Here is a 144,179-nt window from a genome sequence, read left to right as displayed (position 1 = left end):
ATGAAGGAATAAGTCAACGATGGACTTTATTAGCTTGTAATGTGGCTTGAAGACGATAGTTAAAGAAATAATTTTCAAGGACATTGTACCGAAAATCGCATTTTTCAATATTGCCCTCATCTGGACTCCAAGATTTTGGAGTTCGTTTGACTTTTTATCATCACCCAACAGGGTCTTTCAGCATCAAATCTTTTTGCATTATTCTTTTGCATTCGCTCTCTTTTTCTTTTTCTCAAAAATGCCTCCGCGGGTTTTCACATGAAGAGCAGTGTCAACCTCATACCCAAGCAATTCAGAAATACAGCTAAAACTTCCGGCATCAGAAATTTCCTTGACAAGACCATGGCAAAGAACAGAAGTCAGGACTTTTGGCTTTTTGTAATGGGGCCAGGTGGGGTGCTTAGAAAAGTTAAGGCTTGAAGGCAGATTTCAAGAGTGGTTTAAGTAATCTTGAGATCGCATTGTTGCGTCAACCCTATTTTAGGGTTAAATCAGAATTTGCCCCAATTTATGCTTACTTGAGGCTTTTTCTTTCATTTTCTTTCTTCTTTTGATTTTTCGGCTTTCTGCCATTCTTTTGAAATTTGCCCCAGTTTATTTTTGAACTGAGATTCTCTTTTCTTCTTTTGTTTTTGATTTTGTTGCTTTTCACTTTTTCACTTCTTGAAATTTTCTTTTCAACTCAAACTTGCCCCAGTGTGGGGTTTGCGATTCTCAGGGGTTGCCAAACGAAGTATTTTATTCTGAAGGCTCAAAAAGGATAACTAGGGATAGAATGTTTGATTGGAAAAGAAGATGGCCTGACTTGTATTCCGTTCCTTACAATAACCCTGAAAGGAAACTTTCATTAATTGAAAATTTTTGGCATGTATCTGAATCAACTGATTGAGGAAGAACCTTGTTCATCCATATTTGTGAAACATAGGCGATCCACGCGGACAAAACTCTTCCTTTTTTCAAAATTGGAACCCAAGTGGAATCAAATTTCCCCAATTTGCGGTTCCCTCATTATTCTAGCATTTTTGCTTTTTCTCTTTTCTTTTTCTTTTTCAAAATTCCCCAATCTCCTTCCCCAATGTGGGGTACGATCACGAGTGCATTCGAAATGAACCACCAATTTGAGTTCAAATGAGGATGCAAGGGATAAATGGTGTTTAGGTTGTAGAAACGACGGCCAAAGTATCATTCTTACACCTCATAACAACCAAGTAAACAAATTGCTCGTTGAGAATCCATTCCCTTTTGAAAATCTTCCCAATGTAGGGTAGTGATCATTAAAGCTCTTATTTGAAACGAATTTAGTCTTTCAAAGGCTCAAATGGGAGAGCAAATGATAAAATGTGTATAGGTAGAGAAAAGAATGCTCGAAGTATCATTCCAAATTTTCAAAACAAACAAGAATAATGCACATTTTTGCTTTCACTTAGATGTGATTGAATCGGATTAGATACCTTGAACATTTTCAAGCAAAAGTTGCCCCAATTTATCAATCAATGTGATTGATTTTATTTTGGGGTCAAATGAAAAAGAAAAGGTATCTCATTGGGCCTTTTGAGTGACCTTTTTTTTTTAGCACTCTTATTGGATGACTCGGATCAACAATCTGGTGTACGTGAGGATTTTTGAAAGCAGACACTTGTGAATTTTCGGGCCAGAGGTCGAAAAAAATCTCAATTTGATCTTATTTCTTGAAATTTATCATAAAATCTCCAATGAGCAAAAGAATGAAATGTACATGAATATACACAAAACAATAATTGTCCAAAACTTTATTGTCGTTCAATTATAATACAATGAGAAGAGAGAAACTTGTAAAGAGCTCCACATATACACTTTTCATTTCATTTTCTTTTGGAACAAAATGTATTAACAAATCAAATAAACAGAATTTTCCTTTGAAAAATAATTACAAATCTCTCAGAGGCTTTAGCGTAGAGTTTTCAGATAGATCATTTATGTTTTCATTGTAGGATCTGCCCAAGAATCACACAATACTTTCCAAACTTTATCGGACCAAAAATTGTTATCCAATATAGGGAAATATTTTCATCTTATTGAAGCATTTTTTATGAATGCAGGGGAGGGGGAAAATAAAAGAAAAATACCCAAAGTCAGTAAGTAAGAATAAAAAATCGGTATGCGTGTCCTATGGGGGAGCCCTTTTTGTGCCAAGGGTAGGCCTAGAATGAAAATGCAATCCTCCAGAGCAGGCACTATACAATACCTGATGGATCCAATCAGCTTATGGAGTGAAAAATAATTTGAAAAATTTTGCCAATTGGAGTGACGAGAGATTTGTCGAAATGAGGACAACGTCCGAATAAATTGATCACCTTTGATTTGCAAAACGCACGGGTTTGACCTTGACGAACCTCCTATCGAAGAGATTGGAGTTCGTTGACAAATTTTCTCAGTGAAGCATGAGTCAAAACCCCAACTGATCAAATGGCTGGATGCAATGGATGCTTTTCTCAAAATCGACTAGGTTTTCCATTTTGAAATTCGATATTGAAATCCTAATTGGTCAAGTGAAATTGACAATTTATTAAAAATCGACCGGATTACCCTAAAAAGGGAAACAGGTCAAACGAATTGAATGAAATTTAATTTATCCAAAATTAATCAGATCACCTTAAAAAGGGTAAATTGATCAAATAGATTGAATGAAATTTATTCAAAAATCGGCCGAATGACCATAAAAAAGGGTAAATTGGTCAAATGAGTGACTTATTCAAAAATCGGCCGAACGACCCTAAAAAGGGTAAATCGGTCAAATGAATTGATGATTTATTGAATGAATTGGCAAAATGGATTGGTTGAATTGTCCGGCCATTGATTATTTCAAAATTGTTGAGGTGCATTAGTCTATGACCTTCTAAAAATCAAATTTCGGCCTCAATTTATTTATCGTCTCAATAGGAGGAATCATTTGTGAATTTCTTCAAATTAATGTCCTTCACGCAAGGGATTTTTACCAATTTGATAAAATGGCCAAAAAGTGATTATTAGATGCTCATATTCCAAAGATCACTCTATGAAAATGATCGATCCTACCTTACCTTGTGCACTACCCCTTTGGATGGTACAAAAATGTAAACGTGCAAGTCTCACTGGATTAAGTATCCGAGACACAAGGTGGTTTATTCCTGACACGGGATCCCCTAAATGGCATTCCCTTTCTAGGGTTTATGCATGATGCCATTTTATTAAAGCGGTAAAATATGCAATTCGAAATGAAACATGACCTAAGGGACCCTTTATTATGCCAAGGTAGGCTTAGAATGCTATGCAATTATTAATCTATTAATGCAATATCCCAAAATCTTTAAACGTGCAATAACCTATCTACGAGGGTAGGTTCTAAAAGAAGGTCATGCCAGACCTCTTATTTGCTAGGGTTTGTGAATGCAATGGGGACACAAAACCAAGAAAAGTTAGTTCAGCCAGATAAATACACATAACACATTGTAGCAACGAAATCAATAAAGCAATAAAAGGGAAAGAGGAGTTGGATCCCTCCCCTCGTGAATCGTGTCCCTAATAGGGTAAAGCAGACTCTACCTTAGGCAATTCTAATATGGATGCATGAGGTTGGGGTTCGCTAATGCATCTAGACTCGACAAGCTCAGGTCCCCGAGCCTTCAGACTTAGAAACCAAGGGTCATCAATCCCAAGGTTCTTTGTCGGTGGCTCGAGCGATTCCCCAAACACCGCTACGCACACATCGTGTCGCGGCTACGTGTTTGAGTGAATCTATCGAAATCCTCAACCTTCGACTAAAAACTAAAGGCTATTAACCCATAGCTTAAAGCGGAAGATTGAGTGACCCATTGGATCATGCTACGCACACATCGTGTCGCGATCACAAGTCCAAGTGAGTCACCTAAAATCCTAATAGGGTGGAGTGGCGTGACAAGCCACTAAAAGGAAAAATAAAGAAGGGATAAATATAAAGCGTATGCACGTATGCTAGTGCTCGTTTGGAGGGGAGGGATCAAGAACCAACGTGAGGCTCTAGGGTATGTCCCCCACCCAAATGCAATGCAAAGCGCGAGATAAAACAAATAAAATATACATCCAATCAACCAATCATACATACGTGAGTGAGGGAGTAGTTTGATATGCGCGCGAGGCAAAAAAAGTCCTAAAGTAGAAAATGCAACCCTAATATCCAAATGCAATGCATAAAAAGGGTAGAAAAGGGAAAAGAATGGCCAAATCAAATGCTTGGACCCACTTAGGAAGTCCCCAGTGGAGTCGCCAACTGTCGCGCCCCACTTTTTGATGTGATGTTGTGATGTGGTGTTGTGTGTGTGGTGTAATGGAATGTGAACGTGTGTAAATGAAACGTAAAAGGCCATGGGACTTGAGAAAGCGACGATTTGGCCAAACAAAGTTCAAAAGGGGGTTTTTAATGAAAAATGGAGTCGCCACTTGGTATAGAGTTAGGGTGTACCAAGTCACCCAAAAAAGAAATTTTCTAAAGGAAAGATAGAAAGAAACCCCTTTTGAACGACTCCTAGTCCACGTAAACCAAGGAAAAAGGTTCGGGAGTCACATTTGACGAAGGGGAAGGCAAGGATAAAATCCAAGGCACCCCTTCGACCTAGCCAAGGCTAGTTGCGTGATTTAGCCCCACCTTTCCTAATTTTTCTACCCAAAGTATGTATAGCGTGTTGGATAAGTCTATATGAATGCAAAGACCTAGACCTAGGGGGACATGGGGGAAATTTCTCTTCAAAGGTTGAGTGGTGCCAATCACATTAATTGTGAAGCCCAACAATGATCCTTTTGGAGAGGTCACACCTAAACCTAAATGACGTGAAAAATGAGTGGACGAATGCATGCCATGAAAAATATGAGTTTGTGTGAAAAAGTAATAAAAACAATAGTATGAGTGGAAGTGTGCAAAGAAAATGTCCTTGAATGTAAAATATACTCCAAGTGCTAGTGGGCAAAATGCGTATGTGCAATTTAGAAAAGTGCGAAAGTGTCAGTGTGCAAATGAAGATGAAAGTGCTCGTGTGCAAGTGAAGATAAAAGTGTTCGTGTGCAAGTGAAGATAAAAAAGTGTTCGTGTGCAAGTGAGGATAAAAGTGTTCGTGTGCAAGTGAAAGTGTAATGAGGATATAAAATGATGGGATGGTTTTAAAGTGCATGATCCTAGGGGATGTATCAAGATGGGAACGGGGAGACCTAAATCGTGACTCAATTTACCCTTTGATAGAGGGAATACAAGCGTGCTAAGGTTTAGAAAAAGCCACACTCGTCTATATCCCATATTTAAGGGGACTCTTCAGGCAAATGTACCCTAACTAGCATGAGATGCAAGACCTAAAGTGAGGGGAAAGGGGAATCGAGGAGCATGCCAGATGATAAAACTAAGGAAAAATGCATGATATGTCGTGAACAGGCAAATAATGCATTAATGAAAAACAAAGGAAAAATCCTATTGGGTCTAGCGTTGGACTAACCCTTTCTATGAATTCCTACTAGCATTAGACTAGTGGAAACGATAAAAGAAGCCACAACTAGCGTTGGACTAGTGTGGTGACGTACATTCATCCATTCCATTCATCCACACTATAAAAAGCGAGTAGACATGCAAATCACTTATAAACACGTAGCACATAACACTTAGCATGCTCGACTAGATGCAAGAGCCTAATAAAGCACTTAAACATGTAGCAACAAAAGCAAGCAACCAAGGGGAAGGGGAAATGGACCAGATGCTCTCCGAGCCCTATCTATTACAAGCCAAGAGGTGTACACATACCCCATAATGAATAACTTAAATAAAAAGCAAAAGTGAATGAAATAAATGAAAGGAATTAAAGAAAGGCAACAAAAGGGGAAGGGGAAATGGACCAAATTGCTCGCCAAGCCCTATCTATTACAAGCCAAGAGGTGTACACATACCCCATAATGAATAACTTAAATAAAAAGCAAAAGTAAATGAACTAAAGGAAATGATTTAAGGAAAAGCAAGGAAAGCAACGTAGACATGCAATTCACACTTAGCACGTTGGATCACATAGGAGAAATGAAAATCAAGGAAATAGAGGTTACCTCCCTTGCAATTGGGCCCCAATGAAGTGAACTCACTTATTTATCCTCCAAAATAAAAGAAATGGTCAAGGTACCAATTTATTTGGGAAAAATTAAAAGAAATGTGCAAAACGAAGCTCGCTTGATCGTAAAGTCCCTAAAGTCATGATTTAAGCGCAATTGAAACAAAGCATGGTAGTCAATTGAAGCAAACAAACAATGAAGTTGCACAAATTAAAATTACCAAGGACCAAATTGATGAAATTATTTAATTGATTGGGTCCTAGTGGAACAAAGAGAGACTTAGGGGGGCACAGTGCAATATTTCAGAATTATTTCATGCAAGCTACGTAGAAACAGAATTTTCTGCAATGAATTCAAATGAATAAACTGCTGCAACATTTTATAACTTCAGCAAATTTCTTTCCTTGTAACCATGTTCATGCCAATTCTTTATTCAAACCAAACACATTCATGCAAGAAGGAACATGCTGGAATTATTGTCTAATAAAATCAGCAAAACTTGGAACCGAAATGGAAGAAAGCAACAAGACAAGGCCGTGAGTTTCTGGTTCAGCAAACTGCAATGCATTTTCCAGGATCATACAATCCAAATCATGCACAAGAGGAAAATCTGAAGGTACGTATTGCAACATTCACAAATTTCTGGATTTCATTTATCAGTAAACACCTCCACTAATAAATCATCGATCATTTCAGCCTACAACGAGTCTGTCAAACCCCCAAGCCAGCAGAATTTGAGACTTACGCCTCCTATTGCTAAAACTTAACAATCAGAATTTCGCCAACCCCACAAAACAGCAAACAACGAGACATTAAGACAGCAACCATGATAAAAATCAAAGAGTCAAATGAAATATCACAAGATTCGTGCCTTTTGGACTCGAGTTCTCATGAATACAGCGTTAAAACAAGAAAGGGAGAAGCAAAACGATCACCTGAATTGCTGGGGCCGAAGCAAGAGTTTCTGCTGCGCTCTCGTTCGAAGTCGAAGCTGGTGCGGCAGGGTCAGGGCAGCTCTTTCACGGACAGATTCGGTGATCTTGCAGTTGTTTTTTCTTCAAGATTTTTGAATAAAAATCGTTCCTTTCACTTTGTAGCTTGAGCAGATCCTGAAATTTTCTTAAAAGAATCTCAGATGGAAGAGGTATTCACGTTCAAAGTCGGCTGAAAGCCAGCCTTTTCTAAAATTCTGCTGCTTTTCTTTTCCCAGCTCACGGCTTCTCTTGTTTCTCTCTTTGCTTCACCCTTGCCCGAAGCCTTTCTTCCCAAAACCAGAAAAACTCCTTCTTTCTCTCCATCCTTCTTTTCTTACTCTCAGTCCAAACCCAGCTCTCTATCCGCCTACCTCTCTTTCTTTTTTCGTTTTTCTAGCCGTCAAACTTGCTCTATCCCTGTTGTTTCTCACCCCCAGCTCTCCTTGCGGCTACTGCCCCCAAACTCTCACTTTATCCCCTTTTCAGCCACTACAGAAAGCTGCGTTCTTTTCTTCTCAGACCCCAGTCACTCATCTCTCTCCACCAGCCGTCAAGTTTTCTCCCTCTGCCCCCTTAGTTCTTTCTCGGTCACTCTCCGCTTTCTCTGTTTGATAGCTCTCTCCTTTTCCAATTTTTGCCGCCGTCCACTCTTTCTCACTCCCCCAAAGAACCTCTCTTCCCCTTAACTCTCTCTCGGTTCTCTCTTGCTCTTTCTTTTCTTCCTGTTGGCTCCTCTCTATAGCCGTTCCCTTTGGTTCAGATTTTTCTCTCCATGGGTTTCTCTTTTTTGCGGCTGTCTTGCCTTTGCTATTTATACCAGTATCTCCAACCCTAAAACCCCAGCCATCTCTCCTATATTTGCAGCTAAGGGACTGCCCAGGTCCTCTCTTGCAAGCTGCGAAAATACGCAGCTTGCTGTGGCGTGTTCCTTTTTTTTTTTTTTTTGTTTTTTGTAAAAGTATAATATAAATATAGATAACCAATTACCTACTAATAATAATAATAATAAATAAAAAATAAACGCAGAAATGCTAACGAAATGCTAATTTTCTTTCTTTTTCTTTATTTTTCTTTTTCCTTCTTTTTTCAAGAAAACATTGAAATTAAATCCCAAACAACTGAACATATTTTTGAATGCTTTTCTTTCTTTTTTTTCGAGAAATTTTATGCTGAAACTTAAAAGTAAAAATAAAAACTAAAAAACTAACACTAATAAGTGAATAAAACTAAAACGACAAATAAAAAACTAAATGCTAAAAATTGGTGTCTACAAGAACAACCCTAGCAGCCTTAATCGTATTGTAATTAGGCAACAAAATTTGCTCATTTTTGTGGAAAGTTGCAAGATCGGGGCAAAACTTTGCATAGAGGTTCTTCTATTCTCAATTTAGCTCCCCATGGAACCAAAACAAAATTGTGACTATAAGTAGCGAGCAATAATGGTTACTTCTGGGACAAAAAACAATCTTGCGAGAAGATATTTCACTTGTGCAATCAAGAAGGTATGGTTGTCTCTGTTTCTGATTTTGGTTGATGAATTTGACATTTGTGCTAAAGCTTTACGATGTTGGCTATAAAGGGTGACAGAGGAAAAGGTTGCAATTATTTTGAATGGATAAAAGCAAAATTCATTGCTAACTTGGATAAACTAATAAAAGAAACAATCACAATTCATTACAACCATCAAACAGGCACTGTTTTGTCATTTGCTAGAAATGATTACAAACTTCAAAATGTCATTTGCTACAGGATAGGTAGTTAGTTAACGTTGGCTTTCCTTTTGTCATTAGAGGTCACACTCTGCTCCGCACCAGCATTTAAGCCTGAGGTGTTTTCCATTGCAAAGTGGATTTGAACATCTCTGATCCTAAAGGGTACATATTTTTCTTGATCAACTGATTGACTGCTATATGCTACAAAGGTTTCTAAGATCCCAAAAACTTCATGTAGGTTTCGTTGAGTAATAAGGGCAGAAGATATTATGTTGTCATCACCAGCTATTGGGTTGTTCTGTGATGAATCTGGTTGTTTTGCACTTTGTTTGGTGCCTTTTCCCTACAATACAACGGCATGTAACCAATAAATATTGAACTCACAAGAAGCAATAAACTAAATGTACATTAAGTAATGAACTTACAACAGATTTTCTGCCTGAACATCTATATCTTCCCACTCATGCTCTTCATTCATAGGTAAAATGCAAGAGTCATAACATTTAAGATATGTTCTGACACTGTAACAGCACTACATAGGGTCCTTTATAGCAATCCACAAAGCTGAAATTGCATGAGCACATGATATCCCTATCAAATTCCATTTCTTGCATGAGCAAGTCCTGTCCTCAATATTGATTGCTCACTTTTCACCATAAGGACAAGCAACTTCAAAACTCACATCAATTGATTTGTAAGGCACATGTAGACACCAAATTTTCAGTGTAATTTCATTTACTTTTTTTAGTTTTATTTGTCGTGCTAGGTTTATTCACTTTTTAGTTTTTTTTAGTTTTTTATTTTATTATTTTATTATTTTATTTTTAAGCTTTAGCATAGAATTTCTCGGGAAAAAGAAAAAAAAGGCATTCAAAAATTATGTTTTAGTTGTTTTGGTTTAAATTCAATGTTTTCTTGGAAAAAATATGAAAAATGAAAAAAAGAAGAAAAAGAAAGGAAAATTAGCATTTCATTTTTATCTTTTTATGCCTAGTTCCGCTCATTTTATTCAATCTTTCTTAATTAGTTATTTTTCTTAATTAGTTATTTATATTTTGTTAAATTATTATTACTAAAAAAAAAAAAAGGGGGAAAAGCCGCACATGGAGCGGCATAACATGGTCCTTTGTCATGGAGGTTTTTGCGGGGATCGGATGGCTGGAATTTTTATATGGGAATCAACCCTTCATCCCCACCTTTGAGGTGAGGGTTTAGGGGTATGATTCCCCATATATAAGAAAGAAAAGATAGCAAGAAAAGGAGGAGTTTTGTGACGGCTAGAAAGGGAGGCGGCGGAGAGAACCAGAAAACTGAGAAAAAGCTGTGAGAGAAAATCTGGGGAAGCGGAGTAAGAAAAAGAAAAGCTACGGAGAAAAGAAAGAGCTTGCAGCTGGAGAGGAAAACTGAAAGAGGCAAGGAGGAAACAGTCGGGGCAGCAAAAGAAGAAACAAGAAAAATCTGGAAGAGGCTGAGAAAGGGAACCTGGAAAGCTTTCGAGCAGAGCGTTTCGAGGGACTGAGATAAATTCGCAGCAGAAGAGAAAACACGAGGAAAAGGAAGAACTTCGCGGCTGGAGTTGTAAGAAAGCTACGGGAAAGCTTCTCCATCAAAAGCCTGGGTTGATCTCTTCATCAAACTCCAGCCAAGACTTCAGATTCGAAGGCAGTGAAGAGGTAATCTTCGACACTGTTCTTGCCCATTTCCGTTTCATATGAGATCCAGTTTGCATAACTAGAGATTCTGGGTTCTTATTAATATTTGGGATGTTGAATTGTTGGGTGCTTATTTGAATCTCTGGACATGAAAACCACGAAACTAAGGAATCAAAAAGCTGTTGTCTTTCGTGCTTTCTTTCCCCTGTGAAATCGAAGGAGTATGGCCCATGGGTTGCAAGTGTTGTCCCTGTTATTCTGTTTGTTATTGTGATTCAGGTCTTAGGCTATTTTCTTGGGGTTTTAGGTTTGAAGTCAGTAGATGTTCCTATGGTCTTTACACTGCCGAATCTTGGTTGAAGTTTGATGAACTTTTTTATCGTCTTGCTGTATTTTATGACTTCCTGGTTTGTTTTTCTTTCTTGTTTGTTTTGGCTGATTTTGGGCATTGGGTTTTGGAAATGGAAAGCACGAATTGCATAATTTGTTGGATGGTGGGTTTGGAGCATTGTTTTCAAAATTTGTATGTTGCCTGGTAACTAAATGGCAGTAAGTCTCGGACAAACTTTTGTTCTGCTGTCTCTTTCTCCATGACAACCTGTGGTTTCATGACCCTATTTCCTAGTTAATCTGAATTTTGAAAAAGGTAGTTGAATGATTGATAGTGAGCCCATTTGTTTGGTCTAAGCCACAGATGTTTTGATGGGAGCCACGCGATTTGAAGCTGCAAAATTTGCAGCAGAACAAAGACTTTTTTGTTTGCATTCCTTTTGCTGTCTTCCTTTCTGCAGCTGCTCAAAAAAAAAAAAAATCTACTTGGCTGGTTGATTTTAAGATTGGAAAGAAGAATTGGATAAGAGGTGTTGGTCTTGCATGTTTGGGGTTGGAGATACTAGAAACATTTCGAATTCTTTCTGCACTAAACATCCAGGTTGCCGAATCATGTTTGAATGTTTTTTCCAGAATTTCGCATCAATTCTTTCTATGTTTCTTGCTTGTTTGGATGCTAGAGTGATGTGCCCTGTTGAGTAGCCTCAAAATTGTGATTTTGGTCGAGTAATCTTCGCGCACAGCTGTGTATATGTGTCCCAAATCTGAATGGCAAACAAAAATGCAGCAGGCCACGCTTCTAGTTGCAGAAGCTTGTATCCTTCATGGATTGCACTGTTTGCATGAAATCATTTGCATGAAGATTTTCCTCATTCTGGTTCCGCCATTTCCTTGCATGCATGATAAGCTAGATAAGAACATGAGGTTGGGTTTTGGTTTGAGAGGTTGTGAATCTGTCAAGGTGAAGTAGTAGAAGCTTAACATGAGAAAATTGCAGAGAACTTTTGCTGCACTCTTCCATTTCCTTTCGGTCAATTCAAGTTCTTTGCTTGAATCCTGCAACCAAATCTTTGTGTTTGTTTTAGTTGGTGTTCGGTAGTTAAAACCTTGGAGTTTTGGTGAATTCATTTGCATGATGAAATGGATGGAAGGTTGCAGCTGAATTTTCAGAAAAACAAATCTGCGAATGAAGAAGAAAGCATCCGTTTGCATGCATGCATTTTTTTAAAATTGCACTTCAGTCCCACAAGGTTCTCTTCATTTCACTATGACCCAACTAATTGAATAATTTCATCAATTTGGTCCTTGCTAGTTTTAATGTTTGCAACTTCATTGCTTGTTTGCTTCAATTAACTACCATGCTTTGTTTAATTACACTTAATTCGTGATTTTAAGAGCTTTATGACCAAGTGAGCTTGTGTTTTGCATATTTTCTTTAATGTTCTTAATTAAATTGGTACCCTGACCATTTTATTGTTTTGGAGGGTAAATTAGTAATTTCACTTCGTTAGGGCATCAACTCGAGGGAGGTATAACTTCTTTTATCTTTTTGTCTCTCCCCTACGTGATCCAACGTGCTAAGTGAGAATTGCATGTTTACTTTGTTTTCCTTGCTTTTCCTTAATTCCTTTAATTCATTTCATTTACTTTTGCTTTTATTTAAGTCATTCTTTTATTTATTTATGGGGTATGTGTACACCTCTTGGCTTGTAATAGATAGGGCTTGGAGAGCATTTTTAGTCACTTTTCCCCTTCCCCATTTGTTTTAGTTAGCCAATGTAATAGGTTCATTAGCTTGATTGCTTGCTTTTGTTGCTACGTGTTAATTTGCTTTATTAGGCTCTTGCATTTAGTCGAGCATGCTAAGTGTTATGTGCTACGTGTTTACAAGTGATTGGCATGTCTACTTGCTTTCTATAGTCGTAGATGAATGTGATGGATGAATGCGTCACTGTGGCTAGTTCAACGTTGGCCATGGTCTTTTCCCTCGATCTCTCGCAAGTCCAATGCTTGTGAGAGAATTCTAGAAAGGGGCTAGTCCAATGCTAGACCCAATAGGCCGTCCCCTCTCGTTAGTGCATACTTGCATGTTTCACTACATTTCATACATTTTTCTTAGTTTTCTAGCATTTGGCATGCTCCTCCAATCCTTTCCCCTTCATTTTAGGTTTTTGCATCCTCATGCTAGTTATAGGGTACATTTGCTTGAGAGTCCCCTTTTGATAAGGGAAACGAGCGAGTGTGGCTACAAAATAACCTTAGCACGCTAGTTCTTCCTTCTAATCAAAGGGAAAATTAAAGTCGTGAAATTAGGAGTCATTCCCGTACCCGACTTGATGCATTCCTCTAGGTTCATGCACTCTCATTCTTATCATATCATTTCCTCACTCTTTTATCCACCTTTTTTCACAACTCATATTTTTCTCAATCCACATGCCATGTTTGTACATTTTTCTTCTTTTATCATTTATTTTCTACCTCACAAATTGCCCCCAATTGCACTTATATGTATCTACTATTATATTTTCATCCACTAGCACACAAACACCTTTATTTTCTCAATTGGCACACATGCACTTTTCTCACATTTGCACACTTGCACTTTTCTTACATTTGCACACTTGCACTTTTCTTACATTTGCACACTTACACGTATACTTGAGTCTTCATTTGCATTGCCCGTGACCTCTATGAGAACTTTCCTTATTGGCCACCACAACTCATGTGGTTGGGACCAAAAAGTTTCATAAGAGACATTTTAGATTTAGGATTGCATCTTTTTAGCATCCATTAGTCATGTCCAACATGCAAAACGTACTTTGGGTAGAAGAAATTAGGAAAAGAAGGGTTAAGTCACGCAACTAGCTTTTGCTAGGGTAAGGGAGTGCCTTAGGCTTTGCCTTTGCCTTCTCCCTTATCAAATGTGACCCCCGATCCCTTTCTTTGGTTACGTAGACCTAAAAGTTCTTTAAAAAGGGTTTGTTTACTTTTCTTTCCAAAAATCACTTTTTGGGTGACTTGGTACACCCTAACTCTATACCAAGTAGCGACTTCCTTTTCCATTAAAAAACCCTTTTTGAACTTCGTTTGGCCAAATCGCCGCATTTTCAAGTCCCACGGCCTTTTATTTTCATTTTCACACATGTTCACATACATATTCCACACACCACTTTCACACCACTCAAAAAGTGGGGCGCGACAGCACACAGTAAGTTGCTTTGTCAATGTTGACCCTCATCCTTTTTCTGATTTTTGGGCAGAAATCAAATTTAGTCCACTTTTCCCTTGCTCTCTCTCTATTTTCTAGCATTCTTTGCATGACAAAATGCCTCAATGCCTCCATCGTGACAACAATAGACCCCTTCCTAGTATCTAATATTTTACCGTTAAATGATTCACATATGTCATTCAATAACATATCACACTTTGGGAATGTTCTGAAGCGTGATCTACTCCACTTTGTTGGATTCTTGTCCTCTAACCACTTAATTGTCTCAGCATCCAATTCTGCTATGGCATCAATTCTTCTTATGAATTGTGCATCAGTAGTTACCTTGGCTGCTTTCCATAAAGCTTCCCTTATGTGATTAACACAAAATTTGTAATCAACCTTTGAAAAACTGTTTCACATGCTTGGATTATGCCCTTCTGCTTGTCACTCATTATGGTCCATTCATAGTCCTTTTCAATTTTTAGATCCTCCTTAAATAAAATTAGAAACCAAATTCAGGAATCTTTAGTTTCTCCCTCAGTTGTTGCATAAGCAATTGAATGCAAACCATTACTTGGATCAACTCTAATTGCTGTCAGCAATACTCCCATAGCTGCACTTTTGAGAAAAGTCTCATCTAACCCAAACAGAGGCCTACAAGCATTCTAAATTATGATAAACATTTTCTTCGTAGTCATTGTCAACATAATTTTGCTCATAATCTGAGTCTTTTCCTGAAAATTCTCCAGAATCAGAACCACCATTATATTCATCAGATTCATCCTCTTCATCTTCTAATACAAAGTCTTCACCATCAATGTCAGACCCCTACTGTGATGCTAATAACTCACTAAAAGAAACTTCTATGTACAAATCAACTACCCTTCCATAGTCAAAATGATCAACACAATAGGCATGCAATTCTCTATCATGCTTTAACAAAATGGAAGTCATATTCCTCTATCAAAATGTGGTCTTTTTTGTCACCTATAGCCCTAACTTGACTTTCCAACATTCTATCCATTTCAAAAAGTCTTATACCTATGACCTCTACATGATCAAACACCCTTAATTCACCTCTCTCATAATGAACATCAGGTTCAGTTTCACATTTCCCCCATAAGTAACACTTCATAGTCACTTCTGTGCTATCACCGTCTATATTTTCAAAAAAAAAAGGTAACAAAAACAGCAAACAAACAACATAGGCCACACTTTAGATGAAAAAAATAGTAAAATTAGCAAATCGACAATAAAAAATGCATACTTTTCCAAAGATTCAGAAACAAGGACCACCAATTGTACTAAAATAAGTCCCACTATACCAAACATGGACCACCATGATAACCCACAATAGAAAGATACACGTGAACACATCACAATTGACAAATGTTTTTACGGTTTTTTTCAAGATTAGTCGGTAATAAAGCCTTAATCACATTTTTTTTGTCCCCTCAAGTACAAAAATCATCTTTTTCACTATATTCTAACAATATAATGGGCGATTGCACATATATAACACAAAAGGAACTCAAAATCACATACCTTAATTAGGTGCTGCTAGCTCATTCATTTCCTTAGGCCTCATTGCCATTTTTGATTTGCAAACCCATCAACAGCGTCACCTTAACTGAATTCTACAAATTTTTTCCTTATTTTTTCGTGCTTTGATTCTTGATTTTGGCTCTTAGGGATCGTCATTCTTTTTGCTGAAGAGACTAGGGTTGAGAAATGTGAGAACAAATGATTTTTTTTTTTTGATTTTTCATCCTTTCTTAGGTGGGCTCCATTGCTTGATTAGCAAATTTTAGCCTTTTGTGTCTTGTTTAATAAGACAAATGGCAAGAGAAAGCTGAAAATATTAAAAAACTCGTTTCAAAAATTAAAAAATTGAAAAAAGTGGTTTTATTACCGGCGCGTGATCTCACGTGACTTGGTTCCAAGTAACATTGAAGAAATTCTATCAATTGTCCACTTTCGCGTAAAATTGAATAGATTGGAGACCAAAATTGATCTACGAAATAGATTGGGGACTGATTCCGTGCATGGACTATAGATTGGAGACCAAAATTACAATTCTCCCATAAATATATTTAGATAGTTGTCTTTGGGAGTGTTTTAGAAAAATTTTTAGACCAAGTATTTGGTTAAAAAACTATCCTTTGATGGAAGTTTGTGAAAAACACCAAAAATGGTAGAATTTTAAAAATTTACACCCAAATATTTGACTAAAAACTATCTTTTGACGAGTAAGCACGTTTTTTACCCAAAAAATGGTGGAATTTTACAAAATAGTGTATCATTGTAATAAAAAAAAAAGTAAACACATTTTTTACCAAATATTTGATTAAAACTATCTTTTGATGGGTGTTTGTGAAAAACAACAAAAATTGTTAGAATTTCATAAATATTTTTCCCAAAAGCTTAATTTTTCTCAAATAATGCAATTTTGGCTTTTTATTCGACCAAAAATGCTTGACAACTGAGCAAATGGACTATGAGCAATGAAAGGAGTGGAAGAATAGGAATGTAGGATTGAGAAGAATGATCTAGGCCAAGAGGGAGTTCTAACTATATGTTTGGAGTTTATAATTAGGCCAACTCATATACACCGACGTAATCAATGGTTCAAATAGGAGTCATAAATGGTTATAATCTTAGTTGGAAGTGGGCTATCCAATTATTCATTTATAACCCACTTAAAAAAATTTACTTACTTTTTCTCTCACATATTATTTAGCAACAAAAGAAGATATCATTATAATAATTGGATACAACAATATTCCGAACCTTTTTTCTGGTAATTTTGACATAAGTATGTAACTACGTTTTTCTCCTTAAAAGAACTTCTTGACTTATTCAATGTCTTAATTTTATAATTCAAATTTCAATAAAATATGAAATTTCATACATACATTTTAATGGTGAATAATGGCAACCAACAACTCTATTATAAGCTAAATAAAGAAATTATTTTCTTTATTGTTTTGGTATTTAGTGAGTTTAGGGCACTTCAGTAGGTTTTGTCGCACCCCATTTTATTGAAAAATAATAAAATCTAATTATTTGGGTGCTAGGAAAAAATGAATTTTTGATTTGGAAATGAGTTTTTTACTTTAGAGAATAAATAAAGAAAAATGAAGGGTCTAAAATGGGATTTAAAAAGTGCGACGATTTTAACCCAAAATAATAATTTAAAAAGGATTTTTAGAAAAAAGTAGGAGTCACCACTTGGTATTGATTTTATGTGTACCAAGTCACCAAAAAATGTATTTTTAATAAAAAAGCAGATAAAACCCTTTTTAGACGACTCTAGGTCTTTGAAAACAAAAGAAAAGAGTTCGAGAGTTACGGTTGAAGAAAGGAAAGGCAAAGATTTGACAGGATCAAACCTAAGGCACCCTTTCAACCTATCTAAGGTTAGTTGCGAGATTTAGTCAAAAATTTTCTTAATATAACCTATAAAACTTATCACATTTTGGATGTTAGTATATGGATGCAAATCTAGACCTAGTGGATATCAAGAGGGTTGAAATATCTCTTCAAATTTGAAATGGTGCGAATCACATTAATTGTGATGCCCAAAAATGATTCTTTAGAAAAGGTCACGAATATGTAAAAATGAGACTGGAAGAAAAGAAAAGAAAAATTATAATATAAATATACGTGTCCTAAAATAGAGGAATGCAATATAACGGGTACGGGGACTAAAATTCGTGACTCAATTTTCCTTCTTATAGAGGAGATACGAGCGTGTTAAGGCTAAGAAACCATACTCGTCCATTTCCCATATTTGAAGGGTGACTCTCTAACCTAATCAAGCAAATGCACTAACTTATTTCTAATTTTTCTTAAATGGAATGCAAGTCTAAATGTCATATTTCGCACATAGGGATAAGGGATACACATATAGAGGGAATATCATACAAAATGGTAAAGATCCTAAAAGTAGAAAATATGCATGAAATGTAGTGATTGTCACGCAAGCATGTGATTCTAGCGTGTGGACGGCCTAAAGGGTCTAGTATTGGATTAACCCATGTCTATAAGTTCTCACTAGCGTTAGACTAGCGAGAAATCGAGAAAATTGGCCACAACTAGCGTTGGACTAGTGCGGTGACGTCATGCATTTATTATAACTAAATAAATCATATAAAACATAATTAAAGTAAATAAACACATAATGCACATAAAGCACATAACACGTAGGCATGATATTTAGATGCAAAGGCTCTAAGGAAAACAAATAAAACACATAAGCACACAAACATGCAAGCACACAAACAAATCTATTACATTCGGGGCCCTAACTACAATCTAAGGGGGAAATTAAAATAATAATAACCTAACTATTACATTTATCTAACTAATTACATTTTTTGTAAAATTAAAATCTATCCATTACATAGTCTAGGTAAATACATATCTTGAACTCCTATTTATTACAATTTGATATTTAAATGCCTCAGAAATAATTATCAAAATTAAATAAAATAAATAAAATTTAAAAATGTATAAAATAAGTAATTAAAAGAAAAGCACTCAAAACATGCAATTACACATAAAAACACATTGGAGCACATAAGGGGATTTAAAATAATATAGAGGTTACCTCCCTTGAAATGGTGACTACATGGAGTGAAATTTACCCTATTTATGCTCCAAAATCAATAAAATAATCAAGACACCAATTTAATTATAAAGAAATGAAAATAATCATGAAATCTACCAATTAAAGCACTTAAATGAAGTATAATTAATAATTAAAGAAGAAAAGCAACTTGTATTCAAGAAATCAAAACTGTTAGGGACCTAATTATAAAAATTAAGAAATGTTTTGGGATCAAATTATATTATTACAAAAATGAGGGGTCAAAGTAAAGGAAAATAAAGTTCAAGAGCCAAAATGCAATTAAATTAAGGACCTAATTGAAAGAAATCAAAATTTTTAGTGCCTTAATATAATTATTCAAAAATGCAGGGACCAAACTACAAATTCATTCACCAGATCACTTAGGAAAAAAGGTCAACGGGCCACTCTTATTTATTATTTGGGCCAAAGGCCATTAGGCCCAGGCAAAACCCCGAGGTTAAAAGAGACGGGTCATCCCAGCTTTTGACCAAGTAAAAATCCAACTAAAATGTATGGGTTTCGGCCTCCAACCCCAAGACAAAACCAATAAAAAAAATAACTAACCCAATTCCAAAAAAACCCAACAAAAATACCAAATCCAATTCTCTTCTATTTTACCAAGACCCAATAAATTAATCAATTAACTAAAAATTTTTTAAGGTCTAATTTCATCCCAAATTCCAGAATTAATTAACTAAAAAACACACTTAAAACATAAAAAGAAGATTAAAGATTAAAAGGGGTAACAATGATTTATTTGCAGAAGTTTTTGGGCCACAATAAAATTATCTAAAAATATAGTGGTCAAATTGCAATTTTTTAAAAAAATTTCATGCAAAGCTTCGAAGAAGCTTTCTTCTTCTGCAACAATTTTTTTGAAATTTCTGGGCTCTTTGCTTGCCGCATTTCATCAAACAAAACATCCAACCAAACATCAAAGCTTTGGATCAAGATGACAAACGAATGCAACCCCCAACATTAACCAAATCTTATATCCACAAACACTATGTTTAACCTCGATTATAGCAGAAAATTTGAGTTAATGACCATCAGCAAAAAAATAAAGAAACAAAATGCAGCAGGGACTTCATGAATCTAGCATGGATCTACGCTTATATGACAAAGAGTGGGATGAAAGGAACTACCTTTTTGAGCTTTACAGAGTCAAATGAACAAGTAGGGGTTGAAACAATGGGTCCAGATATAGAATTCGAAGTCGCAAATTTCTGCCGAATAATGTCCAAAAGCTGACGACCGGTATTTTTCGGGTTCAAATTTGAAGGGAATGGGGACGTTTTTTAAGAACTTTTCTGAACAAAAGTTGCTTTTTGATAAACATGTATGGTGCAGCAACAAAGAAAATCTCCTAAATAACTAAATCGAGGTCGGATTTTGAGTAGGAATAGGGTCAGAAAATTAACTCTGGCTCAAGATTTTCTGGAAAAATTTCTGCTCATTTTTCTTCCTTTTTCTCATTTTTTTTTTCTTTCTCTATCTACTCTTCCGCCACCTCCCCTTGTTCCCTCTCGTTCTCCCTTTTCCAGCCTCGTTTTTTATGATATTTATAGATAAAATCACCCCTCCAAACCCTCATCTCAAGGGTTGTTATGAAAGTTGATTTTGTTGGGCAATTTGGAGCCATTGATGGCTTTAGATTCTAGATTTTTCTTGATAGATTCCAACTAGGATGAGTTGGCATTGGTTGGGGAAAAGAAAAAAACAAAAATAAGTGGAATTGGGGTGAGGTATTGCTGCTGCAAAATTCGTCCTTGATTGTCCATGGCTTCAGGTATGAAGCCATGGAGAATGCACGCGCGCGTGAATCTGCCATTTGTTTTTTTGAAAATTGTTCTTTTCTTTCTTTCTTTTTATTTTCCTTGTTTTTCTTTTTCCTTTTCTTTTCCGATTTTTCTAAAATGATTTTCCAAGAAATAGAAGTGAAACAAATAAATAAAAATAAATATAAAATTTAACTATAAATAAATAAATAAAATGATAAATTTTTGGTGTCTACAGTTTGCCCCTCTTTGTTTGAATTTTCAAGAAACTCGAAACAAAAACGTAGATACCAAATTACTTACTCGTTTGATCCAGTGTAATTGAAACAACTAGTAAAACCTAATGGATTGAAAATCCTAAATCTAGAAAATGAAAAAAAGTTGGTGGGATAAAATCCAAATCCAACTAAATAAAAACGGTCGATAGGATAAAATCCAAATCCATCGAGGTTTGTGGGATAAAACCCAATCCCAACAAAATAAAAACGGTCGGTGGGATAAAATCCATGGTTGGTGGGATAAAACCCAATCTCAACAAAATAAAAACGGTCAGTGGGATAAAACTCAAGGCCGTTGAGATTGGTGAGATAAATCCAAGCCCAACAAAATAAAAAACGATCGGTGGGATAAAATTCAAACTCGCCAAGGTTGGTGGGATAATACCCAAACCCAACAAAACAAAAACGGTCGATGGGATAAAACTCAAACCGCCGTGGTTGGTGGGATAAAACCCAAATCCAACAAAATAAAAACGGTCGGGGGGATAAAACCCAATCCCGCCGAGATTAGTGGGATAAAATCCAAACCCGCTGTGGTTGGTGGAATAAAATTCAAACCCAACAAAATAAAAACGGTAAGTGGGATAAAACTCAAACCCGTTGAGGTTGGTAGGATAAAACCCAAAGCCAACAAAATAAAAACGGTTTTGAAATATCTTTTGAAATCGTTTCTTTTCAAAACTTGGCCCAGTGTAGGGTTTTTTTTTTCATGATTGACCTTCGAATTCGCAGTATTCTGACTTGTGATTATTCGTCGATTTCAGTCATAAATACCTGCACAGAGGGGGGTTTACCAAAGTACAACATGCACTTGAATCTTGACAAAAAATTTCTTTCTTTATTTTGAAAAATGATGCAATTACTAATCTTGGAAGGTACGATCTTATAAAAATAGAAAATTTTGAACAATAGATTCGAAAGTGTATTACTTGACTCTTGAGCAAAATCCCACAAATGTATTACAAAAATTTGCTCTAGCGTAGGCCTATTTTGCTAAATCTCACAAATATATTAGTGTGGGCCTATTTGGTTGTAAAAAATTTTGTTCAGATGGCTCTCCATTTATTTGAACAAAGTAAGAAACTGTGTTTTTTAAAATTTAGAAAATAATCACATACTAACATATAATGTGAATTGCATTTTTCAAATGAAGAAGTCTAAAAATCGTGTTCAAACTCATGTAAAAGATTCCATGATGAATTTCTCAAAACAAGACCAAGTTGAAAAAATTTCTTCCTCACTTTAGGATTGATGTTTAGAGAAAATGATCACTTTTCTTGCTAGCTCATCCTTGAGAACCAAACAAGCGAGTATTATTCCTAATTTTTGAGTGGTAAAAGAAACGACATGTCAAGATATATCTTATTTTTGTGCCCAAATCATGTTCAACTCATTCAATATCACATTTTAGTGAAAGCAAATAGTTTGTCACTCTTATTTTTTGAGAAAATTCAGTCAACATATAAGCAGTGTTTTGAAAACCGGACCGGACCGGCCGGTTCGACCGGTTGAACCGCGAACCGGCCATGGCTCCGGTCCGGTTCAATGCCAGGTTTGACTTTGTCAAGAAACCGGTCAAAAACCGGTCGGACCGCGAAACCGCTGAACCGGATGTGAACCGGTTATTTCCGGTTTTTGAGTTTTCCTTTTTTTTTTTTTTTTTTTTTTTTTTGCAAAATGTAGTTATCAAGATTCGAACTCAAGACCTTTGTAATAGAAGACCAATGTAGTAACCGTTGCACTATCACATCTTATTAGTTTTTTTTGATAACTTATTTATATAAAACAAACACTCATATTTCTTTTGTTCCATTTTTTTTATAAAATATCATCCTTTCATGACTCTTTCTTTTTAATCTTCAACACACACACACACACACACTCTCTCTCTATCATCTTTTCTTTTGCCACTCATTTTTTTAATCAAACCTCTTTATTTTTTATTTATTGATGTTTTCTTCCATATTTTAATTTTGTTTTTGTCCATTAAATTTAAAAAAGTTAAAAAAGAATTATTTTTCTTTAACCCAATTTATTTAATATCACAACCACTCACTTTTATCTCATTTTTTGTTTCTTATCAAATTTGCATTTCTATTTTCAATTCTCTTGATTTTCTTCGAACTCCAAACTTCCTTTTTTAAATTGTAAATTTAAATTCCAAAATGTAAATTAAAATTTAAGTTCACAATGTCTAAATTTTCATGGACGTGAATTTTGTATAATTTCAAATATTGTGATATTTTTGGATTATATTTAAGATTTTTTTGGTAGATATAATTGAAATTGAGATGAAATTTATTTGTTTTAACTTATAATTTAAAAAATTTATTTTTAAAAATCCAAATTATTCAAAAATAGTAAACTTTTCATCATATAAAGTATTAAATTATCCATTACATGTCTTATTTTGTACACATATATATTTATATAAATTATTTTTTAAAAAATTCATTGAACCGAGGTTGAACCGGTCCGACCGGTTGAACCTCGACCCTTTCACTTCACCGGTTCGATTAACGGTCCGGTTTTTAAAACATTGCATATAAGTTCTATAAACTTGTAATATATGCGTAGAAACAATAGCTAAACATGTGGAAACAGGTTATGACCTTATGATCACGAATGATTGATGGATTCCTTAGAGGCATGATCCTTATTTCGTGAAAGATAAGTCAGCGATGGGTTTTATGAGCTTGTAATGCAGCTCGAAAACGATAGTTAAAGAAATAAAATTTTCAAAAACATTGTACTTAAAATCGCATTCCTTCCTAAAAATTATCTCATTTTTGGGATTCAAAGATCTTGGACTTCATTTTGTCTTTTATTATCAATCATTAGGGGATTCAGTATCGAATTTCTTTGCATTTTTTCTCATTTTCTTCTCTCATTTTCTCTTCACACTTTCCTTTTTCTTTTTCTTCTTCTTTTTTTCTTTTTTTTTCTTTCAATACCTAAATACCAAAAATGATAGAAGTGAGAACCCCCGAACTTTTAGAGTATAGATGCCTCCTCTCTTTTTTCAATAATGAAATCCAAACATCAATGGTAGAATTAAATTCTCCCAATTTGTAGTCTCTCTCTCTTCTTTTTTTTTTAATTTTTAGCATTTTTGCTATTTTTGAAAAATTCTGCAATCTCCTTCCCCTAGTGTGGGGTGCGATTATAAGTGCTTTTGAAACGAATCACCTATTTAAGCTCAAATGAGGATGCAAGGGATAAACAGTGTTTAGATTGTAGAAACAATGGCCAAAGCATCATTCTTACGCCTCATGACAATCAAAGTAAAAAATAGCTCATTGAGAATCGATTCCTTTTTTATATTTGAAAATTTTTTCAATATAGGGTTATGATCACTAAGTCTCTTATTTGAAACGAAATTATTCCTTTGAAGACTCAAATGAGAGAACAAATGATAAAATCTGTATGGATAGAGAAACGAATGCCTAAAACATCATTCCAAATTCTCCGAACAAACAAGAGTCATGTATATTTTTACTTTCACTTAGATGTGGATTGAATTTGATTAACTACAGTGGGGCATTTTCAACGTAAAGATTGCCTCACTCTGAAGTTTGCCAACCAATGTGACTGACTTTGAAGGTTTGATGGAAGCAGGCAAAGTAGTAAGAATGAAAGGGAAAAAGGTATCTAGCTGGTCTTTTGAGACAAACCCTCATATTTGAGTTACCTCTTTTGATTTCGAGTGCTCTTATTGAATAATCTGGATCGCAAATCTAGTGTATGCAAAGATTTTTGAAAGTTAAACGTACACTTGTGAATTTTCAGGCAAGAGATTGAAAAATCTCAACTTAGTCTTATTTCTTAAAATCTATCATGAAATCTCCCAATGATCAAATAAAGAATGAGATGAATATATTGAAACGAAATTTTTTTTATACAACTATAATACAAATGAGAAAAGAAAAAGCTCATACACTTTTTCTCTTCTTTTTCTTTTAGAACAAAATGTATTAACAAATCAAATAAAAAGGATTTTTTTTGACAAACAATTATGAAGTCTCTTAGATGCTTTAGCCTAGCGCTTCCAGATGGATCTTTCATGTTTTTACATTGCAGGATCTGCCCAAAAATCAAGTAATACTTGTTATTTTTCAAAAATTTATCAAATCAAAATTATTATCAGATACAGAAAAAATATTTTTATCTTATTGAAACATCTTTTATAAATGAAAGGGAGGGAAAAAAATAAAAGAAAAATTCCCATAGTTAGTAAGTAAAACTCTAAAATCGGTATATATATCCTATGGGGGAACCCTTTTATGCCAAGGGTTGGTCTAGTATGAAAATGCAATCCTCTAGGGTAGGCACCATGCAATACTTGATGGATCCGATCAACTTATTGATATTCGAGTGAAAAGCAATTTGAAAAATTCGGCCAATTGGAGTGACAAGAGACATTTGTCCTAACAAAATGAGGACAAAGTCCGAATGGATTGATTATTTTGATTGACACATAAAGTGATGTTAAAAATCAATTTAGTATGGAAGAGCCTACTTTTGAAAGGATTGCAACGTCTCGAGTAGTTTCTTCATCGAACCATAGATCGAAACCCTAAAAGAGAATAAACAGATCAAATGGATCGGATGGAATCAATGATTTATTCAAAAAATTGACTGGATTATCCTAAAAATAAATAATCAGGTCAAATGGATTGGATGAAATTGATGATTTATTCAAAAGTGAAAAAATTGGTCGAATGGATTGGATGGAATTGATGATTTATTCAAAAATGAAAAAATTAGTCAAATGGATTGGATGGAATTGATGATTTATTCAAAAATCAACTAGATTGCCCGCCTATTTATAGTATCAATATTTCATAAATTTTGTTGCAATGCATTAGTCTATGAGCCTTCTAAAATCAAGATTTGGTCTCGATATATATATTATCTCAATAATGAGGAATAATTTGTGAATTTTTTCAACTTAATGTCCTTTACGCAAGAGATTTTACCAGTTTTGACAAGATAGCCAAAAAATGATTATTAGAGACTCATATTCTAATGTGCAAAAACTGTTCCATTATTTTCAATGCTAATATCATGAAAAAGATCAGATCCTACCTTACATCGTGCACTGTCCCTTTGGATGGTACGAGAAATATAGACGTGCAAGTCTTATTGGATTACATATCCGAAACACAAGGTGACTTATTCCTAACATGGGATTTCCTATTTGGCATTCCCTCTATAGTTGATGCATTATGACAGTTTATTAAAGCGTGTAAATATGCGATAACGGGAATATGACCTGAAGGAACCCTTTTTATATGCCAGGGCAAGTTTAAAATGAAATGCAATATGAAGATATTAAAATGCAATAATTTGTAAATTAAGCGTGTGAGAATCTATCCACTAAGGTGGGTTCTAAATGAGTATCATGCCAAGACTCTTATTTTCTGAAGTTGGTGAATGTAAAAGAAGAGGAAACAAAGAGAGGTTAGTTCAATAAATAACACATAACATGTTGGAGCAAGAAAATGATACAAAAAATGTAAAGTAAAGAAAGAGGGGTAGAATCCCTCTCCTCGTGTCTAGTGCTCCTAATTGGATAAGGTTAACTCTATCTTAAATAATTTCTAACATGGATGCATGAAGTTGGGCTCACTAATGCATCTAAACTCGATTAAGGTTTCAGACTCCCAAACCTTCATACCAAAAGACGAAGGGTCATTAATCCCAAGACCTTTAGTTGGTGGTTCAAGTGATTCCTCAAACATTGCTACGCGCACGTCGTGCCACGGCCACATGTCCAAGTGGATCGATCTTAATCCTAATAGGGAGGAGTGGTGTGACAACCACTAAAAAGAAAATAAGATGAAAGATTATAAATAAATAGCATATGCAAGTATTAAATGCTCCTTTAAGGGGAGGAATTAACATCAAACACATGCGAAGGCTCTAGGGTGACATTTCCCCACCCCCAAATGCAAAAGCGCGATAACATAAATGTAAATAAACAAAATATTCATCGCATACACGGAAATGCAAAAAATCCTAAAAAGAAGGAAAAAGAAAAAGGAAAAGAAAGATGCAACCTAAAACATCCTAATGTGATATATAAAAAGGGTTAGAAAAAGAAAATGATCGACTAAATCAAGTGCTTGGACTCTCTAAACATCCTCAGTGGAGTCGCCAGCTGTCGCGCCCAATTTTTTGAAAAATAATAAAATCTAATTATTTAGGTGTTAGAAAAAATGAATTTTTGATTTGGAAAATGAGTTTTTTATTTTAGAGAATAAATAAAGAAAATGGAAGGGTCTAAAATGGGACTTAAAAAGTGTGATGATTTTAACCCAAAATAATAGTCTAAAAAGGAGTTTTAGAAAAAAGTAGGAATCGCCACTTGGTATTAAGTTTAGGTGTACCAAATCACCAAAAAATGTATTTTTGATAAAAAAAAAAGCAGATAAAACCATTTTTAAATGACTCCAAATCTTTGAAAACAAGAGAAAAGAGTTCGGAAGTAACGGTTGAAGAAATGGAAGGCAAAGATTTGACAGGATCAAATCTAAGACACCCTTTCAATCTAACCAAGGTTAGTTGCGGGATTTAGTCGAAAATTTTCTTAATCTAACCTATAAAACTTATCACATTTTGGATGTTCCTATATGGATGCAAATTTAGACCTAGTGGATATCGAGAGGGTCAAAATATCTCTTTAAATTTTAATTGGTGAGAATCATATTAATTGTGATGCCCAAAAATGATTCTTTAGAAGAGGTTACGAATATGCAAAAATGAGACTCGAAAAAAGGAAAAGAAAAATTATAATATAAATATACGTGACCTAAAATAGAGAAATGCAACATAACGGGTACTTGAACTAAAATTCGTGACTCAATTTTCCTTCTTATAGAGAAGATACGAGCGTGCTAAGACTAAGAAACCATACTCGTCCATTTCCCATATTTGAAAGTTGACTTTCTAACCTAATTAAGCAAATGCACTAACTTATTTCTAATTTTTCTTAAATGGAATGCAAGTCTAAATGTCATATTTCACACATAGAGATAAGGGATATACATATAGAGGGAATATCATGCAAAATGGTAAAGATCTTAAACGAAGAAAATATGTATGAAATGTAGTGATTGTCACGCAAGCATGTGATTTTAACGTGTGGACGGCCTAAAGGGTCTAACATTGAACTAACCCATGTCTACAAGTTTTCACTAGCATTGGACTAGCGAGAAATCAAGGAAATGTGCTAGAACTAGCGTTGGACTAGTGTAATGACGTCATGCATTTATTATAACTAAATAAATCATATAAAGTATAATTAAAACAAATAAACACATAATGCACATAAAGCACATAACACGTAGGCATGATATCTAGATGCAAAGACCATAAAGAAAGCGAATAAAACATATAAGCACACAAACATGCAAGCACACAAACAAATAGACGCAAATAAAAGCCTAACTATTACATTCGGAACCCTAACTACAATCTAAGGGGGAAATTAAAATAATAATAACCTAATTATTACATTTATCTAACTAATTACACATTTTTTGCAAAATTAAAACCTATCTATTACATAGTCTAGCTAAATACATGTCTTGAACTCCTATCTATTACAATTTGGCATTTAAATGCCTCAGAAATAATTATCAAAATTAAATAAAACAAATAAAATTTAAAAATGTATAAAATAAGTAATTAAAAGAAAAAGCACTCAAAACATACAATTACACATAAAAATACATTGGAGCACATAAGGGGATTTAAAATAATAAAGAGGTTACCTCCCTTGAAATAATGACTAAATGGAGTGAAATTTGCCCTATTTATGCTCAAAAATCAACAAAATAATCAAGGCACCAATTTAATTATAAAGAAATGAAAATAATCATGAAATTTATCAATTAAAGCACTTAAATGAAGTATAATTAACAATTAAAGAAGAAAAGTAACTTGTATTCAAGAAATCAAAACTGTTAGGGACCTAATTATAAAAATTAAGAAAGTTTTTGGGGCCAAATTATATTATTACAAAAATTAGAGGTCAAAATCAAAGAAAAATAAAGTTTAGGGGACAAAATACAAATAACTTAGGAACCTAATTGAAAAAATCAAAGGTTTTAAGGCCTTAGTGTAATTATTCAAAAATACAGGGACCAAACTATAAATTCATTCACCAGATCACTTAGGAAAAAAGGTCAACGGGCCACTCTTCTTTATTATTTGGGCCAAAGGCCATCAGGCCCAGGCAAAACTCCGAGGTTAAAAGAGACCGGTCATCCCAACTTTTGACCAGGTAAAATTCCAACTAAAATGTATGGGTTTCGGCCTCCAACCCCAAGGCAAAACCAATAAAAAAAATAACTAACCCAATTCTAAAAAAACCCAACAAAAATACCAAATCCAATTCTCTTCTATTTTATCAAGACCCAATAAATTAATCAATTAACTAAAAATTTTTTAAGGTCTAATTTCATCCCAAATTCCAGAATTAATTAACTAATAAACACACTTAAAACATAAAAAGAAGATTAAAGATTAAAAGGGGTAACAATGATTTATTTGCAGAAGTTTCTGGGCCACAATAAAATTATCTAAAAATATAGTGGTCAAAATGTAATTTTTGAAAAAATTTCATGCAAAGCTTCGAAGAAGCTTTCTCCTTCTGCAACAAATCTTTTGCAATTTCTGGGCTCTTTGCTTGCCGCATTTCATCAAACAAAACATCCAACCAAGCATCAAAGCTTTGGATCAAGATGACAAACGAATGCAACCCCCAACATTAACCAAATCTTATATCCTCAAACACTATGTTTAACCACGATTATAGCAGAAAATCTGAGTTAATGACCATCAGCAAAAAAATAAAGAAACAAAATGCAGCAGGGACTTCACGAATCTAGCATGGATCTACGCTTATATGAAAAAGAGGGGGATGAATTGACTACTTTTTTGAGCTTTACGGAGTCAAATGAACAAGTAGGGGTTGAAACAATGGGTCTGGATGCAGAATTCGAAGTCGCAAATTTCTGCTGAAGAACATCCAAGAGCTGACGACCAGCGTTTTTCGGGTTCAAATTTGGAGGGGATGAAGACCTTTTCTTAAGAACATTTCTGAACAAAAGTTACTCTTTGATAAACGTATATGGTGCAGCAACAAATAAAATCCCCTAAATAACTAAATCGAGGTTGGATTGTGAGCAGGAATAGGGTTAGAAAGTCAACCCTGGCTCAAGATTTTCTGGAAAAATTTCTGCTCTCTTTTCTTCCTTTTTCTCTCTCTATCTACTCTTCCACCGCCTCCCTTTGTTCCCTCTCGTTCTCCCTTTTCCAGCCCCATTTTTGATTATATTTATAGAGAAAATCACCCCTCCAAACCCTCATCTCAGGGGTTGTTATGAAAGTTGGTTTTGTTGGGCAATTTGGAGCCATTGATGGCTTTAGATTCTAGATTTTTCTTGATAGATTCCATCTAGGATGAGTTGGCATTGGTTGGGGAAAAGGAAAAAACAAAAATAAGTGGCATTGGGGTGAGGTATTGCTGCTGCAAAATTCGTCCTTGATTGTCCATGGCTTCCTACCTGAAGCCAACGCGCGCATGAATCTGCCGTCTTTTTTTTTTTTTAAAATTGATCTTTTCTTTCTTCTTTTTTTGTTTTTGTTTTTGTTTTTGTTTTTCTTTCTTTTTTTTTTTCTTTTTCCTTTTCTTTTCCGATTTTTCTAAAATGATTTTCCAAGAAATAGAAGTGAAACAAATAAATATAAATAAATATAAAATTTAACTAAAAATAAATAAATAAAATGGTAAAATTTTGGTGTCTACAAGTTTTTTTTTCAAAGTTTTATATTTTTAAAATTGGACTTTATTCAATAGGTTTTCTTTTCAAATGTTTTATATTTTTAATGTTGGACTTTACACTGATACTAAGTTTGGATTATATAAATAATAGTTTCGATATTTCATTTGCACTCCAAATAAATTTTATCTCGATATTGGGCAAGTATCCGTACGATTTTTCATACAACAGATGTACATAAAAAATGCATCTAACAGAAATTAATACATGAATTTAAATAGAGATGTATTCAGATAGCTATCTTTGGGATGTTTTAAAAAAAATTTCGACCAAATATTTGGTTAAAAAAATCCTTGGATGGAAGTTTGTGAAAAACACCAAAAATGGTAGAATTTTAAAAATTTACACCCAAATATTTGATTAAAAACTATATTTTGATGGGTAAACACATTTTCAACCAAATAATGGTAGAGTTTTACAAAATAGTGTATCATTGTAATACAAAAAAGGTAAACACATTTTCAACCAAATATTTAATTAAAAACTATCTATTGATGGGTGTTTGTTAAAAACAACAAAAATTGTTAGAATTTCATAAAAGTTTTACCCAAAAGCTTAATTTTTTATACGAATTCGACCCAGCAAGAACCTGTCTTGAAGAACCAAGTCGATCAGGCAGCGGAAGGATCTATCTTGATCAGGCTATGGAACAATAACTACCTTGCTAGACCTAAAGAGAACCCGTCTCTAGAAACCTAGTGGATTGGCTATTGGCTTGAAAGAACAAGATGATGTAATCATCTTGCTTTGAACACCACAAGTATCCAAGCTAAATACTTGATACAGTTCAAGAAGAAACTCAAGTTCCATCAAGGAACTCCATAAAAGGAGACAACTCTCTTTTTATTAATTCATCTTCAATATCATCTCCCTCAATAGTTAAATAAAGTTGGCTATTTATAGCCTTACAAGACTCAAAACCCTAATCTAAATTGGAAATAATACAAACTTCCTTATTTGACTTGACACAACTTCCTAAATAAATTTGGAAACAATTAACTACTTTTCTAAAACTATAATTCAATTAGAATAAGAAACTAACTGACTCAATTGGCTTAACTATGGTCAACATGACCTTAGCCTTTATTTCCCTTAATAACTCAAGACTAACTAACAAGTATTGCTGGAAACTTACTTAAATAAATAACAAGAAATAAGCATGACAAATCTTCAATGATTCTTGAACCCGATTGCACCATCAACCATCAATTGAATTTCCTTGAATTTGAAGGGAATCCAAATCTTCATGTTCTCATCATTCCTCTCCTCTTGAAAGACTATTTGTCCTCAAATCGAGTGCTTGCTTACAAAGGAGTAATTCAGAGAATGTCTTGATAAATGCAATCCAAGAACCATGTCGCCAACTCAACTTGATTATGAACACGAACCATTGCACATGCTCCATTTGTCAAGAATATCTTTACCCAATTGTACTTGGCCAGAATTTGGAAGTCAACCAATATTTGGAAATCAATCAAGATTTGGAAACCAATCAAGATTTGGAAACCATTCAAGGCAAGGCTGCCTTTTTTTTTTTTTTCCTTCTTTCTTCCCTTTTTTTGTTTTTCTAACTTGCCAATTCAAGAAAATAAGGTAGCTGCACTTCAAGATTCAAGAGGATGATTTTTAGGGTTTTCAAAGTATCAAAAAACAAACACAAGGTATAAAAAAAAAAAATTCGGATGAACAGTACTACTACAGTAGCGTCGGATGAATAGTACTGCTACAGTCATGAACAGTGCTGATGAATAGTACAGTCGTGAACAGTTCCGAATTTTTTTTTTTTTTGCTTTTGACGACTCAACACAAGGTTACGACTTCATTTGGAAGAAATTTAATGGGAGTTAAACCCTTGAAAAACCTGTTTTCAAGAACGTAATCACACCAAAAAATTTCAATCTCGATCAATCACAGGATAGGTTAGACTCAAGTGATAAAATCAAGAAAACAAGAATCAAAATTTATTTTTTTGTTTCTTTTAAATCAAAAGGCGGCTAAGGTTTTGGTAGAAAAATAAACAGAAAAAAAAGAAAAGAAAAGGATATTAACCTGAAACAAGAGCCGAAGCTCTGATACCAGATGATACGAACTCGACCCAGCAAGAACCTGTCTTGAAGAACCAAGTCGATCAGGCAGCGGAAGGATCTATCTTGATCAGGCTATGGAACAATAACTACATTGTTAGACCTAAAGAAAACCCGTCTCTAGAAACCTAGTGGATTGGCTATTGGCTTGAAAGAACAAGATGATGTAATCATCTTGCCTTGAACACCACAAGTATCCAAACTAAATACTTGATACAGTTCAAGAAGAAACTCAAGTTCCATCAAGGAACTCCATAAAAGGAGACAACTCTCTTTTTATTAATTCATCTTCAATATCATCTCCCTCAATAGTTAAATAAAGTTGGCTATTTATAGCCTTACAAGACTCAAAACCCTAATCTAAATTGGAAATAATACAAACTTCCTTATTTGACTTGACACAATTTCCTAAATAAATTTGGAAACAATTAACTACTTTTCTAAAACTATAATTCAATTAGAATAAGAAACTAACTGACTCAATTGGCTTAACTATGATCAACATGACCTTAGCCTTTATTTCCCTTAATAACTCAAGACTAACTAACAAGTATTGCTGGAAACTTACTTAAATAAATAACAAGAAATAAGCATGACAAATCTTCAATGATTCTTGAACCCGATTGCACCATCAACCATCAATTGAATTTCCTTGAATTTGAAGGGAATCCAAATCTTCATGTTCTCATCAATTTTTCTCGAAAAATGCAATTCTGACTTTTTATTCAACCAAAAATACTTGACAAATGAGAAAATGGACCGTGAGCAATGAAAGCAATGGAAGAATTGGAATGTAGGATTGAGATGAATTATCTAGGCCAAGAGGGAGTTCTAACTTTGGGTTTGGATATCTTATAATTAGGCCAACTCATATACACGTTCTTAATCAATGGTTCAAATAGGAGTCATAAATGGCTATAATCTTAGTTGGAAGTGGGCTATCTAATTATTCATTTATAAGTCACTTAAAAAATTTTACTTACCTTTTCTCTCACATTTTATTTAGCAACAAAATAATATATCATTGTAATAAAAAATAAAAACATATCAAATTAGTAAATGAACTTTTACCTGAATAAAAAGAGAAACAAGACAAGAACGGCATAGAGGAACAAAAAATGGAGATCATTATGAGTTCAACCATTGTTACTTTTACAAGAATCTAAAAATTATATGGGTGTTAATGCTAGAAATCAATTAACGGTCAAAGACTTTGTTAGACTTTTATGGAATGGAAGAAGGAAGTTGACAAAGGACAAAATAATAAATATTAAAAAATGAAATGAATGGTAGACATGTCTTTACAAAAATTAGAATATAATTATTGGATTGGTAATGATTTAAAATTACCTACTTAAAACCCACTAATTTTAGAGTTTAACTTATATCTAATTTGATTGGGTTAAAATGGGTGACCCAACTCTAGCAACTTAATACCCTTTAATTAATGGATTTCATTGTTTCACCCATTTAGACCCAATTAAATTTGGTACATACACAAACTCAATTATTGATGGGTCGGTCAAAATAAATGAGTTATCATTTATAGCTATAGATTGATGGCAAAAAAAAAAATCATATGATAGGACCTGCAAGAATAGTGTGGGACGAGGCAATTGGGTGGGCGACGGGTAGGGTCAAATAAAGATAGGGCTTATGCGAGAGGTAAGGGTTGCGATAAAACTTGGGCTAGGAGGCTGAGACAAGGGTGGTGGAGACTTAGGTGAGGGTACTGAAGAGAGAAGAAGGGAAGAGGGGTCAAGCCCTTGCAAGGTGGGGAAAGTAGCTTGACCAGTTGGAATCTAGGAGGGGTGATAATTTGTATTTGGTGTATTTTTGGTATTATTTTAAGTGTTTTATTGAGCTCTTTTGGTACTTTTTAGTATAGTTAAATGTTTAAAATAAGACATATATAGCACAATATTTTGATATAAGTTAAATACTAAAATAAAATCATTTTGAATTTTTAGCCACTTTTACACATAATTATTTTAAATTATTGTTATTATAGTTTAAAATATAAATCCGTGCACAGCACGAGTTAGAATACTAGTATGTACATATAAGCTTATCATTAATCTACAAATTTCTTTGTTTAGCGTGCCATGATTTTTCAGGCTTGTCATTGGACTGTTGCAACTGTCCTCTTTCATCTGTTCATCTCCTCCTAATCCTAGTACAACTTAATAATTTCATCTAAATTAAGAAAATGCTAGTTCTGGGGCAAAACACCATAACAAAAAAATAAAGCAGGGCGCGAAAAGTTTGTCCAGTGTTTACTTCTTTTTTTTTTTTTTTTTGTTCTTAAATGATCAATCAAACAATGAAGTACTAACTATATGCAAATCTTTATTGTTACCATTTTAACTAGGCTTAATCTTGATTATTGTACAATTAGTCATACAATCTTCCAATTCGTTTAATTTTATTGAATCTTTAATACAGAAAAATAAAATACATCAGAATTTTAAGTGTAACAAATTCTATCTCCCACTCTTGCAATGACAAATCAGAATCTTTGCGTGTTCCTTTCTTCTTGGGAATTACCGTAATTGTAACAAGCACAGAGTTGTTAATCAGTTGTTTCTCGAGATTGATTGCCGCCTTAATTTCTTTCCTGCTACTTTTTTCTTTTAAAAATTAAATTGTAGTTATATGTGGAAATTATAGTAATTTGATTCTCTCAATATTTTCTTGACAGCTTAACCTAAGATTCAGTTCATATTATGCACCAACCCATATATGTATGGATCCTAACGTAAATTTTACCGTGCCTCTGTCTCCACTTTAATGTTTTTCTTTCACGGTTCTCGCCATGCATGGATTCCTCTGTGGTTTTCCCTAAGGCAAATTCATTTACTTTGTTCTTGAATTTTCTTTCAAATGCATTACGATTTCGTATGTAGTACAATCTATGGAAAAAATGCTTTAAATATTTTTTTTTCCCTTTTGTGTATTTTTATGAGTTACTTGATCTTGTCTTTAGTGTGCAAAGAAGTGTTTCGGCAAAATACTATTGCCATTTGCATGCGTAAAAAAAAGAAGCCAGAGGTGAAAGCAGCATCATCACTACCACCTCCACCTCCGGCTACGCCTTCACCACTGCCACGTGAAGAGGATGTTCATGACGTGTTGGGGTATTACAATGAACTGGCAAATATAGTAATAAGAATTGGTTTTAAATCGTGATTGTATATCACTTTCGTTTAGGTTTTATTTGTTCGATATAACGTGCAAGAAATCTTAAATAATATCTTTAGGATAAGATGAAATTTATTTGTCTTAAACTCTTATACAAAGTAAGACAAATCCTCTTGAACTTAAAAGTGCTTTTTAGACTATTCAAAATAGTAGGAAAATGATTTTCTGCAGCAAATCACTCTCTACTTGACCTCTTTATATAAGAGAGATTGTTAAGAAACAAATGAAATTAATAAATACTTGTATGAATAGATTTAATGTATTGTGTACAAATTTATGCACTTTAATTCATGCATCACATGATATTATAATAAAAAAAAAACATGAATCTATTGTAACATTCAAGGATCTCCACATACGTGAATATATTCATAATACTTTCAAATTCATGAATGAATATATATTTATCACAACGTATGTATATTTTGGAATCATTTGATTCATAATACAATACACGTATGTACATCATAAAATCACTAATACAAATTTTGAAAATTTCCAACACGGCGGAGGTCATCGACCATCCATATTGGGAGGAGACTTCAATCGGGTAGAAGAAATCAAGGACCACATCTCAAGAATTCCGGGGTTAGAAGTGTTGAAGTGGTTTCTGGACCGATCACGGAGACCCTATGGATGATCACTATTACCATCATGAATATGATTGTCCAATTAGAGGTATGCCATTGGCAATGCCACCACTGCCACCATCTAGGTATAGGGTGCCATTTGTACCACTGCTGCTGCCGCCGTCAGTACGAGAGATGTTGCCACCACAACCTGACTAAGATTATGTTTCTCCGGGACCATTTATGCCAAGTCGCCACCATGCATATGGATATGCTCGTGGAGTGCCTCCACCGGCTAATTATGATGACTACTGATGACTGGTGATGAGGAATTCTGGTTCTTGGCCTTGGCACACTTTGGACTTAATTTCCTTAGGATAATTCTGTTTTTTTTTTTTCGTTTTTTGGCCATGCTATTTGATTCATTTTGTCGTACACATAGTCTAATGTTATATTCTTTTTCTAGGATGGAAACACAATAAGATTGTTATAAACTTTCTTTTGAATATTACTAGTCTCTCACTCTCTCTCTCTCTCTTAAATATATACTAGGTTATAATTGAATGCAATAGCCAATAACTAGAACAAAACATGAGCACGATAGACCTTGTAGTCTTCAAATCAAAAACCATCTTCACAGCAATGACTGGCTTCTTCTTCTTGGGAATCGTGTTAGAAGGAATCGTGTTAGAACCTACACGTTACCAAAATTGAAGCAATGAGCACTGGTGTTAAAACTGGAACTACACTTCTAGATAGGCACCATATTATAAAAACTAATGTCACTCTAATTTGAAATTATAGCAATCTAAGTAAATTGCTTAACACAAAAATAAAGTGAAATTATAGCAAATAAGACATTGAATGTATATTCTGTGAAATATAGAATAACAATACAAACACAATAAATATCTGCATGTTCACAAATATATATGCAATAACAATAACAATAACAACAATAAAATCCTAAAATCATTGAGAGCCTAGATGATCGTGAACCACACAGTATATCAAGAAAAAAAAACACACACACACACACACAATCACAGGTGCCTCTTTTTCCTTAGCACAAAAAAAAAATTCTGATACAGAAAAATTTAGATGAGTTCGACAAAGAAAAAAGTGGAATACATCCCAACATTCAAACACCTTTGCTTTAAAAACACTAAAGTTTTGGTTGCAACATCCAGCACCTCAATGGCTGTAATTAAACATGAACAAGATTTCAAGCACCTAAATCAGCCTCAAGCAACTCAATTGCATTAAACAGGAATCAGATTTGGTGGAACCAGATTTCAAGTGCCATCAAGCAACTAAATTGACATCAAGCAACCCAATTGTATTAAAAATGAATCTCTATTTTGTAGAACCAGAATTCAAGTGCCTCAATTGTAATAACTATGAAGAGCAAACAATTTATTTATACCTGACACAGAAGTTGCTTATTTGCGCAAGTCTTTCAGCTGGTTAGCTAACTCATCATACAGGCTTCTTGTTTCTGTTTGTTGCTGTTGCAAGGTCTTAATCAACTCTTGCTGAGCAGTGAATTGTTGAGTTACTTCTGCAGCTCGTTTTTCTGCTTCATCTGCTCTTTTTCGGCTGTCCTCAATCTCATGCCTCCAGCGTTCTACCTCAGCAGCTTGCTTCTTGGTTGCACTACGACCGCGGATGTGTCCAGGTATGTAACCAAGTTCTTGCTCGCATATTTCCTTGCTAGTCATTGAAGTTGTAGCCTGCAATTCCCTCATTTTGTCCTAGGCAAGTAAAAAATATGATCATTATGTAGCTGGAATGGATGTCAATAATTTAAAAATCCATTATCCAAGTGAAACAGCTCACCAAGGTCTCTTTTGCTTTGTCATTTACCAGCCCCCCTGACTTCTTTGACTTTCGACTTAACTCAAACATGTCTATCTCTGAAAGCTCGACATCTTCTTTCCTTTTCTGTCCAAATTTTCAATTTTTTCATTTTCAGTCATATGACAAAAAGGATGTACATGTACAAGTGTTGGCTGGGTTTCAGATTACCTTTTCCTCAACAACTCTTGCAAGCGATTTTGTGCCAACAGTAGTGTGGCAGTCATTTTTGGCACGATTTTGCTTGTTACGTTCACTAATTTTCTGCCACAAATTAGTGAAAATTTTAACTGACAAAGATTAGCAAATTTGTGAAGTGAAATCTGAAATTTAATAAAAGGATAGGTTATTTTGACAAGCTAACCTTAAATTCATCATTTTCAAAGTAGCTGACCAGCCACTTCCAATCTTCTTCACTCACACCTTCAGGAACTTGCCTCAATGCTTCTTGCCTTGATTCAAAACTCTGGAAATACTTGTGAAGCCGATATCGATGGTTTCGATATTGTGTGTTTAACTGCCTATTAATAGCAGTTTTTGAGGTGATGTGCTCTGGAAATCGAAAGTCATCCTACAATAACAGTGCAATCTACTTAAAACCAAGCAAATCTATGTGAAAATGACATATTAAATCTAAGGAAGATTTGAGTGCAAAAGTAGTGCAAATCTAAAGCAGTAAAATCTCTCATACTTTCTGGATGAAATTAGAGTATTAGCAGGTCAACAAATACCGTAACCGTGCTGTATATGCCTTCTCGGTCACCGGGATTGAGATGGGACCACTTTGGAACATTAAGCCTAGCAGCCTTCCTAACAACACAACCCCCTTCTGTGATGAAGTATTGAGAATCCTTCCCAACAATCCGCCGAATACAATCATCAATTTCAATGGTGAGCGTCTCATTAGCCTCCCTTTTTTTTGATAATGATAGATTTCGTGTACGTCCTCTTCTTCTTGCTGACAGCAGCATAGCTATTAACAAATATCAGTCCATACATTACTTTGACCACATTAACAAAGTCAGTCATGAAATAGAAACTTGGTTTTTAATTTCAGCCGTGAAAATGAAGTCTAACTTACCATTTTCTTGCTCATCCGAAACTGGAATAGTCTCATTTTCTCCGGATGCACGAGACTCAGATGTCTGAGGGTGTATCATCCTACTCTCACTAGCAATTTCTCTAGGTGAAGAAGTTGGAGTGACAGATATTGCATTCTCTGAGGATACACTCTTGGATGCACTTCTTGGTTGATTGCTTCCAACTGAATTAGGTATTGCAGGCTGTTGTGCACCTTGAGCTTTTCTCTGCAGCATTTGGCCTCGCTTTCCTGGTCCAGCCATCTAAAAGTAACAAGAAGTTAGTGTTACAGCATAGTATAATTTAGGAATAAAAACTAGTTAGCCGGAGTTAAAGAGATTAAACTTAGTGTCATGTAGTCCTCATCAATTTCACCTATTCCGAATCGATGTCATTATCACTAAGAATCTCCTCTTCGTCTTCCTCATTGTTAGACTCATGTTCATTCACTTCATCATCATCATTAATGAAGTCTTCAAAGGTGCCATTTGAGCTATTTTTTGACTTCTCAGCATGTACAATGGATGAAGGTACAGCCTTCGGTATCTCATTGTCTTCTCTTGAAAGTAATGGTGGATTGTCGAGGTCTATTATAATAGTGAAATCCCCAGTTGCTTCTTCTTGATATATTTCCTCAACAATTGGTTCTTTTTCTAAATCTTCAGGAACATCATACAAGTGCCTTGGACTGAACCTCTCGACGACAAACCAGTTTTTGCCTAGTTTCAAGTCTTCAAGATAAAAGACTTGTTGGACATGTTGAGGGAGGACATATGGTTGGTCTTCATACCATTTTCTGGACGAATTGACACTTGTGATACCCCATTCTTTGTCCACTTGCATCCCAGCACTATCATCGGTCTTCCACCAGTCACACTTGAATACTATAACCTTTTTTTTCCCGAGCCAGTATCTTACTTCAATAATTTGTTGTATCACACCATAAAAATCGATCATATTGTTACCATGCTCACCTCTAACTACAATACCACTGTTTTGAGTCTTTCTTTGCCTTTCCCGATTTTCCGTGTGAAACCTATACCCATTAACCATGCAGCCCGTATACATGCAAACTCGGTTGTCTAGCCCAAATGCTAATGCTCGAAGCTCGCCATTGGAAGCCTCGCTGCCATACATAACCTAGTAAGGACAATTTCACCTAAATCAGTAATTTATTGTATTAGAGATAAAAAAAGTAGGCTGTCCAAATGACACTACAAACATACACGCTGTTTAACCCATTTTGCAAATTCTCTATCGTGCCTTTGGTCCACATTTTCAGCACTCTCTGCCTCCAACTCCATTTTATGCGCACTATAGACAAAAACAATAAACCCATAAATTTTTTATGAACATATCAAAATATAGAACAAAGGTACAAGCTTTAATTAACATTAAAAGCTTACTTTATATAGTCCTCAAGCTCATCACAATTGTTCAATATAAATGTATGAATTTTTTCCAGCTCTGAGTCAAGGAAATTGCCCCTTTTGGGCCCTCCAAATGGACGACCAGGGCATGAAAAAATGGACAATTCACCAGTATTATATCCCCTATCATTGTTTCGTTCAGGCTTGTTGAATATCGTATCAATATTGTCTAGGTACATAGAGCAGAATGTCAAGCATTCTTTATCTATGTACCGCTCAGCAATGCATCCCTCTGGCCGGGCCTTATTCCCAACATAACTTTTCAGCACTGCCATATGTCTTTCTCAAAGGAAAATAAAAGAAATTAGAAGATTGCAGTGGTCTTTAATAAAAAAAAAACTTACAAGGCTATATGTACAACTCTCTACCTCTCAAATGGGAACATCCAACGATATTGAGCTGGACCGCCAAGGATAGCTTCAGCAGGCAAGTGAACCATCAAGTGCATCATTATATCGAAGAAAGCTGGAGGGAACAACCTCTCTAATTTACATAAGATGACTGCAATTTTTTGGCCTAACTCCTCCAGAACCTCTCTATGTAATGTTCTAGCACATAATTTTTTGAAGAATTCACTTAACTCGAATAGCACTTGCCGAACTTCTTTTGTTAAACTTCCACGGATTGCAAGTGGGAGTAGCCTTTGTATAAAAATGTGGAAGTCATGACTTTTCATTCCAGAAATTTGAAACTGGCCATTCTTTATACATCGGCAAATGTTTGAGGCAAACCCATCTGGATATTTGACAGAATTCAAGAACTCACATACTTTTTTTTTCTCCTCCTTGGTTAGGCTGTAACAGGCATGTGGCATGATATAAGAGTCGCCATTTGGAATCAAATGTAGCTCTTTTTTCAAACCCAAATCCTTCAAATCTTGACGACACAACCAGTGGTCTTTGGTTTTGTTTTCAATATCCATAATTGTGGCAATGACAGCCTCTGAGACATTTTTTGACACATGCATTAAATCCAAATTATGCCTAAGAAGGAGGTCTGCCCAATATGGTAACTCAAAGAAACAACTTTTCTTTGTCCAGTTCAAACCACTCTCAGAACGCTTGCGTTTCTTTGCATTGGATTGCGCCTTGGTCTTCCCAAAATTTACCTCCATATTTTGTACCTGATCCAAAATTTCATTTCCAGATAAAGGTGCAACAGGATTCCTAAAGTCCACATTGCCATCGAAAGGTTTTTTTTCTCGCCGCCAAGAATGGTCAATGGGTAAGAAGCGGCGATGACCTGTGTAACACAACTTTTTTCGGTGTGGTAAATGTACGCAAGTTGTCTCAACCATGCAAATAGGACATGCTTGATACCCTTTCGTACTCCATCCGGACAGCATTGCATAAGCTGGAAAATCATTTATAGTCCATAGTAAAGCTGCCCGGAGGTCAAATTTCTTGCCACTATATGCATCATATGTTTCAACACCAAGCCACATTTCATTCAGTTCATCTATTAGAGGCTCCATGTAAACATCAATCTCATTTCCCGGGGATTTAGGCCCAGGAATTAGCATTGATAGGAAAAAGAAAGGATCTCTCATACACTTCCAAGGGGGCAGATTGTATGGCACTAGATAAATAGGCCAGATGCTATAAGCACTACTCATGGTCCCAAAAGGATTGAAACCATCAGTTGCAAGACCTAACCTCACATTTCTAGGATCAACGGCGAAGTCCGGATGCAACCTATCAAAGTGTTTCCATGCTTCACTGTCTGCTGGATGCCGCATGATGTTATCATCATGCACACACTTTTCTTTATGCCATCTCATATCTGAAGCTATTTCTTTGTGGGTATATAATCGTTGCAGCCTAGGCTTCAAAGGAAAGTAACGCAAAACTTTGCGTGGAACTCTTGAACCTGCCATCTTGTAGCGAGGTTCTTTACAATTTAGATTTGGACAAGTGTCTAAATTTTCATTTTCCTTGCGGAAGAGAACACAATCATTGACACAAGCATGGATTTTTTCAGATTTAAAACCTAAGTCTCGAATGAGCTTCTTAGCATCAGCAAAAGACTTGGGAACTGTGGCTTCAGGAGGTAGTGCATGCCTAAAAATTTCCAGCAATGCATTGAAGGACTTTATAGTCCACCCGCTCATTGTTTTCAAATGGAGCAAAGTGACTACAAAGGATAGCTTTGAGTAAAAATGATTCCCTGGATACAGCTCCTTTTTTGCATCTTCTAACAATTTAAGAAAGTTATCTGTGTCACTATGATTCGCATTTAGACTATCATCCGTTGATTCTTCCCTACCAGCCCAATTGTCCCCCCATTGTGCTGTCCCAATGTCGTGCAACATGTCATTTAAATCTTCAGTATCACTATCCTCCTCTCCATCCCCATGTTCAGTACTATCCCCACAATTTTGGTGTCGAAATTGTTCCCCATGGTGTATCCATCTTGTGTAGCTTTTACGAATGCCTTGAGTCAATAAATGATCCTCCACAACTGTTTTAGTTTGGTTACAAAAATTATTGCATTGTGTACATGGGCATGGGATTTTCTGATTTTCAACTTTTTGAGAATATGCAAACTTGAGGAAATTTTTGACTCCGAGTTCATAAGCCTTGTCCTTCCTATTGCTAATCTTCATCCAAGTTTTATCCATGTCCTAGATATAGACACATCAGCCTTTAGTACAAAATACTTTTCTAATATCAAACTAAAGAGAATAATTTGTTAACTAGCCTTTTCAAAAATTAAGGCTACAAGTCATATGAAAAGCAGCCATAAAAGTAATATGAAAATTCATATGAAAAGCCATGAAATCAGTATCATATATCAAGAAAAGTAATATGTAAAATGCAACATTTCAGAAGCCCAAATTGCCTCGGATAATGGCAAGGAAATGAAGCCTTTCGGGGGCAGGACAGAAGCCATTGGATAATGAGCTAACAAAAACAGGGGAAAATTAAAATGTAGGTTCGAAAATGGCAAGGAAATGAAGAACAAAGAACAAACTTCAGTTGAACTTACCTGAGAAATGTATAGCTTTCCCCAATTGCCTCGGATTTGCTGGTGCTAAAGAGCTCGACGCGGTTGCGGGTCAATAGAGGGGAGAAAGGGCTATCGTCAGTGGTGAAGGAAATGCTGAAGAATAAATTATGGTGCTGGATAGCTCGGACTTCAGCGGCTGATGGTGGTGGATGGACTTCAGCGGTTAACGGTGGTGAGCGGCTTCGACGCGGTTGCGGGTCAATGGAGGGGAGAAAGGGTCATCGTCAGTGGTGAAGGAAAGGCTGAAGAATAAAGCTCAAGTTGCTGGGTAGCGGCGAACTTCAGCGCTGATGGTGGTGGATAGCGGCGGACTTCAGCGGTTAACGGTGGGAGCGGGAGAAAGGGTCATCGTCAGTGGTGAAGGAAAGGCTGAAGAATAAAGCTCAAGTTGCTGGGTAGCGGCGAACTTCAGCGGCTGATGGTGGTGGATAGCGGCGGACTTCAGCGGCTAACGGTGGCGAGCGGCATTTCGAATCTACGGGAAGGAAGGGTTAGTTCACCATAGGAAGGAAAGACTGAGAATGAAATTTGTCTAAGTGTTGGAAGAGAGAAGCGGCGAGACTTTTGTTTGTGTGTGAACAACCAAAAACGACGTCGTTTTGTAGAGATTTCAGCCACCCGCCTCGCGCCTCTTTCAGATTTCAGACTGGCGCTCTTTTTTTTTTGGCATCTAAGCACGTCTTTGAGATTCCAGGATTCACGCCTTTAGCTTCATACATCTTTTTTCTTTTTTTTTTTAGCCAAATTTTTTTTTCAGGTTTCTTTTTTCATACTTAATCTCTTTTTTTTTTTTCCTTAATCTCATCTATAAATATCAAATAAATTATTTGATATTGGTTTCTTTTTTGTGCATGTATATATATGTGTGCTTGTTTGTGTCTATATACATCTTTTTGGGTTTGGACAACTCAATATACAAATTATTTAAGAAATTACCTTACAATAAAACTTACACAATAAAACATGTTTCAAAAATTTAACATGCATAGAATCGCTTATATACAATATAGCACTTCTTACTCATGCTTATACTACTCTTTGTCTATTACTTAGTTTTTATAATAAATTAAAAGAAACATGTAATCAAATATTCTGTTAAATGTGTGGCAACTCTCAATCTTATTGCACAACAGATATTTTACTGAATAATTTTAATTTCGTATATACCCATTCCATATGAAAATAATTATTACTTATGATGTATTACATGTTATACTAATCTTTCACAGTGCTAACATTAGACTACAAATTATATTCAATTACACTTTTTCAAATTATTTCAGTTATTGATTTTTGGGGGTTGTTATAAGGAATAATAAACAATTCGTGAAAAAATTTTTATGCTTAGACATGTCTATTATGTCAACTTAGCAAAAATTACAAATATCTAAAAATAGTTTGTTATTATATCATTTGCATTTTGCTAATACGTAATGAATAGGGGCTAAATTATAAAATTAGGGTGTCATATCTTCGGTGCTTTTGCTCATATAAAAGAATTGGGGGCTAAATAATAAAATTAGGGTGCCATAGTAGAATTAGTGAAATTTGATGAAAATACTATAGAATTGCTTATATACAGTATAGCACTTCTTACTCATGCTTATCCTACTCTTTGTCTATTACTTAGTTTTTATAATAAATTAAAAGAAATATGTAATCAAATATTCTGTTAAATGTGTTACAACTCTCAATCTTATTGCACGACAGATATTTTACTGAATAATTTTAATTTCGTATATACCCATTCCATATGAAAATAATTATTACTTATGATGTATTACATGTTATACTAATCTTTCACAGTGCTAACATTAGACTACAAATTATATTCAATTACACTTTTTCAAATTATTTCAGTTATTGATTTTTGGGGGTTGTTATAAGTAATAATAAACAATTCATGACAAAATTTTTAAGCTCAGACATGTCTATTATGCCAACTTAGCAAAAATTACAAATATCTAAAAATAGTTTGTTATTATATCATTTGCATTTTGTTAATACATAATGAATAGGGGCTAAATTATAAAATTAGGGTGTCATATCTTCGGTGCTTTTGCTAATATAAAAGAATTGGGGGCTAAATAATAAAATTAGGGTGTCATAGTAGAATTAGTGAAAGTTGATGAAAATACTGTAGTATACAGTGACGCAAAAAGTTGTCACAAAATTGGAACCGGGTAGACTTTCAATGACAACAAGTTATGTTGTTACTGTAGAGAGAGCGTTTGTGACGACTTTACTTGAGTTGTCATAAAATCATTTCCCGCGGCATCAAATGAGATGCGCGCCAACTATTTCGTGACAAGTTGAGAATGATAACTTCCAATGTTGTCACTGATTATGCTTGTGTTGTACTCATCTGTGATGACACCTAATGTCGTCACTGAATTAGGTTATCTGTGACAAGATTTTTGTTGCCACCAGCTTTCTAGTGCGTCCTTTCTGGAAAATTTTCCCTCAATTGGGTTTACTTCTTACTGATTAAAATAAGGGAAAATCGTTCAAAACATTCAAAATTTTTGCATCCCTCACATTTCACAAAATGAAGTTTTTTGTCCCTCACATTTTACAAAATGAATTTTTTCATCCTCATTGATTATGTGTAAGAATAGCTTTTTTTTTTTTAAACCCATGTATATATCTATTTGATTTTACCTAAACAGTGTGAATAGCATATAGTATATCTCTATTTAATTTCGTCTCAATGTACTGTTCAGGTGAAATCAAATAGATATATATACATGAGTTTAAAAAAATATTGCCACTGGCCATTTGGTCCAGTGGTCATCACCATTAAAGGTGATGCTGGAGGTCAGGGGTTCAATCCCTGCCTCCCACAAATTTGCCACAATTTGTGGCGGTCTTAGTTGACCTTCATCGATGGAGTCTGTACTCACATCGAACCCCCTCCCCTTCCCCTTAGACTAGGCTAGATTAGGTTATAGGACATCTATCGTTTCGACCAAAAAAAAAAAAAAAGAGTTTAAAAAAATATTAGTTTTCACTCATGTTCATTTCCTTTTACTCGAAAATTGAAAACAAAGAAAATATTTAATTCTAAACATTATTGAGTATTTATATCGAATTAAATTTGGACAGAAAAAATAAACAAAGGAAAAGAATGACAAAAAGAAATAAGTAATTGGCACTTTCAAATTTTAAGACAATTACAAGGCAAGTAATTCAACTGTTGGTCTTAAAGGTGGCGAGTAGAAACTTTAGATTTAAGTTACAATTTGTTAGCATGACTATAGAATTCGAGTTAGGACCCATTAATTAGATGGTTTTATTATATAATTTAATAAATGAATTATTACCAAATGAGAAAAGGCCACAAATATTGAATAGATTCATATAGTGAAATCAAATAGATATATTCATGGGTTTAAAATAAAAAACTATTCGTACAGATGGTCAATGAAGGTAGAAAAAATTCATTTTGTGAAATATAAGGGACAAAACAATTTATTTTATAAAATGTGAGGAATTATGGATCAGATTATATAAATTTTTATTTGACAATTTTGCAATTTCACTCTTTAAAATATCTACTGCATATCTTTTTTCTTGCAGTTGTTTAAATATCGGAAAAAAACCAATAATTTAACCTACAGTCCCACAGGTCAACGTATCTTCAAGGGTGAAGCCAGTAGGAGATATCACGAGTTCGTAGTCCCGAGTCCCTCATCTCAAGCTTTAGTCTTGCAATGGCCTTCCTGTTTGCAGATGCAACCAACCAAATCTGCCAGCAAAGACCCATCAAACTTGTTCAAGCCACCATAATCTGTCAAGATCACGCAAAGAAAAAAAAAACTCTTATTTTTTGCTAAAATTTTGGCCTATAAATTGCTGCATTAATAATTAGTTTCAATGAAGAAAATGCTTACCAAAGCTCGGTTAGATAATATTCCAGTTTACTTAGTAAATAAGTTGAAATGAAGTGAATTCATCGGAGGGAATTTCGCCATTTTCGTCCCTAAACTTTTACACTAAAACCAATTTCATCCTTTATGATTTTTTTTAGCCAATTTAGTCCTTCGACTATTTTAAAGTCTCTAATGTAGGACTTTTGCGGCAGCGACACCATATTTTACATATTCTGTACAATCGATGATGGGTATATCTGTCATTTTAAATTAAATTCTTTAATTTAAACGGACCTTTGACTATAGTTCCTCTTCTCCGATGGGAATCTCATCCCATTCACCAGAAATTCACACAAACGCTCACTTCACACACACACATATATATATATATATTCTTCAGTCCACGCTGAGAAAATTGAAGACTTTCTACTTTACGTCAAATTGATAGTTATCATCAAAATGAGGCTTAATACTTCTCACCCCTGTATGACTACCAATTACAGAATCTACTCCAACCCAATCATTTCCAGGTGTAGTGAACTGGTAAAATGTACTATCAAAAAAACTGGGAAACTAAAAGAAACAAAACGGGTAACTACTAAAACATGCACGCCCAGATGGCAAATTTTCTGCTGAAATTGGAGACGGAGAAAAAATAAGATAAAACCCCTATTTAAAAAAAAAAAACAAATGGAAGTTGAAGTAATTGATTTGTTTTCCCTTAATAGTAGTCAAAATATTAAAGGTGTTTAGAATCAGACTGATGTGCAAAAGATTGTTCAGCACAGCCCAGATAATCTAATAGAACCTCTGAACAAACATGGTTTAACAGTCTCATCATTTCCCAAACCGCCCAATTATTTCAATGCAACATTAATATGAAGTTAAAGAGAAAACAAACACTGTAAAACTTAAATCCCAGATTAGCCGCTCAAGCAGAAGCGAGAAGTGCACCCCCCCTACCCACCAAAAACGGGGGGCGGAAAGAGAAAATGCGTGGAAATCCGATCTCCATGAGTTGGTCTTGTTTCTGAAAACTTGGCCTCTAACACTCTGGTTCTTCAGTACCCTTCCCCCTACAAACCCAATTGTCAGTCGCACTAATAAGTAGATGTACGATATTACTCAGCTCTTGATTTTTTGGTTTTTTCTTGGGAATTTTGTTTCATGATTTGAGTGTGTGTGAGAGAGAGTTTGTGCGAATTTCTAGTGAATGGGATGAGATTTCCATCGGAGAAGAAGAATTCCGTTTAAATTAAAGAATTTAATTTAAAATGACAGATATACCCATCATCGGTTGTACAGAATATGTAAAGTGTGGTGTGGCAGCCGCAAAAGTCCTTCATTGGAGACTTCAAAACAGTCGAAGGACTAAATTGGCTAAAAAAAAATCATAAAGGATGAAATTGGTTTTAATGTAAAAGTTTAGGGACGAAAATGACGAAATTCCCTTCATCGGAAATTATTACCATTGCAAATAGGCACTCTAAGGCCTCAACATTGTACAATTAACTATACTGTCTCTCTTGCTCACGAAGGGGAAAGAAAGAAGATCAAAATTTTCAATTTTATTGCATTTTTCATAAAGAAAAATAAAAGAAATCAGAAATATAAATCTAATAAATAATGAGTAAATTTTGTATACACTGTCAGTGTATACACTATCATCATTAGATGAATATCACATAAGTGAAATTTAGATTTGAAATTTAAATTTAGCATATATGGCATTCATCTAAACATGATAGTGTATACACTGTCAGTGTATAGAAAATTAATCCATAAATTATATAGGAAGTGTTGCAAGTTCCAAAGATTTTTTTGGGGGGATCTTTTTACTTGTATCATGTATTTAATTAAACCCCTTCCTATCGTTATCACTTGTGTTTATCTCATGAACAAAATCCTAATTTTTTGTTGAGTCTGCCTAACGGGTAAACATTGAACATTCATTAAGATGTATTTCTAGTATTAGATTTTTGAAAAGATAAGATTAATTAGGAAAAATGTATATATATTAATTAGGAAAAATGTATATATATATATATATATATATATATATATATATAAGGGAGAATACTATTATGAGTGTGTGTATTCATGCTAGATTAGGTGGAATTCAAGTGCATCAATGAAGCCTTTCTTGTTTATTAGGGAAAAGAAATATACTCCCTAACTTTTTTCTTGTTTTCTTGGGAAAGAGGCAGGAAATATTTTAATCACCTACTTTCTAGTTAGCCATTTATCGAGATAGATTGCCTCCTTAATTTGTTTCTTTAGAGCAAGGTATGCTATTTTAACAAAGTGGTAGTTATAAATAGAAATTACAGTAGTTGACTTCTTTCCATATTTTATTGACAGCTCAATATAAGATTCGTTTTTATATTACACATCTATCTCTATTTACGTGGACCCTAACCTAGGCCCTGTTTGGAACCTCAATTTTTTCACTAGTTTGTATGCTACTAGTTTTTTAACAACTTTTGCTACAGGAACCCCAAAAAACTTATCAAAGTTTTTAACCTACACACTTTAAAATACCCAAAACACACAAAACTTCCAAAAAATTCCCTTCCCTTTTTCTTCTTCTTCTTCCTCCCCCATCCCAACCCACCACCACCTTGTCGCTGACCACCACCTCCAGCGCTGATCACCTCTTCCGGTGCCGGTCAACCTTTTTTTTTTTCCCTTTCTCCCTCTCCCCCTCTTCCTCCCCCGCCATCCTCCCCTCTACCACTGTGCTTTTTCTCGAACCGATTAATGCGGAAATTCTCGCGAGCCTCCTCGATTGCGGCTAGTTCTCCCTCCGAAATGGCGGCGTTCGGATCAAACTCCCAAAACTGATAGGGAAAGTGGCCGTTAGTCGTCCGTAGCCACGGACTTCCTCCCTCCGCGATCTTCAGCTCCCACATTTTCCTCCTTTTCCTTTACAAATCTCCTCTTCCACTAAAATTTAGCAGATTCACCACAAAACACACCAAAATTACCTAGGAAAAAACAAAAAGGACAACTCACATGCAGTTACAAGTACTTATACGGGAACGCAGATACGCGCGTAGAAAAGCAGTGTGTGAAGTGCACGGTATAGTTTTGGTGATTTGAGCGAGATCTTGTTGAGAAGATGAAGATGGAAAGTTGCAGTAGTGAAGTAGAAGGAGGTTTACCAAAAACGGCCAAGAAGAACGGAGAGAGAGAGAGAGTGTGTGTGAGTGATGGAAACTGAAAAGGAAATGGAGAGAGTGGATTTGGCTTTTTAAAATTTTTGTGTTGGAGGGGGAAGGGCAGAGGGGAGGAGAGGGGGAGAGGGAGAGGTTTAAGGAGAAAATGGGTGGTGGGGGAGGAAGAGGTGGCGGGTAGGAGATGGGGAGAGAAAATGTAAAAAAAAAAAAATTTCTGCTGCAGACTGCTTGATAGCAGTTTCGGGAGAGGAACAGGGGAGGGAAGGGGGAGGGGGAAGGGAGAAGAAGCAGGAAGGGAGGAAAGAAAAGAAAAAAGAAAGAAAGGAAAAAAAAGAAAAAGGAAAAAGAAAGAAAAAAAATGAAAAGGAAAAAAAGTTTTTCATTTTACAAAAGTTTTTCTACAACTTTTACAGTGATCTACAGTAAAGTTTTAGACAAACGTCCAAAAAACTCAGGTTCCAAACGAGGCCCTAATTTTGAAGGAAGCTTTCTGGATTACTCTGTGATTTTTTTTCCCTCAAGGTTGCGGATTCCTCTTCACATGAACCATAGATTACTCTGTCTTTCGCCCAATGGTAATTTCCATAGTTATTAAACCCGGTACGGCCTGACGGTTCAACCAGTCAACCCAGTGAACCGACAATTGAGCCGGGCCGAATTTTCAATTGGATCGTTTATGCATTGGAACCGTTGACTTTTCAACAGATCAGCGGTTCAACCGGTTAACCCGGTGAACCGGCCAGTTTTATGAGATGAGAAACCTGGTCCGCATGGAAAAATTTTGTCAAGTTGCTGGAAGGAAGATTCAAACATTGGATCTCCAACATGTTAGTACAATACACTCACCGCTGGACCAACTGCCATTTGTTAATTATTGTATTCACCTTTTATTATATATTAGACTTTTATTGTTATTTTATTTTTTCAAAACAAAATTTATATGGAATCTTTAATAACCTTTTATTATTCCCCAAACTCTATAAATTATGCAATTGGCTTAAAAAATAAAACATTACACAATTCTTTTTAAAGGCAAATATCATTTTCAATAAACTTTTGCACTTAAAACTCATAAATAAACTAGATAATTACACTTAGATAACATCTTATACTTGATATTTGATAGATTACTAATTATATTTAGGTTCTTAATTCTTATAAGAATTAATGATTCTATATTAAATTAAACTAACCGAATATTTATTATGACATAAAAATTATGAGATATAATATTTAAATATATTTAGTGACCCACCGGTTGGACCACTCATCCACTGGTTGAACCAAAAACCCGTTGACCCACCTCTTTCACCGGGTTCCTCTCCGGGCCGGGTTTAATAACTATGGTAATTTCTCCTCTTTTATATTCATTGATGTCAACATATATCTACTTTTTTATGACTACATATGCAATCATAAAAGTGAAAGTTTTTTTTAATCAATTGATTGGAGATCTAGGCCTTGATGTTTGGAACTAAGATACAACTTTTTCAATAATCAAAAGTTGCTTCTTTATTGGATGCTTGATTTTGATTCACTTCGGCTGTTTATGCTGTTGGTTAGGGGCATAATCAAGTAAAACCATGTTGATAAATATGTCTTAATTGAGTTTTATATCTTTTCCCTTAACAGATAATTTTAGACCTGTTTTGATTTTTCTGAAAATAAATATTTGCTCATACTAGAAAAATAATTTCAATTTTGTCAGTTTATGCTTTCATTGGCATACTTTGTTCTAGTGGTGAGTTTCCATACTTTTTTTTTTTTTTTAATTCAGGGAGATTCTACGATCCCTTTTATGTTAAATTCACATGCAGTTGGATTTTGATTTAGTAGCATACAATAGTGGATAAAGAAATTGTCACCTGGGTAAAAGTTGGGTTGGGTTATAATGTGGGAGGGATTTTAAATAAAAGGTCTTAGGTTCAAGCCCTCTCACTAAAAAAAAAAAGAAAAAAATTGCCACCTGATCATGAGAACGTTAGAAAGTCAATTTAGTCACTTTTGAGTGACCCAGAATCGCATGATTGCTTTTGCGCGCACTTGCAAATGTTTCATTAATTTAGGTATTTGCATTGTATAGAATTTAGTTGTATGAGGCTCAAAAAGAAAACCAAAAAAAAAAAAAAGGAGAAAGGATTAACGTATATGAGGGACTAGTAGGACTATCATGGTTCATGAACTAGTCCCAAGTTTGGAGATAGCTTCTTATTAGAAAAATATCTGTAAAAATTTTCATATCAAAATTGGATGAACTGCTTGTGATTCAGTGTCAAAGAACAGCATATCTTATATTGTGTTAATTAAATAATTCAAGAGCTTCAATTTGAGCAAGAAAAGCTGTAAACAGATGAAATCTACACATTTAGATCTCAGATTATTTATTTTCCTCCTGCAAGTAAACAGGTATTCTTAGTAGTTCCTTATATTGCACAAGCGCACAGCTTTATGTTTCTTTTTTTTTCATTATCTAAATTAACAATTTTACATGTTAAATTTTCCTTTCTTTTGTTCCTTTTTTTTTTATTGGGGATATATGGGCCTCCCTGCATATCTAGTTTAATGTCCTCCTCGTTTCTTTTCCTTTAAAACCATGAACTAATAGTGTATGAGAAAGTAAAATGAGGATAGAAATCATTTGAGAAACAAAGACAAAAGGATCGGGTTGAATTGTAATGCATGAGGAGTTATAAAAAAGAAGAGATTTTGGATTCAAATATTCTCACTTACAAAACAAAAAAAGAAAGAAAAAGAAGATGGGTATTTTTGAATAATGAAACTGGAAGATGAGAAGCAAATGGGAGTTTAACGGAGCAAGAAACCAATGTGCTACTACTTCTGTCATTTGGGTCAAATTTAAGCTCTTAAGCAAACAAAACTGGTTGTAATTGGATAGTAATTGGCTTTTATTGGGGCTGCGGGACTTGTATTCTTTTGTGATCCAAATGAAGCCAAAAATTATTATTTTTTCAGAAAGTGTTTTTATCAAGTTTTCTTGATATTTTTTGTGCAAAGGGGAGTTCCTTTATTGATTAATTATTTATTGGATTAAAAACAAAAAAGCTTCATGTGATATACCTAATACATAGAAAAGCCTCCCGTAAATTCAAAACATACAAAACGACACATCATATTTTAAACTAAATTATAAACTAGCAGAATTCATTAAACTTAATGAAAATGACAGTCTCGACTGTTAGTTTACCGGATTCCGTTAAGTTTACCGGATTCCGTTAAATTTAACAAATTCTATTAGTTTATATTTAGTTCAAAATATGAGGTGTCATTTTGTATGTTTTGAAATCACGGGAGATTTTTCTGTGTATTAGGTATACCACAGAAGCCTTTTTTGTTTTCGTATGTGAGAGAGGAAGAGAGAGAGGGAGAAGAAAGCAGGGAGGGGAGGAAGACCAGTGGTGGCTATGGCAGTGGTGGACGGAGGAGGGGAGGGGTGGTGGTGTGTGATGAAGTTTTTTCTTTAATTTTTAAAAAATATTTTAATAAAATTTTAAATTCTAAAAACATCCCTAATACATAGTAAAAGTTTTTCAATATACCATGCTACAACGTAGTATCTAAAAAATACCCCCAAAAATACCTAATTCATATTGATCCTGTAGTTGACCAACACATGACAAAAAATTCATCAGTTTTGTTTTCGATAAGTACTAGATTGCTAAAGCATTAGCTTGAACAATTTATTATACAGTCTATTCTAGCAGATAATTAAACTCTCAGCCATATGGTGCAAAAATGAACAAAACAATAAGAAGTTGGGACAGAACGTGTTATTTGAAGCCCTAGATAGCATGCAAAATAAAGTGCAAGAACATATAAACTTATTAATTATCTAAAATTGAAACTTTTTATTGATCAAATATGCCATGAGTTTTAGGCTAGACATTAGCAATGTTGTAAGTCCTCATCTAATCCGTACATTTTATTCTGATCTTAGTACAACTTTGCAATGCAGGAGTGTTTGGATACCAAAATTATCCCAAATAATATTTCGCTTGCATCACAAACACATTTTCCAACCTACCTTTTTATATTTCCAACTACTTTTTATCTCACATACATCACATCACAAAAAGTGCTACAGTAATTATTCCAAATAATATTTCAAATAATACACTATCCAAACAATCGAAACTAGTCGAGGGTATGACGGTCAGGAATGTGTATTTGCAGTTAATATTACCCACACTCATTGTTTGGTAGGCCATCGAGGGAATTATTCAATTGCAATGAAAATTGTTAGGTTTTGCTCCCCATTATCTTCCTCTTATTATTTGGGTTTTAAATCGGTTAACTAATTAGTAGAATGAAATTCATTTCTGTGCAAACTAAAAGGTAAGGGTGAATGACAAAAACTCACACTCGTTTTGAGATTTATGATTTCGGTTCCGATTTTGATTCAAAAGTGTTGGGATAAAGCGGGTTATGTAAAGGCTAGATTGTCGTATAAAATCAAGTATATGTACCTATAAGCTTACTAATAAACTACAAATTTCGCTGTCTTTTTGTTGTTCAAACGTGCAATGAGTTTGCAGGCTTGACATCGGCAATGTTGTAATAGTCCTCTTCTCATCTGTTTATCTTCTCCTAATAGAGTGAATTCCCAAAAGGTGAACTTTCTTTTTTAAAAAAAAAAATTCTCAAAAGGTGATATTTTTCAAACTTTTCTCAAAGAGTGAAAAACGTATTTCGTAAATTTATCTTTCCGTTTGTACAAGCATAAATTTGTGAATACATTTTTTCAGAACCTTCACTCTTCGGGGACTAGTCTAAGAAAATAGCCTAATTTGTGAATTCCTCCTCTCCCATTACAACTTAGCAATGTCATCTAATTAGGGAGGGGGGGGGGGGGAACTAGCTTTGGATCAATATACCACAGAAATAGCAAAACTGGACGCAAAAAGTTTGTCCAATATTTTGCTTCTTTTTTTATTTGGATAAATTATACTTTATCCCCCTATGATTTAGTACTTTTTTACATCACCCTTCTACAATTATGAAAGATATATATATGAGTAAATATTTTCTACACTGACGGTGTATACATTATCATCGTTGGATTCATGACATGTGTGCAAAAGTTGAATTTCAAATTCAAATTTTGCATAATTGTCAATCATCCAATGCTGATAGTGTATACACTGTCAATATAGGAAAGATTAATCCTATATGATAATACCTTCATAATTTGGATTAAAGTATCAAAGTGACAAAATTTATATTCTGTAACGAGATCGATTAAAATGTCAAAAGTACCCCAATGTTAATACAAAAATTATTTGATAAGCACAGGAAGGTTATGAATAGATTTTAAAAACCATAATAGAGTTATGTGATAAAGTACTAAACTAGTTAAAGTGTCATGCATATAAAGTTTATATATCTTGATGACCTCAGTCATTTTATTTTCTAAACGAGAGTAATTTCGACATATTGATTGGTTCCATTACAAAGGACTACTTCCGTTACATTAATACTTTAATTCAAACCATCAAAGAGTTATGCATAGAATTTGAAATCATAAGAAGCACTAGACCATAAGGGAATAAAGTGTAATTTACCATTTTTGTTTTCCCTGAGCAATCAATCACACGAATTGTTAACTATATGCAAATCTTTAAAGTTACCATTTGAACTAGGCATTAATCAATCATTGTACAATTGGTCGTACAATCTTTTTTTGGTTCCAATTTTATATTTACATAGTGGTACCCCTTCTGAACTAGGGAAACAAAAAAAAAATGATGACCAAATAGTTTAATTTTATTTCATCTTTCAGAAAAAAATAAAATAAATTGTACTAAGTGTAATAAATTCAATCTCCCACTCTTTGCAATGAAAAATCACAAGTTAAGGAAATTTTCTTTCTTGTCCGACATTTTTTCTCTTTGTACTTGTATCTTCTTCATCCCCCTTCCCATTTTTATGGCCTATGTTAAACTCAGGAATAAAATCCAATCTCTTGTTCATGGAAATAAGGGAAAAAAAAAAATCACCTTGCTTCTTCCTTTTTTCTAAGGAAAGGGGTAGGAATTGTTACAATCACACAGTTCTCAATTAGTTGTTTCCCAAGATTGATTGCCGCCTTAATTTCTTTCCCGCTAGGTAAGTTACTTTTTTATTAAAATTGCAGTTAAATATGGAAATTGCAGTAATTCGATTCTCTCAATATTTTCTTGACAGCTACCATAATACTCAGTTCATATTATAAATCTACTATCTATATATATGGATCCCAACCTAAATTTTACTATGCCTCCTTTGGCGTCTCCTCTGTAAAGGTTCCTCGATTTCTCTCCATGGATTCCTCTGCGAAATTCCCCAAGGTAAATTCATCTACTTTATCTTGAATTTTCTTTCATACCCATTAGGTTTTCGTATGTGATCCCATCCGCTATGGGAACAAGCTTTAACTAGCCTTTTCCTTTTCTTTTCTTTTTTTCCATTTTGTGTATTCTCATGTGTTACTTGATCTTGTCTTTGGTGTGCAAAGAAGTGTTTGAGCAAAATATTGTCATTTGCATGCATGAAGAAGCCAAAGGTGAAAGGACCACCACCACTACCACCTGCACCTCCGGCTACGCCTTCACAACCGCCACGTAGAGGGGATGTTCATGATAGAGGAGGTCAACCATCCATGGGAGGAGGCGTCCCGACGGTCGAGGATCTCATGGACAACATGATAAGAATGCATAAGGATATAACAAGCGTTGAAGTAAGTTTAGGGACGTGTGAACGACACCCTATGGATGATTATTATTACCATCATGCTATGAATTGGCAACCATCTATGGCAAGCGGCCACCATGCCTACGGATATCCTTGAGGAGCGCCTCCACCGGCTTATTAGGATGACTACTATGATGAGGAACTCCAGAGCTTGGCCATGGCACACTTTGGATTTAATTTCCTTTTGATAATTATGGGGTGTTTTTCAATTTTTTTTTTCAATCTGTTGCCATTCTAGTTCGTTTGTTTTGTCGTGGTGTGTTATGTTATTCTTTTCCTTGGACGGAAATAGAATAATATCAATATAAACTTTATTTTGAATATTTTTTATCTCTCCTTTTCTTTCTTCCTTTTTTTTGGGAATACATACTAGGTTTTAATTGCATGCAATACCCAATAATATTTTCTATAACAAAGCAACCAAACCCCCACGATGAGGACTATGCTTGAAAAGATAAAAACTAAAGTTAATCTGGCATCAGAGAGTGGGAAACAATGAGAAAGAAAAGGTAAGGAAGAAAGATAAAGAGAGCAAAGGGAAAAACATCAGTAGAAAATTAAAAAAAAAATTGAGAAATTTAATTATGTTAAGAATATGAAGAAAGGGGGTAAAGTGCAGAAAGCTTGAAGTTTTAAAATGCAACTTAGGGTATAATGCTAGGAAAACAGCATTCTAAGGTAATTGCTCATGAAGTAAAAAGAGAAATAACTTAATGTACGTTTAATAGGTAACAGGGTAGTAAGTTTTGTACATTGCCAAAGTTGTTGAATTTATTCTTTCTAGGTCCGGAAATTGATAGTATTAGGTTCTGAATATTAGCAAAAAGGGTTTTGGGGAATCTTTAATCAAATTGATTAAAAAAGAAAGAAAAGGAAACGGTGGGATAAAGGGATTCAAGAATCTCCATTCTGAAAATTAAGGGAGGAAATGGCGTTTGTAAAATTCGACCAGCCATAAAGTGAAATTGTTTAGCAGAATTTGTCTATGGTAAGTCTCTTGAAATAAGCAAAGTTTGGTGTCTTCAGCTTATGTTTTACAGTATAGCAAAAAATAAAAAAATAAAACAAAAGAAAGAAAAAAAAACTGTTGTTCGAGACATAAAATCGTCAATCTGTACCAAGATTTATTGTTAATGGAAGGCCAAATTGATATATCAATTTTTTTTTTTTGTATGCTTTTTTTTCTCTTTTTCTTTTTACTACTGTCGATGAACTGGGTAAGCTCCATACTTCTATTATGATATTTGATCCAACTTATTGTACAACCATCAACTCGTGCGTTTCAGATTTGAATTGTAGACGGGTGAAGAACAAGAAAATCATGTTTCGGATTTTCCAATTATTTACAATTCATTAAGAAGAAAGTTCAAAGTGTGATGTTTTCTTGGCATTAATTTGATCTTTTCTCCTTTTCTGAAGGAAAAAAAAAAAAAAACTAGCTCATCCACCTACGTTCTTTGTCTGCTTTTGTATTTGGATACTTTTTCAATTTAATTTCATTTTTCTAAAAGAATATATATATTATATGCCGTATCCAGATTAACTGATCATGTAATTGAAGTCAAATATCATGTTTTATTTCAAAGAAGTTACTAGTACAACGGTCTCAACTACGGGGTGCAAAAATCAACAAAACAATAAAAAGTTGGGATAAACAGGCTTAATTTAAAGGCCAGAGAACCATATAAAATGAATTATATCAAAATATAAGCTTATTATTATTCTGCAAATTGCATTGCTTTTTATTAATCAAACATGCCATGAGTTTTAGGCTTGAGATTAGCAATGTTGTAATTGTCCCCTTTCTTTCTTTCTTTCTTTTTTCTTTTTCGGAAACTCTAAGTCTTACAAGAGAGAAGGGGCATGAATTCCACAAATGGTGACCGTTCATCTCCAAATTTAATAATGTGACTTTCTCTTTCCCTCCTCATTTCCCAAGTTGTCTCGCTTTTTCCTTATAAGTCTTGCTTCTTTTGATTTGCTTTCTACGGCAATTACGTGCTAAAATTTGAAATTCAACTTTTGCATACATGTTATGAATTCGACGGTGATAGTGTATACACTGTTAGTTTATATAAGATTTACTCTTCTTTTAATCCTAAAAAAATAAAAGAAATGAAAGAAATACCTCTTTTAATCCTAAACAAATCAGTAAATTTGAAGTTGAGGAGGAGAAATTCCACTCTATGAAAAAATTATGATGAACATTTATGCCAACGTAAAAAAATTTGGGCTAGGTTTTGTGGATTAAATTCTCTTATATGTCTCTTCGGTCCATGAGATATATAGCTTCGATTTTTCAGGTGGGTTGATTAACTTCTTTTGTATTTTGTCTTTTTCCAATCCCAATAAAAATTGTCAGCTATTTGTTCAACATAATGTCCCTCAGCAATTTTCATGATTTTCCTAATGAATTTTGTGATCAAATTCTGGACTTTGCTTTTTCTTCTTTTTCTTTTTCCTTTTTTTTTGGACAGTGAGAGAAAGAGGCTGTGAATACTACCTCAAACTGGAGTCTCAAGAGAAATTTTTTTTTTTTGCTTAGAAAAATCTTTAAATTTGCATCAAGAGATTGACAAGATAGAAGGAGTAAAAAAGATGGATTTGATAATTTTTTTAAATAACTCATGTAGTAATACGGAAAGAAACGGCAAGAAAGCTGAAATTCTAGGGCGCTTTGCATTGAACAAAACGTTACCGTTCGGAGTTGGACAGAGGATTTGATGCATTTGAGACTTCACAGTCAGTAGATTAATGTCCCTAAAAGCTAACTTGGATCGTTGGAACAATTCTCCTGTTTTCACCTGTCCATTTCAAATACGGGGCCTCTCCTGTTCCAGTTCTCTCTAGTAATATAAATTGATACAATTTCCGTATAAACTGGTGTATTTTTTTGTGTAAATATGGCTTATAACTGAATTAGTGTAAAACTCACAATTACACAAAAAATATATATTAATTTACACAATTGGATGGAACCTTACCGAATCCATTTGCTTCCTCCTAATCCGAGTATGAATTTGTAATGTCATCTGAAATTAGGAAATAACTTGCTTTGGATCAGTAGTATACCGCACATCATGTATAATTATCACTTTTGGACGCAAAAATGTTGTCGAAGTTTGTCCTTTTTTTTTTTCCTTAAATAATCAATCACACCATGAATTATTAACTATAGGCAAAACTTTATAGTCACCATTTTAATTAAATACGAATGCATTGTACAATAAGTCGCAATAAATTTTTCTTGTTCCAATTTTGTGTTTACACAGCGAAACAAAAAAAAATAATGACCAATTTCTGGGATGGCGAAACAAAAAATGAGATAGTAGAGTTTTTTTTTTTTTTGGCATTGATGATGGTTTTCGTTATTTTTGTCTCTTATTTGGTTTTCAATTTCTGGGATGGTGATTTGTATTGATTTTTACCATGGCTTTGCGTGTTTGTGATGACAACACCTATTGGTGTTTTAGGCAATACAACGCTATTAGGGGCATTAACTACTTCTCATTCAAGCAAAATATGGCAAATTCAATTGATTGTTATAATCAACTGTAAATTGATAGAATAAGAGCGTAAAATGCTAAATTCACAAGTTACTTTTTGGGATTCTTTTCCCTCTTTGTACTTGTTTCTTCTTCCCCACTTCCCATCCCATAAATCAATTTCATCAATAATATCTTATTTCTTGTTTATCAAGAAAATAAAAATATAAAAACCACTTCTGCTTCATCCTTTTTTCCTTGGGAAAGGGGTAGAGATCTTCCCAATCACGTTGTTGTTAATTAGCTGTGTACCATGATTGATTGCCGCCTTAGTTTCTTTCCCGCTAGGTAAGCCACTTCCTCAACAAAAATGATAGTTATATATAGAAATTACAATAATTTGATTCTCTCAATATTTTCTTGACAGCTCATCCTAAGATTCGGTTCATATTACACATCTACCTATATATATACATATGGATCCTAACCTAAATTTTACCATGCCTCCCTTGTGGTCTCCTCTTTAAGGTTCCTTTCACGAATTTCCTACTGGCTTTTCACCATGGAGTCCTCTGTGATTTTTCCTAAGGTAAATATACTTTTTGAAGCAACTAAAAATTCATTTATTTTTCTTGATTTTCTTTATACTCTAATCCACTGTATGTGGAGAAATGCTCTAACAAAATTGTTTTCTTATTTTTTTTCTTTTGTGTGTTTTGTGTCACTTGATCTCGTGATTAGTGTGCAAAGAAGTGTTTACTCAAAATAATATTGCCATGTGCCTGCGTAAACAAGAAGCCAAAGGTGGAAGAGGAGGAGGAGATTCATGATGGAGGACATCAACAACCACGCAGGGGTGGTGGTGACAGCAATTGGGCACAACAATTGGGGGACAACATATCAACACTTCCGAGGATAAGAAGCATTGAAGTAACTTTTGGGCCGAATCCCGGAGACCCTATGGATGGTTACTATTACAATCATGAATATGGTCGTCCAACTAGAGGTATGCCGCCATTGCCAGAGCTAGTGCCACCGCCACCACATGCACCACTTCTACCACCACGGCCACCACTATCATTGCCACCACGAGGGTTGCTGCCGCCACCACTTGACGATGATTATGGTCCTCCGGGACCATTTATGGGAAGCCGCCACCATGCATATGGATATCCTCATGGAGCGCCTCCACTGGCTTATTATGATGACTACTAAAGACTGATGATGAGGAATTCTAGTTCTTTACCATGGCACAACGTTTTTTTTTATATCTTAATTTGGTTTCGATGATTATGGTTTTTCTTTCTCTCTTTTTTTTTACCTTTATTTTGCCATTTTAGTTGATTTATTTTTTTCGTCGATGAGGTGCCATATATGTTATTCTTTTTCTCGGATGAATGACAATAAGATTGTTATAAACTTTCTTTTGAATAGTACTAGTCCTTTTGTTTGTCTGTTAAGTACAGTAGGATTGATTCAATGCTATTGAAAGGAAAGGAAGAAACATAAATTAAACAAAGGGAAAATGATTAAAAAAAACAGAGGGAAAAAATTACGACAAAAAAATCGAGTATGGCAATTTTTTTTTAAAGGGTTTACGTTCAGAAAAGCTTGACTTATTAAAGTGCGAATATAGGGTTTACTGATTACCTTCTTCCTAAAAATTTCGCCTTAAAAAGGAAAAAAAAAAAACCTTTTTCCTAGAACTTAGGAAAACAGCATTCTAAAGTAACTGCTCATGATGAAAAAATGAGAAACTTAATTATTTGATTAGGAATACAGTACTATTGGTAATTAATGAGTTAAATAAGTAAACTTTTCGTAGTTTTGGTACATTAACAAAGTTGTGGAACTTACTCTTTCTTAGGTTTTGAAATTGATAAGTTATTTTGGATTAGGAAACAAGGTTTCAACAAATCTTTAATCAAACTGATCATTAAAAGAGAAAATGAAAGGAAGCGACGGGACATAAAAGCATTCAAGGAATCAAGAGTACAGGAAAGCTGCTAATGTTATTCCATTCTGAAAATTAAGGTAGTTCATGGTTTTTCAACAATTCGAGCTATAAAGTGAATTTGGTTACCAGAATTTGTACATGTCGAAGTAGTTAAATCTTGAAATAAGTAAACTAAAGTTTGGCTATCCTCACATGATGCTTTGGTGTATACCAAAAAAAAAAAAATGCAATTTTGGTATCCAAAGTTTGACTTTCTTTATTAAATCATATTTCGGATGAGTCCTTTGCAGAAAATTTTCCCTGAATTGGAATTAGCTACTTTTTACTTAATTAGCGTAATTTCCAAGAGAAGTTGCAAGTGCACTCTTCATTCATTTGTTTGATGTCCTTTTCTCTTGCAGAATTTTTGATAATATCGAAATATTAATATACTAAAAAGACCAATAATCTTATAGAAAAAGATGAATTTGGGGAAAAGAAAGCTTAATTGTTACAAATATTTATGGACAAATTTAGAGAGCGCCAATGCCCTTGAGGCCAAGTACAACTCCAACCCCAATAATGTGACCAACAGACCCACAGGCCAAGGTATCTGCAAGGGTGAAACCAGCAGGATCACCAGTTTGTAGGCCTGAGTCCCTTATCTCAAGCTTTAGTCCTGCAGTGGACTTCCTGTTTGCTGATGGAGCCAAACCAAATCTACCAGCAAAGAGCATCAAGGTTGTAGAAACCACCATAATCTGGCAAAAAAAAAAAAAAAAACTATGTTGGCTAAAATATTTGGCCCATAAATCATTTTGCAGCTTATTAGTTGCAATTAGCTAAATTTGAGACCGCAAAAATTAGAAGTTCTGAGTTCTAATCTCTTTGTTCCCTTATCGCTTCTTAAATCTCACTCATCTGCTAGGAAAAAATTTTTTTTTAAAAAAACTTATTAGTTGCAATTAGCAAAGTGCATACCAAATTTGTGGGTGAGCCAATGTAGCCACAGCGAGCTCCTAAAGCTCCCTGTCCTTTACTTTTCATCGGCTGAACAGCCACCTGCATATGGAAACAAACTTTTTATGTGGTTGTGCTCTTGATTATTCTTTTGTAATTTGCCTAATTATTTGGACTTGTCAATCTTGATCTTTCAATTTGGGAAGGGTTAAAAGTTCTTTAGCTCATCTAAGGACTTTATGTAGTAAAGAATTCAAGGGTGTGTTTGTAAAAAGTTGAGCTTCACAATAAATTTTTTAGATTGCATTTTTGGGAAGTTTTTTGGAGAAAATTACTTAGCACCTTTTTAGCACTTTTTTAGGATGTGTTGTATGTGAAGTAAAAAAAAGTGATTGAAAATTGTATATAAGAAATACTCACAGAAAACATAAAAATTTTCTCCAAAAAATCACAACCAAACAATTTTCTTGCAATGATTTTTGTAAGGTCAATATACGAGGTGATGCAACCTAGACAAGGAAAACAAACTATTCTAATTTTTTTTTTCCTTTTACATCATTCAAATAGAGGATACAACTTCTAATTGTCATCCTAACCACCAGAATGACAACAAAATTTTGTTAATACAAATGGACAGTAAATTTTACATTAAGGATTTTTTATGGTAGTCCCTTTTTTTCTTTTTCTGGTTAACGATCTCTGAATCTTGTATCGAGTATAAAAGAAAAAAAACAAAAAAGGTTTCTTTATGCGCTGAGTAACTTGTACTGATCAAACTTGTTTCAACTTTTTTCATGTTTTTACAACATCCTATATTCAACATTAACAATTGAAATGCTAATTTAATTGAGTTTTAACGAAATCATGATCCACAATTATACCTAAAAGAGTAATTAATCACAAAAAAAAAAAAAACAAAGATACAACTACTGACCAGGCTTCGCACGGGAGAAAAAGTTGCTGTTTTGGGCCGAAGGCCATTGAATTGGGGAAGAGAAGTCATTACAGCAGAAGCCATTGGCGTAGAATTGTGAGGCAGAACTGATCAAACAAGAAGGGGAAAAGTTGCTCCTTCTGGCCGATATCCTAACCATTTTGACCATGAAAAAGTAATATAAATTTGATAGACTAAAATTTGGAGTCTTGCCTCATAGCCACAAGAATCTTTTGTGGACTCAGGATGGTGTTGTTGGATACACCGAGATGCTTGTTGCTGATTTGGCAGCTTTTGATTGGGTGGCTTCAAATGGATAAGGATTTATGTGCAATGAATATGTAGATGAACTCATTGTAGTTGATTTGGGCTGATAATGTGTGGGAAATTGTTGAAATACTATAGTCCTGTCCTTTTCTGCAGCTAAAGTATTGCCATCATTTATTTGACTGCATTTTTGTGTCAAATTTTAGGGATAATTTCATGAACCTTTCCTGAGATTTTTCACAATTTTACAAAAATACCTTCTCATATTTGTAATTACACTTCATGGAATATCACACCTCAGATGTAGTAGATAATTGAGATTCCTACGAATTTCATGCAGCGCTTTGTGTAATTACGGATATAAGAAAGTATTCTTATAAAATTGTCATAAAACTTTAGAGGAGGTTTTTGAAATTATTCCCAAATTTTATTATCTTGTGAGTGGTATGATAATGGGTAGGCCTATACTACGGTATATTCTAGTATAGCCGAACTATCATTTTTTTTGCCTTAAATTTAGATTTGTTAACAGAGCAGGCATTATAGACTTTTTGGGTTACCATTTATTGATTATTATAATGTCCCTCCAAGGTAGCCGACCTGGTGGTGTAGTCCCTAGTTAGGGCATCCACCAGTGTTCGACCCTTGTAACAAAAATGGGGAATAACTCAACAACCCAAATAAGAGTTGGGGCGTGCAGTGGGACTAGATCCTTTTTTTTTGACAAAAAAAAAATTATTGATTATTATAATGATTCTAAGGTAATATGTGCTATAAGAAATTACCAAAGCATGGTTAATATTATTGCTGATGGCTCTCTTCTCACACCAGTTTCTATGAACCACAACAGTAAAAGCCCACATTTTGTTGACTCTAAAATTTTTATATCATAATAGATGACTATTTTCCTAAACTAAAAAGTTTCTGTTCAGATTTAGTCTGTTTTGACAATAGTACATAGCCTGCAATTGTAAAGGAAAAGCAGCATAATATTTTGACGCTTTTTGCTGGAAAATGTTAAATTAGTTAATATGAAAGTCATCTTTTCTACAAATTGATTTAACTGAACCTATTTTTTTTTTTTTCACACATCAGCCAATTGTGAAACCAAAACCAAAAAAAAAACCATGAAATAATTAAGACTTATATCTTATATGACATTTTGGGTTTCTCTATAATTTTTTATTTTTTTTGGTAAGTGAGAGAATTTAAATTCGAGACTTTTTACTTATAACTCCTTCTATCTTATCACACAATCCAACCCTTTGGGTTCAAATGCAACTTGCAGATGAAACATCCAATCCCTAATAAGGACACTTTTCGAGTAGTCCAATAAAAAATGTGATTATCCCTAAAGCACATAAATATGTAAAAAGGATGGTTCTCTCAAGGAATAATTCTACTGAAATTAGTATATTTGGTGGTTGAAAGGGTCTATCGATGTAATATTAATTACAGGACCTCTCGTATCATTAATTTATAAGTTTAGGAGTACTTAAACTAACATTTAATAGGGAGGGGTAGGATGTAAAAAAAAAAATTGAACAAGATGCATTGCAACCTATCATATTTACAATTTATGCTTTTAAAATTTACCATGATTTGAGCCATTTAAAGAATCGTTTTCACGTTTATACACATTTGAATAGTCTTCGACAGCAGATTTCATCCCAGTCGACCTTGGATGACCACATTTGGTCACCGTTTCTATTTTCTCATAGAGGACTCAGCCCCCTAGCAAGCATCATAAAAAGTAAAGTTTGGATTGTAATTTTCTGAAATTTTTGTAGAAATTGTACTTTAGTGATTTGATATATGTGAGATAAAAAAGTGATTGAAATAGATGTTTACAAAAATGTAGAGATTTTTTGGCAACCCTTTCCGAACAAGGCCTACTCTCCAAAACAACAGCATATATTAGAGATTACGATCATTTTGTTATGGTCTTGCTTTGCTAACCTTAGACACAAAGCATAGCTCCAAATAAATAAATAAAAACATGGGAGAAATAGAGAGAGAGATAAAGCAGAGTATGAACAAGTCAATTAAATACAACATCAATATTCTTTCAATTCATCTCTGTATCTGTAAAGTGTATGGATAATTACATATCAAAAAATCTATTTGGTGATGCAAATAAAGTCATCGCGTTTTATTAAAGCATTGATAAATTACATATTCTTCTTTCTTTTTAAGAGAAAGGATTCATGCATTTTTTTTTAAAAAGGATTCATACATCACTAAGCCAAGAATTTTACGTTAGTATAATTGATAAGCTAGACTTGGTTTCAGTCTGATTAAGTTTCAAAACATGGAATTGGATGATTAGTACAGTTGTGTCAATGACTTTTTAACTAGTACTACAATCGAAGAAAGAAAAAAGAAATGAAAAACTGCATCGTAGTGGGGAGGAGAGAGTATAGAAATGTGGGGCGATTTCAAATTAAAACAATTGGCCATGGTCAAATAGTTTAACAGACACTTAAACTTAAAATATGGCTATTTGTCACCAAATAACAGAGAAAGAAAAAAGAAAAAGGACAGGAATATCTGGATCACTACTCGTTAATTGTAATTTCTAGGAGATGGACAGGAATATCTGGATCACTACTCGTTAATTGCAATTTCTAGGAGATGGAAGCTTCCATCAAGTCAAATGTGTTGTAATTTCTAGGAGATGGAAGCTTCCATCACATGCAGCAGTGAAAAAGCAGAAAAAATATTGTCATTTGGAGTTTGTGGAGTGTGGACTTAATAGTTCCTCCAGTGGAAATAAGGAATCGGGCCGCTGTCATTGTAGTTTCGCAAGATTCAATCCGATTGTTGTACTTATTAAATTATAAAATCACATTATATTGCTATACTCATGAAAATATAAAGTACATGAAACTATTGCATATATATTCAATATAACATTATGATTTAGTTGTATACTAAATATTTAAATGTGTATGATAATCAGACCAAATTGCACAAGACACAGGAGCACCGGCACCCAATCCGTTGGAATAATACCACCTATTCCATTAACTAGGACTCCTTGATTTTTTCTACGGATAATTTCAGAAAACTCAGGAGAGGTTTCTGACAAATTCACTCGCCTCGCCTAAAGTTTGTAAAACTACACAAACTTCCCTTAAAATTAAGGTTTTGATAACAAAGTTCATCCAATTAGAAAAAGTACTTTAAGCAAATAAATGAAATTTTTATTTCATAAATACCTCTTATGCATGTATATAAGTAATATTAGTCAAAGAATAAAAATAATTAAAAGTTAGAAATAATTAATACATACATTTAACCACTCAAAAAGTTCATATTTAATAAATTAGACAATATAAATAAGCAACAAAACTACATTAATGATTACAAGATTCAGCAAAACAGACTAGTCATTTCTTTTAATATAATATTTACTATGATTCTTGTGATTTTGAATACAGCCTATTCCATTGACTATGACTCCTTGATCATTTCTAGTGCGATACCTCTCCGAGTTACAGATGGACGTTGAGTAGTAGTCATTTGTCCTGGTCTATATACTTTATAAATACCACAGGGTTCTGAAGTCTTCTAAGCACCATATCCTTCGTGTCCGTGCAAACAAAATACATCCAATCTCTTGAGTTTGCTCTATAGCACTTCTCTAAATCACTCACTGAAATGGCTGAGAACAGCAGCAGGAGGGAACAACCACAAAGTATATCCATTGCCTCAAAGCTACAACAGTAACACAGCTAATTATAACGTCAAGCGTGATGAAGAGTTTGCCACCTCAAATATGGATTCTGATGAGCTTCGGCGCAAGAAGCGCATCAAGTACTTGGCCTATTTTGCTGCCTTTGTTGTTCTTCAAACTGGGACTATGGTCCTCTTTTAACTAAGTGTGATGAAGGTAAAGACGCCCAACTTTTGTTGTAAATGAAGGAGTATTTCAAAAGATTGTGTCCCACGTTGGAAAATTAAAGAGACTTTTTATCATTTTATAATGCTTAGTTTTTTATTGGGTTTGTGTTGGATTGGTAATTAGTGTGGGCTCACACGCATGAGAGGGAAGTTGAGTTGGACCGTTTCAGTACAAACTGATGAATTTACACCCTCTCTGTGCGTGGGTTAAGCACGAAAACCTTCCTGGCAGCTCTCTTCTTCTTCTTTTTTCCACTCTCTGCTGGATTTACACAACATTTGCTAGTTCTGATCCTTCTTGTTTATAACAAGAAAAAGGCTTGTTTAATTTTGGGGAAACATTTCAACTTCCTGAAAAATTTTCTTAGGACAATACTATTAAGCATGACTCAAGTCCTTGCAAGTTGGAACAGCCCCAAACCCCTCCTTCAATTTGCGGATGGATGCTGAATTGGGAGTCAAGAATGCTAATTTTGGAAACTACAAGTTCCAGTTTCGTGATGCACCTGTTGGTGAGGCCTTTGTTCGCAAAACAAAAGCTTGATGGTTATCAACCAAGAAATTGGAGATTGAGGTTGACCTGTCATCAAACGGTTTGCCCACCAATTCTCAGCTTGTCTACGATCTCAACTCTGAGGTCTTGAAATTGAAGAGCCGATCCAGATTGAACGGAAAGGTGGAGCTGAAGTTTATCTTCAAGAAGAAGAAATCGACTAGCATGGATTGATCGGACCAGGGGCATGACTCAACTCTGCAACCGTTCCTGAAGGTTATGTGCATTTTACACACAGCGTAATTTTAGAACAAAATTTTGCGAGTCTCACACATATTGTTAAAAATGAGGTACAAAAAGTGATTTGGACCATACAAATTTTTTGAAACAAATCTTGGCCGTGAACTGCTCAAGACGGTCCTTCTGATGACCGTCCTACCCGTATCCGGATTGCACCATCACGATTGGAGTGATAGACAAAGCCGTTCAACATATTAAATGCAAATGACAATTGAATATCCATGGATGCGCCACATCATTTGCCATCTAGTGTTGGTTCTTTAATTATGTATGTGTCCTTGTGGAATTCTTGATTGTTTTTCTCTGGCTGATTGAAGAGCTCTTCTCCTACTGTTTCCCATGTAATTTTTTCAATAATTACGTTTTCTAACTTTTTTTTGTGTTTCTTGATTTTCTCCTAATGCCTATATAATGTTTCTTGATTTTTTTTAATATTCCTTGATTATTTCATGTTTGTTTTTTCTTACTTTGCATTGACCGTATTGATTTGTGGGGCAAAAATTTCTCTACTCATTCTACTACTTTGTTTGTTTTGGGTAATATTATGGTAATTGCACCTTTGGATCTTTTTTTTTTTTTTTTTGAACACAGTATGTATGTGAGTCTTGGACTCATGGTGAATGAACAATGTTTATAGAAGGTTTTTTGTTTTTTGAAATAAATGTTTATAGAAGGATACTTTGACATCATTTTATATACATAGTGCCATTTTTTAGGTTTATCGACAAATATTAATAATTAAACTTTGACACCATTTGGCCTTTGTAAGTTGCATGCCGGACATTTACTAATACACTTTTGATCTAACGCTGTCAAAATTTAGATATTTTAATCCATTTAGCTAACATGCTTGCAATATTTTTAAACCCCAAGTATTAAGTGAATTGGATGAGTTTTCGTTTAATGATTCGAATTGGTCCAATCAATTTAGATGTTTTTTATTTTTTTAAGTACTATATAAATTGGATGACTTTAAAATTTAAAAAATATGTAGTATGCACCAGTTGAAAAGTCTAATTTTTATGATTTTGACTGATTCAATGGATTCTTCGATTGCATTTTTCTAGTTTAATTAATTATATGAGTTTGATAAATTGGATTAATGTCTTGGTCAATTCACTGTTCAATTGGTCAAACCAGCTTGTCCAATCGAGTTTTTCAAAGTACTGCATTTTTTCACTACATCTTTGTTAATGCAATACAACATATTAGGAACTTTTTTTTCCTTTTAGTATGTAAAAAATGTCATGCTATATTAATCTATTGAAATAATATTTTCTATAAATTTACCACCAGTAATGAACTGTTTGCCAAATTCAAAAGAAAAATATTTATTTGGCAGTTATGTCTTTTTTTTTTGTCTTCTAATGGAAGGCGAAGTGCAAATTCTGTTCTTATTTACTCCCTCCATCCCAATTATTTAGTCATGTTTCGAGAATTCAACTTTTTAAAAATAGTGATTTGATTGTGATATTTATACTTCTCTTTCCAATTTTATTCTCACAAATACAAATTTTAAATTTGAATTGTAACGTGCATATGATTAGAAAGAAAAATTATATTTAAAAAAAATTAAAAGATGTTTTGATTTTTTTTACATGAAAAAATGTTCTAAAGGTCTGAAATTTGCGTATCGCTTTTTTGAAAGTTGAAAACTTACAAGTGTTGACTGAATTTTGCTTTGCAAGAAATAGAAAAGAGAGAAAAGTTAGTAATCGATTGTTGACTGATGGCTGTTTAGTAAAGGGTGGGTCAACGTAGGGAGGCTAAAATGTCAGGTCGTCAGCCCACAACAGACGAACAGCTTGCGTCACAAGCGTGTAATATATTTGTTGCAAAAGGTTCACCTAACACTACTAGAACAACCAACTACCATGGGAGTAGTTGCGATTATGAAAAGCCTTAATAGGAGCCAGCACACCTATTTGTAAAATTAAAAAAAAAAACCATTTCCTTCTACCCATGTACAAATACAGTGTAAAATAAGTAGTAATAAGTCATATAGAATCACTAGATTCACGTTAAAGGAAAATCCCTAGATGATATATTTTATTAAAACTTTTTTACTGACAGAGGGATCAAATGGTATAATATAGTTCATTTGTTGGAAGATTGGAGGATTAAAAGTATGACTCTTGCTCTCCAATTGGCTGTTTTTGCACTAATTGCTACCTCATCAATCTAAGGCTTTCCTTGGGTGCAGGTCAAGGGATTCGATCCCTTGACTTACATTCATCTCCAAGATTTTTTTGAAAGTTTTATCAGCGGGTGCAAAGACACCCGTTTAGTCCGATTGTGGTTCAATCTCTTTTGCTCTTGACCTATTTGGACCCATCCCCTCCCCCTTAGTATGGAGTAGGAGTTGCACCCGTTAGTCCGGTTGTAGTTCAATCTATTCTGGATTCTCCCTTCGTTTAGTCCAGTTGTGGTTCAATCTCTTCTGGGTTCTCCTTTGACCCATTTGGGCCCACCAACTCCCTCTTAGTATAGAGTAGGAATAGGAGTAGAATAGGAAAGTTATCCGGTTGTGGTTCAATCTCTTCTAGGTTCTCCCTTGGCCTATTTGGACACACCCTCTTCCCCTTAATATAGAGTAGGAGTTGCACCCATTTAGTCCGGTTGTAATTCAATCTTTTTTGGGTTCTCCTTTGACCCATTTGGGCCCACCCCCTCCCTTTTGGTATAGAGTAGAAGTAGAAGTAGAAGTAAAATAAGAAAGCTATTGTGTCGAAAAAAAAAAGACCACTAAAACAACCACCTTTAGAGTAGTTGACCACTACATATCTTTGTGGGGTGGGAGGTCAAGAGTTCAAATCTTATCTCCCATCAAATGAGTGCTTTTTGCACCCATATGGTTCAATGGTCCCCGTCGATTTTCTGTAACCCTGTTGGATCACCCCTTTAGTATAGGTTAAAGTAGGAGTAGAATAAATATAGATGGTGACAATAGACCAAAAAAAATTGGATCACGCCTTTAGTATAGATTAGAGTAAGAGTAGGAGTAAATATAGATAATGATAATAAACGAAAAAAAAATTGACCACTAGAACTGTCAAGGAGACCAGGCCAATCCAAGCCCGACCTATTTGACCCCAAATCACCCCTCCCTTTAGTATAGGTTAGAGTAGAAATAGAAATAAGTATAGACCAAAAAAAAAAAATAACCACTAGAACTGTCAAGGAGACCAGGCTAATCCGAGCCGACCTACTTGACCCCGAAAAAAGTTCACCGAATTGTATGTTTAATTGGACCAGACAATATTAAACTCAAATTAAATATGAAATATTACTAATTTATGTATAAATTTAAAATAATTCATAATTATTAAACAAATATTTATATATTTATATATTTAATTGTGAGTTTGGATTGAGTCTAATTTTAGTTGAAACACATATAAAAGTGTGAGTCAAGTTTAAGTCTTCTAATCTAGACTAAAGCCCAGAAGTTCGAAAGCTTTATTTATTTTGTGGGTCGAGTTTAAACTTGTCAAACTTGACTCACGGAGCATGATCAATAGCCCTATTGATCGGACCAAAATAAAACACTGTTTGATGAGTTCATATTCTTCTCCATTTCACAATTCATAGGCACGCAACTATATTACAAAGAATAAAATTATAGGTATAGTTAGATTTGCATCTTTAATTTTGAGGGTGAAACAGGGAAACATTCACCTATTTTGTATATTGAAGAAGCGTTGAGCTTCCCCGGACCGAGCTGACCTGATGAGCTCGGCGTGCCGATGATGAGAACGTGTCCCAGCCCTGCAAAACAAATAAGAAAGAGTCTCTAGGGGGACTAGCAGGGGAGCCCCGAGGTTGTCCCCGAGGGCACTCCGAAGGTCAAGTTAGTTTTCCGATGAGTAGAGTTCCCTGGGAGTAAAACTGTTGGGAGAGTGTGGCCAATAGTTAGCGTACCTTACGTAGTTGGTGTGCGTTACCATTTATACCTGCCTGAAAGTCCGACTTCCGTACGTTTCGGGACCTGCCCGGGATAGTCTCAATCCCGTGCTGAGGGGGATTCTCTCCGCCCACCGCGGGATTGTTCTCCGAACTCCCAGGGAGCCCTAGCAGCGGCGTGTCCCCAGATGGTCCCCATGGGCCTGGGGTCAGAGCCCAACTCTGGCCTCCCTGGGCTGCCAAGTGTTTGGGCCCAGGATGGTGCCTCTGCACTAGCCCCCTAGATTAGGTGGGGCTTCCAGGCAGACCTAATCTATACTCCTGCCACGTGGGAGGCCAGCGCTGCCCTGCTCTGCCAGAGTCACCTCTGGTGCAGTGTTGTCACCGAAAAGCTGCGCCTGCGTCCTTTCGGTTGTCGCGTCTCCTCGATTTCCGTATCGTTCTTAAATGCGTTCATTAGCATTTAGGGTCTGAATTAGCAACCCAATTCTAATCACCAAAACGGCGTGCCAACCTCCTGGGCCATGCCGACCTCCTGGGTCGAACGTCAAACTCTCAAACTTTAAGGACATCCCATTGATTCATTATCTTAAGGCTTCAAAATACGCCGACCTCCTGGGTCGAACGTCAAACTCTCAAACTACGTGCCGACCTCCTGGGCCGAGTATCAGACCTTAAAGCTTCAAGTCATGCCGACCTCCTGGGTCGAACGTCAAACTCTCAAACTTTAAGAACATCCCATTGATTCATTATCTGAATTTGTCCCCTAGCCCCCTACTAAGACACTTAGCATTATCTGAGTGTGCTAGTGTAGAAGTAACAAGTAAATAGTGCGGTAATTCATTGTAGACGGAATTGACAAACTTTGTAATGAAGGTCCGAAGTCGAACATTTATTTAGTTTGACCAGGAGGTGTATTCCGAAAAACAGACAGTAGGATATATTAGGCCAACCAAGCCTAGGAACAATCGCAAGTTCGAAAAGTGCCAAGTGCGGGGTACCTCTACTCCGTCTAATTTCGCAAGCTTACAGTACCCAGCCCGGCTTGTCTCTAGGACCTTGTATGGCCCCTCCCAATTTGGATCAAGCTTGTTGGAGCTATGGGCTCGGCTGACTGAGTTCTTTCTTAGGACGAGGTCTCCTGGCTGGTACTGCGTATTCCTCACCTTCGCGTTATGATAGCGGGCGAGTTGACTTTTATACTTAACCATCCATATCGCCGCTTCCTCACGCTTGGCCTCCAGCAAGTCCAAGTTGCACCTCAGCTCTTCTTCGTTGGCTGACGCAACGAAGTTCTATGTCCGAGACGAGGGGAGGCCGACCTCCGCGGGCACCACCGCCTCTGCCCCATAAGTCAGGGAGAACGGGGTCTCATGAGTGGCTGTTCTCGGCGTAGTGTGGTAAGCCCAGAGGACGCTAGGGAGTTCATTTAGCCAGTTAGACTGGGCCAACTCCAACCTAGTCTTCAGTCCTCGTAGGATGGTTCGGTTGACATTCTCCACTTGGCCATTGGCCTGGGGGTGACCGACCGAGGTGAAATGTTGGCTGATCCCGAGCTCGGCGCACCAGCTTTTGAAGGGGTTTTCGGCGAACTGTCGTCCATTGTCGGATACCAAGACATGCGGGATCCCGAAGCAGCAGACTATGTTCTTCCAGAAGAACTTCTGAATTGCCCTTCCAGAGATAGTGGCCAGGGGTTCGGCCTCCATCCACTTTGTGAAATAGTCGATGGCCACCACGAGATGTTCGTACCTTCCGGGAGATCGGGGAAAGGGACCCAGGAGGTCTATTCCCCACTGGGCAAAGGGCCAAGGACTGTGGATGGAGACCATCTCCCGAGTGGGTTGGTGACGCAGCGGGGCGTGCACCTGGCAAGCTCGGCATTTCTGAATAAGAGCCGCGGCATCCCGAAACACTGAGGGCCAGTAGTAGCCTAGGAGCAGGCATTTTTTGGCCAACACTCGGGACCCCACATGTGCTGCGCACAGGCCTTCGTGAGTTTCTCGGAGGACATAGTCGCCCTCCTCAGGAGTTATGCACTTTAGCCAGGGAGACAAATACGACCTCCTGTAGAGGGTCCCCCCAGCGTAGGCGTACTTAGCAGTTCTGAGCTGGAGTCGGCGAGCCTCGATTTTATCCTCGGGGAGGACACCCGAACTGAGGAAGTCCACGAGAGGAGTCATCCAAGTGGCCGGGCTGTCTATGGCCAAGACCTGGACCTGGTCAATGCTTTTTTGCTTGACCAACTCTACCAAGACTTCCTTGTTCAGATGCGCAAACGAGGAGGACGCCAGTTTTAACAGGGCATCCGCACGCTTGTTCTGTGATCTCGGCACCCGCTCGATTTCGAAGACATCAAACAGGCTTATCGCCTCCCATACCTTGGCCAAGTATTTTTTCATGATATCCTCCTTGGTCTCGTACTCTCCGCGAACCTGGTGGACTACGAGTTGGGAGTCACTCCGGGCTTTGATCGTGGTTACACTCATCTGGTGGGCTATCCGCAATCCAGTCAGCAGGGCCTCGTATTCTGCCTCGTTGTTGGATGTCGGGAAGTCAAATCTAAGCGCGTAGGTTAGCTCCTCCACGGTGGGCTAGATGAGCAGGAGGTCGGCTCCGCTCCCTTCCTTGCTCGAGGCCCCGTCCACGAACAGTACTCACGGCTCTCCCGGCCATGCCTCCTTGAGTGGAGAGATCGGCTCGGCCAGGGACAAGCTGGCTCCCTCAGCAAGGAAGTCCGCCAGGGCCTGAGATTTGATAGCGGTGCGGGGTCGATAGCCGATGTCATGCTCGGCCAGCTCGACGGCCCACTTGGTCCTCCGGCCCGAGACCTCAGGCTTGGTGAGTATTTGTCGTAAGGGCTGATCAGTCACGACAACGATGCTGTAGGCCTCGAAGTAGGGACGGAGTTTTCGGGCGGTGTGCACCAGGGCCAGGACCAATTTCTCGGCCGGTGTGTACCGCGTTTCTGCCTCTGTAGCGCACGGCTGACGTAATATACCGGCCTCTGAGCGCCCTTGTCTTCCCGTACTAAAACCGCGCTAACCGCCTCGTCACAAGCGGACAAGTATAAGAACAGGGTTTTCCCCTGCTCTGGAGCGGTCAGAGTGGGCAGCTCGGCCAGATATGCTTTCAGGTCCGTGAAGGCCTTCTGGCACTCCTCGGTCCATTGAAAGTCCTTGGGCGCTTTCAAGATCCGAAAAAAGGGTAGCCCCCTCACCGCGGAGCGCGAGAGGAACCTGTTCAGGGCGGCCATCCTTCCAGTGAGCCGCTGGACCTCCTTTACGTTCCTTGGTGGGGCCATGTCCATGATGGCCTGGACCTTATCCGGGTGGGCCCGAATCCCCTCTCGGGACACCAAAAACCCTAGGAACCTTCCCGACCTAACCCCGAAGGTGCATTTCTTCGGGTTTAGTCGCATCCGGCTCTCCCGTAGGATGTCCAATATCTCCCTCAGGTCGGGAATGAGCCGCTGGTCAGTTCGACTCTTGACGATCATATCGTCCACGTATACCTCCATACTCCTGCCGATCTGATTCTGGAACAATTTGTTGACCAGGCGCTGGTAGGTAGCTCCGGCGTTCTTTAGCCCAAACGGCATGGTCCGGTAGCAGTAAGTTCCTTCCTCAGTGATGAAGGAAGTTTTCTCCCGGTCTTCTTCGGCCATCTCTATCTGGTGGTATCCCTTGAAGGCATCCAGGAAACACAAGACGTCAAAACCCACAGTAAAGTCTACTAACCTGTCAATCCTTGGCAAGGGGAAGCAGCCCTTTGGGCAGGCCTTATTAAGATCTGTAAAGTCCACGCACATCCTCTAGGACTGGTCCTCCTTCTTCACCAGGACAGGATTGGCTAACCAGGTCGGGTAGTATACCTCCAGGATGATTTTGGATTCCAGCAGCTTGCCGACCTCCTTCCTGATCACCTCATTCCTCTCTGGGGCGAAACTCCTCTTCTTCTGTTTCACCGGCTTGAAGCGGGGATCCACGTTGAGGCGGTGGATGGCTAGGTCAGTTAGGATCCCGGACATGTTCTCAACCGTCCATGCGAAGACCTGGGAGTATTCCAACAACAGGGCCTTCAAACCCTCCTTCTCCTCGGAGGGTAACGAGGCGCCGATGCGGAGGATCCGGTCAGGCCTGTCCTCCCTCAAGGGGAACTCCTCGACCTCGTCCTGGATGCCTAACTATCGAGCCTCCTCCCCCGGGATATAGGGCTCCAGGCTGGTCGTCTGGGCGACCACCTTCTCCTGCCCCCGAAGCATGACCAAGTAGCAAGATATGGCCACCTCTGAATCTTCATGCACCTCAGCTATTCCTCCCGGGGGAGGGAATTTGACGCTAAGGTGGAGAGACGAGGGGATAGCTCGGAGGGCATTCAAGGCGGGCCGTCCCAAGAACACGTTGTATGGGGATTGTTGTTTGACCACCACGAAGTTGACGGGGATGGTCCGGCATTTGGGCGCCTGCCCTACCGTGACCATCAGGGTGATCATCCCCTCCGAATTGATGGGCGGTCCGGTGAAGCCCACCAGGGGTGTCCGAACCGGGGTTAGCTGTTCCTCCTCCAAGCCGAACTCCTTGAACACCCGGTAAAACAGGATGTTCACCGCGCTCCCCTGGTCGACGTACACTTTCTTCACCCGATAGTTATTGGTTACGACGTCTATCACGATGGTCTCGTGGTTTCCAGACGCCAGGGGAACCGCATCCCTTGGTCCGAAGGTGATCTCCTCATCCATGCGCAAGCGTTTCAGGAAATCATCCCCCTCGGGGGAGGCCGCTTGTTCTTCGGAGCTGCATGGCTGTCCCCCCCGTGGGGCCCCCAGCGATGGTGTTTATCACCCCTGCTAAGCTCTGGGTGTCCTGGTCGAGGGAGTTGCCCCGAGGAACGTCACGCCGCTCAGGGCGGTCGCGACGCTGGCTCTCGCCCCTGTCTCCGCGGTAGGTGCGTCCTGGCTCCTGGCCTGGTCGATCTTGCCGCAAGAATCGCCCCAGGAAGCCGCGCTAGATCAGATCTTCGATCTCCTTTCACAGGGCCCAGCACCCCTCCGTATCATACCCAACATCACGGTGGAAGGCACAGTACCGGTCCTGATTTCTCTTGTTCCTGGGTGTCCCCATCTTAGGCGGCCGTCCCCCCCTCCGCCTCCATGACGGCCAGGACCTGGGCCTTGGGTCCTGGGCCGAGTCAGGGGGTGTAGCCTTTCTCCGGGAGCGGTGGCTGAGCGGGGGTTTTCTCTTTTGAGAGTCGGTCGAAAACGTTCTTCTTGGCCGGAACGTCTTTGTTCTCCGGGGGGTTTCCTCGTCCTCTTCGATCGCCGAGCTCCCGATCCGACTCCCTTTTCAGGCGTGCCGCCTCCTCCGCGTTAGCGGCAACGTGCGCTCTGGTCAGGAGCTCCTCCAGGTCCACAGGAGGCTTCTCGGCCAGCTTGTAGAAGAGGTCCTCCGCCCTAAGCCCGTTCATGAAGGCGGCCATGACCACCTTTTCATCCTTGTCCCTGATCTGCAAGCTCTCCGTGTTGAAGCGGGTCATGAAATTCCTCAGGGACTCGTCCGGCTTCTGCCTAATTGCCATCAGGTGAGTCGCGTTTTTCGAGTAAGTTTTCGAGGAGACGAATTGGGCGACGAACTGTCTGGCCAGCTCGGGAAAACTCCGGATGGACCCCGGTGCCAGACCCTGGAACCAGAACCGGGCCTTCCCCTTCAGAAACATGGGGAAGGTTTTGCAGCGGACTTCATCCGCAGCGGTTTGCAGACGCATGTGCGTCAGGAAGACCGAGAGATGGTCTTCCGGGTCGGTCAAAGCGTCGTACAGTTCGATGTTCGGGATCTTGAATTTTCGAGGTAACGGGTAGTCCTCTATCCCTCGGGTAAAGGACGAGGCTGTGTAGTTGTCCTCGTACAATTGCGGCCACAGGATCTGCTCAAGCTCGTCCCGAACGGGCTTCCACTTGGGAGGGTCCCGCGGCCGGCTCTTGACAGACCGGGCAGGGGAGCGTTCAGGCTCGTTCCGCACAGGTTTTCGCGGGGAGGGATTTCTCGGTCGGCTCCCCGCGGACCGGTCGCGGGAGTACCTCTCGCTATCCCCGACCACCGAGACCCGGGGGCGAGGGGGGGTCCGTGGCCGTTTCCTTCTGGGAGGTTGGTCCCGCGACTCGTCTTCTGAGAGGTTGGGTGGTGGTCCCTTCTCCTTCTCCTTGGAGGTCTGCGCGCCCCCGGCTTCACCCCCCTTCTTCGCCTGTCGGATTATGTCTTCCAGCATGGGGAGGTTCTCCGTCACAAACTGAAGGATCTGCTGTCTCCGCTCCCCTGAAAGGGCTGAACCCCCGGCGTCCCGAGCCGCCTCAGTCTCCCTTCGCCGGGAACCCTCGCCGGCTCCGGGATCGGTGCTTTCTACAGTTTGCTTGGAGCGCGTTCTCGCCATCAACACAACTTCGATTACCTTTCGTTCCCACAGACGGCGTCAACTGAAGAAGCGCTGAGCTTCCCCAAACCGAGCTGACCTGATGAGTTCGGTGTACCGATGATGAGAACGTGTCCCAACCCTGCAAAACAAACAAGAAAGAGTCTCTAGAGGGACTAGCAGGGGAGCCCCGAGGTTGTTCCCGAAGGCACTCCGACGGTCAAGTTAGTTTTCCGATGAGTAGAGTTCCCTGGGAGTAAAACTGTTAGAAGAGTGTGGCCAATAGTTAGCGTACCTTACGTAGTTGGTGTGCGTTACCATTTATATATTGCCTGAGAGTCCGACTTCCGTACGTTTCGAGACCTGTCCGGAATAGTCTCAATCCCGTGCTGAGGGGGATTTTCTCCGCCCACCGCGGGATTGTTCTCCGAACTCCCAGGGAGCCCTAGCAGCGGCGTGTCCCCAGATGGTCCCCATGGGCCTGGGGTCCGAGCCCAGCTCTAGCCTCTCTGGGTTGCCACGTGTCTGGGCCCAGGACGGGACCTCTGCATATACCAAAATAAAATACCAAAGATTTGCTGTTGCTTTACCTCTCTGGTCTCAGATCACAAGCGAGTCTTGAAGAGCACAGGCCTAGGCGGTGTTCAGTGTCCAATTTGGAAGATTTTTTTTTTGTGTCTTTTTTTTAAGCTCTGCCACCCCTATTCATATCCTTTCTCACTCCCAACTATTACGCAGGTCCAATTTTGAAGCTGCAACATGTCCATGTTAATGCTTTTAAATACAAATCAAGAAACTTGAAGAAATTCTATTGGCTTCCAAATACTTTGTCAATGAGGATTCTGATGTGGAATTAGTTATCCCTTGGATTCAGGAATGCATTGTCTCCATCCGAATAAATTATTTAGAGTTGAAATTAAGGTAGATTTTATGGTTTTATTGATATAATTTTAGTAGGATTATTATTATAACTATTGGTGGAATAGGAAAAGATCGTGCAAAAGAAAGAAGGAAAGCAAAAGCTGTGTGGTTGACGAAGAAAGGAGAAAACGCAACCTCCAATCCACGACTCAGGTCACGCGTTCGCCTCGCATTTTCTCTACAATAGACGTCCAGCACCGGTCTTCAACGGAGGCTATTACTGGTAAATACTTTTCTATTCATTCAGTTGCTTCTGTCGCTTTTTCGAGCAAGAAAAGTATCAATTTTCATGAGAAATTTAATTTGAATAAATTTTCTCCTATTGATGATTTTCGTGTAAAGACTGGAATTTCCTTTTTAGCCTAGGAAAACTAATAAAATTTATTTGGGCAATGGAAGATGGTGTAATTGTAGAGTTTGAGCTTTCCATATATGTCCAAGGATCATGTGGAGTTTCATATGAGCATGAACGGGTGCTTAGATTCCATTGCAAGATTCGCCCATACAAGATTTGTGGGAGAGTTGTAGTCTTTTCATGAATTGTGTGTCAAAATCCTTTTTGGAACTGAAGGACGAGTTCTTTTCAAACAGGAGATTTTGATGTGGAACGAGTTACCTCCCTGGGTTCAGGATGTATAGTCCCCATCTAGACTTGGCAATTATATCCAAAATCCAACAACTCACCCAACCCACTAATTTCAGAGATTGGATTGGGTAATTTGGGTGTTAGGTCAATTTTGAGTTGGATAATAAAAATCCAAATATATTTGAACGGTTTGGGTATTTGTATTGGGTATCCATTACCCAATTTAAATTTAAAAAACAAATAAAGAAATTAAATTCAAGAAATACGACTCTTGTATCCAGCGACTTCAACGATAGCTTTTGGTCTTCTGCCCGAATAAACCACCACCACCTCCTCCTTCGTCACCTCTACTCTTGAGCAAATTCACAAGTTTCCTTCACGTATGGAGCCGCACCGCCCTAGAGTATGATGGTTAGTAACTGATTTGATCAGCAATTCTGTTATGCCCTTTCTCTGTGCAAACTCCAAGTTCATACTTGTGTCTAGATTCTGAGCTTTTGAAGGTTAGCTTACCACTTTGATTCGTACTTTTGGCACTTAATTTCGCTGCTCTTACTTTCGGGGTATTATTATAGAAATTCCCATTAAACAAGCTTGCATATGCTTGTTTAATTGTTATACATATCTCTCCTTGATATACATTCAACCACGATTGGTGTTTGATATAGTGCCCCAGTTGGCCATTGTTTCTCAAAGTCTCTTATCGGTGATGTAGCTAGCTTGAGATTTCAGAAAACCATGCCACTAACAAATATATGAAATGAGGGCCATAGCATTAGAAGCTTTTAACACAATTAATACAAGTAAAGGTAGAATATTTGTGTTTATACCATAACTATGCTTTGATTAAATTAGACAGAAAACTTTTGACTTATTTCTTGCATTAAATGGTGTTTTTTAGTTCTGGTGATTTTTGTTATCTTTCTAGATAGTATCTAAAATTCCAGTCCCCAAGTTATTGTCCAATAATTATCTCAAGAAATCTAATCAAGCAGTAAAAAAGAAAAAAGGAACCTTCAGCGCAAACTATACCTGGAAGATACTCTCCAAAATAGTAGGAGTAACTAACTAGAATCTACATGGTGGAAACTCGATGCAACAACTGTACCATAACATTATAATCCCTAGCAAACTAGCGAATGATCTTGAGAAAAATGTTCCATGCCCACTAAATAGACTTCTAGAGAAAAAGCTTATGGACAGGTGCAGAGAATGAGATAAAATTCATCTACACGGCCTTGGAAGATGAATTAAAGAATCAGCCAACCAGCTACTGGTATCAAGTTATTTACTATTTGGGGAAGAAAATGCTTGACAACAACTGTGATGAAAAGGGTGTAGGAGATAGCTATAGATTGAGACTTTACCCTCCTAGTTCTTTCCAGTAGTTTACGACCCTTCTTATTTCTTGATGTCATCAACCTTTTGCTGCATCATTTTATTTATCTAGATCAATTAATGCCACTGTATATGTGTACAATTACATACACATGACTGATGAATCACATACCTCGTCTTAATCTTGACATAGGCGCTCTTTCTACCCTTTGCCTTAACGTGTCGATAAAAAATATATCTATGACAACTATATACTACAATATAATTCATCATTTGTATTTCTTATTTTTTTTGACAGGATATGTCGGTTGCTTGTGATCTTGATGATGATGTCAATGATTGCAGTCATAGGAGTAATACAGAGACACATAAGAGATCCCATTCGGCAGTTTGGCCTCATTTTCATAGGTTAGAACCTGATGAGCATGGTAGACAGAAAGCTATACGCAAAACATGTGGTAAGCAGTACTTAGCAAATAATGTGAGTGGCACATCTAATTTATTAGGCCATTTGGCAAGTCATGCTCATAATGAGGAGCAGCCTACTAGATTAGCCACGGTTGATCATGAGATATATCGTGATAAGGTGGTTATTGCAATTGTTAAACATAACTACCCCTTCCAATTTATGGAACACATTGGAATTAGAGAGTTGCATTTATTTTTAAATTCTTCTGTGAAAAGCATTTCGCGTAATACAGCTAAATCTAATGTGTTAAAGATTTATAGAAGAGAAAAAGAAAAGGTCAAAAAAAGAGCTTGAACTTGTACAAGGCCGAATTTGTTTGACATCTGATCTTTGGTCTTCTATCACAAGTGATGGATACATGTCACTTACAGTATAGTATGTTGACTAGAATTGGAATTTACAGAAGAGAATAGTTGTATTTCGTCATGTACCCCCTCCTTATAATGGTCCAAATTTATCTGAGGAGCTGATTAATTTTTTAAAAGAATGGGGAATTGACAAAAAGATTTTCGCCATCACTCTAGATAATGCAAAATACAATGATAGAGTGACTAGATTATTGCAAAATTATTTTCTATTTAATGGTTCTTCCATTTGTGGAAGTGAATTTCTTCATATTCGTTGTGGTGCACGTGTTGAATTTAATTATAAAGGCTAGATTGGATGTGATTGATGAAGCAATTTATAAAATTAGGCAAAGTGTAAAGCATGTGAAAGGATCTGAAAGTAGGGTCATAAAGTTTGCCGAATTGGTGAAACAACTGTCATTGGAGACAAATAAAAAATTATGACAGGATATAGTAACTGGATGGAATTCTACCTATCTGATGCTTGAGAGGGCCTTACTTTTTAGGCATGCATTTTCTCGACTTCAAGATGTGGATGATGATTACAAGTTGTGTCCTTCGGAAGAGGAATGGCATAGGGTCGGAAAGATAGTAGAGTTTTTGAGGCTTTTCTATGATATGACATTATTGTTCTCGGGAAGTAAATACCCCACAGCTAATTTATACTTTCCCAATGTTTGGAAGATTCAATGTCTCTTAAATAAGGAAGTCAATAGTCCAGATGTTTTGATTAGTGAAATGGCTTCTAATATGAAGATCAAATTTCAAAAGTATTGGGACTGCTATAGTGTTATCTTATCATTTGCCATTATTTTGGATCCTCGTTACAAACTCCAATTTGTGGAATATTGCTTTTTTGTGTTGAATCCTCAATCATAGGATGAAAAGGTTCTTAATATTAAACAAAAGTTGTTTCATTTGTTCGAAGAGTACTCTTAAGAACAATACTGCTATTACTGCTGCACCAATGGAGAGTACTTTTAATAGTGATGATGGACAAACTAGAGATCTTATGGATGTGAGTAAAATCGATTCATATGTTTTTGTATTTTGTTTCAATTTATATAACCTTAAACGTTCAATATTTATGATATTTGCAGGGTTTTGATGTGTACCAATCTCAACAAGGGGCTAATGGTAACAAATCTGAGTTGAAGTTGTATCTTGAGGAGCGACTAGTAGATCGTAAGCAACAACCAGATTTGAATGTTTTGACTTATTGGAAGGAGAGTAGAATTAGATATCCTGAGCTATCACTTATGGCTCGAGATATCTTAAGTATTCATATTACCACTGTAGCATCCGAGTCTGCTTTTAGTCATGGTGGGAGAATTCTTGGAAAACTTCGAACTTCTATGTTGCCAGATAATGTGGAGGCACTACTATGTTCTTGAGATTGGTTGTATAACAGTGAAGGTAAATTAGATATTAGTTGCATTGGCTGTTAATTTTCAATAGGTTAGGATCTCTTTAATTATTTTCTTTATTGGTTGATTAAATCTGCTAAATTTTCAGAGAGTGCTGATAAAGATTTTGAAGTTGAGCAAGAAGACGAGGAGCAATATCTTGGAATTGATATTAGTAGATTTATTGCTGAACAAGATGCATCTTCAAATGTTGATACTTAGTAAGTATGTCATGTGAATTCGATATTTTAGAATACTTGTTATTGCTTTAGTCAAAGGATTGTTGATGCCTAGCTTTAGTTGCATCCTTTGAGATTGATGCGATTATTGTTTAGTACCAGTTGCTAAACAATGTACGATAGCAACATCCTGTGCTTTCATTGGAGCTTTATGTAATAGCCTGACATGACCCCTTTCAAGTTTTATGTAGGCAACGTTATATAGTATAATGGAGGATTATCTTGTGATCATTTGAGAATGTATGGCACTGGTTTTGTGTGCCAGTTTCAATCTTAATCCTTGGTATTCATTGCTGCTTTCTTAATTCTAACAATCTATAAATGTTCAACTGTACCATGTTGATGTTGGCAACTTCATTAATTGTTTACTCCATATTTTGGTGTCAACGAACTATTTTCCCATTCATAGCTGCGAATGCTATAAATTGTTGATTGTTTCACTACTTTTGTCTTCTGCCGGAGAGAATAGTTCCTGTTTAAGGTTATGATTGCTGTGCTTTCTAGTAACATGGAAAGCAGTAACATGAGTTCTATGTATTTATTCTGAATATGGTTGTCTTTGTGTATCCAATTCTTCCATTGCTTCTGCTTAGTTGTTGGTTGCTAATACTTGCCATCTTATTTTTGCTGCAGATGTTCCATTTGATGCCCACCCCTTAGGGTAGCTTTTACGTGTTGAATGATATTTGGCGGTTGAATTACATGTGATGCAGTACCTGTCCATTTGTTTTATCATTGGAGTTGAATGCTGCCCAAGTGCCATAAAGCAAATTAGTTTCAGCTTTGAATTCTAGCATTTTCGGGATGTTCAGTTATTGTTTATCTTTCCGTAGTGAGTTGTTGAATGATTAGAATGTGCTTTATTGGTGACTGGTGGATGTTTGAGTTGTTATTGGACCTGTTTTAATGCTGCTTTAATTTTCCAAAGTATTTTCAATTGAATTGGACTGTGATATTTGAGCTAATTGGTTGAGAATTGTATCTCTCTCATCAAAATTTCAGTTTAATTAAGGCGTGATTGGATCTTTTATGAGACTAGAAATATGTTTGGTACAGCTAATGCTAAATCAAGTAATAATACTTAAAAAATCATATATTGGTATACCATTTTTTCATGCTATATCCAATTTGGACTAAAATTGTTGCTCCGGCCTCTTAGTTTGGATCAAAGTTATATTCACCATCCAGTTTGAAAATCTTTACTTGTATAAAAAATAATGTGTTCATCCAAATAATTTAAACAGTTAGTACGTGTGTGTATTTGTGAAAGTATATTAGTGTATATTTTAATGTGTAAAAATAATATATTTTTAAAGAATTTAAGAAGTGAGTGTGTGCTTGTATGTGTGAAAAAAAATTTTTGTATCTAAAATGTATTTGAAAGAATTTATGTATCAAAATTTATTAATTAATATATCGGGTCATATTTGGATCATGGGTTTGAGATGATCCAATATGATTCAATCCAAAATTAACCCAATCTAAAATTAGACGGGTTGGATATAATCCATTTAAATGAAAACCCGTCCAATTGCCAGGTGTATCCCCATCTAAATAAATTAATTAGAATCGAAATTAGGGTAGATTTCATGGTTTTATTAATGTAATTTTGGTAAGATTATTCTTATAAATATTGTCGGACCAAAGAAGCATACAAAAGAAGAAGGAGAAATCAGCTTGTGGGTGACTTCCAAGCATGTCCAGCATGAAGGTCAGCTTCATCACTGGCGCCGAACATTGTGTCAGAAGATGACCGGTCCTAAGATTTGTGCCATGTCCGACGCTGGTCATCATCGTTGGCAGTTTCTTATTTTCATTGTATTTTCTTAGGTTTTAGTAATAGTTCGTTTCGTATTCTAATTAAATGTTTAGGAGTTTTTCAGTTATCAAAAAACTTACTGGACAAGTACTTCTAACCTATAAATAGGCATATTTAGGTCTTTGTAATTATTACTCCTTTTATCAATTATTAATGAAATTTTGACCGGATGCTCCAATTGTTAAGACATTTCTCTCATTATTCTTTCATTTTTTATTCGTGTTTCGGAATTTGAACGTTATTCCACCCTCTATTCTTTTATGAATTTCGTTTGTGAAACAAATTCATTCTACATGCCTCTACCGCATCAGATTCCCACATTTAACTTGCGGGAATCAAATAGACCTCCACAGTTTTTTAAATTCCGAAAGTAATTAGTCGACTAGCTGTCCATTTGGTAATGTGCCTGTTCACAATCCAAAATGTGCTTACCAACCATCTTTTACTTTTGTTAATTAAATGTTTATCTTTTAAAACTCCAAAGCTCAATCAACAAAAGTTGAAGTTTAATTGAGGGCACTACTGAAAACAACTGCATTGGTACTTGACGTGTTTTCATCGTATGCTTCATTTCTTAAACTATTCACATAGCAATAATGAGATATAAAATGATCGATCTGGGCTATATGACAACGAAAAAATAGTAAAAATTTCTCAAATGTGCGCTTCAAGGAAGACTTGATAAAGATGAACAGTCTTCTATGAGTATCAATCGTGAGATGTATGTACTACTCCAAGCATGAAATATACCATTTTTTCTTTTTGGGTGAAATGTGCTTGTACGGGCATGACTGATAATCTTAAGTTGGAAATATTGCATCCTCTCATGCAGATTTTGTGTTAGAGCACATCCTTCTGCAAATTTTTCCAGCAATAGTGTTCATAATTATAAAACTTGTTAATATGAACCCCATTGAGAGGGATATTGTTGAGATTAAGATGCAGACAATTAGAATAACCGGTTGAAAGAAATTATGTTAGAAGACTAGTATATATAAGGGTAAAGTACAACACCTCTCACCAAACTTTTTCAAAACTTCATTTAGTGTGCTATTCATTTTTTTTTGGCAAATTACACTTTACCCTTCTGTGGTTTAGTATTTTCTTACATATCTCCATATGGTTTCAAAAACTATACATAGTCTCTCATGGTTTGAATTAAAGCGTCAAAGTGATGGAATTTGTAATCCACAATGAGAACAACTAACATATCAAAAATACCCCTATGTAAAGTTGATAATTATTTATTAATCACAGGGGAATTATGTATATATATTGAAAATCATAAAGAGGTTATATAGTAAAATTTAAAATCATACGAGATTAGAATGTCATACATATTATGTTTATATATTTTAGTCATATCAACCATTTTAGTTTTTAAACAAGAGTAATTTTGACATTTTTATAGGTTCTGTTACGGATGATCATTTTCGGCACTTTGAAACTTTAATCCAAACTATAATGGGTTTATATATAATTTTTAAAACTATACGGTAATTATGTAAAAATTAGCTATACCACAGGGGATAAAGTGTAATTTACCCCTTTTTTTGTGTCAAATGACTCGCTAGACTCTTAAAGAGTGTTACCATTGCGCCATTGCATCCATGTTTCTTGGTCAATTGCAGGAGCATTTTCATCACTCTGTAGACAAATAATAGTACGATGGGTTAAATAAGATTGTAGAAAATTTAGTGACCGTTTGCATATCTTTTGAAAATTCTTCTTGAAACTAAATTAAGAAGGAAAAATAAGAATAAGAAAGTTATAACACAAGAGCGCATTGCATTCCTATTTTTAACGAAAAAATAGGGGTATTTTAGCAAGAAACTAACTTGGTTAAATGCTTCCTTCCCTTCCTCCTAACTGCCATTGCTCTCACTACCACTACTACACCCTCTATCACTCCCTCCCCTTCCTCCTCTCTCCCTTAGCTCCTTCTTCCTCTTTCTCTCCCTCTCCCACTCCTCTCTACTCCATTCCCACCCATTATCATGACCAGATCGGATTGTGCCCTGGGGCGTAACGAGATCTATAACAGATCTTATCAAGATCAAATTTGGTTGCTGGGGGGTTGAAGGAGTAGGGGGGAGAGGGGAGAAAGACAGGGGAAAGGGGGAAAAAGAGGTGGAAGGAAGAGGCCGGAGAGGATAAAGGGAGAAGGAATTGGCAGTCGGAAGGAGAAATAGCAGCAATAGTTATGGGTCGTGGGTGGGCTTGGAGCTATGAGAAATTGAGAACACCTAAAAAAACAACTCAAAAAAAAAACAAAATTACACGTTCTAATAGTTTTTTTAAACAATTCTTTCTACAGTAATATTTTGTAAAAATATCCTGAAAACATCCAATCATGTGAACGACAAACAAGAACATTTTCAAATTCAAGGAGTCACCATTGCAATTTGCTGATCAGATACTAATTACGTATAAGACAAAGCACACTAATTATTGTCAAGGTGAGTTGGCAATCAAACAAAGCATAAGATACAAGCATAATTCTAAGGGTGCATTTCATAAATCTAAAATTTAGAGTTTGAATTCATTAAATTATTGTATTGTTAAATATTAAATCTAACATATTTGAGTGCATATCACATTCAATGATAAGTGAATAGTCTATCACTTAATTTTGGGAGTAAGTTTTACCTAGAAAATTCAGTGCTACTTAATTAATTCATATGTTCAATTTTTTGTTATCAAACTGTCTAAATATCTTAAGATGAATCCATTAAATTTAAGTGTTGAATTGGATTATCAAACGAGGCCTAAGTTAGGGTTTCAAATATCTGTATTTGCAGTAAAATTCAAAAGATGTATAATAGTGCATGATTTTGATCTAGAAATGAGTTCCTCTCCCACCTCAATCTCTTGGCTCAATTTGGCTCTAGCATGAATTAAAGTACGAATAATATAGATGTTATCTATTGACAAAAATGACTCTAAATTAAATTGAAATAAGAGCAGCATAGATGTTAACGATTAAGAAAAAAAAATCTATGCAAGTTGAGGCTCGACTTTTGAGCCAAGCCGACTACACTAGTTCACAATAAAGTGACGGAAACTCATTCACGTAAAGTTCCCTTCTTTGTCAAGGTAAATCAGCGGTACCTTAGAAGCCTTAGGTGATGGCTATTATTGATGAAGAAAGTTAACTCTACAGGCTAAAGGGCTTCTGTAATCGACAGCACTGTACCGTATGCAGAACAAATGCACAAACCACGATGGTACTGGCTAAAACAAGTAAAACAATAATAATATTTAATTTTTAGTTTAAAACTTTGAAAAACGTGTAAAAATTTGTTGTTATACATTTGTCAATTTGTTATGCAAATACACATATTTATTGTGCTTGTGCATACGGCCCACAATTTTAGTGAACATGATACACCAGAAAAGTCGAAATCGATAGTGGTTAAAGCCAGTGAAAATTCACAAATAACTGAGCACGTACTGCAAAATCCAGTTTGCTTACAAATTTATTGAAAAGGGAATTTCATTCGATAATACCAGAACCTTGTATACCCAAACAGTCAAATTCTACAGTGGTTAAAGCCAGTGAAAATTCATGAATAACCGAATAACTGCCTAAAAAGTTAAAATCCGCATTCTTAATTTTGTGCCACACACAGTTAACTTTTAGGTAATGCACACTTAAGGACTCATATTGTAGTTAGGGTCGCGTTTTGATTGCTATTTTCTAAATTTTTTGTAAAAAAAATATATTGTAACGATTTGATGTATATAATAAAAAGATAATTAAAAAATATGTTCACGAAAAATGTAGAAATGTGTTCCGGAACAAAAAATGTATCTGACTTGACACTTAATTAAGTACTTGGCTTCCTCAATAGGCATTAGTAGTACCTAAAGATAATTAAAGCCGATGGGAAAAGCCAGAAAACCACATATAGATAAGAGAAAAAGAGAATATTCTACTTTCTTTTTTGGATTAATTCTATTTTGCACCCCTCTATTATAATCTAATATCTACTTTGGTCTCTAAATTGTAAATGAGGACAGTTTTAGTTCCTAAACTATATCTTGATTCCTACATTGATCCTAATCTCTAACGTGAAATGTTTTAATCTCTAAACTAAATTTCGATTCTTAATTTGGTATCTAAACTTTCCTCTTCCCTCTAATTTTGAGATTTTGTGGGACAATTTTTATAGTTTAGAACTAAAAAAGTGTCTCAATGTATAATTAGGGACCGAAGTAAGAATCGACACATTGCTGAGGGGTGCAAAATGAAATTAAACCTTTTTTAAAAATTTTTTTTTTTGCGCAAAGAAAATCCCACTTGAAGTAACAGCTGATTCTCTCTTTCATATACACTCTACTGACTACAGCCTAAGCCTTAATCCTATGGCAGTATAACAAGTCACTCTCACTCTTAACACTGCGTGTACTCTCCGGGTGCTTTAGTGTGTGTGAGAGAAAGCAAGAATACCAAAGGCTGAACACTGATTATGCATTCTGTCACGCCCGCTCAGAAGATTTGAATTCATCTTCTGGAGATTTGTGTGGGTGGAAGAAGGCATTTTAGTGTGGTTCAGAGGAAGCCCAGAAGGCAGAAAACTTCTATATCCCATTTCAGTATGAGAAGAAATTTGGTTTGGTTGCTTTTGAGCTTCATTTTTATGGAATGCTGGTTAGGTATTTTTTCTCTTTGTGTTTTTATTTTTATTTTTATTTTTTAATTTTCTTCCTCATTGCATGCCTTGTTTGTTGGTGTTTGTGCTTTGTTTTTAATTTATTTTTTTCTTGAGTTCTTTTTTCAAAAAAAGTCATGTTTGCAGCATGTTTTTTGTGGAAGAAATACTTTGGAAGAATGCCATTTTGCTGGTATTGTTTGTGTTTTGCTAGTGCTTTATTTTATTGTTGTGAAAAAGACAATAATATATGTCCAATAGAGGAAAAAGAAAAAAAAAAAGGAAAATGAGTTGAAAATCATGTGTTAAGAAGTAGTATTATGTTCTGCATTACTTTTTATGTGAGATTTGCTTATAGGAAAACTTATCTTGTTTATTGACGCATGTATTGTGGTTTTTCTGACAGAAATTTCTTCTTGTTAGGCTGTTACCTCTATTTAAAATGCCATAAATGGAAAAAAAAAAAGTTGGTTTGACCAAGCAAACAACCCACAATTAAAATAAAAAAAATATTAGTGTCATTTCATGTTAATCTAATAACAGAGATTAACATGTTGATTATCAAACAATCTCATTTTTGTGTTTTTTTTTTGTTGGGGGGGGGGGGGGTAAATTGTTAGTCTTACAGTGTGACATTGTGCTCTAGTCTAGCACCAAGTCTATTACTTATGCTAATTTCAGTAAGTAAATTTACTACATATATATATATATATATAATGATGATTGTTTTTTTGGTAATTTATCTATAAAATGTTTGAGTTAATTAATCTAGACCTGAATCCAAAATCAGCCCAACTGTTCAGATATGCTATGCTTTGCTTCCTTACTCGGGCTTTGGATTGGTGCTTTTAGCCAGTGGGGCTCCTAAAAGCGATTATTAAACAGTTTCTAGAGGCGAAATTCCAAGCAAAGAGATTTTCTTCAAGATTTAAAATAAAGAAAAGGGAGAACAAAAGGTTGTCCTAGGTACTTTTAAGAGTGTGAAATAGAGGTAAATGATTTTTTCATCATATTCAGATCTAACTCCTGAAAAAATTTTAATTTTAGATATTCTGTCCTAAATCTGAAATCTTAATGTTAATATTGGAAATAAAACCTCATTCTTTTTTAAAAAAAAAAATATTTTTCCTAGCAGGGAAGGGATGTGATTTAAGAAGCGAGGAGGGGAGGGGAAGGGAGATTTGAACCCAAGGCTTTTAATAAAAGGCCATAAATTTTAGAAAATGGTCATTCCTTAATATCAACTGCTGGGAAACACAGAAATCTTTTGACCTATTAGATATTTGGAAAATTATCCCAAAAGAGCTGGACAGTAATTACCAGGTGTTAACTTTAGTTATGCAGGGATGTTAGGAAGATTGTTTTGTACTTAGCAAGCGTACATCTTTTTGTGTACATTTTTATTTTCTCATTCTGGCATAGCAAGTTACACTTTTTAACTTATTTATTTATTTATTCTGGCATAGCAAGGTACACTTTTTTCTTTTCTTTTTTTGTTATTTTCTTTTTAGCAGCTCAATTGCTATAGTAAATGAGAGTGCAATTTTATTAACAAAGAAAATAAAAATATAGAGATATTTTCAATTGTGACACACGAAAGGTAAGTGCAAGCTAAAATGTGAGCAAAAATGGATTGAACACTTTTGAGAACAATTTTTATTTCTTAGTTCTCATTTCCTCTTTTGCATATTTAAGTTCTAGCCATATATATATAAACGTATATATAGGATTAATCTTTTCTATACTGTCAGTGCAGTGTGTATGCACTGACGAGTCTAAATGCCGATTATACCATCTCAATTTAAATTTAAACACCAAACTTTGAATGTGTCATATATTTATATATACATGTGTGTGTGTGTGTGTGGGGGGGTCTGAGAGAGAGAGAGATTATGTTAAAAGTATTTATCCTCTGCTATTTTGGTTTTCTTGGGCCAATAGTTGGGGCTATTGGGGCCATGGTCCAAGAGAAAGCAGAAGCAGCCACTCCCCTTACAACACCATCACCTCCAGAAGGCAACACAACCTTCTTGGATGGGACAGCTTGGTGCGTAGCTCTTGCTGGGGTGCCTCAAATGGATTTACAGAATGCTTTGGACTGGGCATGTGGGCCGGGTAAGGCTGATTGTAGCCCAATTCAAACTGGTGGCCAATGCTTTGACCCCGATACACTTGTGGCCCATGCATCTTTCGCTTTCAACAGCTACTACCAACAAAATGGGAATTCTGATATTGCTTGCAATTTTGGAGGAACAGCCACCTTAACCAAAAGTAACCCAAGTGAGTTTAAAGTTCTATGCTAAACTGATGGCATTTTTTTATGACTTTTTTTTTTTTAGTTTGGTTAGATTTTTCTATGTCAATCTCTTAATAATGGAATGTTTATGAGTTAAGTTCATGAAATTGAGAATACATGAAAAGAATAGAATATAGAAGACATAATATAGACAGAACCAAAAAATTTCCTTTGAGGAAGCGAACTTTAATTCAATTAAATCTTAAGTACGTAGCCTAAAATATTTTTTATTTTTTTCGGCTGCAAAAGTTAAATCTATAAAGAAAATTGTTTGAAAATTTTAATTTCTTAATGGAGAAAAACTCAATTTTTTCCAAAAAGGCCAAAAACTTGGGGGCCCAAGGGCTCTTCCCCGCCACCCGCTACTTCCGTCCTTGATAGAAGAGACTAATATCTTTTTAAATAATCTTAGGGAATGAGACAAGAATACTTGTTTATGGTGGGCTCTAAAGCGTAGTCCCCTCCCACCCCGGCCCAAAAAATAGGCCTTTCGAGAGAATATTTTGCTTGAGTTTGGAAGTTAAATCTATTTGATTAAAAGTTGATAACCTTTTAATCTTATTATGTGTGACCCTAGTTTTAAAGAACCATAATCTAGACATCTGCTCAATCTCATGATTTTTATTGCAGGTTATGAGGAATGCAGCTATGACACACCTGGGTATGTTCATCAATTCACATGTTCATTTTGTGGCCATCTTATTGTATATTTCTTTCTATTTGGGGTCTTGAGGAAGAGAAGAAATTGAATATGTTTTTTTTTATCAATTTTACTCCAATATTTTCATGCAGGTCCATAAAATCCTCAGCCCCACAGTTATCAAACCATAAACCGCAAATTACTTGGTGGAAACTTGCCATGATAGTTCTTCTGTTGTATGCAAGAAATTAATCAATGGTAGACTGATTTTCATCTGCCCAAAAGCCTAAATGCTACAAAGGGCAGAAAAATGGTCCAATATAGTTCTTTGTTGGTGGATTGGTGGGCATCAGACTTTCAGTTTCAGAGGGATCTTTTCAAATGTGTATAGGTTTCAGTTTCTTGAATTTCTTTGGAAAGTGACTATTCTGGTTTCCTTCTTGTTGTTGGTTTAGAATCCAATATCACTGGCCAATTTTTCTCGCAGTTTTTCTTTTAACTAGCTATCATCTCCTTCGGGATCTCTAGGTCTAATCAGATTTGGTACCTCTCCAATGAATTCTCTCTCCATTTCTCACAATACACATATAGATGTATAATATGTGTCTTGAATTATTAGGAAGGAATATAATTATTTTAAATTTGATTAATCCTAACATTTGTTAATAAGTGAAAACACGTGTCATGTATCCAAACGTGCACTGTGGAAAACAGAGAGATAATTCACTTGAGAGGAGCTAAGTTTGGATCTAATCCTCGTTTTCCTTTTATTTCTTAAATCTTACCCTATCCTTCCTAAAACAAAAAACGAAAAGCTATCATCTCTTGCTTTATCCAAGGGAAAAGGAAAAGTGAAAAAGTTATCATCTCGCGCGATGCGTTGGTTGTTTTTCTAGTTATGAAGTAGTTGATATGAGAAGGAAATTAAATGACAATTCATTTCATATGCAAATTAGTGCTCTTTAACCGGATCCATAGGAAATTAGCAATATTTAACTAAATTTGCCAGTGGATTTTATCTTGATGAGTTAAAGGAATTTAATAATTATAAGCAACACCTCAATATGACAGATTGTAACATTGTAGTAGCGATTCTTTCTTGTGCAACGAATAGATCTTTTGTGTCAAATTCATATTTCCTTGAAGATATGTTATTTAAGAGAAAAATATAATAATTGTGTTGCACCATCGAGAAATTTAATAATATTCTTTTACCTTTATAGAAAGAAAAATTACAAAGAAAGAATAAAAGAGTATTTTACAAGAGAAAAGAAAGAAACAAAAAGGGGCTGAAAACTAAACTCTTATCCTATCAACCTCACAAATGTGAAGTGTCAATGAAAAACAAGGATAAATAATACTGAACCCCCTTCTAGTATTTCTAAAAGTCACTCACCTCCCTTCTTAATTTTGAAATAACAAGGGCATCCTATTTATATTGCTATATATTATCAATCACCTTCCCTATTGGCTCCTTGATTTTTAAATCACAAGGAGCTCCTCTCTAAATTGCTATATATTATCAACCACTTTTCCTATTGGTAACTAGATTGATAACGAGAGTTAACTAATCTTTTCATTAATACACTCTTACATTTCCAAAATGCGCTCAAAATGACATCTTTTATTCTTTTCCACAAAGTTGTACATTGATAGCCGGTCAAATTTTCTTTTCTTTAGCTCTTTTGGCAAAATTGAACATTACAATGCATCAAAATTCAATAAAGTAAAGTAAAGAGTGCATAGGTAACAATATAATATCCAAAGCTTTCGTACATTTGTAAGACATACCAAGATTGTATATTTAAGACATACCAATTTTACTCTCTTTTCGTAAAGTTTTAGAAATATCACTTACTTCCTCTATTAGCAATTTGGGACCCATAATTTAGATCATTAATGGTGAAATGACTCTAATATCCTTATAACTTAAGATATTTTACGCATATTTATAGAGAGAAATAATTAAGATGAAATTCTCTCATTAAGATGAAAAGTATCTAATTATGCATATTTACTCATTGGGTATAGTATGAAGTATGGAAAAATAAAAATAACCTATAAAGATTTACTACCTCTTATTACTTTTAGTGGAATAAGTACATATTTCATATAATAAGACTAATATGAAATAAGTATCATAAAGGATATTAATTATATGGGAAACATTTATTGATAGGTGAAATTATCTACTTGACTTTTCTCATTACTTGGGTGGTCATGATGCATTGCTAAATACCAATCTTGATCTATAAAAATAAGTTAATTGATTAGTTGAATCATTAATAAATTAAAAGTGTTTAATTTATCTAATTTTTATTGAGAATTTTAATTTATACTTATAATTATTGCTAACACTATGAGAAACATAATAAATCATATGCATTAGAACTTTATTTGTTAGATTAAAAGAAATTCAAGTGGAAACTTGAATGATAAGTTTTAATAACTTATAGTTTAATTTGTGAGACAGGTTAAATTTGAGAGACTTAATAGTGCAAATATAGTTACGTTTTCTATAACAAGACTTATATTTAAAGATGGAAATATAATCTATTTGGAAATAAGTTTTTATAGACATTTGGTAACCTATTTTTCTACAAATACTCTCATAGGTTAGACTAACAAGACTAATCAACATCGATTGACTTGTGTAAGATTTCATAAAAATCTAGAGAGAAAAAAAAAGAAGAAAATTGGCTCCTTAGAGCTTCTTTCTCTCTCATATTCTACCAATTCTGAAGTTTAATAAGCTTTAGGGTTTCTTCATCTTCTCTATCGATAACTCGTGAGTTCTACTTCTAATTATAAACTGGCACTTTTTTAGTTAGGCAATCTCTACATTGGAGATTCAAGTTAAAGAAATTTGTTTAAGGAGAAGACAGATATCTACAATTTCTCTTTTTAATTTCAATCATTAAGATGAAGATTTTTGTGGGAAAGAGGAAGAATTAAAGAAAGAAGAAAGAGGCAAAGAAAATAAAAGAGCACACAAGGGGAAAGGAAAAAAATAAAAGAGAAAAATAAGAATTTAGAATAATAGAGGGATAATTTTGTCCAATGGGGGATAAAGTGAGACAAAAAAAATGGTTAGGGGGTATAGTGAGAAATGAGGTAAGCATTTTTTTTGAATGCATTATCATCTTATTAATATTACAAATAAAGAGCCCATTTTTTTGTTTCACAACAAAAGAAAAACTTTTGAAAGTAAAAGAATGGGCAAAACCATGCAAGAAAAGAATAGTATAAGCAAGAATATATTCAAACAAATTAGACAAAAATAATGGAAAATTCGTAGAAAAAAGTATTAAAATTAACCTAAAACATATTTACTCACAGTGGAAGGAAAAACAAATGAGCAATATTTGATCTAAGTTAAGTATTCGTTGATTTGAGGAAGGAAAACAGAATGTGAGAATTGAAAAATTAAAATCACAGAGGTTGTATATGTTTCTCAATATGAGAACTGAAGAATAAAAGTGGGAAATGGTAAATTAAAATTACAAAGTTGCATATGTGGATTTATGGAGTCCATACTTTAAGATATGCTGTGTATATGTATGTGTTGAAGGTTATTATTATTAATTTAGTTTTAAATTTTAAATTTACAAAGGAAACTATCTATATTTTGGTGTTATTTTAGGACGCAAATGAAACAGCAATTTTTTTTAAAAAAAAAATTTTAATGTGTCAATAACAGGTTGAACATGTCAACTCATGGATAAACCCATTACAAGCCATTTTATTTGCATATTATGTAGGGGTGAGCATCGATTTACCTTCTGAATTCAAATTCATAGTTTTACATGCATATCTTTATATATCCTTATCATATGACTATAATAATATAAATATTAGTATGTTTTTAATATAATTATAAATTATTATATACATTTTTATACACAATGAGTTAGTAACATATTACATAGAGTAATTGTATTGTTATTTATCATATTCTATACAATTCTTAATTCTACACCTTTCTACACCTATGTACCAATTATCATATTTGTATATTTAATATAAGTATTTAATAATAATCTTATCCTTATAGCTGCAGTGACTTAATTGCGAATTATTCTTGACACTTCATGAAAGCAAGTAGAATTTCACCTTAGTTCAAGAACATATGAAACTGATAAAGATTTTGATTTTTTTCCCCACTAATAGCCAATCATTATCCATTTAAATTGACTAAATTTGGTAATATAATGTCACTTGGACTAGTTTGGCTTCATTGGCTCAAGCTACAAGACATGAAAATTTTAAACTCAAACATCGATTTCCTCAATACTTCTAAAGTAAATACTAAAGTATCTTGGTATCTTCCCTAATAAACCATTTACTTTTGAATTAGATATCTAAACTCTTTAATAAGCCCAAGTGTCAAAGATATTAGACTGTTATCTTTGATTATATGTCAAAATATATATCAGACAAAAATGGCAATTAAAAGTTCAAAATTTTCTCCTGTTCCTTTGGCTCTTCTCTTTTTTTTTTTTTTTTTTTTTTTTGAGCATTTTGGGTTGGGGGTTAGATGAAGATGAAGCGTTAGTCCACCTTTTTAACAAGAAGGAATAACAACTTAGCAGAATGGCTAGAAATCAGCTTAGGTTATCTCCATAAGTCCCAGGGTTAAATTGGAGTTTTACACCTTTCCATCCCCCAACTGTTAGATTTAGGATTCAAATCCTAACTACCAAACTCAGAATTCGAACCCTAAATTTGGAAGACCTAAGGTTCTACCATTTCATACCTTTAACTATCAGACTCAAAATTCAAACCCTAAATCTGACGGCAAGAAAAACTCTAAAAGCTCTACTTGAGTTATAAAACTAATTTAATCCCCATAAAACATTGCAATCTAGCACTGCCAATATACTAACTTCAAGATCCTAATAAAGTCCCTAAACTGAATTGAATCTCTAATTGCATGTTCCAACGAATTTCTGCATCAGATGACTACACTGAATTAGTGTATTGGCCTCTTTTCAGTCCATGCAGTAATATTAACGATTATCTAATCAAAATAAAAATAAATCTTGTTTGTATTGGTTGTGTTGTCCTTTTATGCCACTTTGGTTGCTGCTTAAACTGCGCTGCATGTGAGCCAAGAACTATTTGGATCAATTTTGTTGGGGCTTACTCATTAATCATGTAGTGAAAAATTAGGACTGAAACTAGTGGAGCCCAAAGTAACAAGCTTTATAAATTTGCGACTTATAACGAGCTTGAAGCTCAAGTTTGGACAAGAATTAGAATTCGATTAAAGTGTCACGTCGAATTTGAACTTGTGTATATTCGGCTGATTAAGCCTCGTAATTTTTGTATCCTTTATGTGATACTTAATTGATATTTTACAGAAAATTTTCTATTTATAATTGTATTATGTAGATACTATACAAAAATTATTGACAAAATAACATCAAAAATAAAGTAGCATAATTCCAAGATGTCAAATTGAACTCGAACCAATTGAATATTAAATCAAATCATCCTCATGTTTAAACTTTAAAGTTACATTGGATCAAGCTGGAGCCCAAAAAATCAAATTAACTTTGGCAATTTTAAAGTTCAATTTGATCCGATTGGTTTATAGCCCCAACCAAAATCAAAGAGCTTAAATTAAGTCTTCCGATCTCAATTATTAGGTGCAGTTGTTACTTCATTATATGAATGGTTTTCGAATGGGACGAGTCTTTTCTTCTCCTAAATTTTCACTATCTAAAAAAAAAAGAAAATATATCTATTCCAATTCATAAATGAGCGAGGACCATAATCCTTAAACCCCCCCCCCCCCCCAAAAAAAAAAACAAACAAAAACCCAAAAAAGGGGGAAAAAAAAAGAAAAAACGGGTGACCAGTCTTTTCCGGTTTGCACTCAACCAGTGACTAATCTATAATTAATAATTAAACAATCACCAAAGATCCCACCACATCTTATGATCCCAATTGTAATTATGTTATGTATATAATATATATTATATAGCTCAGAACTTATAAAAATATGGAGACAATATCTAAGAGATCAGATCACCAACTACAAACAATTTAAACCATGTTGTCGAGGAGACATAGAAACAAAGAGGACAGATTTGAAACCCTAAAAAAGCATATTTTAGTAGTTCCAATTTCCAAGAAACATAGAAAAAATTGGATTCCAACTCTTGGGATTCTTAACCTTATTTTTTCTAATTCTGGGATGTTTATGATACAGTGATTAGGCTACAGCTTTAAGTTTAAACAAAATATAGAAAGTTCGTAGTACAATTATAATTTGACATTTGCCATTCTTTATATTTATTGAGTGAGTTTGATGTGCTGATTTGACAACATATTTTGTCCGTTTGTCTCCCTATCAGAAAAACGGGAATATCGCTGACGTGTTTTCTTCTTCTTTTTTCTTTCTCTAGTTCACCTGTGTGAAATGTTTAACGATTTCAGCTTATCATCAATTTATCATTGTCCCCCTACAAGTTAGATTGTTTGTGTATGTTTTCCTGTATCATGTGGAAAACTTGGACGCTATAGTTAACATTTTTGGCCCTACTGTGTCTCTACGAAAATAGTAAAGAAAAGGTTTCTTAAGAACCAATATTGTATGTCTTATAAAAAAAAAAATTTCTTTGGTCAATTAAGAAAGTTATTTAGATTGATTATTCATGGTAGGGCACAAAAATAACAAGATATGGTATATAAAAAGAAGAGTAAATCTTATATACACTGATAGTTTATACACTATTATGATTGGATCCATGACACATGTGTAATAATTAAATTTTAAATTCAAATTTTGTACAGTTATCATTCATTTAAAATTGACAACACATTCACTGCGAGTACGTAGAAGATTAATTCTAACGGAATAGTGAACTTTTATAATTGGTAAATGTAAGGTGAACAAGACCTCAAGCACTTAATTAGACTTCAATATTCTACATGACTTGGTAAGATTTAAAAACTACAGACGACAAATTTGTTTATATTTATAATCTCATAGATTGCTTAGGTTCAGAAGTTAAATTATAGGTGCTTAATTTACTTATGAGAGTTTCTAAAAGGATCCTTAAGAACATGATGGGGCAAAGAAAGAACAAAATCTGAGAAAAATTAAGCCAGAGATCCTAGAGAAGATCCCTAAAGTGGAATTAGCAATCTAATTACTATGCTTAGTCTTTATTAGCTGATTTGGTGGTTGTTAACGAACTTACTTTACAGGTCTTGGCTGGCATATATAGAAATTTGGATCTAAGTTGATTTCTGGACAAGTGAAATGTGTGGATCCTCGTGTCTTAAGTCTTACCTAATCAAATTCTTTAAATCCATTAAGGTTTGTCTTAGATTTTGATTTGACATTGATTAGTTGGTATTCACATGTTTTAGAATGGGAATTTGGAGAAAGCATTCATATTATCTTTCCTCAAAGTCATTCATAGCACATTCTTTTAGGTTTCTTGTCGAACCAACTTAAGATATACGTCAAATGTGTCCCACAATGAAACATATCTATGTGCATATCTCGAAACTGAGCACTTACATCCTTGGCTTTTTATTCCAATATTTAAAAAAAAAATTTCTAGCAAAAAAGGATTAAGATTTAAAAAAACGGGGAGAGGAGAAAGAAGATTTGAACTCAAGGTCTGTAGGTTTTAGGGTCTCAATGGCTAACCATTAAGTCAAGACTTCCTCGATTCTAATTTCAATTAAAGAAGGGTAACGTGTATAAATTTTGTTTTGTTAGTGAATTATTTGTCAATTTTTATTTGCTCACATCATCAAAACATTTTTCAATTACTTTTTTTTTATTTCATATACATCATGTCAAAAAAGTGTTACAGTGTTTTTTTTTTTTAAATTATCCCAAATAATTTGCCATCCAAACACATTACACAAGGACAATCCAACAAGATTTTTTTTATGTGTGTATTAATATTGAATCTTCCAACCAAGCATTTAGCAAATACTTTTCTAGTACATTTGATTTATACTAAACTTATTATTGGAATATTTGCACTCGCATTTAGACTCTTTTCCGATATAATTTTACGCTTTCATAAAATAAAGGGTTGATTACAAAAATTTCCCCCAAGATTTAACTAGTTTTGCACTTTGCCCTCTAATTTTTTTTCTCACTTTACCCCTTAAACCATTAGTCAACTCTAACGTTACGTAAAAGAAATGTCAAAGACATTGACATCTGTAAGGGTTAATTACAGTAAATCTCCTTAAGGTATAGCATACATTTTACCTCCTAATATCATTTTTTCTTAGTTTGTCCATTTGTCATTAAAACCATTAGTCAATTCCAATTTTTTGTACCATTCAAGACAAATAATGTTTAAAAAATCAATATTTCTAACATAATAATGAAAGTTATTATAGATTTATGGACATAGATGTTAAATTTTATCCCTATAATTATAGATTTTTTAGATAGAGAAAAAATCTCGCTCCTTCATGTGATTAGCGAAAAATTATTAATGCAAAATTAAACTATGAAAATATTAGTAAAGATTTATAAATTGGGTTTGTTTAGATTGCATATTATTTGGAAATTATTTTTACAATAATAGCACTTTATATGATTTAATGTTTATGAGACAAACATAGTTCGAAAAAATAAAAAGATAACTAAAAAATGTGTTTATGATGCAACAAAAAAATTTTAAAAAAAAAGCAATCCAAATAAATTTTAATAGCATCTAAGTATGGTATATTAAAAGAACAAACTTGGAAACTTTGAAACCCAAATTAACCAAGTCTCTCTCTTTTTTAAGTATTACCAACAAAAAAAATGTATACTCCTATATAAAAAATATTTAGCTAATAAAAAAAAGTTTAGTCATATGCTCATTTGCAAAGAGAAACTAGCAATATCTCAAACATTTTTAAAATTTAAATATATTTCACATTTTAATTTTTCAATAATAATTATTTTTTATTATTATGTCAAATTAGTAAGATATTCTCGTCAATCCAAAAAAAGTGTAATTAGGGAATGAAATTTAACTAGGACCAGATCTATAAAATTATTATTTTTCATTATTATGTAAGGAATATTTATTTTTTAGATATTATTTGTTTTGGGTGTTATCAAATATTGGAGTTCACTAATGATTTTAGTAACAAAAAAATAAATTGAGAAAAATGATGATAGGGGATAAAGCGTAAAACAAGCTATATGTTAAGGGGATTTATTGTAGTTAACTCTTAGGGATATAAATGTCTTTTTGACATTATTACTACACAATATTAGAGTTGACTAACGGTTTAAGAGATAAAGTGAGAAAAAAAAATTAGGGGATAAAATACTGACTACACTTTAGGGGGAGTTTTTGTGATTAACCCTAAAATAAACACTTGACCGTATTTTAGGCGCCGTTTGGATTGAAGGAAAGGGAGGGAAAGGAAAGAAAATGATACCAATGGAAAAAAAAAAAAGGAAATGAGAATAGAGGAAAATGGTTTCCATCCATTTTGTTTGGATTAAACATGGAAGGAAAAACAAAGAAAAAACTGAATTTTTATTTGAATTAAAGAAGGGAAGGAAAGGAAAGGAAAAGATCAAATGTTAATTTACTGGAAGAGATAAAAAAAAAGATTTAAAAAAATTAAATTATTTCAATTAATTTAATTTTATTCCCTCCATTTCCACCCACTTTTGGGTGGAAATTATAACTCAATAAAATAATTAGACCCTTTTCCTTCCAATTCTTTTCTTTCCCTTCTCAAAAGTCAATCTGAACAACAAAAATCAAATATCTCCAATTCCTCTCCTTTCCTTTCCCTCCTTTTCTCTCAATCCAAACGATGCCTATAGTGAGCACTCAGTAGCACCATTAGAGATACCCTATCAAAATATTAGTTAAGCTGAACTTGTAAAAGCTTTAGATTATGAGATCTTCGACCATTAAGAGGTTTAAACTATTTTTCTACTTTCGTTTGGTTCAATATATTAGTTAAACTGAGCTCATAAAGTTATAGATTACAAGATTGTTTGACCAGTGAGAGGTTTAAACTATTTTCTACTTATTCTATAAAGGTAAAGAGAAAAAAAAAAAGAAATTTTGAGAATTGAACCGTAAATATAATCTCACAGTTTTACTTAATTAATATCTATACCGACTGAGATAGATCTTGGGGACTTTTTCACCTTCATAGATGATGCAAATGAACTCAACTCACACTTTATATTATTTAAAGGAAGTAGGGGAAAAATCTTGCATAAATTTTGAGATCTGGGGAGACAAAAAAAACTTCATGGGTATAAGATTGAGCCGTCTTTCGGAACTAATTCACTTGAATAGTATTATTTTACCAAAAAAGTAAGGATTAATCTTTTATTTGAGAGTGTATACATTGTTAAGTTTAAATGCATGAAAAGTAATATGAATTTAAATTTAAAATTCAAATTATATATATCATATATATAATCGTAATATTAGATATATATATATATATATATATATTGTCGATGCATACAAGATTCATTCGAAATGTAAACGACAAACAAATTCTGCTCTAAATTTTCGTGGCTTTTCACGCTTGCAAAGAAACAAACATCTTTTAATGAGGGGGTTGGGCTTACTTTTTGGAGAAATTTCAGCTGCTCTCATTTTCAAGAAGAGTCACACACTATGTACTTTTGGCTGCCTTTTCCCAGACAAAAATATGCATCCAAACTTATCACGGGGTCCTATTGTCATCAATTTCTAGTCTATTACTCCTCCAATTGTTCGGAATGGGGATGAGATCCTCTCCAATCATGACTTTGGCTGTTTGGAAATTGTTCTTCCACTGGGACCTCCAAAGTCCTCCACCATCCAATGGGTCCTAACTCAACAACACATCCAACTGTAGAACGACCTTTTGTTTCCAATCGAGATGGCATGTCATGCACGTTCTGCTCTGTTTGGCCAAGTGGATTTCGTTTGCAGTCTATTCTGTTCCTTTTCAACTTGCTACATTCCTTATCATTTGAATCATCAAACAGATATTTGGAGAAGATGAATTTCCAATAGCTTCCTGAATGGATAAATAGTAGACTACATGGTATGGACTCGAACTTATTATTTTTTGTCCCTTCAGATTTGTTCAAAACAAATTAAAGTTTATACATTTATTTATTTATTTATTTATTCATTTTAATCTTAGAAGTTAAAGGAAATGAGGAGGTTAATCCTCTCTAAATTCAGGGATAGTGTGTAGATCACACGCTCGATAAAGATTCACAATAATGGTATTTAACGTATCATCTACTGACAAAAAAAAAAAAAATTCTTGATAAATGGCAATGCAATTCGAACATAAACATAAACTTCTCTTAAAAGTTTATCTCAGTTTAGGTGATATCTTTGATTTCTGCATTGGATTTTCCTTGGTGGAAGTTTGGTTTAATCAAGATACCCTGAAGTTTCATAGTGCTACAGAGACTTGACGAATGAACCACAAAAGTTGAAGCATAAAAAAAAAAACATATGTAGCATAGGGAATATATATATATATATATATATATATATATATATATATATATATATATATATATATATATATATATATATATATAAGTTAGTCTATCTATTTGTTCAGTTTCTGCATCATATTGAAGCATTCAAGAAATGGAAGAAAGGGAATCAGACAGATATTTTGGTATCATTCATTATGAAGATTTAATGAAGTCGATCATGTATACGAAATTGGCTACTGGAATAAAAGAAAGTACCAAGATCAATCATGCAATATTTATTTAATTCCATTATTTGGTGAATACCGTACAAATTCTTCTTTTGTTTGAACCTTATTTTTTGAGTCATTAAAAATACTACTGGCAAGAAAAAGATGCACTCCATTTTTCACCAAAATTTGTAAAATAGATATGTCAAGTTAATTAACACCATAGTGGCAGAATTAGAATTATTTTTGTGGCACAAATGAAATGAAAAGTGTTCTTGAACATCTAAAATTTTTATTTATTATCTTGAATCTCGATTAGCCAGTAATTCATCTAAATCAATCAAATAACTATTTATTGTGTATACATATTGATATAAACTATGTGTATACTATGTAGTATACATATAGATATAAACTTCTTCAAATCTGTAGAGAAGAAAAAACGCAATTTTGTAGTAATTGATATTTCACGTAAAGCAGTAGGAAATTATGTAGGTGTAGTTTGGAATTTTACTGAGTCGATGGAAATATGCGCTGCCACTATTGTTGTGGCTCTGCTTCTGATTTTGCATACACCTTTTTTTTGGTATAACTCATAGATATCCGTATCCGTTGTACGGTTTACGATTATTTCTGTTCAAGTCAGGTCAAGCCCCTTGCAGGGAAACTCTCCCAGCGTTGTCTTTTCCATTCCAATGAGTTTCGAATCCAAGATCTCATGGTTAAGGGATGCAAATCTCTTCCGCTTGCACCAACATCTGTTGGTGATTTTGTATATACCTATGGCTCTAGTGGCGGAGCCACATTCAAGTAAAAGGTGAACAATTGCAAACCAATCTCCCCCCCCCCCTCTCAAATTTGAGGAATCCTCAAAATTGAAATATTTTTAAATTTTCAATTTTGTCCTATAATTTCACTTTTTAAATTTTTTGAAATTTTCTATGTTTCTTTTCTTTGCTTTCTAGAAATCTACAATTGTCACTTACTTTAAACATGATGGCATGTTCGAAAAGAAACCAAGTACTAGTTGAAAAAGAAATTTTATGCTTTTGGTACATAAAAATGAACGTAAAAGTTTTGTTATTTACTGTACAACAAATAATTGTCATATGGTTGTTTCAATGACATTATTGTTCTAAAACCCTACATAATTTGATTCAAAAAGAAACCAAGTACTAGTTATAAAGGGAATTTTAAAACTTTTGATACGCAAAAATGACCGTAAAAGTTTTGTTATCTACTGTTCAAAAATAATATTGTCTTTTGGTTATTTCAATGTGATTATTGTTCTAAAGTACCATACAATTTTAACATAAGTCACACAACTATCATATTGGTGACCTACGATTTTCAACAAAAAAAAATTTCTTAATTATTCACCAAAGTAATTGTTCCCCCTAATTGTGGGTCCTATCTCCGTCATTGCCTATGACCTAAAATTTCTACATCATTTCGAAGTGTTTAACATTTTACTACTTTGAACATGTTCTGAAATTTCCACGGCATTTTGAACTCTTTGACATTTGTCTGCTTTGGCATGTTCTGTATATGCTAATTCTCCATTGATTGCTAACTAGTAACTAAATCGTACAAATGTCTAACGAATTGTACAAGTTTTAACTCAAAGGGTACTTTTCAAATAGAGGCAAAATTAGATTATACATACTCCCTCCGTTTCATTGAAAATATCCTATTTTCTATTTTGAAATGTTCCAATATATTTGTCATGTTGAAAATGTCAAAACATCTTTTAGTCTCTTTTTCCAGTATAACTCCTCCCTCTAATCATGTGCATGTTACCATTTAAATTCAAAATTTGAATATGTGAGGGTAAAATTGAAACAAAAAGCACAAACAACACAATCAAATCACTATTTTTAAAAAGTTGAATTCACGAAATAAGACCAAATAATTGGGACAGAGGAAATATCATTTAGCACAATTTACCAGGCATGACATTAATACTTATTATGTTTCTTTTACCAATCTATGTGAACTGCTGTACAAAGAAACATGAAAAAAAAAAAAATATTGGTCCATTTGGTTAGCATGATTTATTAAAAAAATATAAAATTATTCAACTTATATCATAAACATAATTTTTAACTATTTTTTCACATACATCACGTCACAAAAAGTGTTACAGTATTATTTCAAATGATTGATCACTTTTGCTTGATAACTATACAAATTTTTACCATCCACCTACCACAGACATAAGAGCTCATCTTGTAGCTCCAATCATTGTACTTGGAATTTGATTTCTCATCACAAGACATACATGAGGTGAAGGCTCAAGACAGATAGGTCTTGTTCAAGACTTTGATTGCCAATCCACTTGTCTATGTGTGCTAACCGTGGCCAAGTAGTACTTGGCAGAAGTTAAAACATCAACGTATCTAATGGGAACCATTCTTTTCATACATACAAGTCCACCAGAAATGCTGGAAAAAAGACGGAAATCATCAAGTCTTGGGACCCGTCAGTGTAAAAACCGAATGGCTCCACTTCTCGAAGTACTTTTAATGTTTTTGCATGCGCTTGGTTTTAGACTACGTACATCAAATATCGGCCACATTAATATTTTAGCCTCAGGAACCAAAAAGCATACAAACTGCTATAAACTCATATTTTTGTCTCTATCTCAATTCCTATAGTCACTTTGCCATAGATTTGCAATCATTTCTTCCATCATGTGCAAATTATTATTCTTCGCTAGTAAATAAAACATAGACCGAATTTATGATATCCTCAAGTTATTTTTGCAATCGATCTTTGCTTGACGTTTGTATAGAGTGGTATTGGAATGGTGAATTAGAATAAAGCGGCACATTGTAAATATGTGAGTGGCTAACTTTAAAAATACTAGTGCTTTTTTGGTACATCCCATGTGTGGGGTTATTCCAAAATATATAATTGATTTTTTTTTATAATCAACTATTATGCGCAGAATTATGTTAGAGTATTTATGTGCTTTTCTCAAAAATCTATAGATACTATTTCTTTTTATTTTTAGGAAATTATTGTATTTAAAATGATGGTAGAGAAAAAGAGGGAATGTGAGTAGATGTTTAAAACTAATTTTAGATGGTATTTTTGGTATAACATTAAGTGACATGAATTGGCTACAACAAAGGGAGGCTCTCCCATTATGCATAGTATGGATAATATATTTCTTTTTTTTGACAATTTCTTTGATTATTTTAACTTTTTCTTCTTTACATTGATGTTTGAACAAATAGAAAAGGAGAATACAGACTCCATTGTCCTCATTTATAGCATAGGATTAACAAGTTACAGATTTGGACATGGATGCTCTTAACAAATCAAACTACTAAAGGCATTGAGTAATTTAATAATTTATAAGGTACTGATATTCGCAAACCTTTTTAGCTTCTTGCACACTCTTACTATATATTTTACCTATTATACATGATTGTCATTCGACTTAGAAAAACATTAAAAGGGTGGGCAAGAAACTAAAAAGGATGCGAATATCATTTTAAATTTTCAGTTATAGGTTTTATGGAAATTTCGATGAAAAGCAACATTAAATAGTATGAATATGTTGGACATGCAACAATTAAAGGTTAAGGTAATGGTTTAGTCTTATAGGTCGATCTTAGGGTTTTACCAAAAATCTTTTTATGATTGGGCAGCAAGACAATCATGATTCATGAGCTACTAATATGAGAAATTTAAAAACTCAAAAGACAAAAGTATTTTTGGTGCTGGAGAGGGAGGAGCAAATCCCCCAAATCGTCCTTTAACTTTTTTACAAATCCCATAAAACTGTTCTTTAACTTTTTACTACCTCACATTTAGTCCTCCATCTTAAAAATTGAACATAATAGTCCTATAACAAATTATTTTGAGCCAAATTGGTCCCTAAATGGTGGAACAGCAGAGAAAATTCAAATCTTGTCACCACTTTAGTCCAACTTTTTCTTGGCGCCTTTGTGATATGGGGACCAATTTGGTCCAAAACAATTTGTTGAAGGACCATTCTATCCCAATTTTAAGATGGAGGATCAAATGTGGATAAAATTTGTTTTGAAGAACTATTTGGGAAATTTGCTCGAGAGGGTGGGGTTGGGACTTGGGAGTAGGGAGATACAACAAGATTAAGAAGAGTGAAGGGATGAGCTTAGGAAAATGACCAAAAATGTCCTAAATCTAATTTTCTAAAACATATTTAATCCTTTGATTCTAATTTGAAGTAATCAATTTTTCTTTTATCCAACCACCTCTTCCCATACCTTTTTTATCCCTAACTGTCAGATAAAATATTCAAATCCTAAATTTGATAGTAGGAAAAACTCTAAAATCCTTCCTCTTGCCACTTGATCACCCCTAATGATTTCAAATTATTCCATTATTTATTTGTAACTAATTCAATCCTTAATAGTTGGCACCACCCAAAAGTCAAAAATTTTCACTGTTGAGTGTTGACAGGTCAAACAAAGGGCAAAAATGAAACTCCAAATCTTGACATAGCTTTGCATGCCAAATTTGAACAACTATAAGGTAGTAACATGAGAAGGACTCTTCAATTTTACACCAGCCCTTAGTACAAGGTAGAAAATAGGTTGAGTGTTACTTTTTCGTAGGAGTGTAAATAATTTAAAATATAAACACTAATTTACTAAATTTAGATCTTTCAAGGTAATGCCACCTTTAGGTATATAATAGAAAAAATTATACAAGAAATTGAAAAAAAAAAAGACAAAATATTTCTTCTTTATTTTCTTTTTTTGGGGAGGGGGGATCGAAAATTTGAATTGGTGGGATTTCATTAATGGTAGGGAATCACGGTAATTTTTAATGGGGCATTCTCGTCAATTCACTTGCAAGGGTACTTTCAAACTCCAAGTTGAAGTCACGCGTACTGTACTTCTGTCTGAGGCTTTTGAGTAGACACGCAACAGTCTTACCATTTGACACGTGCTAACTAAGCAGAACTACCCATCCCCCAACTCACGCACTTGCCACGGAGCCAACGTCACTATTACCTTCAAAGGTCTATATTCATTAATTTACTGCACGTGTAACACAGTAAATCCGCACGGTCAAAAATGTCTGATCTTCTCATTACTCGATCATTATTGCTTAGCTCTAAAAACTTGTACTAGTAAAGTTGGATTAAATTAATTACATTCCCCTTCCCAAAACTTTGTTGTAATTATATGAACTTCATCTCTAGCTTGGGGAAATTGCACTCATCTTGTTTGATTTTATATGCCGTCTCTTTACTATTTGATATGCTTTTCGACACATATCATGATTTGATAGGACAAAAGTTATAAACTATAAATTACGACCAAAATTATTAGAATTAGGCTACCCAATTGATAGATGGGCATATACAAAAAAAAAAAAAAAAACTATAGTGTGTGATGTACCATGGTCAAATCCAAATTAAATTTATTACTATTTCATGAGTGGTTCATCAACTACAAAGCAAAAATAATTGTACCTTTCTTTGTATTCATAACATGTTACATGAACATTCTATTAGTAGTAATATTCATGGTAAAGGACATTTGAAATTTTTCAGAATTGACCTTAGTTGAATATAATAAGAAAGAGTACATCAACCAATTGTAATTCTAACATTGTGGTAAGAAGGATAGTTATATTAATACAAAAGCGACAATGTTATCAGCATTTACAATATGAGGTAAGCAAAAGCCCCATAATCGTCTTCTAATAATTTAGAAATAAAGATGGGTTTACAATCTAAGAAAGTGAAATCTTAAATTGTAATTCTATACATGTATAAGGAGGGTTGAGTTGCGCTGTAAGAGAAGGAATTATAAGTAAAAAATTTTGAATTCAAGATCTTCCATCTAAAAAAAACTATATTACATGTATAATTGGGGATAGGACTCAGGGGAACAGGAAGGGGTCCCCGCTCCCCAGAGTTTTAAAAAAAATCTAAATTTCATCCCTTACAAAATTAGAAATTTTCAAAACACTCTTTATAAATTTAAAGTTTGCCCCTGCAAAAACTTAAAAATAATTTACGTTATACTTATAAGTTTAGGTATATTCAAATTTACCCCCTTAGGATCAATTTTCTAGATCCATCTATATGTATAATGCAATTGAAATTTCGAGATCACCGTTACTAATACAACAATAAGTTAATTAGGTCAATGAATTTCAATTCTTGTGCTAAAATAATACTAGTATAATGTAACACAAAAAAATTTAACAACAAAACACATTCTAATTTTGAAAACTACAAGAGCAATCTTTATAATTTGGGTTAATTACTGTTTGCCTAAATAAACTTTACCCTTTATAACATTTTTTTCCCCCAAAACTTTAAATATATGCTCTTTACCTCTTTCATTGACTAGTCAAACGTTAATCACGAATTCCCCATCCAAAATTTTAACAAAATGATATTAATGCCCTTATACGATAGTTCTAGAATAATACTACATTTTTAATCGGAATATGAAACATTTTATTAGAAAAAATGCAAAGTCATATAGATTTAAAAAATTAAAAAATAAAAGATGGCATAATACCAAATAATTTAAAATTTGTATTACGGAGAAAAAAAGAATTTAAAAATTCTTAGAACATTTGCATAAGTTTTCCATCGCATATCTTTCTTCCTTTAAATTATAAACAGATTGATTTTGAAAATTTTCATTTACCTTGCAACTTTCACAAGATTTTCACAAGTCAATAAAATGCTATTTGGTAATTTTATACTGTATTTTACCTCGCTATGCATTTTGTTTAAGTTCTATATTTAAAAAATTAAAAATTCTCTAAATATATATTTTCAATATATTTTTTATTTTTAATTAACTTTTTATCTCATATAAAACACATTAAAAAGTGCTACAATAAAAAATATAAACAAATAAATTTTATTTTAAATGCACTCATTAATTTTATTTCATTTAAAATAAGTATTACTATCGATATTGAGAAATACACTGAGTTGCTTAGACTTTTTTATGAATTATGTAATTTATTTTAGTGCTAAAAGTTCAAAATGCATAGCGTAATTGTATTTAGATGCATTTAGCAATTATTAATGAAATAGGTATTTGTTATGTTACAATTATTACGTGTATTTAAGAATTAGTCAGGAATATTTTGGTCACAAAAAATATAACTTCATCTCAATCCCGTCAAAAAGTTAACCACAAGAGGTATTGTGTCTATATCTAGAGTTTAGGGAGCAAGTGTTACAAGTGCCCAAATTCAAAGAGGTAAAGTATAATTAACCGTTATAATTTCGTCAAACTTCTTGGAGGTTATTGTAATTAACTCATACTAGTAACAATCCAAAATTCTTCCCCGTACCGCCTATAGCTTAAATACTCTCAACCACCTCATTTCCAAAATTACGTTGCCTGCCCTCCCTTGGACGCACCCCAGCTTTCCACAGCACCCCCCCCCCCCCTCCCCCAATTCTTCAAAATCCCTCCCCTACCTAAGGAACCATAAACTCCATTGCAGAAGCTAGAAAAAGCCTATAAGCCCAGACAACCAGCCCTGTCTCTCTCTTCATTATCTGTACGGAAACCCTAAAGTTTCTTCAACTCTCTTCTTTTAAACCCCTTTTTCTTTTCTCTATCTTGGAAAAAAAATATTTCTTCCGTTTAATAAATAGTACTACTAGCCTTGAAGATCCCCGCTGGAGACTTTTAAAGTCGGTCTTAAATGAGAAAACAACAGCACATTTGGATTTCCAGTCCTCTTCAACTCTTCTCCTTCTAGACATATTTGATTCTTGTCGAATTGGTCTTTATTTTATCGCATCAGATTCCATAATATTCTCAGCAACAAAGAAGAAAAAAAGATCATATAGAGTTCTTTTTGACTCTATACATCGTCCATTGTATCTAACCACTTCTAAGTTCTTTTTGACTTAGAAATTTAAACTTCTCTTATTTTTTTTTGGTGTATAGCATTTTAAGTCTAATAAAAACCAATCGTTTTTATTAAACGTAAAATGCTCGAGCTATATCGTAGCTCAGACGATCAGCTCATAATATCAGAAGAAGGGCGTGGCAGCAATACGTATTATACAAGTAGTAAAAGTTCAATGAGTAGCGATAGCCATTGCACAAGTTTCAGCCGTCTCTCATTCGATCTTCCGTCGAGCAGCTCGCCGGAGGATCATCAGCAGCAGCAGCAGCAGCAGCGGCAGATATCCCTGAAGCCCCATCGATCATCAGATTCTTCCTTCCAAGCCCTCCTCCGGTCTGCTGCCTTCAGCAGGCGGCTGAGCTTCAGGGACTTCAGCCTCGTCCGCCAGATTGGCAGCGGAGATATCAGCAGAGTCTATCTCTGTCGCCTCAGAGGCGGACCTGAGAGGGGACGGCTATACGCCATGAAAGTCGTGGATAATGAGATTTTGGCCATGAAAAAAAAGATCCAAAGAGCTGAAACCGAAAGAAAGATCATGAAAATGTTGGATCATCCATTTTTACCTACTCTTTATGCTGAATTTGAAGCATCCCATTTTTCTTGTGTAGTTATGGAGTACTGTTCAGGTGGTGATTTGCATTCTCTTAGACACAAACAGCCTCACAAACGCTTCTCAATCAACTCTTCTAGGTACTTAATTAATATCTTTTTCGAAATAGTACATTAGATTTTGGGTTTTTTTTCTTAAAAAAAAAAAGAGTTTAGATAGCAAAGCTGAACGGGATTTTGGGTTTTTTTTTTTTGGGAGGACTAAATGAACTTAGACATGTCATTAGAATGTAGTTTTCTCTGTGATATGATTCTCTCTGCATCCACTTTGTTTCTTTATGATAAAAGGGACTGTTCATATATATTAGCGTTTATATAAAGATAAAGATGTCAAGTCTGTTTCGCTTCTGCAGAGAAAACAGAAAAGATTAGAAAATCCAGTATCAAAGACAAAGGAAAAACTTCCTCCAAACTGTCCCATTAATCTTCCTTTCAAAATCTTTTTCTTGGAAATATTTGCTAATCTAGCCGCAAATTTACATTACTGAAAATTTTTCCTTTTTTGGGTTTTCTTGTTTTGGTCATTCTTGATATCTGAAATGGAATTTTACCAGATCAGGGGTATTCCTCAAGGCATTATCTTCTGTAACAAGTTATCAGAACATTTTTCTCTTTTTTCTCAAATTCAGACTTTTAACAGAACGTGACATTATTATATATTGCTTAATCATCCCACTTATTATACGATAAAAAGGAGAAAGTTGACAATAATTTTTCTTTTTTTTTTTCTTTTTGGATTTTAGGTTTTATGCAGCTGAGGTATTGGTAGCACTAGAATATCTACACATGCTGGGGATCATCTACAGGGACTTGAAGCCGGAAAATGTGTTGGTGAGATCTGACGGTCATATTATGCTGACGGACTTTGATCTGTCGCTTTGCTCAGATGCAATCCCGGCCGTTGAATCGCCTGACTTCATATCTGACCCGCCGTCATCACCGTCGCTTGATAGCCAGCCCCGTACACCGACGCCCTTTTCTTGCATTTCCAACCGGCTGTTCCGGTCCAGGAAGATTCAGACCCTTTCGACCAACCGGCTATTCGTGGCTGAGCCGGTCTCCGCCCGGTCCTGCTCTTTTGTTGGAACCCACGAGTACGTGGCACCTGAGGTGGCATCCGGTAGGTCCCACGGGAACGCTGTGGACTGGTGGGCCCTCGGGATTTTTATCTACGAGATGATCTACGGACGCACCCCATTTGCCGGTCCATCGAACGAAGCTACACTGAGGAACATCGTGAAAAAGCCCTTGGCGTTCCCCACTGACGCGCCGAACAGCTTGAGTGAATACCACGCGCGTAACTTGATTTCCGGGTTGTTGAACAAGGATCCGAGTAGGAGGCTCGGATCCAAACGCGGGGCAGCTGACGTCAAGACCCACCCGTTTTTCAAGGGATTGAACTTCGCTTTAATACGGTCGGTGACGCCACCGGGGGTCCCAGGAATGAGCGGCAAGCAGAAAACGACGACGTCGCGTCACGAAAGGAAACAACCTGCGGCGCCGTTCGATTTCTTCTGACTGTTGTGATGTGTGATGATGAAGATGCTAATTGTTTTGATCAATATTTCACGCTCAGCTGCGGGATGATTGCCACGTGGCAGCTGTTCCCCGGCAGATTTTGGTTGACCTTTGACACAGAAAATTACTGCATAGGCTATGATGAATATGATATATATATATATATAATTACGGGTAGGAAAGAATTTTGTACATATAGGTGATGACGTTACGAGGCTTTATATATAATTTATTGCTCAAGCTTCCACAATTTTGTTGGGTTACCATGGAGTATATAATTGAGCAAAATGCAAAATATTTAGAACACACACTCCTGTGTGTGTGTGTGTGTTTTGGACCTGTTGGTCTCTTTAAATTTTCTTGGAAATGAGGCCTTTTCAATTTCAATTTTGTTTTATTGTGTAAATTGATAAAATTGCGATTATAAATTCCCTGATAGAATTTTGATATAAACGTAAATTATAATTGAATGAATGTTAAATTCACAATTACACGAAAAATATATTAGTTTACAACGAAACTGTGCCAGTTTAAACATCACTGGACGAAACTGGACAAACCAGGCCTAGGTCCAAATTTTCTCTAGGCGGTCAAGGATTAATTGTGAATACACACTCAGTTTGAGACAAATGGGGATATGGATTTGAACGTATGATCTTATTAGTATCTAAGTTGATGTATTTACTAACGGAATTAAGATGAGGGAAGATTATGAATAGGTACTTTAATCTTGAAAAATTTTACAGGACCAGAAGTTTTTTTTTTTTTTTTTTTTTTTTTGGGGATTAACAGGAACAGAAGTTGACACTAATTTTGGAGATGTATAGCTCTGATTTGGTGAAATGGTCCGAGCCTTGAAAACTTTATGGCAAATCCACTCTGATTTGGTGAACTAGTCCATAGTGTGTACAACAACAGCTACTTGAGAAGTGTACAACATATGATTTGAGCATACTTCCTGAGTACCATTTCCCAAAAAAACAAAAAACAAAAAAAATGGTGCAGATGAGTTATGGTTTGAGTGTACTTCGTGATTACTCGGTACCATTGCAAGAACCAAAAAAAGAAGAAGAAAAAAAAAAAAAAAAGGTGCAGATGCCTTGAGTATTAAACGTATGCTACACATTAAAGCCCCGTACTTTATTTATAGGAATAAAACAAACTTAATTTGAAAAAGGAAGTAATTAAGTTGGTTCTACAAATTAATCATCTAAGATAAAAGGATAAAGATTTCGCACTATCATGAACTCAAGTTTACGCGCACTGATGAGCCTGTATATGAATTGAAGAAGGCTTTTTCCTCCCTATCCTCTTTCTACCCCTAACTAACAGTTAGATACAGGATTCGAACCTTACATCTAAAAAGGTTAATCTGTATAACAACCAAAACTTGCAAGTAGGCCGAAGAAGATTCATCCATTCAATTAATAAGAGCTAAATTGCTCGAAATAGACAATTCAATCACGAGGTTATAGGCTTTCACCTATAACCTCAATCTAGCAAAGTATAATCTTCACAACTCTTCTATTGCTTGGATATTGGTAGATTAAGGTACTTGTAACTTCGTTGGTCTCATTATTTGAGCAGTTTAATTCCTTCCTTGACGCATATTTTGTTCTTAAACTTCCTTTATGATTGCGTTTCACCAATTGGTATATCGTTCAAACCCCTATCAATATGGATTTAAATCACTATTTTTCAAGGCAACAAACCACCACACAGTTGTCCAAGTTCTATAGATACATTACATACGGCACACCTCATCAACAATGAAAACAATAGAATCCCCAATTCTATGGTGGACGTGTAGACAAGCCAATTTATGCTACTTTCTCGAAGAAAAATACCATACACACAAGCTTTCGTAGAGGTCTCTATCTATCTTATAAATTGGCCTACACCAAACTTTGGATGCTCCAAGTGTGAGTTTTACTTCGATCTGATGACATCCCATATGTGAGAATTAGTGAAGTCTTATGATGTTAATTAATTTTAAAATCCATAAAGATCTAGGATGTTTATCTATACTAAATCAATTAAGGTACGTACAACCTGATTTTTCAAACAAATACAAGTAGGGTTTGAATAACCTGCTCATCCAAAAAACTAGAAAGGCAAAAAAAGAAATAAAAGATTATGATACTCCAAATTAAACAAGAATGAAAAGTCGTTCAAAATCTCCCTAAATCATGTAGCCTTTTGATCCAGAATCACCTTTGCTAACATCACCATCCATATTGAGCAGCTCCTGCCATATAGCTAGCTAGCTAGTAGTAGTTGAAGTTGGACAATGGAGATAATATTAGGTTGCAAATCGCTGGTAATTAGATTCGAGCGGTCTCAAAGATGGTACAAATTCCTTGAATTAAGTGCTTTAATACATGCCCTTTTACCAAGAAATTCCACCTTTGACAATGTCATAGTTCTACAGTATCCGCTTGGGAAGTGGGGCCGGGGCAGTCATCAAAATGACCGTCCCTGAGCAGTTAATGGCCATGATTTGGCCAAAAAGTTGTGTGGTCCAAATAATAAGTTGTGCATCGATTTTCACATCGTGTATGGGGTCCGTAAAATTTTGTACTAAAGTTACACGTTATGTAAACAAAGTTATGCCGTATGTAATCAAAGTTACGCACGGTTGAAAATGACCCAAACCGTTGGTGCAACCGTCCCTTCCTCTTGTCCGCTTGCTTGTGTTGGGACTAAAACACACCAGAATGCGGTGCGTGGACAATGGGAATAGGCATCAGGTGGAAGGCTGTTGATCGAACGTCTTGTCAATACCACAAACAGCTACAATGTTTGGGGGGACTGAAGTACTGAGCTAGTCAAGTCCAAATTGGTGTATGGATTTTCCCTTGAAAAAGTAGTAAACAAGATTAGTATTTAATTAACCGAACTATTTTTCAAAGGACTCTTCTGTTCTATACTATTCCTCTATTCTGTAACTTGAGGACATATATGATAAGAGGTGGGTCGAGTATTTAGTTGTTTGTGAAAGTTTAAATTTCATTTGCTAAAGTTTCCTCAGTTTAAGGAGTCAATCAATTTGTTTGGATAGGAGGTTATTTGAAATATTTATTTGTAATAATTATTATAGCAATTTTTGTTATGTGATATGCGTGAGATAAAAAGGTAATTGAAAATTATGTTTATGATGTAAACAAAACAAAATTTTTAAAAAATTTTTTTGGGGCAAATCTTGATAACCAAACATACTGAATGATGATGTCCGAAATTTATGGTGGACCCTTCCTTTCTATTTTGTATACTTATTTTGTGGTCTAAGGGCATAGAATAGAAAAGCTATATTTAAAACATAGCTGTTATTTATTTATTTTGAATATTTTGAAAACATGATCACACTAGTACAAAGTTTTTACTGAAAAGTATGATATGAAAATTAGAATTCTAAGAAATTACAAAAGTAGGTGAAACATAAAGATTGAAAAATTTGACAAATTTAGTTGAATTCCAACCTGAATAGCAACATTTAGCAAGAAGATGGGTAATTCTCTCACATTCCCCTGACAAAAGAATACAGAGAACATGGCGCATGTCATTTGTGTGATCATTCAACAGGTATTCAAATTGCAATAACAGTGTTAAGTGAAATATTAGTAAGACTAATAATAAAAAAAAAGGTAATTTATATATTGTGAAGAGTTGGATGGTTGTTAAATACACAAAAGTGTTCTATTTATTGTTCTAATTGAGACATCTCATTGTGCCTTACATGAATCTTCAACAATATCAAATTATTAGCAATCTAGTAATCTTTTCTATTTAATTTTTATGTTTGCTGTCTTTGGAATGATAACAGTAAATCTAAATGATTAACACTTGTGCTTAAGCCAATTAGAGAAAGAGCTTATAGCCACAAGATCACGTCCCAGAACATATGTAAATTTTTCTCAATTTAGTTAAAGTTTGATTAGTACAAAAAATTTTTGAAAGTGACACAGAAAATTTGAAACTTTTTTTTTTTTTTTTTGTTTTTGGCAAATTTCATGCTTTAGGTTTCTACCACAAGTAATGCAGACATCAATTATTTGTAGTACTGATATCACAATTGAGGATATACTTTGCGCACAGGAAGTCAACAATTTTTAGTTTATATTAATCTTGTTTTCTTAAACAAGATTAATATGCAAAAATAAACCAGTTCTGCATATGGTCGACTGCTTGATTAAAATTTTCTACGCTTTACTTTTTTACCTTTTATTTTTTTTTAAAGAATATCAATAGTGATTTCTCGCTCACCCTCTTGATCACTCGAGCTCGTGCCCTTCTTGAGCTTTTAATTAATTTAATGAATAAGTTAACTATATAGATAAAAATAGAAAGAACTCAAAATAGACTATCTATAACTATCTTTTTATAACATTTTTTGGGTTATTAAAACTTAAAAGTATAAGAGGGTAATCTATTCCAAAGTAAGGCTAGAGTAGCACTAACCTTCTTTAATTACATTATTTTAGTAGGTTAAGGATTGGACGCATGTGCTACCTTTTTTTTGTGTTGACCAATGGGGAAGAGAATTGTGATTAGTTTGCTAATATTTGACAAAGATTTTTCTAGAAGAAAGTCTACATGCATTATGTAATCCATTCTACTCAAATAACTCCTCGAAGTTTTGTCATTCTGGCTATTGTTTTATTAAACAGATTAATTCACAATAGAAATAATTTAATTTTTTGAGTAAATTATCAATTATCTAATTTCAAATTGTTTTAGTCATTGCAAATATTATTAAATTGATGAAATATAAGGTCAAACGCTAGGCTGAGGGATAGTACAAAATTACTAGCCAGCATTTCTAATTATATTAGTGCAAAATTACTCGCCAGCATATCTAATTAAACAAAAGTCGTGGGGTAAAGTGTAATTAACCCTAACACGAATTATTGTCCGAGGAAAATTTTAGTTTCACGCACTTTAGGATAATGTGAACTCAGTAACGAATAAAATAGGGTAAATTACCAAACGTGTGAACACGCGGTGGGATAGAGATTCTTTAATTAAGTTGAGAAAGTCGGTACTAACGTTGGACAACACATGGGGTGTCCATGTGATCGCCTGCCAACCGGGCAGCCCTACCAGCTCACTTTAAAGCCTCTGTCCCCTTCCTGCCCCAAAATATTCCGACCCCATAAACAGCCGCACCACAGCTGGCCCACTTAGCCCGATCATTTTTTTGCTAGCGCGTTCAGACAATCGGCCACGTTTTCCTTTTCCTAGATTGAATTTTGCCTTGTGGTTGATAAGTTATCCAGATAAATTTATTGAGATATTTGTACTGTGATTTTGGTAGAATCAATTATTATTTTTTCTATGCAAAAATATACATTCCTATGCAAATTATGAAAACCCTTTTAGTCAATATAAGTTGATTAAATCGGTAAGGATACGTCACTTTCTTATAAAAAATTATGTATTTGAATCTCACCGTCGATATATGAACTATGTTGATGAACGATTTATAAAAATTCATATTAGTGATTTATGGTTTCATCGGCATGCGTGGGCCTATAGTGGTGACGGAGTTGAATCTAGCAAAACTTTTTCCTACCCAAAAAACCTTTTGAATACAATTTTTTTTTTATCCTCCCACCCCTCCCACACCCTTCCTGCTCCCAACTATTGGATATAGGATTCGAATCTTGAACCTGATAATGAAAAAAATTCTAATAACTCTCTCTTAACCACTGGATGACCTTCTGAATACAAATACTACTCTTTTCGTCCTATAAAGATAGACTCGCTTCTATTTTCACACAATTAAGAAATGTAAATTAATACAATTAATGTGATCATTTTTACTTAATACTTTCCTCACATGCCTTCCCATTAATACTAGTTTTAATGTTGTATTTAATACTACTAAAATAGTTCACCAATATTATACCTTATTTATTGACAAAGATGTACATTAAATATGGGAATGATAGTAAATTGATAAATTAACTACCTTTTAAAAAGGAAAGAGGCCTATAATTGAGAACAATCACAAAAAGACTAAGCCTATCTTTATGGCACAAAGGGAATATTAAAATTTAAGAGGGGCTAAATTCATAGTTTGTACAAATATCAATCCTGAATCCTGGTAGTATCAATCATTAATGCATAAAAAAGGAATGAATTTAATCTTATTCTAGAGTTCTTGAATGATTTTGGGATCAACAAATCAGAAAGTAATTGTTCGATCACAACAGGTTGGGACCCCATGCCCCTCAATAGAACCTGGTTATACAATTTATATATTTTTCTTAGTATGTTTCTTAAATGCAGTAAAGATGTAGAGTACTTATTGTCTTCATAAAGGAGATGGAAGGGGAGGGCTATCTTTCAATAGTTGTTTTCACTTCAAAAAAATTTTTTTGGGCTTAATGAATGAGATTTGGATTCTTGCACTTAAATGCTTTGGGGTGACAGAACTCATATAGTAGTTATTAGCAAAATTTGTTGAATAGCTTATAGATTGCACATTGAGTATTCATGTTTATAGCACTACTTATACTTCGTTTTTGAATTTTATTTCGAAACTTGAAATATGAAAAATTAGTGTGAAAGTTCTGTCACTGGCGCCACACTCAAAACCTCATTTCCTTATAAACATAACTTTGAAAGTATATACTAATAACATACTTTATTAGGTTTTTTTAACGGATGTTCAAAGAGTACTCATTAGCAGATCTAAAATTTACATACCATATATATATATACTAATAATTATTACATTTCCGCGCATTTATATACTTTTCCTATTTAATCTTACTTATCTTCCTTTATATTATTTAATTTTCCTAATTAATCTTACATTTATAAAAAAATATGACACTTGAAATATATTTTAGACAGACTCTACTTTATTTAGTATTTTTTTTCAAAAATTGATTAGTAAAGTCAGTAAAAAAAATATCGCTACTATATTAAAGTTCATAGATGTCGGTTTTCAACAATAGTGATCAGTTAAATAATTACCTCCAAAGTCCAAACTCATAATAAATATGTTTTAGGAACATTCTTTACTTTCTTGAGACCAGCTAGCTGCAGTAAATTATTTCACATAACTCGTCAAGTCTGTCATTGTTTAATACTTAGGGTGCGTTTGATACAATTGAAGTATAAAAACTGAAATCTGAAATCTGAATCCATTAAGTTATCGAATTGTTAATTATTAGATTTGATACATTTGAGTTGATATCATAATCAATGATAAGCGAATAGCTTATCACTTATTTTTTAGATCAAGTTTTATCTAAAAAATTCAGTGCCACTTAATTAATTTAAATGTTCAAGTTTTGATTATCAAACACATCTTAATAGTCAAGATCTGAATTTAATAAATTGAAGTGCTAAATTAAATTATTAAACAGGGTCTTAGTATTTTTATGATAAATTTGGCATTAAGATTTCGCAATCTAGAGCCTAAATACTCAAAACTCAATCAGGTTGTCTTGTCTAATATTTTGGTTTGCAGGTACATTAGTATAACTTGCAAAGTACACTTAAACAATACTATTTAAGAGTTTACTAGCAACAAGTGGTCGAAAATCACGACATGTTTAAGTGATAGATACAAATATAAAATCTCTAAACTCAATGAGATAAGTCGTTATTTAATTTGTTTTTGTCGTATGTCGTTTAGAGTAGGATTTTCTCTATTTAAATTGGTAGGTATATGAAGGTTGCAGAATTGTACTTTCCTAATTGGAAACAAAGATTCAGTTTGCTTCTATCATAATTAATCCTGAAAAACACATGAGAGAAACAGATGAGGGACAACTAAGATAATCATGTATTAATTAAAGAGTTTGACTTTGTTGTCAACAGACAAAAGCACATCATCTTCACCAAATTTGTTGGGCAACTTAATCAATCATTTCTTCTATTGTGGGCTTCAAAGGCCAGAAAACAACAATCCCTTCACGAGTTTACTATTAATATGTGAAGAAATGAGAGACATATCAATATGATTCCATGTGAACCTAATTATTTATTATCCATATGATGAGTCGATTTATCTCATGCAATCCAAATGAATTATGAAAATGAAGCTTGATCAACCGAGTCAACCGATTTCTTAGTTAACCAAGATTAAGAAACCATTAAAAATAACGTTTGGTCCGCATCTGACTCGCTTGGAATACTCCCTGTCCCCAGAGGCAATATGACTGGAAATAAAAACAATGCAAGACTGTTAAGCTATAACCCAAAAGAAAAAGGTCCAAGATTAATTGCTTAAATTCCTAGAAAGACTTTTTTTTTAAAATTACTTTTTCGTAAGACCAGACAAACATTGCTCCACTGTTAAGGGAGAAAATGAAAAAGTGATTAAGATTAACTTTTGGGATTAATATTTTTAATCTGTTAGTGTAAAAATTATTCTCACAAATTGATCTAGATGCATAACACATCATATCAATTCAAATTTGAAATTTTATTTTTGCTCATATATCATGAATCATATCAATTCAAATTTGAAATTTTATTTTGCGCATATATCATGAATCTACACTTGTTTGTGGAGTTTTTTTTTTTTGTGGCCAAAATAACTCTCTTTCTAAAAGATATTCTCAATGTGATTCACTTTCAAATGTTATTCTCATAATGATGTTATTATTACCACCTAATTATCCTAACTGCCATTACAAGAAAGCAAAACTTCAATCTAGTAGCAAATATATAAATCTATGCTTTTTGTCACAATAATCTTTTTCTCAGAAATGACCCGAACTAATATTGTTTCAAATTTTATTCTCATGTTAATCTATTTATTGTCACATAGATTCCCAAATTAAAGGAAAATAACCATGCGAGAAAATTTTGTTCTAAATATCCAATCTATCAACAATTTTACTCTTATTTTCTACTGCTATTGTATCTCTTAGAATTCTATTTAACTATGCTTAACTATTATATTGCAATTCCTTTCTTTTTTCTTGTTATTTGTAATTATATCTGTGATAAAGTTTTTGCTTTTATTCATTTTAGTATTTTGCAGTATTTTAGATTAGAATACGTGCAAATAAATTTTGGACAAAAAAGTGATCAAAGTTGAATTTGACATACAAGAATTCCATCTCAAACGTGAAACGAAGTGAAGAAAAATCTCTTGCGTTCAAAAATCATAATTACTAGAATAAGAAGTTAGCCCGAAAGAGTAATATAATACAAGAACCAAGGATAGTTAACCGTTGATCTTTGGAAGAGCAGCCATTGAGTTCTGAGGAAAAACTTACCTTCTTTTTTCTTCATTCATTAAAATTATAAAGAATGAGAGTAGAAGCAGAATAATTAATGTAATGGGGAGGGATACTTATAAAAATGGAAAATATAAGATTTCATGGGATTAGTTATTCATTCTAGGCATGTACATTGCAATATATACACTAGAAAAAGAATAAAGTTTTTAATTGTATTAGTTTGGGAATATATTTATTGGCATAATTTCAGAAACGTCCCTCAAAATTTTTGATAATTTCACATAAATATCCTCTAATATTAAAAATTACACTGACCTCCCCTTGATTGACACGTTTAATAACAAAGTCAGCCCCTATCATAAAAAGTAATCTCAATAGTGAAGCAAAGGTATTGACACACTATTTTCTTCTAAATTTACCATTCTTGTCTCTAGAAGAAAACAATTAACACTTTTGATGGGAAAATACCAATAAAAAAAGGCAAAAGATTGCCATGAGTTTAATCCTCTTTGAACAGCAATATATATATACATAAGCTACACTTTTGACCGTTAAGCCTAAGAAGAGTTGTTGGCAGTGCAATGGGCCTTTCATGCCAACATATAAGGCTGGTAAAAATGCCAAAAAAAATTTTATGCCAATTTAACTGAAAACATTCTATAAACAAAGTCATCTATGACCATCGTCAAGTAGCATAGAGACACATTCACAAGTACAGCATATAATCTTCTAAGAAGTTTAAATTATATCCATGGCAAGCATTAGGTGCTAATTAACATGATAAATAACAATCAATACTTAGAAAACTTGTAAGTACGTTTAACAAACCAAAAAAACTTATGATCATTTACCTCTAACGATTTTGATGGAGCCTAAATTGTGGTATATTAGTCACCTTTTTGCACAAATCCTTCGCCAAATGAAGTATCATGAATGGTTGAACCCCAAGTTCTCTGATTTTTCTTTGAAAGCTATTTTGGTTTTTCTCAGATAATGCTATTACAAGTACTACTTGACACTTTAAGCATATATACCTCTAAATATTTGGCGCAAAGTTGTAGAAAAAAATTATATTTTAAAGCAATTTCTTTTTCTCATATTTTCAGTAATTGTTGGCACAAGTTTTTGATGGCAATTTGGTCATTTGAAGGCTCCTAATGGTGACATCTTGTCATCTCTACAGGAATGGGGAGGTCAGTGCAATTTCGAATATTTATGTGCAATTATCAGAAATATCAAGGGAGGTTTCTAAAATTATCCATATTTTATAAACAAAATGTTATTTTGGCAAAAAACTCCTTGTCTACGTGTAGAACTTTTTACATTATCGGTGCATGAAATATTAATTTTAACAGGATATTCCTACTTTTGTAGTCATAGCTCATTTCATTTATTTGTTTAACACAAGTAAACCTAGCTTCGTACCACATAATTGTCAAATTAATATACCTTTTTCTTTAATTTGCCACTGCACTTGATTGGATTGAATATCCACACCAATAATTATGTTAAATTTTAAAATCCAGAGGTCGGATCTTGGAAATAATAAGCTCCGGATGCAACTATTCAGCAAATTATTTCATTGACTTAGTTGTGCATTGGTTAGATGACAATCTCGGTCTTATTGTATACGAGGATTCTGTTTACTCCATTAAATACGGAAAGCGAAGTATTTTTCCATTATCAGTTGAGACATTTTAAACATATGTCAAAGTCAAACGAGTAGTTATAGAAGAAAGGTTTAACTTTCAATTGTTTAACCTAAACATCTTAACCGGCTAATTGGCAGGCTTTTGGTTGGATCTACAAGATCTGATTTAGACTCACTAAATTTATTAATGCAAAGACACTTCAGTCAGTGATGATAGTTTCACTGATGGTCAGTGAATTGGTTCTATAGCAAGACAACGCTGATTTAAATAGTTTAATATAAGATTACAAACGAGTCGAGTTTAATCGATTAGCTCGTGACCTTACTTGGTCAAAATTCGAACACGAACTCGCATTGACAAAATTCGAACTCAAGTTCGAGCAACTTGGTGAGTCGAGCTCGAGTTTAATATACGAACCTCGAAAGCTCATCAAGCTTAATCGACTTTCATATATGTATATATATATTTTTATTTATTAGTATGAAATGTCTATTTTGTCCCTTGTTTAAAATTATATAAAATATAAATTTATATTTCTTAAACTCAATTGGGCTCGATAAGAATGAGTTTGAACTCGAACTTAAGTAATGTAAAATAAAATCGAGTTTGAATTTGAATCCAAATTTTTTAACTCGAATCCGGCTCGAGTAGTGAATTCGACACAATTATACCCCTAGTTTAATATGATAGTTTTCAGGAGTAGACGATCGGGAACCCATAAGACTGGACTTGCAAAAAATAAGGAGAATATATGGGCACAATAACATTTAATAATTCAAAGACAAATAAGGACCCATAGCCATAACCCATTTGTTAGCTTCCTACCTTATTTAACTGTTTAGCTCTTCCTCTTGTCTTCAGTTATCTAGAGCCTTGCATAGTCAACGTATAGATTATTTTACTGTCGTATTATGCATCTCGTCTATTGGCCTTGTATGTTGATCAGCATGTATCATTTGTAAATAGAAATGATGTCAAAAGGATGATTTGACGTTTGTAATGAATTCTAGGATGTTACTCATTGTAATTGAGATCTGCAATCTTTTGATGAATGCTAAGTGGCTTGATGTATTTTACTTATTGTTCATTTGCTTCATTTTACTATGTAGGTTTCTGGAGCATCAAGTGCTATGTAATTTGGCTGGAGCAATTTGCATATATACATGATGGAAACTCTGTCGAATGCTTTTCACAACCAATAGCTTCGTTAACATTTTGGAGCACAATTACATCAACTTCATCAACAACGTATCAAATTTTGATCTAATCAGGTTTTCATACCTATAGCTCCTTATTTATATATAGCCTTTTTAGGCTCTTCTTTACGTAGATTTGGATAGATTAAATTATAAAAATATTATTATTGTCATAAAAAAAAACGACGTATCAAACTTTCTTCCTGCTTTCTTTCTTCATACCATACAGCTTAGCAGACTTTCTTTAGCCACAGGTTCTTCGTACCATGGCGTTGGCCCACTTCGAATCTTACTGGAGCTCTACACTAGCCAACTAAGCAGTAACAATATTGACGACAAAACAATTGCCATTTGCAATTTCAGTTCCCGTGATCTCAGTTTTTCAATCATTATATCCTCATTGTTCTTGCTTCTTAGAAGACAAGGAATTAGTGCGGTAGATATCGGGCACATGATTGGGTCATGCCGCTCAAAATAGTTGCAACCAGTGCCATCTCTGCCACCTTTCTCAATCAGCAAAAACAAAGACAAAATTAACTTGGGAGTGTTGCACTTCATAATCACAAAAATTGTCCATACTTTCCTAGCGCTGCAAAGTTGCAGTTTGTCCAGGAAGTAATCATTGTTGCTGGCTCACCACATTTGCAAAAAGTTTCTTGATATCATAATTTCTTACAAGGAGATTAAGGAGCTTCGATGAAGATGAGTAAAGGTTTTTGCCCTAATTAAGAAACACACAAATAATCTGCCAAAGAGAGAAAGGATTCTCCAAGGACAGAGCAACGGAAATGAAGGGGCCTTAATCATACAAGTGGCAACAGTAAAGAAACAAGGGCAAAACGCTTTTGGCATAGGAGTCACAGCAAAGAATGCGGCAAACACTAAAATTGCAGATTGGATGCTGACAGAGAGAAGTTTGGGGAGCAACATCTTAGATGCAGCTCTGGCAGTAAAATTGGTTCTATGCAAAGCTGTACAGCAGCAGTGGAGGGAGGTACGTCTCATTTTCTGCAACAAAGAACTATGGAAACAACTAACACAGCAACGGCCAACAGATAGTAAGATGGCTACATTGCTGGAGGATATTCTAAGTCTGAAGAGACTGTTTTGCATGTGCTCTTTTGGTCTGGAAAGTGAGGAAAATATGTTAGACAGTAGACTACTGAGTGTGGATGCTTTAAGCATAATTGTGGATCAGGAAAGAAATTTCCTCAGTGTTCGCTGAACACTTTTTGTGCAGTTACTTCGAGCCGTTGCTCGTACATGTAATATGGTTTTTAGTTAATGAAATTTCCTATCGTTTCGACAAAAAAAAAAAAAAAAGAGAAAGGATTCTGTGATGCTTAACGTAGATCTCTGTTTCTGGCTTGCTTTTATGGTTTCTTTCTCCTGAGATGTGGTGGGAAGCGCCAAAGGGTAGTCTAGGAGCTCTTGGATTGAATGAGGTCTTAAATTCAAATCTTTTCCTAAACTTGAACCCCTCTATCTAACTTGGATCCGTCATGGGGGGCCACAGTGTATCCCCGATTTAGTGTGTCGGCTGGGTGGGCCTGTTGTGGGGAGCTGCGGTGTATCCCCAATTTAGTGTGTCGGTTTAGGTCTTAAATGGTTCGAATCGAGGCATGTTCCGGATCACCCAAAAAAATATGGTGGAAAGCTCAATTAGAAAGAATCGGCTGAAGTTGGTTTTCATTCTCTTTTTTTTTTTTGCCTCTATCAACTAATCTTAATTGTGTTTACACCTGTTTAATTATCAAACGTATCAAAGTTTGATAATTTTAACCTATTTTTTGTGTTTAAAAGAAAAATGAAAGGCTTTTAAGTCATGACACGTAACTGCATGTACCATTATTTCAGTTACAAAATGAACGAAATTCATCAATTTGTCCAATTTCGTGCAAAATCACATGATCGAATGGGAATCACATCTACGAAACCAAATAGATTGGGGATTGAAATTGCACATGAATGATAGTTTGGGGATCAAAACTACAATTCTTCCTGTTTTTATTTACCAATTTTATAAGTCAAATCCTCATTGAAATTGTTACATGTTCTACCCTAGAATGAATGTATACTTTCTGCGCAACTAGTGTCATCAGACCTTCTTTAGCAATGGTAGTACGAAAGACTTTTTCACGTAAGTTGTCCAAGCAGTGTAACTTGTGCCTAGTGTAGTGGCAGAGGTAGAGCGCTAGACTTATGTCCTCTACGCAAGACTTCGTGTTCAAGAATAATTACTTAAACTAATTAATTAAGATGAGTTTTATTGAATGATGGTAGGGCTTGTGTTAGGTATTCATTTGATTTTCTGTCAAGAAGTCAATTGACTCTTACTGACTCAACAAACCTAAACCCCAGAGCATACTCCAAAAGCCGGCAACTCTTGGAGCAGCCCCAGGAGACTTATCTACCCAGCAAACCCCAACCCCTTCCCCGATGTGGGACTAGAACTCACACAACCACCCTGCTACTAAGAATTAACTAACCCCCAAGTGAATTGAAAATGAGCTTCGTCTTTTTCTGTCAAGAAGTCAATTGACTCTTATTGACTCAACAAACCTAAACCCCAGAGCATACTCCAAAAGCCGGCAACTCTTGGAGCAGCCCCATGAGACTTGTATTCATTTGATGGTTGAGTCAATAAAATGAAAAGTGTATCAGTAAATTAATGCCGAGTTTTAGACCCATAAACTCACCTAGTAATGATGAGTTTTTATAACAAGTTGTTAATCAAATTCTTGAAACTTAGATTCAAGTTGATGATGAGTAAATTGTAAAACGATTTTGTGAAAATCTAGGAAAAGTGCAAAAATAGTCCCTCAGAGTGTTTTCCATATTTTTTCCTAACTTTTAAAATGACACAATTTTGTACCAAAATATACCAAATGATACCTAAAATTTTTTAGTTGAGCACCATATGATACTAATTTAAGGGGCAAAATAGGCATCACACAGTATTCTTGCTCAAACATCAACTTACGCTTCACCCTACTAAACAATAAATAATGATTGAAGATGAAGCTATTATATGTTAAATTTTCACATATAAATATGGTCTTGAAGACTTTGAAGTAAGTTTGACTGTTTTTTTGAGATATTATCAAAAAATCATTCATCGATAATTATTCAGCCCTAAAACTACAAAAGGAGGAGAGTGTAATTTTCACTATAATATAATAAACTTTTAGATTAATCTTTCTTACACTGACAGTTATACACTGTTAGCCTTAATTGAATAACAATTATGCAACTTTTGAATTGAAATCCAACTTTTGCACGTGTGTTATGGATTCAACGGTAATAGTATATATATTGTCAGTGTATATAAGATTTTCTCTAAATTTTTCTTGCTTAATCGTGCCTTTAGATTTCATAGTGCACTTGGTCCTCTCAAAGAGATGCCTTTGGGTTTATCATTCATTTAAATGGAAATTCCCCAATATTTGTCTGAACGAAAATATTTCTTCCCAAAGAGTGCGTTTTGTACACGTAATGTACTAAATTGTGTCCTTTTAAAAATAAAAGGCTAAAAGAGGACAAACACAAAATTTGAGGGACAATCAGTGTGATTTCAAGATGATTTAACATCCATAAATAAGATAATAAACGCATATGATTTATAACTCTGAATTTATATTTTTGACTTCATGCAATTTTGGTCAAGGAACACTGACTTCCCATTGGATAAATGAGTTTTTTTGTTGTTTGTTTAAAATTTTACGATAACTTACTGTAGAAGTTGTAGAAAATTTTTTTGAAGTGTGTAAACTTTTGGATATTTTGAAGTATATAGTTTAAAAATTTTGAGAAATATTTTAAGATTACTGTAGTTAAAGTTGTTAAAAAACTTGTAACAGAAAAACTTGGCAAAAAACTTGCTTGCCAAATAAGGCCTGAATTTTCGAGTAGTCCGGATGAGGTAGAATATTTGACCAAAAAAAAAAACAAAAGAATGAGGTAGAATAGTTTGGATGTGTATACAGGCATCATGAAATAAGCCAAGGATGTGGAAATTTTAATTCTTTTGAACTTGGGTTTTGCCTTTCAAGTTTAATTTGCCCTGATTTTACACTAGATTATAAACTTTTGATTGATCCAATGTACCTGTGAAGATTTTTGAAATTAGTATATGATAATTTCTTGACTATTTGTACATAAAAAGGTTGATTGCGTTTAAACCGCCGCCTGTTTCCTCCACAGATTCTTCTTCACATTGACAACCACATATTTGTATCAATTATTGATTGGTCTAAAATAAGTCTAATTCAGCATAACCCCTATAGTTCTAAGTGAAATGACAATTTCTACCATGATAAAGATGAACAAATTACTCACATACTGCAAGATTGCACATCTTTCTGCCAATAAATTGAGCAGTTTTATACTGTAACAACAGTAACTAGTCATTTAGTTAGAGAATGTGAGATGCATTACATAAGTCTGAAAAGAGATAGTTTAGAATTAACTATATTTATACACTTATTTATTTGAACAGAAGTGAGGCGCTGGGAGATTCTATCATGAGTAATTTGCAAAATCTATTCACCAAAAAAAAAAAAATTTGCAAAATCTGTTCATTATGGCCAAATCTTGGCCAAGGCCTTGTACTGCAAAATCAGACATGCAGGGGATCATTTTAGTTTACAATATCTAGCATACTTACAAGCAAGTAATTCAATGTTAAGTTGTTAATGATATCAACACCTAACTTAGGCCCTGTTTGGTAATTTAATTCAACACTTAAATTTAATGGATTTAGACTTAAACATTTAGACGGTTTTGATAACCAAAAATAGAATATCTTAATTAATTAAATGGCTCTAAATTGTCTAATCAAAACTTACTCTAAAAAAATAAGTGACAAGCTGATCACTTATTATTTTACGTAGAATACACTCAAATGTTAGTATTTTAGTAAATAACAATTCATTAAATTAACGATTTCAGATTTCAGTTTTATCAAATACAGGCTTAGGGTCTGTTTGATAACATAAAAAAGTGCTGAATCTGAATTTTTTCAGACATTTAGATGTTTTGAGTGTTTGATAAATGAAAATCCATTTGCTGAATTTGTTAAGTAATGCTAAACTTGTGTGTATTTTTTTCAGCACAAGAATCCTAACTGAATGCTTAATTCTGATAAAAATCAATAGAATTACTTCAACTTCCTTATCTTATCTACCAAATCTACCCTTGTTTATTAATTATATTCAAAATTCTTATCTAATTAAACAACTTAATATTATCTATCTAATGATTTTCTATTTCTCTTTTCTGCATTTTTAATGACTTTCACATATTCTCCATACTCATCATATAATATATTTCATCTTTTATATTAATTTGATTTAAAAATAAATATTGTCATTTTTATACCTAAAAATTTTAAGCTAATTAAATCATAGGTTCTATTTCTTTTTTGGATGAAAAGATATAAGGGCAAAATTGTTAAATTTAACTTATTAAGCATTCAGTTATAAATGCTTATCAAACAATATAAATAAATTCAATATTAAAATTCAGACATTCATATATTTCTTTTTAGTGCTTAAAATTCAGTAAATTAATTATTTCAATATTCAGATTTCAGAATTCAGACTTCAGAATTCAGATTCAACTTTATCAAACAAAACCTTAGTCTAAACTCTGAAATGAACAAGATGAAATAGGCATTTCAATTGTGAGGTAAAATCTTAAAATGATACGAGGCTCTTAGAAATAGAGGAAATGCAAGTATTTGACTACGGTTATAAGATATATTAACGACTACTTCACATCATAGTTTGTTCATAAGCAACAAGATACCTAGAACATTAACATTATAAAATTGAAGCAAAAGATGTTCTAGGAGTTTAATCTCCGTAATAGAATGTGCATAGGCCTTTTTGCTGGGATCCAGCGCATCATAGTGGATCTTCTGTAAATTGAATGAAATTAATGAGTGCTGAAATATGTATTGAGTGGCCCCATTATGTTTATGCCCTTTTCTTCTTGTTTCTGTTGTAACATTCCACTCATTTGTTGGTTGCCCAAAGATGTAGCAAAACATTTAAATCTTTGGTATGAGTGCAAAAGGGTAATAAATCTCATTTCTCCAGCCACAAACCTTTGTTCTGTTTATGATCTGCTAAGGGCAACTAATATACGCGTGAATAGGAACATCTATCAAATTACTCTCAGAAGAAGCAGAGTAGCAATAATTGAACACCAGCCACTCTATGCAATATGCAAAAAAAAAAACCATCATATCCTGCAGTAGTTAATAAATTATCCACGTTCTCTTTTGCCCTTTACCGTCCCTAGCACCACCAAAAGGTTCAAAGGTAGGATACGGCTGCAAATAATCCCAAATCGAGCCGAGTTTGTCTTTGATTGCAAGGTAGCTCTTCTACACCTGGCAAACCTAGGGAATTCCCCAGCTCATCGGACACCAAGCTGTGGTCGTGAATAGCCTTTGAAACAGCAACTCAATGAATGCTAATTGTTCAACACCCAAGAATGCTAAAACTGCATCAACAGAATCAGTTTTGACAAGTGAATCTCAATAATACGTTTCTAATCAGATTTTAGTAGAAAAACTAGCCTAGATCAGTTCAAGAAGTAGCGTAACATGTCATCCTTAATAGAATAGCGTAGCTCAAACTTTGGCTTATTATAAGACAATATGCCAATCCATTCCATGAGTTTCCTTCATGCGCAAATGAAGTCACCAAAAGTGGTGATACACAAAATGTAGACAAAGCAGTACTGGCAGAATCATAGAAATCCAAAACTCTGGACAAGCCAAGAGAAGATGTCCATAAAATTACAGAGAATTGTGAAACTCTTTTTCCTAACAGGTATGAAGTACATATCCAAATAAATGAGACGATCATTTTGAAGAAATTGATTTAGCACCTACAGAATCAACTCCCAGATAAAAGCATAGGAAATGGGCTTGCCTCATAGTTAAAGTCTCACGAGCTGTTGGCCAGAGCTGCAAGGGATTGTCAACACCACATGAACTTTCAATGAAACAGAAGCCTACATTAACCTCCATTGACAAGCCTACTAGTCTCGTTAACCAAGGAGAACTCTAGTTAAATTTCCATGCGTAAAACAGACACCAGAGGCACTGAAAAAGATGTATGAAGCTCAAGCATCTGGCACAACAGTTGAAAGTGCATTACACAATGCCCAAAGGTTTTTCTGTCAACAAAATCAAAGTAAACCAGCACTAATCGATAACCAAGTCTGCATAGTCAAAATATTCATCGTCAAGATCAGAGAATTCATAATAATCATCATCCAAAGACATATGGTCGATGTCTGAAAATCTGAACGAATAATCTTCATCAGATGATTCAAAATCCTCAATGTGACATTCAAACTCATAATCTTCAGTTGAGTCATGAGGGCGCTTCAATTCTTTGATTTGTTGAGAACACCTTCTTTCTAGACTACCTTCAAGACAAAGATTGAAACAATGCCGCAAATCAAGTGACTCAAGGTGATGGCAACCATCAAGAATGGCCTTTAGTCCTTCATTTGTCATCTTGTTTCCAAAAAGCTGAAGATGACATAATGATGGCATATTTTCTGCAACAGCTAATGCCTCCTCATCACATTCTATTTGTGGCCGTCTAAAGCCTTGGTTATTCAACCTAAAACACTTTAAATGAGGGCATGAATGACCAACAGCTTCAATAGCTTCTTTGGTGATTCTAGTATAGTACAGTTGCAGTTCCTCCAGATATGGCATTTTCTTAACCGCTTTGCTTAGTGCTTCACCAGATAAATGATAGCAAAATACTAGCCGTAGACGTCTGAGTTGACCTGATCTGTTTGCACCAATAATAAAGCAGAAAATATGGAAAATTAAGGCATATTCTACCATCTATGATATTGGAAAGGAATAGAGATAAGCAGTCATAACTCCATAATACACTACAATGAGATGTATTAAAGTATTGGAAAAAAGAATAACCATTATGGCTTAAGGTCCAAATACATATCAGTATACAATACACCAAAATAATTATCTCCATGCTGTTTACATCTCCTAATGGCCTTGGATACTCTATGGCAGTTAAAATATCTAGTGCGGAATTTGATCATATAGTCATTCGGTAAGGGTTAGGCCTTGTACAAAAGTATAAACCCAATTCTCTTTGACAGGTGCAATTCTCTCACAGACACAATAGACCACATGAAATGATCCCGGTCATTTCCAAAAGAAAAGGAAAGGAGATACATAATAAAAGCAAAAACTATATCTGGTCTTTTTATGATACATCAAATTCACCACAATTCATAAATTGCTTCAAAATCCCAGAAGACCTCAGCAGCTCAGAACATTTTCAGCAGTCTAACAACTACTATGAAATATAATTTGCCTTCAGGACATGACATAATATTGTAACAATAGACCCCTGCAACACTATGGGTATTCAACCTTTCTATTAGACTAGTTGATGCTGGCAAAGAGAGAAAGCAAAATGATATTATTAATTAATAAAACCCTAAGTCCATTTGGATGATGCTATATGTAAAATATATGTTTTCGAAAAACTATCAATGTTCCAATCACCGTTTATTTCACATACTCAGTTTATCCAATATATGAAAAAAAAAGGGATACTTTTCTTAAAAACACCCTAAAAGCAATATCCAATCAAAGCCTGGAGTATTTGGGTGACACAAAGCAAACCCTAGATGTAGGCTGAATTACAGCAACATGTTTGGGTTCTCTGATAATAAGTTACACAAGAGGTACATTTGATAACCATAAGACACAATAAGGCTAAACTAGAATGAAAAGAAGCTTAACTGTAATACAAACTAATTTAATTCTGTTTCTTTCTTCTAGAAAAAGTAAATAAGATCTACATAATACTAAAAACCTAACCAGCCATGAAAGTAGACACCATCAAAGTCCCAAGTGACAAAAGCACCTCATTTCCACAGTAAATATGCAATGCCCATGATCATTATGGTCCTGCATCAATGTATTTTTCTGGCACTTTCCAGCTAGAAATTTACAGTGTCATTGTTTTCCTTAATTTGTCTCATAAAAACTTAATCGAAAGCACCCATGTCTAGAAACGCAGTGATGGTGCTGGTATGGAACAGGGTTGGATACAATCAATTATAACTTGGATGCGTTGACTTAAGATTGGGGAGACTACACTAGCGCAAGTTTGGCATGAACCCTCCTGGCCATTGAGGTGAATTGAAGAAGCAATTAAGCTTTATACAGAAATTAGCATACTCAAATACATGTATAAATTTTCTACTACCATGGAGTTCCGAGTCCTAATATAAAACATGCTCTACACCATATCCAAGTACCTCTACTGAACTTTTGCAATCAAAACCTGATAGATACAACCAACTGCAAGTAACATGGATGCAATTGCAGAATACTTAACACATGCATAATGAAGTGCAGCAAAGATTACCAATAACTATCCCTCACCCTTGGTGCGGTGGAATGCCGAGCTCTCTCCTCAAACGCAAATGACTAAAAATGTTGTAGGGAGATTTAGTGGTGACTAAACTACTAAAGACAGTTTCCATATCGTTTGGGCTATATTCAAGGCTGTTAGTTCTAGGGTAATTTCAGCAACAACACTGTGTGACACTCATGAGTAAACTGAACGAAAATCATGGGTAACTTTTGCTAGTACACTAATTCTATCTAGAAAGAACACGTAAAAGAATTGAGAGAGAGGTACAAAAACATGGAACAGAGACGCTACAGCCATACTGAAAGTCTTATTAACAGATATATGATCTAGGATGAATATGCAAGAATAGTGACATTCTGGATTTCATAAAGTGCGTTATCCAAGGATTTGCAGCTGTGTCACAGGAAGAGGAATTATCTACTATACCGATTTTATCATATTAAAAATAAACTCTCAATAAAGGAAAATTCAAAAACTATCAGCAATCTACTGAGGGAAAGTTCATTGACTTCTTAGTCTACTTTTTGGGTCTCAAATAAGTGCTCTAATACTCATGGGCCACTAATACTCAAATAGCATGCTTACAAGAGCATGTGAAAACCAATTCTAGAAGAAAATATTCATCATTTCAATTCAAACCAAAAGGCTTTAATTTTCTCCGACATGCATAGATTCTCCTATAGTTCCAACCCACATACAACAATATGACCCAAATATAAGTGCCAAGATTACCAACAACAATAACTCAGAGTCTCCATTTGATCTATAATTTTACAAGTCATATTTTTTTTCGGTTGCAATCCAATAAAAAATTACATTACCAATCAACATAACTAATGATTTAATTTTAATCACTTATTTTTTTAACATAACTTGATCCAATATTGAATAAAAGAATTGCAAAAGCAATAGACATTGTTAATCTCCGGTAGTAGATTCAATTCTAGAGCTTACACAGGCATAAAAAAGTGACAAGAATGAGGTAGCACCAAAGAGTTAATTAATAATAATGATTGAATGTCCCTCATTTTCCTCGAATTTGTCGGTCTTTCTGTCAAATGCTTTTCAATGTCACAGCACTGTAAACGGTGAAAAAGATTCCCATATGGGGCAGGCCAATTTAACTCTAAACCCACCCATGTTTCAAGAACTAGATTCTTTTTCTTTTTCTTGTCCCTTTAAAAAAAAATTAACCCCAACTATGCTACAGTATGGGTTTCCTAATCAAACTGTATTGTATTCTAGGTCACTCTATCAAATTGTATCCAATATGGAATACTTTAAACAGTTAACAAGATCCTCATGTGGGACAGGCTATTTCGGCTGTAAATTGCCCAGGTTTCCCCGACTACATTTCCTTTCTAATGGCCCAACTACACTTGCAAAACCCATAATTATTTCCGTTCCCCACATCAGTCCTCTAGGTTGTCACAAACAGGCTAGGAATAAACTTGCTCAAATTTCCTGTTTCTGTTGTATTATATAGAGGCGTGACCTGTAATTTACTTCTGAATCAAATCAAATCCTGTCCATTTTCCACCCATTTAATCTTCTCATACACTAGTTATCTGTATTATGAATATATCGCTAAAATTGGCACTTGGCAAATGGAAATTGCCCAGTTTAACGGTATAAAATTAATCTCCGTTGCACTCAAACTACAATTTGCTAGGGATAATTGAAGTTATTCGTCAACTCAGCGATATAAATGAATTTGCTACGCAATAAAGCTGAACTATGTCTCAAGAATTCAAAAAAAATCACAGTTAATTTTTCGAGGAAAAATCATACCGCTGGGAGATGTAATAGAGCAAGTCATCGGTGCCAAAGAACTCAATGTTGATATCAATCAACTGGCCTTGGCTACGATCGACAGCGTGGCGGCAAATCTTCTCAAGGTCATAGGCGGAGTCCAAGAGGCTTCCGTCGTTCCGCATATCATTGCGCAGGTCGATAATGCGCCACATGGCAGGGTGGACGCACAGGTCCCGCCAAGTTTTACAAACCAATTGGACGGTCGTGAGAATCTCAATTGTACCCAATTTTTGCAGAATTATCGTTGTTATCTCTGGCGGCAGCTCCACCCACGGCGGTGGCGGAGTTGATGCCCGTGGGATTGACCCCATTTTTTAGGGATTTATTCAGAATGAAGGGTCTGAGGGCAGGGGAAGATTGAGGAATGGCAGAGACACACGGTTGATTTTTGAGTACAAAGCTAATAGCTAGTTTGGGAGTTTTAGAAAGGAAAAGATGAGAAAACTTAAATTAAAAAAAGAAAAGCAAAGAAAAGAAGAGAGGAGAAATTGTTTGGGAGTTTTGGAAAGGAAATATCACTAATATTGATTTTTTACTAATATGTTTTTAAGGTCAAGTTTTCCTTCCATTTCATTCCACTCTTGGTTGAAAATGCTAGTGGGTATTTAAAGAGAAAAAAATCTTTTCATTTTCATTGCTTTCCTTTCCTTCCTCCCACTTAAAAATTCCCAAACCTATAATTTTCAAATCTTTCTCTTCAAATCCTTTCTTTTCCTTTGTTTTCCTTCCATCCAAACGGACTATAAAGGGCGTTGAAGGAATTGAGTTTTTTTTTTTTTTTTTTAAGTGTAGATGGGAAGTTTTGACTAGGGATGGCAACAGGATCCCCGCGGAGTATTGGGCCGAGGGATGGGGTGAGATAGGAGCGGGACCGGAGGGAAAGGGGAATTTTTCTCCCCCTGTTTTAAATGGGGCGGGAATAGGGGACGATACCCGCGCCTCGTTCCCTATTTCGACTTATTAATATAAATAAGAGTAAATCTTATATACATTGACAGTGTATACACTATCACGGCTGGATACATGACACATATGCAAAATTTGGGTTTCAAATTCAAATTTGGATTATGTGTCATACATCTAAAAGTGAAAGTGTATACACTGTCAGTGTATAGAAGATTAATCTTATAAATAAATGTAATATATTATATAATCTAATAATAATAAATTTAGAATATTTGACAACTAAAGATAACCTTTATCCCATTTCTATCTAAGCAAGAATCCAGTTGCCTTGTTCCAAAGCTCCAAGACCACTACAAGCAGATAGTAAAGTCACCATTGCACGATTATCATGCTTCGCTCTTGCTCTCTACATATCATCATAAAGTGCCAAGACTTCATTATACCTAACAAACTAGCTTATCCGGTGATCAATGCATTCCAAGAAAACAACATCCTTCACAAACATTTTATCAAAAACCTTCCTTGCCTCATTAAGAAGTCTAGAATTCCCATACCTTGAAGGCATAAAATTTCTAGACTCCAACTTCTTTACAAGCATCTCACTAAAGGTGTTAGGACATTGATTTAGGAACACCAAACTCCTAGTTGATATTTGGCACAAGCATGTTATGTGCTTTATGCGTATTCCCAAGTGTTATTTATAAAATCTAATTGAGGTTATTAATTTTCTTGGTGATTTATTGCAACGCTTTTCTTGTTTCATTTTTTCCTTTTTCACTTTTTTCAGCTCCCTGTTTTATTTTATTTTTTTGAATTTAGCTTTGATATATTGAATAGAGACTTTTAGAAAAAAAAACAAATTATCACCCACGGGCACCCATGGGAGGTGTGACGACCCCACCTCCTCCTAGAACGTATCCAAAGGTTTGGCGAACCGACTGTCTAACTCTCGTCAGGACTCACTCACTAACATTCTTGAATTAGTCTTTCACGCCTCTAAATTAACATAAAAGTTCCCAATTCAACCAAAAAATTTCAACTTAATATACAATCCAAAAGTGAAACATAGGGGTACATTACCGAAGATTCCAAATACATTCCATCTACAAAAGTACAAGTACATGAAGATTATACACATTAGTTCACGCTTACTTGCTCCGGCCTCCACTCTTATAAGGAAAACAAAACTAAAGGAATGAGCTAAAAGCCCAGTGAGGTTCCCAAACAAGCAGTCAAGTAGGTAAAGCACAGAAATATTACATTTAATACTTCACACACTTTGCACAGTAATAAGCAGTCATTCAAGAAACAGACATTCAATCATTGGAAAGATACATGTTCCTTTGAGGCCATTCATTCAGTCATTCAATTGCCGTCCATTTCCCTTATACCTCTGACATTTGAAAGCATTTAAAAGTGAAAACTCCTTCAGTGTTCATTCATTCATTCAGTCATTCATTTCAATCATTATATTACATTCACTGGCCAGTACTTTACCCGACTTCGTGGTCATATTTGAGTATACCTAACACTGTCCTAATGTCACCAACCGCCCGACCGTGTCCGCTTCTGGCTCGAGTCGTCTGGCAACGAAGGACAAGGGCCCAGTTCAGCCAAAGGCTTACATTTATGCACAAGCAACATTCAATCATTTGATCATTGAAAATTCACATTCACTTAGGTCGAGTGTGATAAAGTACACACTCACCCATCGAAAATCCATTTAACAATCATTAAAAAGAGTTTAACATTCAAGCAAACATTCACAACATTCCACATAGTCATTGGAAGCACAAACATGCAAGGAATACTCACCAATCAATCGCAATCTTTCACTTCAACCCTGGTTCATCCTCTTGAACTCTCTCGAGTCCTGTCATCATATACTATATTAAAAGACTAGCAATACAAAGCCAAAATACATGAAGAAATTGAGGTTTCAAAACTTCATTTAGAAAATGTATCAATTTACAAGTTTTATCCCCATATAACTTATAAAAAATATAACATTTTCTTGTTGAAATCGAGGAGAAAACCTCATGTGCATACTAAATCAATGTTGCAAGAGTCATTTGGAGTACAAGAGCATCGATTATAATCAAACATTTGAGGAAATTAAAACAAACTTTCAAAGAGCAAAGTTGGGAATTGTCCGACTAGAAAATGATTTGAAGAAACTCATCCTTTCATTTAAACCTCTTATCTTGACTCAAAACTAACACAGATGCAAAGAAATAGATTGTAACAAATGTTTTGAGTAAAATCATATGCAAGAGGAAAACAAAAATGCCTTAGATTCACACCTCAACCCTCACTTGACCAACAAGAAGAAAATCTAGCAATATGTCCCATATTTCTTTAAGTTAATCATATTTCTTTGAACATATATATCAAGCTCCAAATCACTTACACCAAAACTGAATTTTTTTATCTCAAAGCTGGAATTTCAAACCAAAGCTGGAAATGTTCATATCAAAACTAAAAATTGCATACCAAAACTCGAACATCTCCTAATAAAGCTGAAATTGACATTCCAAGGGCTGAAAATAACATAATAAAGCTAGAAATTGACCACTAAAGCTAGACAAATCATACAACAAAGCTAGAAGTGCATATCCAAGATAGATATCTTCATATCAAAACTCATAAGTCCATATCAAAGCTGGAAACTCTCAACTCAAGGATAGAAAATATCAATCAAAGCTGGAAATTAACACTAAAGCTGGAAATTCAAATATAGGAGCAAGATAACCTCATACCAAAGCTAAAATTTCATATCCAACCTCATATCAAATCTAAACCATTCATATCAAAGCTGTCCAACACATTCCAAAACTGAAAATTGCAACCTAGTAAGCATAACCATGAAATCTTCCATGAAATCCACTACAATCAAGTCATATGTTGCTTAAATTTCCAGATAAGAAGGAAAAGAGAGATTTTTTAATGATGTACCTCAAGCTCTAAGAGAAATGGCAAGACAGGAGCTGTTCTTTCTCCTAAAAACTTCACCTCAAACTTCCTTGCCATCTTGTTGCAACTTTCTATGAATTGATTTAGGGTTTTAGGTTGATTTCTCTCCAAATCAAGTTAGAAATCAAGATGGAACTTGAAGGAATTTTTTCTCTTTTCTCTCTTCTCTCTCTCAGCCAAGAAGGAAAAAAAGTGAAGAAAATTTTGCTTCACTAGATGATAAGGATAGAAGAAATGTCTTGGTCAAAGGTGATCTTGATTGCCAACATTTGACATCCAACCATTTTCTCTCTCTTTTTTTTTCCTCTATCTTTTCTTTCCTTAATTCGGCCAAAACCCTAGAAATACAAGGGAGAAATAAATAAAAGGAAAGTAAGGAAATTAATGAAAGAAAGGTCTTGGTCAAGTAGTATCTTTGACCGGTGACAAATGACGCAAGTTGGTTCAAAC

General features: G+C 34.8%; 8 protein-coding genes and 1 non-coding gene across 11 annotated transcripts; 3 read left to right on the top strand and 6 right to left on the bottom strand.

Annotated features, from left to right (window-relative positions):
- Positions 1 to 37,516: 37,516 nt before the first annotated feature.
- On the bottom strand, positions 37,517 to 39,178 carry LOC140014480 (uncharacterized). Of its 2 annotated transcripts, XM_072065365.1 has the most exons (5): positions 38,934 to 39,178; positions 38,567 to 38,773; positions 38,374 to 38,466; positions 38,185 to 38,289; positions 37,517 to 38,099 (listed from the first exon to the last, which is right to left on the bottom strand). In XM_072065365.1, the coding sequence occupies exons 1-5, from the start codon at positions 39,171 to 39,173 to the stop codon at positions 37,788 to 37,790; spliced, it is 957 nt and encodes a 318-aa protein (XP_071921466.1). In that variant the 5' UTR covers positions 39,174 to 39,178; the 3' UTR covers positions 37,517 to 37,787. The 2 variants fall into 2 exon arrangements, with proteins under 2 accessions (XP_071921466.1, XP_071921467.1); XM_072065366.1 differs by lacking the exon at positions 38,374 to 38,466.
- A 1,149-nt stretch (positions 39,179 to 40,327) lies between these two features.
- LOC140014639 (uncharacterized) lies at positions 40,328 to 43,513 on the bottom strand. Its single transcript, XM_072065718.1, has 4 exons — positions 41,081 to 43,513; positions 40,689 to 40,991; positions 40,509 to 40,596; positions 40,328 to 40,441 (listed from the first exon to the last, which is right to left on the bottom strand). The coding sequence occupies exons 1-4, from the start codon at positions 43,330 to 43,332 to the stop codon at positions 40,328 to 40,330; spliced, it is 2,757 nt and encodes a 918-aa protein (XP_071921819.1). The 5' UTR covers positions 43,333 to 43,513.
- A 4,828-nt stretch (positions 43,514 to 48,341) lies between these two features.
- Positions 48,342 to 48,442, bottom strand: LOC140014907 (small nucleolar RNA Z122). Its single transcript, XR_011821653.1, has one exon. It is a non-coding gene; the product is annotated as a small nucleolar RNA Z122 (small nucleolar RNA).
- A 14,948-nt stretch (positions 48,443 to 63,390) lies between these two features.
- On the bottom strand, positions 63,391 to 65,000 carry LOC113710419 (photosystem I reaction center subunit psaK, chloroplastic). The gene is made up of 3 exons (XM_027233415.2): positions 64,835 to 65,000; positions 63,922 to 64,002; positions 63,391 to 63,701 (listed from the first exon to the last, which is right to left on the bottom strand). The coding sequence occupies exons 1-3, from the start codon at positions 64,916 to 64,918 to the stop codon at positions 63,474 to 63,476; spliced, it is 393 nt and encodes a 130-aa protein (XP_027089216.1). The 5' UTR covers positions 64,919 to 65,000; the 3' UTR covers positions 63,391 to 63,473.
- Positions 65,001 to 77,517: 12,517 nt separating this feature from the next.
- Positions 77,518 to 78,444, bottom strand: LOC140014638 (uncharacterized). The gene is made up of 2 exons (XM_072065717.1): positions 77,947 to 78,444; positions 77,518 to 77,889 (listed from the first exon to the last, which is right to left on the bottom strand). The coding sequence occupies exons 1-2, from the start codon at positions 78,442 to 78,444 to the stop codon at positions 77,518 to 77,520; spliced, it is 870 nt and encodes a 289-aa protein (XP_071921818.1).
- Positions 78,445 to 84,249: 5,805 nt separating this feature from the next.
- Positions 84,250 to 85,163, top strand: LOC113709929 (zinc finger BED domain-containing protein DAYSLEEPER-like). Its single transcript, XM_027232771.2, has 3 exons — positions 84,250 to 84,539; positions 84,649 to 84,787; positions 84,870 to 85,163. Exons 1-3 carry the CDS (start codon positions 84,250 to 84,252, stop codon positions 85,161 to 85,163), a joined length of 723 nt encoding a protein of 240 aa, XP_027088572.2.
- A 6,446-nt stretch (positions 85,164 to 91,609) lies between these two features.
- On the top strand, positions 91,610 to 95,306 carry LOC113709301 (major pollen allergen Ole e 10-like). The gene is made up of 4 exons (XM_027232042.2): positions 91,610 to 91,892; positions 93,830 to 94,168; positions 94,815 to 94,845; positions 94,977 to 95,306. Exons 1-4 carry the CDS (start codon positions 91,835 to 91,837, stop codon positions 95,074 to 95,076), a joined length of 528 nt encoding a protein of 175 aa, XP_027087843.1. The 5' UTR covers positions 91,610 to 91,834; the 3' UTR covers positions 95,077 to 95,306.
- Positions 95,307 to 113,932: 18,626 nt separating this feature from the next.
- LOC113709570 (protein kinase PINOID-like) lies at positions 113,933 to 116,821 on the top strand. The gene is made up of 2 exons (XM_027232367.2): positions 113,933 to 115,089; positions 115,752 to 116,821. Exons 1-2 carry the CDS (start codon positions 114,482 to 114,484, stop codon positions 116,524 to 116,526), a joined length of 1,383 nt encoding a protein of 460 aa, XP_027088168.1. The 5' UTR covers positions 113,933 to 114,481; the 3' UTR covers positions 116,527 to 116,821.
- Positions 116,822 to 134,642: 17,821 nt separating this feature from the next.
- LOC113709529 (F-box protein SKIP19-like) lies at positions 134,643 to 140,365 on the bottom strand. 2 transcript variants are annotated; one of them, XR_011821498.1, is made up of 3 exons: positions 139,827 to 140,365; positions 135,528 to 136,406; positions 134,643 to 135,093 (listed from the first exon to the last, which is right to left on the bottom strand). XR_011821498.1 is itself a non-coding variant. In XM_027232314.2 (2 exons), exons 1-2 carry the CDS (start codon positions 140,159 to 140,161, stop codon positions 135,803 to 135,805), a joined length of 939 nt encoding a protein of 312 aa, XP_027088115.1. In that variant the 5' UTR covers positions 140,162 to 140,365; the 3' UTR covers positions 135,220 to 135,802. The 2 variants fall into 2 exon arrangements, 1 of the variants encoding a protein (XP_027088115.1); XM_027232314.2 differs by lacking the exon at positions 134,643 to 135,093 and having other exon boundaries at positions 135,220 to 136,406.
- Between the last annotated feature and the right edge of the window lie 3,814 nt (positions 140,366 to 144,179).

This window comes from Coffea arabica, chromosome 9e (assembly GCF_036785885.1).
Source record: "Coffea arabica cultivar ET-39 chromosome 9e, Coffea Arabica ET-39 HiFi, whole genome shotgun sequence".
Classification (NCBI taxonomy): Eukaryota; Viridiplantae; Streptophyta; class Magnoliopsida; order Gentianales; family Rubiaceae; genus Coffea; species Coffea arabica.
Note: the sequence above shows the minus strand (reverse complement) of the source record. Positions and strands in the feature narration are given on the sequence as shown.

What these genes read in the sequence shown, in the direction of transcription:
- LOC113709570 (XM_027232367.2), top strand. Translation starts at nt 114,482, where the DNA reads ATGCTCGAGCTATATCGTAGCTCAGACGATCAGCTCATAATATCAGAA. An exon ending in TTCTCAATCAACTCTTCTAG is followed by an intron (nt 115,090 to 115,751) that starts GTACTTAATTAA and finishes TTTGGATTTTAG; the next exon opens with GTTTTATGCAGCTGAGGTAT.
- LOC140014480 (XM_072065365.1), bottom strand. Translation starts at nt 39,173, where the DNA reads ATGCTGCTGTCAGCAAGAAGAAGAGGACGTACACGAAATCTATCATTA. An exon ending in GCATATACAGCACGGTTACG is followed by an intron (nt 38,774 to 38,933) that starts GTATTTGTTGAC and finishes CTGTTATTGTAG; the next exon opens with GATGACTTTCGATTTCCAGA. An exon ending in TTGAAAATGATGAATTTAAG is followed by an intron (nt 38,467 to 38,566) that starts GTTAGCTTGTCA and finishes AATTTGTGGCAG; the next exon opens with AAAATTAGTGAACGTAACAA.
- LOC113710419 (XM_027233415.2), bottom strand. Translation starts at nt 64,918, where the DNA reads ATGGCTTCTGCTGTAATGACTTCTCTTCCCCAATTCAATGGCCTTCGG. An exon ending in TTTCTCCCGTGCGAAGCCTG is followed by an intron (nt 64,003 to 64,834) that starts GTCAGTAGTTGT and finishes TTCCATATGCAG; the next exon opens with GTGGCTGTTCAGCCGATGAA. An exon ending in TTGGCTCACCCACAAATTTG is followed by an intron (nt 63,702 to 63,921) that starts GTATGCACTTTG and finishes TTTTTTTGCCAG; the next exon opens with ATTATGGTGGTTTCTACAAC.
- LOC140014639 (XM_072065718.1), bottom strand. Translation starts at nt 43,332, where the DNA reads ATGGATAAAACTTGGATGAAGATTAGCAATAGGAAGGACAAGGCTTAT. An exon ending in GAGCTTGAGGACTATATAAA is followed by an intron (nt 40,597 to 40,688) that starts GTAAGCTTTTAA and finishes TTTTGTCTATAG; the next exon opens with TGCGCATAAAATGGAGTTGG. An exon ending in CAAAATGGGTTAAACAGCGT is followed by an intron (nt 40,442 to 40,508) that starts GTATGTTTGTAG and finishes TTACTGATTTAG; the next exon opens with GTGAAATTGTCCTTACTAGG.
- LOC113709529 (XM_027232314.2), bottom strand. Translation starts at nt 140,161, where the DNA reads ATGGGGTCAATCCCACGGGCATCAACTCCGCCACCGCCGTGGGTGGAG. An exon ending in CTCTATTACATCTCCCAGCG is followed by an intron (nt 136,407 to 139,826) that starts GTATGATTTTTC and finishes TGGTGCAAACAG; the next exon opens with ATCAGGTCAACTCAGACGTC.
- LOC140014638 (XM_072065717.1), bottom strand. Translation starts at nt 78,444, where the DNA reads ATGGATGAGGAGATCACCTTCGGACCAAGGGATGCGGTTCCCCTGGCG. An exon ending in TGCTTCGGGGGCAGGAGAAG is followed by an intron (nt 77,890 to 77,946) that starts GTGGTCGCCCAG and finishes GAGGCTCGATAG; the next exon opens with TTAGGCATCCAGGACGAGGT.
- LOC113709929 (XM_027232771.2), top strand. Translation starts at nt 84,250, where the DNA reads ATGCTTGAGAGGGCCTTACTTTTTAGGCATGCATTTTCTCGACTTCAA. An exon ending in ATGAAGATCAAATTTCAAAA is followed by an intron (nt 84,540 to 84,648) that starts GTATTGGGACTG and finishes CCTCAATCATAG; the next exon opens with GATGAAAAGGTTCTTAATAT. An exon ending in AAACTAGAGATCTTATGGAT is followed by an intron (nt 84,788 to 84,869) that starts GTGAGTAAAATC and finishes TGATATTTGCAG; the next exon opens with GGTTTTGATGTGTACCAATC.
- LOC113709301 (XM_027232042.2), top strand. Translation starts at nt 91,835, where the DNA reads ATGAGAAGAAATTTGGTTTGGTTGCTTTTGAGCTTCATTTTTATGGAA. An exon ending in TTTTATGGAATGCTGGTTAG is followed by an intron (nt 91,893 to 93,829) that starts GTATTTTTTCTC and finishes TTGGGCCAATAG; the next exon opens with TTGGGGCTATTGGGGCCATG. An exon ending in CTTAACCAAAAGTAACCCAA is followed by an intron (nt 94,169 to 94,814) that starts GTGAGTTTAAAG and finishes TTTTTATTGCAG; the next exon opens with GTTATGAGGAATGCAGCTAT.